We start from the raw sequence: 106936 nt of genomic DNA, 5'->3' as shown, positions 1-106936 counted from the left end.
TTCAACACAATTTTTTACAGACCTTAAAAAAACAATATTCAACTTCATATAGAAAAACAAAAAACTCAGGATAGGTAAAACAATCCTGTATAATAAGAGAACCCACCCCCTTGATTTCAAGCTGTACTACAGATTATTAGTAATAAAAACCACATGGTATTGGCATAAAAACAGACAGGCTGCTCTATAGAATTGAATCAAAGACCAGAAGTAAATCCACATATTTATAGATACTTGGTTCATGACAAATAAACCAAAGTTATATAATGGGGGAAAAAATAAAACATCTTCAACAAGTGGCGCTGGTCCAACTGTATGGCAGCTTGTAGAAAATGCAATAGAGCCATGTCTGTCACCCTGCACAAACTGAAGTCCAAGTGGCTCAAAGGCCTCAACACAAAACCAGACACTCTGAACCTGATAGAAGAGAAAATGGGGAACAGCCTTGAACACATTGGCACAAGAGTCAACTTCCTAAACAGAACACTAATTGCACAGACATTAAGACTGACAATTAATAAATGGGACATCATGAAACTGAAGAACTTCTATAAGGCAAAGGACACTGTCAAAAGGACAGAATAGCAGCCTACAGAATGGGAAGAGATCTTCACCAATCCCACATCTGACAGAGTCCTAGATTGGGTCTTTTTTCTGTGAAATGGAAATAATAATTGTTCCCATCTCCTTAAGATATTATGAGTATTAAATAAGTTTGTAGCAGTTGAGAACACTGTTGAAGACATGTAGCCATTACAGAAGAGAACATATGATTGATGTGCTTTAGTATATGGGTTAGAACTTCAACATACTTTTCATTCAATAAACAAATGATATGAATACTCTTTGTCAAATCATTGTAGTCACCTACTTTCTATTATAAATGGTTAAGTTTCAACAAGTTCATGGAACTGGCTGTTTGAAATATGTATTATTCTTTCTACTTTTCTTGGTTTTGAAAAAAAGTGCACATTCAAATGTGCACAATTTATCTGTATAATTTGATAAATTAGTTGCTTTCTGTGAACTTGAAAGAAGACTACATAAGTCACTCACTAAATTCAAATTAGAAGTTAGTGGAGATAACTGTGTTAGCCATTCTACAATTCGCTGCCACAGAGGACAATTGACTGTACCCCGTTTTCAACAGCAAAATCAATAACAAGGATGAATTAGCACTGTAAGTAGACAGGTAGTTGTCTACTGTAATTAAGCCTGGGATTCATAAATTGTATTTGTAGGTTAATTGTCATTTTAAAACTGAAAAGCAATTTAGCTATTTTAACATTTTTAAAGCACATAATGCTGGGGATGACTGCCTGTATGCTGTGAATTATTGCTCTTATTGGATAATAAATAAAATGCTGATTGGCCAGTAGCCAGGCAGGAAGTATTGGCAGGACAAGGAGAGAGGAAAATTCTGGGAAGAGGAAGGCAGCCTGAGAAGTCACCATTCAGACACATTGAAAGCAAGATGTGAAGACAGAACTCAGAAAAGGTACCAATCTATGTGGCTAAACATAAATAAGAATGATGGGTTAATATAAGTGTAAGAGCTAGTCAGTGATAAGCTTGAGCAAATGGCCAGACAGTTAGTAAATAATATAAGCCTCTGTGTGTTTACTTGGGTCTGAGTGGCTGCAGGACTGGTGGGTGAGAGAGATTTGTCTTGACCACTGGCAGGCTGGGACCCAGAAAAACTTTAGCTACAATATAATTTCTCTATGTTAAAGTCTTTACTTATGAAATAATGTAATTCTTCTCCCATTAAACTCAAAGGTTTCTATATGATTCAGCAGAAACATTTAGTGTCAAGTCCTGTTAGAGTAATGTGATATGGCTAGGGGATATAAGTCAGTGGCAGAATGCTTGCCCAGCATTGATGCCATATATTGTTTCTGCATCACTGAAAATAACTTTTAAAAAGCCTGTTTTGAGTTTCCACATTTGTGATTTACCTGTTTTAGTTGCATTTCTATACTAATGTAAAGCAAAGGAGTCTTTTAACAGCCCTCTCCTCAAATAAAAATATTACTGAAATTTCAAATCATGTAAAATTGATGAAGAATTTACTAATAGATCATTATTCATTTTTGATATTATAATTTAATTTCAACATTTGTCCCTTCGTTTTTCTCCTTCCAAACCCTCCCCTATATCCTTCTCTGTTCTCTTTAAAGTCATGGCCTCTTTTTAAATTAACTCATTGCATGCATACACGTATATGTTATATACATATACATTCCTAAATATAACCTTTTTAGTTTATATAATGCTACTTGTGTATATGTTTTCAGAGCTGAATACTTGGAACTGAGTAACCAACTGGTGTGCTTCTCCCTAGGGGGACAGCCTCTCCTGCTCCCAGATTTCCCCCAGTTGCCTATAGTTCTTTGTGTAGGATTTAGGTCTCACGGGCTTTTCCTGATCAAACTTGGCATGGTCACTGGTGTCATCTTTGGTCACCTCACATTTGAGCAGTCATGTTGGTGAGGATTGACAGGTGTAGCTTCTGACATTACAATGAGACACAATCTCAAAGCAAACTCCTGATAAGCTGGCTGATGCACTCTCTCCACTCTGATTTCATCAATGACCCCTGAGCTATAAATGTGGAATCTTTTTATAGATGTATCCATCACCCACCTCCTCTTGACTTCTCCAGTGCTTCCCCTGTCCTCACCCCTCGAGTACTATTCATAAAAATGAGCCTGTCCTTGTGGATCTTCTCCTTTAAGATTGCTGGATAGTAAAGGAGGCAGAGTACAAGACAATGTGATGATCTTTTATTCACTTGGCAACTAGCTAAGGCAGTGGTTCTCCACCTTCTAATGCTGGAACTCTTTAATGAAGTTCCTCACTTTGTAGTGACCCATCAACCATAAAATTATTTCCATTGCTACTTCATAACTGTAATTTTATTGGTATGAATCATAATGTGAATACCTGTGTTTTTCAATGGTCTTAGGTGACCCCTGTAAGAGCGGTTTTCAGCTCCCAAAGGGGTGACAACCCATAGATTGAGAACTATTGGGCTAAAGGAATAAGCCACTCCATAGGTATCACTGACTTTAGAGAAAAACACAGCTTCCAAGGATGAAAAATCAAACACCAGTTTTCTGACACCATTCTGACCATACAGTTATTTTAATCTGTTAAAATTTTAGAGTCACAATCCTGGACATCGCCATTGTTTGTTCCACTTCCCAAAAGAGTGGAAATGGGGATGAATAATGTTATATGTAGAGATATTGCCATATTTTTCCTAGGCTCCAGGCTTACATAACATTGTAAGGATCATTATTAAGGTAATTTCTACTAACCTTATATGCTGCCTACTCTTATGTCAGCATAGCTAGAGTTATCTGAAAGTTGGGAAACTCAATTGAGAAAATTCCTCCATAAGATCCAGCTGTAAGTTCTTTTCTTTTCTTTTTTAAAATAATATAATTCTTCTTTGATTCTTTGGGAATTTCACATATGCACACTAACACTATCCATCTTCTAGTCCCCCCCTATATACCCCTCACCCTTGCAACATAGCCCCCAAAATAAAATCCCCCCTAAATAATTTAAAAATAATACCTCACTCTCCATCTTTCCTGTCTCTTCTTCCTGTGTTCCAGTGGCATTGGGAGCTATGTTGTGTCACACAGTATACCCTTTTGTCCAATCAGCCCCACTTACAAATGTTCACTGCACTGAGTCATTGGTCTGGTTCAAGGTCTGTGGTCTCTGGCACACCATCATCACTGACCCTCACTGTACTGCCTCTTGTATATCCTGGTGTTGCCCCGAGTCAAGGAGATCCTGTGACTGTTGTTCCACAGGACCAGTCCCTTCATGCATTCTAGCATGTCACTGATGGGGTAGATGTTAGGTGGGACAACTCAAAGTCCAGGATGTGAACCTGGGTTGTGGCTGAGATGGTCAGTCCTGGCCACTAGAACTGCCACCTCAGGTGAGGGGAAAATCCAGCTCTCCCATAACCATGCCATCTGGGCCAGCTCTCCCATGCCTGTGGTGATGGGTCGGGCTATGTTTCTCTAGTGAAAGGACCAGCTCTCTCATGAGAGGGAGGGTAAGCTCTGCTGCTTCGTGTCAGTGAGGGGCAATGCCAGCTATCCCAGGGCCAGTGAAGGGCGGGGCTAGCTCAACATGGACCTTGGATTTCAACATGCAAAGTTCCTATGGCCTCCTCCTGTGATAACATGGGCCATGGACATCAACACAAACCCAGGATGCTGTAGGACTGTGGACCCATACATTGTCCTCAGCAGTAGCCTGGGCCTATGTCACCATGGCCCCAGTTGGCAGCATGGGCCACTCAAATAAGCATTTCCCCAGAGGCAGGGTAGCCCTTGGACCCACCATGGCCTCAGATAGTGGCCCAGTTCTCTGGCATAAGCATGGCCTTTGATGGTAACAGGGGCCACAGGCATCAAGAGAGACCCTGACCACTCACTGTAAGGCTATGTCATAGATATGGCCCTTTGCAGCAGGCTTGGATGTGTCACGGCCCCTGTTGACAGCATAGACCACTCAGGTAGACATGGCCCTGAGCCTTGGACTCCATCATGCTCACAGGTGGCAGTCCAGACCCTGGACACACTTATGGCCTTGGGGCCAACATGAGTCTTGGATATCAACACAGATCCTACCTGCAATAGGACCACAGACCCAGACATGGCCTCTGGCAGTATCCCAGGCCAAAATGTTACCATGGCCCTGGGTGGCAAGCAGGCTACCACACAAGGCTGCTCCTTACCACCTTCACTTCTTCAGTTCTGCCTCTTTCTACAGCACATAAACCGTTCTGCTTCTCATTCTCTCCCATTTTACACCATGTATTTGTTCATCATAATGGTGCCTAGCTACCAATGAAGGCCTGTAGATGCCTTCTGCCAGACTGGACTGTGAGGACCAGATGTATTTCAACAACCTTGGCCAAGTGGCTATAAGACATTTTCTTAATTAGTGATTGATGCAAGAGGGTCAATCCCATTGTGGGTGGTGCCATCTCTAGGCTAGTGGTCTTGGGTTCTAAAAGAAACCATGAGAAGCAAGCTAGTAAACAGGAACCCTTCATGGCCTCTTCATCAGCTCCTGCCTCCAAGTTCTGTTTGGGTCCCTGTCCTGACTTCCTTCAATGATAACAGTGCTGTGGAAGTGCCAAATAAACCCTTTCCTTGCCAACTTGCTTTTGATCATGGTGTTTCAATGCAGCATCAGAAACCCTAACTGAAACACTATCACTAAAATGTCATTAAAATATAGTTAGCACACATTCTTGACTTTCTTGATATCCATTCTCCCATTTATAAAACTGAATTCTCAGATCAACTGAGCCCAAAGAAAATGAAGTGATAAATCTGTATAAAATCTATATAAACTTCCTGGACTTATTCCTAATATAGAATATGCTCTTCTTTATCTGACAAATATAAAAACAGAATCTTTTGTCATTTCTCACTCTACTAATGTTAATGAAACTTAAATAGTAATAATTGACCTCTTGGTGTTTATTCATTAGACATTGTAAAGTTCACTTTTTTAAAAAAATTGGTGTGTGTGTGTGTGCGTGCATGCATGCATTCATGCATGCATGTGTGCTTAGGTGCATGTGTGTATGTGTTGTGTGTAGTGGTCAGAAGACAATTTAGTGGAATTGGTTCTCCCTATCAACATTTTTGTGGGTTTCTAGATCAATTTCATGTCAGCAGTCTTGTAAGGCAAAGTGATGTTATCCAGTAATACTTCCTACTGACTCTCAAGAACACTTTCCACATGGAGCAACATGAGTTCTATAGTTTACATGCAGACAAAGGGCAAAAGCTACCTCACAGGCTTCTAACTTGCCAGGGTCATACAGCCATCCAAAATTCAAACTGTGTGTGTCCCAATAGCCTAACTCTCAGCCATACACATGGATATTTATAACTACAACTGAACTACTAGATGATTAATGATTTACTAAATTTTCTTAACAAGCCCATAAGAACTACTAGTGAATGATTCAGACAGCCTTACTGATGTCCACTAAAATGAGGTATCAAATTAGCCAAAAGTTTTCTTGCATTAATTAAGTGGACTTGATCCTTATAGATGTTTCACTTGTCACAGAAAAACCTATAAGATACAAATTAACTGAGTATTTTGGCAGAAAAATAGAGGTAAATATAGGGCTGGAAGTCCAAAAACCACAATGTGGATAAAGATGGTCTATTCCATTGTTGCAACAGATCATGACCGCAAAGATTCACTGCAACATTAGCCACATATGGCCTCAATTTTCCTCTCTATCCTTCTGGTCCTGTACATTCCACCCATCTGATGCTTTGTTTTACCTGAGATAGGGTTCCTCCTGAGATCATCTACCTCCTGAGGAGGCCAATTTAGATGCCAAGATTTTGGTGTAATTATATTCACATCTGCCCCTGTGTTCAATAGACCTTCAATTACAATGCCTTTTATAGGTACCCTAAGCTTTGGTCTTTGATCATTTATAGAAGTCTACCAAAATATTCTTTTCATGGTTTTCCTGGAATTTTTATTCTTCTTTCAAAGCTGTTCTATCATCCAGAGCAGTATGGTTTGTTTGTTTGTTTGTTTGTTTGTTTGTTTGTTTGTTTTTTACAATAGGCAGTGGATCTAATAGTTCTAGGGAGTTCCTCCACAGTGCCTAGGAATGACTGGAACACATTTGACATGGGGGCCTGCAAGAGGCCCCCACCAAGGGGTTTCCTGGTGGTAAACAGTTGCCTAGTTTGTCTCTTATTGATCTGCATTCTTTGGACCAGTGTTGGCCTTTGCCGCATCTTCTGCATCCCTAGAAGGAGCATTGTTTCTAGGAATACCCTGTCTACAGTTTCTTCTTAGATGACCTGTTTTGCCTCTTGAACAGTGAATTTTTCCAAAACCTTCATTATATAAATCAGTTTCTTGTGCTCTTCATTTGTATATAATTCTAAATTTTTATGTAATTCTAAAGCTTTTATCTCATCTGTCAAGGCCACCTTGTCTTCCATAGTGACTATCTGTATGGCTTGCAAATTGCTTTACAGAAGTTAGTGTTCTTCTATAAAGTGTAAAGTTATCAAGTAATTTACATCAGTAAAAATCTTCAGAAGATTGTCACAGGTGTAATCTTGATTAACTCACAGACAGACTCAATATTCAGATGGTTGTTTCATGCCAAGATTTTAAGATGTAATAATGATGTTTGGCCAGCAGGTGTCACAGGTGTGGTGCCAAAGCAGGTCAGCTCAGGCCGACTCAGGCTTCTGGAGTTCACTCTCCTGTGAATTAAGGTCCTATCCAGGCCAGCAACCTGGTAGCAGATTATTTTACACTAAATACATTTGGTTAGAGAGAAGAGCTGAGAATTTTCAGCCTCAGACTCTGCCCCAGTGCTGCAATGGAGCAGAACCTGTACCAGAGGGTAAGAAGGACATGCCACACAAAAATGGCTGATGGGGAGGCAACCAATGGACCACTGATGGAGCACTGGCACACACAAGCACACAGGGCTCAAATGTTGACAGAATGGGAAGAAGGACAGTAGGACACAGGCATGGTTGCATCATTCAAAGTCAGGGGCCAGGATTTTAAAAACCTGTTTTTTGTTGTTGTTTTTTTGTTTTTTTGTTTTTTTTTTTTTAATGTAGCTCAGTCAGTACAGCATGCGTCTCTCTTAATCTCAGGGTTGTAGGTTCATACCTTATGTTGGGCACCAGATAATGCAAGAAATCCACAGAAGTCTGGGAAGAAGACTTATTTATTAAGAAATAAAATGAGGATCACACTCACTCATACAGACACACCACTACTGATCCAGCTGCTGCTCTGCCCAAGGGTGATGGGGACCAACCACAAGCCACTCTCTACCATCAGGCTCCAACAACCCAAGAGAGCATGTGACCCACTACTCAGCTTTTAAGTGGTCACATCGACAGACAAGACCACGCCCTAGAGCTTGTTAGCCCAAAGCCATTAGCTGAACGGAGAATTCCCACAACAGGTGTGTGTAAGAATTCCCAGCCTAAAGTATATTATATTGGCAATTGCTAATAACAATAGTGTGTAAGGCCTTATTGCTAAATGCTCATTAGCAAATCTTTAAATCAGTTAAAAATTTTATTGTATTTACTTACTGATTTTGTATTGAGGGAGAAGTAGTATGCCCCACCCATCCTGTGGAGGTCAAAATCAGTTCTTTCTCCACACTAGGGTGTGGGGAGAGAAGTGAACTCAGAGCCTTAGCCTTGTCAGCAAGCACCTTTATCTGCTGAGCCAGCTCTCCAGCTCTTAACAAGTTTATATCTATTTTTTCCCAAATTATTAGAAAGTAAAAATTTGAGTTTCTTTTGTCAATGTAACAATGATTATCCTATTATGTTTTTTTGTTTAATGGTCATAAATTTATATTATATATTTGGCTTATAATAACCTGCAAGGAAGCAATGTTTGGTTGAGCTAGTACTATGCATAGCAGGCTTAATCCAGAACAAAGTCACCTTCACTGCCTATCATTTTTATCGGGACCATAAGATAATGATCTTCAGTTTCTTTCTTGTTTTTTGTTTTGTTTTGTTTTGCTTTTTAAAGACAGAGTTTCTCTGTGTAGTCCTGGCTGTCCTGGAACTTGCTCTGTATACCAGGCTGGCCTCAAAATCAGAGATCCACCTGCCTCTGCCTCCTGAGTGCTGGGACTTAAGGCATAAGGGAGAGTTATACTCCTGTGCTTTTCTTTGACAATCACACCTCTCCTCCTTTTCTCTCTGTTCAGCATATTGTCTTTTTCAGAACCTGGTGCCAGGAGAGTTCAGTGATTCTGACATAATTCAAAACAAGATGCAACAACTGTAGCATTGTTGTGAGTACAATGAGACAAATATAGGCTGGCATTTTTTGAATTATTTTTAACAAGACTATATAGAGTCAGGCATGAATCCCAGGAGAATGATGGTCAATGATGGCATCTCAGTAAAGAGCACAGTATACAGTAGACACTCTCTGTCACCTCATTCTCCATCATTCTGGTTTATTTCCAATTAGTCTATGTTTAAATATGTACATGATAAGAAAAATTCATCTTTATCACATGAGATTATATGAATGTGCCCACATACTTTTGTGTGTGTGTGTGTGTGTGTATGTGTGTGTGTGTGTGTGTGCTTGTGTGTGCACACACATTCTTGTATCTTTTTGGTTCTACTCCTTAGAAAAATTTGAAGGTAAGTAAGACTGTGAAGGGTAGAATGAATATTCCCCATTACATAGTGAGATCTGAGTCATATGTTATGTATTGGGCACCTAATAACCCTAGAATCCACCTATTACCTCAATAGTCCCAGGCCCTTTAGATAAAGCCATGCATGATGGTTTAAGTATTTCTGCTCTGCACAAGTCTGGTCCACCTAAGCTTGCACGCAGATTAAACTAAGACAGTGGGTTTTCCATCAGAATTACAGCCTCATGTACTAGTTCAGTGGATGGGGAAAGACATGATTCTGCTTTCCCCCCTTGATATATCTCTTGTCAAATAATAATATTCTTCCTCCTTTTTACTAAGATGGACTTAAATTTCTTCAGCTAATTCTGTGAGAGGGAGAATGTTTATAGAAAGATGCAAAAGAACAGAGAGCTGCCAGTCCAGAAGTGCCACAGCATACAGCATGTTTCTTGTCTCTCATTCATTTTTTCCTTATAACCAAAGCCATGAAAATATGGAATTATGTTCTGTCCTCCACAAATAGTGGTAGGTCTCTGTCTAAGAAGTTTTTAGACCCCAAATTGAAATTATCGAATTTGGGGGTTGGAAAAGATGTATTTTCTTTGCTTAATGTGACTTATTCAGATTTTATTCAGATAAATATAATTAAAATAGAATAATTTTAATGGTTAACATTAAGAAAACATCAATTATTTTTACCAAATAATATTGTTAAGCTTATGCTAGCAAACTTTCAAGAAAGCTGAAGCTCATGATGTATACTTCTGCAGTCACAGCAACTTAGGAATATGAGAAAAGGCTCTGTTTTGTTTTGTTTGTATTTATTTAAAAGTTTTCTTTCATCTGATACATTTTTATCATGTTTTCCCATCCTCCAATGCCTCCCAGAACCTACTCATCTCTTTATCCATCCAACTTCATGTTTTTTCCCTCCTTTTTATTTATTTTTTGTGGCTTTCATATTATGCATCTCCATCTCATTCATTTTCCTGTCCCTTCATAACCACCTTCTGCCCTTGCAACCTCTGCCTCCAAAATAAAATAAAATTTAAGAGAAAAAAGGAAAAAGAGAGAGAAGGGAAATATCAGTCTCATCAAGGATGACACACTGAGTCACACAGTAAATCCTTTTATTCATATAAATTTTTGCAAGTGCTCATTGCAGAAAGACATGGGTCTGGTTGAGGCCTCTGGATTCTGCTACACTATCAATGCTGGGCCCTCACTGAGACTCCTATTGGTTATCCTGCTGTTGCCTTGTGTTATGGAAGTTCTGCAGCTTTTGGTCTGCAGGACCCTTCCCTCATGTATTCAGGCAGTTCACAGATGGGGTTGGCCAACATGTAACCCTGCTCGGGTTGTTGCAAGTTGGTCAATCTGCCATCTCTCTCTTGTTCTCACCAACAGGGTGAGTTCTTCTGCATTGTCCTTGAAGCTATGAGCAACGGGTAGAGTCAGTTCTCCTGCTTTCGTGTCCTCAGGGTTGGATCACCCATCCCTACACCTTCAGGGTCTCTACTGTATTGCCCTGGCATGGCTTAGGAACCACTTTCCTGAGTGCTGCAGCTGAAGAGGGGCATTACCAGCTCTCCCTCTCTTGTGACCTGAGCACCAGCTCTCCCATCCACCTCAGGCATTGATGGCAAGAGGGGGAGGCCTCTCTCTCCTAACCATGCTTCTGGGTGATAGACAAGTATGGGAATAGTTCTTCCATGTTCACAACTATGGGGCTGGCTTGCCCACACCTCCACCAACAGGATTGGCTGTACAGGTGCTGTACAGGTGAGGTGCAGGGCCTACTCTCCTGAGTGTTGCATCTGGTGGTGGGTAGGGGCAGCTCTTCTGTTCTTATGACCTCAAGGCCAGTCCTCTCACTTGCCTCAGGCATTGATGGGTGTGGGGAGAGAGGGCATCTCTCTCTGGTCCATGCTGTCACATGACAGGTGAGTAATGGGGACAGCTCTCCCTAGCCCACAATATTCACAACATCTGGCCTGGCTCACCCACAACTCTGCCAGTAGGGTTGGCTCTAATGTGCTGCCCAGGCAAGGTGCATGGCCTGCTCTCCCAAGTGTTGCACCTGATGGCAGGCAGGGGCAGCTCCAACTTCCTGTTTCTTTCTCAAAAACTAAAGCAAAACAAAACAAAACAAAACAAACAAACAAAAAACTCAAACAAATAACAAAACAACAACAAGAAAGGCAAAAGTACCAAAATGAAGCAAAAAGCCCACACAATGAAAAGCTACATCCAGTCCATTTTGTGTTGGTCAACTACTCCCGAGCCTGGGCCTCCCTTGTGGAGTGGTTAATATACCTAGTACTCCCTTGGAGAACATTGATATTCCTTTCCCCAGCAGGTATTAACTGCAAATAACTTCTTAGTTAGAGATGAGATTATATGTCCACTTTTCCCTTTCCTTTGCTGGGATTTTATCAGGTTCAAACTTGTGTAGGTGTTACATGTGCTGTGACAGTCTCTTCACATATGTGTCAGTGCAGGGGTGTCTGGAAGACCCTGTTTCTTTGGAGTCATTCACCACTTCAGGCTCTTACAATGTTTCTTTCTGTCTGCTCTTGTATACACATCTCTGTACCCGAAGGGGAGTGTTCTGATTTTAAAAATACCCCATTTTGGATTGAGTGCTCCTATTTATTCTCTGTCCACTGCCCAGGTGTGGGTCTCTATGTTAGTTGCCATCTACCGCAAGAAGAAGCTTTTCTAATGTGTTCTGAGCAGTACACTGATCTATGAGTATAGCAATATGCATGCCCCTTGTATCCATCTTCCCAAAGGACTTTCCTGTATCTAAAGATACAATACTGTAGTTTTGCATTTCAACTTGTTTATGTGGTGGATTACAATTTCACATGTTGAACCATCCCTGCTTCTCTCAGATGAAGTCAGTTTGATCATGGTGAGAAATCTTTTTGATGTGTGCTTGAATTCAGTTAGCCAAAAACAAAATTATGTTATCCAGGTTTAATTTTTCAATTATAATTATATTATTTTCCCCTCCCTTTACTTCTTTAAACATGCACATACTTTCTCTCTTTCAGAATTATGGCCTCTGTTTTGTTAGTTGTTAAATCTACATATGTGTGTGTGTGTATATATATATATTCTAAATATATGTAGTCTAAAATATAACCTGTTCAATTTGATTAATGCTTCTTTACATGCTTATTTATATAGACACATAAATATGTATATGAATATATACTAAACATACATATGTCTAAAATATAACCTATTCAGTCTGTATAATGCTTCTCATATATGTGTTCTCAGGACTGATTTTTCCCACACTCAGCATTCCTTAGTTGCTTGTAGTTCTTTGAGTATGGTTGAGGCATTATAGGCTTTCCCCACCCACCTTAGCATGTCTATTGTTGGTGTCTTTGTTCAGCCCATGTTTAGATAATCATGTTGGTAAGACTTGATGGATATAGCTTCGGATATTACTAGAAGACACAGCCGTTTTTATATAATTGATTTATTTTTATTTTATTTACATTTGTGTTTTGCCTGCAGGTATGTCTGTGTGAGGATGTCAGATCTTGGAGTTACAGACAATTGTTAGCTGTCACATGGTTCTGGGAATTGAATCTAGGTCCTCTGGAAGAGCAGTCAGTTCTCTTAACCTCTGAGCCATCTCTCCAGCCAAGGAGACACAGTCTTACAACAAAATTTCTGGTTATCAACAATAAAAGTTTATTTAAGATATAATAGATGTCATCCTTTGAAAACTCCACATCTAGCTACTCCACTTGAAATATAGGTGAAAGATTCTAGCTAGCATATTCAAAGGAAATTATTTATAAATACTGACGCATAATAATATTAGATCTATATTTATTATATGACCCCCAAGTACTGATTTACTTTCTTCTGACATACAAGAAATATGTAACATACATATGTTTGTATATGTTTATACACATATTATATCTTGGGATGCTCTTCAGTCTAGTAACAATACTTTTTTGTTCCTTAGTATTTAATAATAAAATACTATTCACCTACATACAAAAAAGAGACAGTATCTATTTATGCTCCACTTGATCTTGGCCAAGAGTCAAGAAGTAAGAAAAGTGTCCTATTATAAAATAACATGTGTGGATAGTTCATTTGTTCAGGTCACTGTGTTATTTCACAGCCTTTGTCTGAGCCATTCATTGTGAAAACAAATGCTATCCCTGGCACATTCGTGTAACTGTGCCTTTCACATGTGTATACTTTTATTGGAAAAATTTATTAATCCATATCCTTAAAATATGACAAGACAAGAAGCAAGTTCTGTATATTGGGTTAATTTAATATTAAAACATTCAATATGGAGCAATCAAAGGTCCTATAATATTTTGACAATGACTTTGAACAAAGTCAGCCTTTTTAGATATGCAGTTAATTACTTCACAGGAATGGATTGTGTTTGTTTACTATCTGTTGCTGTGATGAAACACCACTCCAAAAAGCAACTTGAGGAAGAACTATATTTGGCTTACATGTTACAGAACCTCATCAGGGAAGTCAGGGGAGAAACTCAAAGCAGGAACAGGAAGACAGGAACTGAAGTAGAAGACATAGAGGATTAGATTGCTGCTCATAGCTTGCTCAGTTTGCTTTCTTTAGCACCCAGAACCACCTTCCCAGGACTGAAACTCTCCCTTTCCACCAAGTGTGGTCCTCCGACATTAATTATTAATTAAGAAAAGGCTCTGCTTACTTGCATCTAGGCAATATGATGGAGCATTTTCTCAACTGATATCCCTTTTCCCAGATAACCCAAGTTGGGGTAAACTAGCCAGTATATGTACAGCTGTATAACTGTTACAAACCCATAATAGGATACTTTAGTCTTCCTGGAAAATTTATCTGTGCCATGTTCTGTTCAGTCTCTTCTCCCTAATCCTAGTCAAACTTCTGAAGTCTCAGTATATTTTTCAAGCATGTCATAGAAATCTTATAGCATGCTGTCTTGTGTGTCTGATTTATTTCACTTGGCACTGCACTTTGAAGATTCATCCTGTTTTATGCAATTTCTTTCTTTCCACTGCTGTTACTGTTCCATGCTGTGTGTTTGTCTGCTCTCCAGCAGACATGCAATTTTTAGTTTGGGTGCATATAAGAAACACTGTTTAAAAAGCATGTGCAAATTGATCTTTGTGTAGATATATGGTTTTATTTATTTTGGAAAAGCACAACACAATGCAATTTCTGTATATTATAGTAATATAAAGAACTTGTACAATTTGACATTAAGAAACCAATCCATAAATAATAAACAAAACATTTGGACAGGTTGTTTGGCAAAGACAATGTAAAGTGAGCTAAGAAGCATATTTGAAACATGCTTGCCATGATTAGTCAGTAAGAAAGTCACAAACCACAATGATGGTCTAGGAAGACATCCTGTTTGGAAAACTGCTTCCTATGCAAGCATGAGGACCTGAGTTGGCATCCTCAACATACAAGAAAAAAAAAAGCCAACTATGTTTTGAGTCTATAACACAAGTTAGCACTGAAAATGGTAGAGGTGGGATGGGGTGGGGTAGGGTGGGGAGGAGTGAGACAGGAATAGGCATATTCCTAAAATTTGTTGGCCAGCCAGCCTAGCTGAATTATGAGCTTTAGGTTTGGTGAGAGCCCATCTCAAAGAATGGTGAAGAGTAATGAAGAGTGATTCAGGAAAGACATCCTTGACCTTTGACTTGCACATTCATGTGAACATGCACCTGCATGCAAGACTGCACTCATCCACACAGCAGGTACATATCCTTCAAAACACACACACACACACACACACACACACACACACACACACACACACACAGAGAGAGAGAGAGAGAGAGAGAGAGAGAGAGAGAGACTAAAATCTACTATGATGTACAACTGTATAGCTATTAGGAAGAGTAAAATAAAAAAGTAGCAAAGCTCCAGGCAGGCAGTGAACGAAGCCTCCTGAATTTTCATGTGCTGCTGATGGAGCTATAAAGTGATATAGCCATTCTAGAAAATAGTTTGGAACTTTCTCAATTTTTCTAAAACCAATTTAAGCAAATGGCTCCATCTAGTGCATAAATGGGGGAAATGCCCATTTGGATTTAAAATTCAAAATAGAAATTTCATCTTTACAGTTATTTAGTCATTTTTACTTTAAATATTTGTAAATGGAAGTTTATGATTTTGTGGTAGAAAAAGACAAAGAATTCTTAAGTGAAATGAAATAAACATCTTTCCAAATACCGTTATTTTGATCGATGACAGAAAAGGAGGAAAGTACTCTATAATGTGGGGTAAGTCCCATAGGCCGAACACTGAAAACACTTGTTTTCTCCGAAGTGGAAAGTTGCAACAGAATTCCATGAAAGCAAGGGACCTCGCTGCTTTTAAATTCACAAGGTCTTACTTTCTTTATTTTTCTTTTTTGATGTTATAATAGTAGTATGTTATGGTTTGTATCTTGAATGTGTCCTTTGGGATATATATCAAAGGCTTGGGTGTCAGTTGACGGCATTAGTAGAAACTGGTAGAAACTCTAGTAGGTGAAGTCTTCTTAGTTGGCATAGGTCATTGGGAATAACCTGCAAGGTTATTTCTTGTCCTCTACCCGTCTATCTTTTTCCTTCTTGCTCATCATGAAGTAAGCCACACTGTGCTTCCGCTCTTCTACCTCAATGATGTTTTGTCTTTCCTTGGACCAAAAGGTAAAGTGGCTAACCAACCATGGATTGAAATCTTTGAAACTTGGAACTGAAATAAGACTTTCCCTCCTTTTGAGTTGCCCCCACCTCTCTTGGGTATTTTGGCACTGGAGTGGAAAGTTGAGTAGAACAATGTAAAAATCAGTGTGGAGGAAGATGATTTGTAGTTCTTTGACTCCAGATTCTTTATGTAACTGCTGCTTTATTCCCTGAACATTAGTTTCAGAACTTAGCATGTGCCTTTGGTATAGAAGTTCACCTAAATGTTGAGTCTGAAGGCAGGCATGTATACAAATTAAAAAAAAAAAAAAAAAAAAAGCTTAAAAGCTCAAAAAGTAAAATCTAATACTACAGACTGGTGTAAGTATAGGTAAACTAAACCTCAAAGATGATTTATTTTGCATTTGTGTGTGTTCATATTTGTATGCATGTTGCAATATGTATGGGCACGGGTACATGTAAATGTGAGTTTGTATGTACATGAGGATCAGAGACTGAGCCAGTGTCTTCCACACTCATCCTGCATTTTTTTTTTTTTTTACCATGGCAGGGTCTCCTGGTGTGGCATGCACTTTATCTACTGAACCATCTCCCAAGTCCCTCAAAGTTAATTATTGATACAACCTTATTGATATTACATGATATTCGTGTCTTATCCCAAGTGAGCAAGGACAGGAAGACCTTCGCTAATTAAGAAAGGGATGAGGTTTTCTTTATACAGTTATAGAAAGCGTCTTAAGAACCCATTGTTTCCAGGTACCTGAGTCCCAGCAGTCCCCGCCTACTGTCTCACACGTGAAGCACTGGGCACAGGAGTGCCGACCGTAGGAGACAAAGTGGAATTTGACAGTCAGAAGTCTGTAATTTGAAAAGAAACTCTAAAATTAGATGGAAGGACTTTGAGGAAAGTCTCCACTTAATGGATAGAGGATATATTCTTAAATGGATGCATACGGTGAACAATACCCCAAGAGCCAAAAAGTTGGAGGGTGTAGAGTATCTTAGAATTAGCTCCCCTGAGACCATCATCATGGCATCATTTTCTCCTGTACATACTCTGAGAAGTAAATTTTTGAAGGGATCTACTTTTGAAAAATAAGCATTTCTATAGTCTCCACTACACAGAGTCTTAAAATACAGTATGTTTATGTTTTATAAATGAGACTGAATAACTTCCTAAGATGATCAGGACACAATCATCTCCCATGTAAATGCGGACTTGGGAGGGGAAAGTCATCACAGCAGGTTTCAGAAATCCATTCTTTGTTCTGGAGGTGCATTTACCACTAGGCAGCTGTTTTACTGTTTTTTAAGAGACATTGTGACTTGGGAATTGTTTTCATGCTCTGTTTAGGATGGTCATCCCAAATGGTTGGAAAGCCTCATGTTTCTGTTTCTTAGCAGCACCTGTCCCTAAAGACCAGTACCGGCCAAGATCATGATGTTATTCCCCCTGTGGCCATGAGTATTCAAGGGCTAAATTGTTTTTCAACTAGTTTAAATACATAGTGTTTGAAGTGTTGGAAATAGTGTTTATGTTTAATATTATTGGGATATCTCAAGTATTCATAGCACAATAACAAAATTTTCTTGCTTTTTAATTTATAGTTCTTTTCCATAGTATGCAATTTGCATAACAAACATAGTTTAGTTATAGTATAGTTACAAGTATAGTTTTGATTAAAGACTTAAAGTAGTTAAAAATAAAAGGATGTAACTCTAACATCTTTAAGAAATAATTTCTGCACTGAATTGTTAGAAGAAAATCTCCATATATTCCAAGCATTCTTAACTATAAATTAGAAGAGATTTTAACCATAAGCCTTTACCCTATTGTACATATTAGTACATGTACTGTTTTGGTGCAGTACTGTGTAAAAACACTGAACAGTTTCTAACAGGCAGCAGTCCCATGCTTCCTGTGTGACTGCATCCACAGTCTCTTCTCTTTAGAGTGTAAATTAGTAAAGGTTCTACCCTGCTTCAAGTATTCTAGAAGGCTTTGTTTGAAATGAATTTATGTGTTACACTAACTCCCACAAAGGAAGTCAAAGCACATTACATGACGACACCCTTGCCACATCCTGGAGATCTAAAAACAAACGTCACTTTCCCGAAGTTAATGGTGAGGAAAGTGATGCCTGGTGAAGTTAAGGGGCCAAATAAAATCTTCAGTGGTGCAGATCTGACTCTCTACCTCCATTGCTTAACAGGAATCAGAGGGTAAACAATTGTGTGACCACAGCCACAGCTACCGCTTCTGCAAGTCACTGCGCACGACCAACACTTCTGCAGGGACTGTGTCAGGCACCCGAGTTTACAGTGCTCTGGAGCAAACCAGCATTTCTCTAAAGCTCTCTGCTTAGATGCCTCTTGTGAAATAGGATTCTTAAAATTGTGTTTGTTTATGTCATCAAATTATTGCCAGCTCTTTTTTTTTTTTAATAATTCTTTGTTTGTTTTTTTGTTTTGTTTTTCGAAACAGGGTTTCTCTGGGTAGCTTTGAGACTTTCCTCGAACTTACTCTGTAGCCCAGGCTGGCCTCGAACTCACAGAGATATACCTGGCTCTGCCTCTCCCAAGTGCTGGGATTAAAGGTGTGCGTCACGACCGCCCTTTTTTTTTTTTTTTTTTTTTTTTTTTTTGCCAGAGCTGAGGATCGAACCCAGGGCCTTGCACTCTAGGAAGCGCTCTACCACTGAGCTAAATCCCCAACCCCATTGCCAGCTCTTTTTTAACCAAGAATCAAGGGAAAAGATATGAAGAGGATCAACAGGGATAACTCTTTTCTAAGAAAAGTTCTTACTTGCACAAATTGTCCACACCTCTGCTGCTCCCCATATCAGGGCTAGGCGACTCAATCCAAGGGAAAGAGTCCCCAGAGGAGACGAAAGAGTCAGAGACATCCCCCCTCCCATTGTGGGATTCCTAACAATGGGAGCAGGGGTATCTTTGACTCTTTTGCCTGGTTTTGGGACCTTTTCCCTCCTACTTAGTTGCCTCATCCAGCCTTGGTATGAGAGTATGTACCTAGTCTTATTGTAACTTGTTATGCCATATTTGGTTGATACCATTGGGAACAGAGGAAAAGTGGATCTGGGGAAAAAGGAAGGTCCGGGTGGGGGGGCAGGCAGAAAACAGGGAGGGGAAACTGCAGTCGGATATAATATATGAGGGAGGAATAAATAAAAAACAAAAACAAAACAACAAAATACCATCAAGCTAACAACCATAATACATATCCACATGACCTGGCACAGACCCTTGCAGGCTACATGATTACAGCTTCAGTTTCTATGAGGCCTTGTGATGGTTGACATCTGTGAAGCAAGTTCTTCTGGCATCCTCTATCTCCCTGGCTCCTACATTGCTTTCTCTCCCTCCCCTTCTTTCATGGAGTTCCCTGAGCTCCAAGTGGAGGGACCAGGTGGAGATCTCCAATTTGGGGTCTCTCTATTCCTATTGTTTGGTTGTATGTCTCTGTATCTACTCCCATCAGCCGCCCTGTGGAAGCCTCTTTGATGAATATTGGGCTAGACACTGATCTATGAGTCTATGAGGATATCATTAGGAATCATTGACTTTTTTAATCATAGGTCTCTGGGCTGTCCAGCCTTGGACTCCTGGTCATCCAGGCTATGGGTTCTCCCTGATGGTATGGGCCTCAAAATAGATCTGTCATTGGTTGACCACTTCCACAACTTCTATGCCTCCACTGCCCAGTACATCTTGCATATGAAATAGAGTATAGGCCAAAGGTTTTGTGGCTGGGCTGGAGTCCTCGTCCCACCTGTAAAAGCCACGCCTGGTCACAGAGGATGGGCAGTTAGGCTCTGAATCCTTCATTACCAGGAGTGCTTGCTAGGGTCACCCTCTTGTAGAATCCTAAGAATTTCTACTGGACTAGGTGTCCACATTGCCCCCAAATGCCTCCCAATTCCATTCATTCCACCCCATTTTCTCTCCCTCCATTCCTCCACCTCTACCTGATCCCTGCTGTTCATATTCTCACTCACCCCCAGTATACTGGGGAAAATATGTTCCTTTTCCTCTTCCCAAGGATGTCCAGGCATTCCCCCCGCTTGAGTCCTCATTGTTACTTAGCCTTTCTAGGTCTATGGATTGTAGTCTGATTATCATTTGACTTAACAGCTAATATACAATTGTGAGTCCATACCATATCTTTCTAAATCTGGGTTACTGACGTAGGGTGGTTTTTTTTTCTAGTTCAATCCTTTACCTGCAAATTTCATAATGTCATTTTTTTAACAGCTAAGTAATAGTCCATTGTGGTAATGTACCACAGTTTCTTTATACATTCTTCACTTGAAGGACATCTAGGTTGTTTCTAGTTTCTTGCTATTGTGAATAAAGTTGATGTGACATAGTTGAGCAAGTGTCTTTGTGGTATGAGATAGTGTCCTTTGGGTATATTTCCAAGGTTGGTATAGCTTGGTCTTGAGATAGATTGATTCCAGATTTCCAAAGATCTGTCATATTGATTTCCATAGTGCTTGTACAAGTTTGTACTCCCACCAGGAGTGTAGGAATATTTTCCTTGCACTACATCTTTGCCTTCATTTGTGTTAATGATCTTAGCCATTCTGACAGATGTAAGACAGAATATCAAAGTAGTTTTGATTTGCATTTCCCTGCTGCTGTAGGATATCTTTCGGTACATTGTGAATATGTGTTGCTCTAATTGGTTGATAAATAAAGCTGTTTGGCCAATGGAAAGGCAGAATAAGATAAGGTGATAAGTTCACACTGAAGAGAGAGGAGAAGAAAGGAGAGGGAGAGGAGACTCAGCCTGCTGCCTAAGGAGCAAGAAGATGCCAGCAGACTGGTAAGGTCATGGCCACATGGCAACATATAGATTAATAGAAATGGGTTGAGTTAAGTTAAAGGAGCTAGCTAACAAAAAGCTTATCCCTTAGGCCGCACAGTTTGTAAAAAGTATAAGCCTCTGTGTGTTTACTTGGGACCAAGTGGCTACAGGATGCTGGTGGAAGAGATTCGCCCTGACTGTGGGACCAAGTAGGACTGGAGAAACTTCTGGCTACAGTTGAGGATGTTGAATTTTTCCTTAAGTGTTTCTCAGCCATTTGGGTTTCCTCTACTGAGAATTCTTGGGCAGGATAAGGGGGAGTGGAGCGAGCGGAAGCTGTGCTTGGGATATATTGAAAACCAAACAAAAAAAAAAAAAAAACAAAGATGTTCACACTTTCTATAACCAAAACTCTTGACATTCTTTTCATACAGTATATTTTTGTTATATTTTCCCTTTTCTAATTCCTTCATAGCCCCTTACCTCCCTACTCATCCTTTGTCTTATTGGTAACCTGAAGGCCTATAGCTCTTTCACCACCGAAGACTTGACTTATCCAGGCTTAGCTGTGCTTTTCTGATCATCCAGCAGAGGGCACCATAATTCATAGTTTTGAAAGGGAGATGAGCCTGCAGGGACCTGTAAAAGAGTTTTCTTCACACTTTGATGACTAACATTTTCAGGGTAGAAGAGAAGATTGTAAATTAAAGGCACACCACAGTTTAAACAGCAGTCCTTTTCTTCATTCTTGCTGAAGCAAATACATTATGACATTCAAGATTAATGTTTCCACTATTCATTGTTTTCAAAAGCCCCATTTCAAACACACACACACACACACACACACACACACACACACACACACCCCACACACCCCACACACCCCACACATACACACGTTTAATCATTGAATGCAGTCTTTACATGTTTATCCCTCTTAAAAACAGTTTATAGATGCAAGCTCTCATGCGTAATCTGACCCTAGTTCCTCGACATTTACTGCTCATCCACAATGTCAAAAAGGCCCAAGCAGGAGCCACATCCATGGGCTCTACTTGTGAGTCTAATTCAGTTTCCTCTTCCCGGGTGGTTCCCCCAATTCCTGCCCATCCAGCAGCCCTATCTGAGCACTCTCTTGCTGAGGCCAGCACTTGATCTCATGGGTTGCTAACCCCAAGTAGCTCATCACCCTTCCTCTATGACTCTCCAGACCTAGACCCAAGCAGGAGTTGCTTCCCTACCTAGGTCCCTTCTATAGTCTAATCCAAGATTTTCACTCACCTCCAACTACCTGCCCAGGCCATGTGATGCCCCTGGCAGGAGCCACATCTGTGAGCCCTTGTTGAGTCTGAATTAAATCCCTTGACCTATACTCTAGGCCCAAGTCCAGCACATCTTCCTGCCTTTTCAGAGATCCTGTCTGGTTCCTTGCTTATGTGTTGTCTTTGCAGTCCAGACTAAGATGGGAGCCACACCAGGCCACTTCCTTGGACTTCACCCAAGCAGTCTCACATGATCGTTAGGACCTCTGTATCCCACTAGTTACAGTGGATTGCCACCCCAGGCTTGCCAGTCTGAATGACTGGCATGTTCATTCCTCCTACTTGACCGGAAATGTACTACTCTGTGGCACTAAGTAAAAATAGAACTAAACTTTCAATCACCAAGAGCAGGCTAAATATTGTATCTGACACACAAGCGATGAACTAAATCTACAATCCCAGTCCCCTTGCAAAAACTCAGACATTGTCAAAGATCAAAACTATATGCCGCTCCCCATAAGCACCAGAGAAATGTTCTCTGATGGGAATTACCTAGATAGACCTCAGGACATAGAAATTACAATAACAATGATAGGTTTGACTATGTGTTCAAGGAATTCAAAAAAGATTCAAGCAAAGACCTGACTGAACCTCAAGAAGGCTGAGAGAAATTCCTGACTGAAGTTCAAGAACACAAACAGCTAAATGAAATTATAACAACAATACAGGATTTGCAAGCTGAACTCAATAAAGAGATACAAATACTGAATAAAAATGCTGCCTTAGAATAACTGAATAAGTACTTGAAAAAACATCATATGCATTATGTAGTTAAATTCCATCTAGTCTACTAGAGAATCTAGTAAATCTTTCAGTTTTTTTTCACTGCCCCTTGAAAAGGGTCTGTATATGGACTAGGTAGCACCTGAAGAACTCAGACCTTTAATAATGTTGGGCAAGTATTTATGGGGCAATGGAAAATATAATCCATTTTCCTGAGACCTCAGGTTATGGGGCACACTTTTGACACTAGTGTGCAAGAGGCAGATGCAGGTGGATCTCTGTAAGTTGGCGAGAGCTACATAGTGAGGCCCCATCTAGGGAAGTAAAACCCTAAAGTAATAACACCTTGAATATTTTTATCAAGATAAATGCAGTTCTAATCTGATGGATTTTTTTGACAAAATGGCCAGTTAGTCAAAGAATAAATGAGTATAATCTTATCATGGTCTCATGTCTCCACTAGGCTTGTCTGTCTTTTCTTCTCTTCTCCTCTTCTCTCTCCTTCCCCACTCTCCTTTTTTCCCCCACACCTTCTTTCATGGTCTGACTGAATTGATATGCTATTTTCAAGAAAGCAATTGAACTTCATTTGTAAATGTGACTTTAGTTGTCAACATGTTAACATCCTTGGGTTCAGTCAGTTAGGTCACAAAGAATAGGCAAAGTGTTTCCTGCTGTCTCTTCCTGTCACTAATATACTTCACTCTCCTTGCAGCAGCCTTGGTGTCCAGGCATTTGGGATTTAGAGCTACTGAAAAAATGCACATTTGTGGTTTCTTATTTTACTTCTCTTGTATGCGGTTATGTTTGATCATTTTTTTCCTTGCTTAACCCCAGTTTGTGTTCTCCAACAGTGATTTCTTCTTTTTAACCTCAATAAAACAGGCCAAACTATGTGCTTTAGGGAGTTCTAGTCTGCATCTCACTGTATTTCCTGGAGGCAATATTGGCCTCTGAGGTACACATTTTTACTTTGGTAAAAAAAAAATTACAAAAACCATAAACAGCTTCATCAACATTTGTTTTCTTGGGGCACAATTTTAAATATAATGAAAACTAACAAAGACAAGAGAGCTTGGAAAGATCCTAACTAGTTATGCCATGTCCTTGTAGGGACAGGGCTATACCATGAAAAAAAAAAAGTGCTCTGCCACTTTCGAGAAGAAATAATCCATGTTAACTTGGTGGACATTTACAGAGTGAATATGGTCATATTTAAGTTTCATGGTTTGCAAAATAGTTGGTTTGAGGCCAAAAAAATTACTGGCCATTTTGTAAAGATTGCTAATTATCTTGTTTTGAAACTAAGAGCTGGGCAGCCCCTGTTGGCCTGTTGTTCTCCTTGCCCAAGAGATATGAACAACAGGCCCAGCGCAGTTAATCAGGAGTTTTGCTCAACCCTTTGTCCTTCCTTCTGGGACATAATTCACACCAGATCTCTCTACAGTGTTTCATATGAATATAGCATGATGTACCAGGAACATTTAGAAGAGGAGGCTTGACCATGATGCCTCTGGATAAGAGCAAGTGCTCTCACTAGTAATCCAGAATCAACAAGTCATCAATCCACTTTTCACCATTCCTCAGATTTGGCTTCAGGAAGATCAAGATGCTCCCAGGCACTAATGGAGGCCTATGTTTTTCTCATTTCCTTCTATTCCTTATTGTATCATAGTTCTTCTTAACATGGAGCAAGGACTTTATGGAAATGAGAAGGCCCAGGCAAAATACTGATAGTTACTTTGGGAAGGAGCTGAGTAGAGGAAGAAAGTTTTAAATTTTCCAACACTTATATCCTGGATTTCCATAAAGAAGAATGTGGACAAAAGGTTTAGTTTAATCCAAACCAGAGTGAATAATAGATATAATTAGATAAATTAACATTTTATTTACTTAAATTTTATCTCAGCAAGAAAATAAAATATTTCCTTGAACTTTTCCAAGATATTTACACCGTGATATTAGTAGCACACGAATTCTAAATAGAATCAATATATGGAATTTACTTTGAAACCCACAAAGGCTTAATGAATTACTGAAGAGTTTGTGGAAATAAGCATGGCACTTAGAAAGCACACTGCATGCAGAAAAAGAAAGAAAGAGAGTATGGATCAAGGGACAGTAAAAAATCTCCACCAACACACCATTTAGAGCCTACTTCATCTATCTGGACCCTACCTGTTACATGCCCCACAATTTCTCCAGTAACGCCACCTGGGAATAAGAATTTAGCACATAGGCCTTTGGTTAGTAATTGATATTCAAGAATAACAACTCCCAAGTCAGCTTTTGAGAGAAACTCTTGGACACCCAGAACTGTATCTTTCATAAAACTGTAATTAAGACAAAAAGAAGAAGAAATAGAAACATATGAAAACTACACAGTTTTTGTATTAGAACAGTGTCTGTGAGTCCTGGCTGCATGATACAAACAGACAGAGCTTTATAAAGTCTCTTTACCACAGGTCATGACTGAGACCAATTAGATAAAATCCAGGGAGTGGGCTGTGGCATCATTATTCTTTAAGCTTCCTCAAAGATCACAGTATGTGAACATTGACAGTGAACCTGATTTCATCATGAGCAAGCAGAGTAGTGTTAGACCATCTTCATCCACAGCATGGTTTTTGGACTTCCAGACCTATATTTACCTCTATTTTTCTGCCAAAATACTCAGTTAATTTGTGGTTTATCTTATAGGTTTATCTGTGACAAGTGGAACATCTATAAGGATCAGGATGACTTAATTAATGTAAGAAAACTTCTGGCTAATTTGACACCTCATTTTAGTGGACATCAGTGAGGAGGTCTGAGTCATTCACTAGTAGTTCTCATGGGCTTGTTAAGAAAATTTACTAAATCATTAATTATCTAGTAGTTCAGTTGTAGTTATAAATATCCATTTTTATGGCTGAGAGTTAGGCTATTGTGACACACACAGTTTGAATTTTGGATGGCTGTATGACCCTGGCAAATTAGAAGCCTATGAGGTAGCTTTTGCCCTTTGTCTGCATGTAAACTATAGAACTCATGTTGCTCCATGTGGAAAGTGTTCTTGAGAGTCAGTAAGAAGTATTACTGGATAACATCACTTTGCCTTACAAGACTGCTGACATGAAATTGATCTAGAAACTCACAAAATGTTGACAGGGAGAACAAATCCCACTAAGTTCTCTTCTGACCTCTGCATGTACAAATAACCACACACACACACACACACACACACACACACACACACACACACACACACACCCACCCCAATTTTTTAAAAAAGTGAACTTTACAATGTCTGATGAATAAACACCAAGAGGTCAATTATTACTATTTAAGTTTAATTAACATTAGTAGAGTAAGAAATGACAAAAGGCTCTGTTTTTGTATTTGTCAGAAAAAAAGAAGAGTATATTCTATATTGGGGGTAACTATGCTATATTAGGAATAAGTTCAGGAAGTTTATGTAGATTTTATACAGATTTATCACTTTATTTTCTTTGGGCTCAGTTGATCTGAGAATTCAGTTTAACAAATGGGAGAATGGATGTCAAGAAAGTCAAGAATGTGTGCTAACTATATTTTAATGACATTTTAGTGATGGTGTCTCAGTTAGGGTTTCTGTTGCTGCAATGGAACACCATGACCATAAGCAAGTTGGCAAGGAAAGGGTTTATTTGGCTTATATTTCCACAGCACTGTTATCATTGAAGGAAGTCAGGACAGGGACCCAAACAGAGCAGGAACTTGGAGGCAGGAGCTGATGAAGAGGCCATGAAGGGGTCCTGTTTACTAGCTTGCTTCTCATGGTTTCTTATAGAACCCAGGACCACTAGCCTAGAGATGGCACCACCCACAATGGGATTGACCCTCTTGCATCAATCACTAATTAAGAAAATGTCTTATAGCCACTTGGCCAAGGTTGTTGAAATACATCCACAGGCCATCCTGGGTCCTCACAGTCCAGCCTGGCAGAAGGCATCTACAGGCCTTCATTGGTAGCTAGGCACCATTATGATGAACAAATACATGGTGTAAAATGGGAGAGAATAAGAAGCAGAACAGTTCATGTGCTGTAGAAAGAGGCAGAACTGAAGAAGTAAAGATGATAAGGAGCAGCCTTGTGTGGTAGACTGCTTGCAACCCAGGGCCATGGTAACATCTGGGCCTGGGACACTGCCAAGGCCCATGTCTGGGTCCATGGTCCTACTGCAGGTAGGGTCTATGTTGATATCCAAGACTCATGTTGCCCCTAAGGCCATAAGGGTGTCCAGGGTCTGGGCTGCCACCTGTGGGCATGATGGAGTCCAAGGCTCATGCTGCCACCAGGGCCATGTCTACCTGTGTGACCTATGCTGTCACCAGGGGCCATGACACATCCAAGCCTGAGCTGCTGCCAAGGGCAATATCTGTGACATGGCCTTACAGTGAGTGGTCAGGGTCTCTGTTGATGTCCTTGGCCCCTGATACCATCAAAAGCCATGCCAATGCCAGAGAACTGGGCCACCATCTGAGGCCATGGTGGTGTCCAAGGGCTACCCTGCCATTGGGGAAATTCTTATTTGAATGGCCCATGCTGCCAACTGGGGCCATGGTGACACAGGCCCAGGCTGCTGCTGAGGAACATGCATGGGTCCATAGTCCTGTAGCATCCTGGGTTTGTGTTGATGTCCATGGCCCATGATACCACATAGGAACTTTGCATGTTGAAATCCAAGGTCCATGTTGAGCCAGCCCCGCCCTTCACTGGCCCTGGGATAGCTGGCATTGCCCCTCACTGACACTGAAGCAGCAGAGCTTACCCTCCCTCTCATGAGAGAGCTGGTCCTTTCACTAGAGAAACATAGCCCCACCCATCACCACAGGCATGGGAGAGCTGGTCCAGATGGCATGGTTATGGGAGAGCTGGATTTTCCCCTCACCTGAGGTGGCAGTTCTAGTGGCCAGGACTGACCATCTCAGCTACAACCCAGGTTCACATCCTGGACTTTGAGTTGTCCCACCTAACATCTACCCCATCAGTGACATGCTAGAATGCATGAAGGGACTGGTCCTGTGGAACAACAGACACAGGATCTCCTTGACTCGGGGCAACAGCAGGATATACAAGAGGCATTACAGTGAGGGTCCAGTGATGATGGTGTGCCAGAGACCACTGACCTTGAACCAGACCAATGACTCAATGCAGTGAACATTTGTAGGTGGGGCTGATTGGACAAAAGGGTATACTGTGTGACACAACATAGCTCCCAATGCCACTGGAACAAAGGAAGAAGAGACAGGAAAGATGGAGAGTGAGGTATTATTTTTAAATTATTTTGGGGGGGATTTTATTTTGGAGGCTATGTTGCAAGGGTGAGGGGTATATATGGAGGGACTGGAAGATGGATAGTATTAGTGTGCATATGTGAAATTCCCAAAGAATCAAAGAAGAATTATATTATTTTAAAAAAGAAAAGAAAATATCTTACAGCTGGATCTTATGGAGGAATTTTCTCAATTGAGTTTCCCAACTTTCAGATAACTCTAGCTATGCTGACATAAGAGTAGGCAGCATATAAGGTTAGTAGAAATTACCTTAATAATGATCCTTACAATGTTATGTAAGCCTGGAGCCTGGGACAAATATGGCAATATCTCTACATATAACATTATTCATCCCCATTCCAACTCCTTTGGGAAATGGAACAAATAATGGAGATGTTCAGGGTGTAGGGAAGTAAATGATTGTGAGTCCAAATGCTTAACAAACTAAAATAACGGTATGGTCAGAATGATGTCAGAAAACTGGTATTTGATTTCTCAACTTTGGAAGATATGTTTTTCTCTAAAGTCAGAAACACCTATGGAGTGGTTTATTCCTTTAGCCCAGTAGTTCTCAATCTATGGGTCATGTCCCTTTTGGGAGCTGAATGATGCTTTCACAGGGGTCACCTGAGACCATTGGAAAACACAGGTATTTACATTATGATTCATAACAGTAAAATGTTACAGCTATGAAGTAGCAACGAAAATAATTTTATGGTTGATGGGTCACTACAAAGTGAGGAACTTCATTAAAGAGTCCAGCATTAGAAAGGTGGAGAACCACTGTCTTAGCTAGTTGCCAAGTGAATAAAGAAACATCACATTGTCTTGTACTCTGCCTCCTTCTTTACTATACAGCAGCCTTAAAGGAGAAGTTCCATGAAGCAGGCTCATTTTTATGAATAGTACTTGGGGAATGAGGACAGGGGAAGTACTGGAGAAGTCAATAAGAGGGGTGTGATGGATACATCCACAAAATGCTTCCACACCTAAAGCTCAGGGAACATTGCAGAAGAGGCAGTGGAGAGATTGCAGCAGCCCACACATCAGGAGTTTGCTTTGAGATTGTGTCTCCTTGCAATGTCAGAAGCTACACCTGTAAATCCTCAGCAATATGACCACCCAAATGTGAGGTGAACAAAGATGACAGCAATCACCACGCCAAGCTTGATGGGGAAAAGCCTATGAGACCTAAACCCTACACAAAGAAGCAACTGAGGAAATCTGGGAGCAGGAAAGGCTGTCCCCCTAATTAGAAGCACACCAATTGGTTACCCAGTGCCAAATAATCAGCCTTGAAAACATACACAACAGTAGTATTATTTGGACACAGTATGTTATATTTAGGAAAGTATGTGTATGCATGCAATATCAATTAGTGAAAAAGTCATGAATTTGAAGGCAAACAGGGAAGGAAATTTGGATGGGGTGGATTAAAGGAAAGAAAAGGAAGGGATAAATGCTGCAATTAAATTATAGTTTTAAGAGTAAAAAAGAATTACAGGTACCAAAACTACACAGAGAAACCATGCCTCAAAAAAAAAAAAAACAAAAAAACAAAAAAATTAATCATAATTCATTAGTTGTAACATGATTTTTGAAATGTCAATAAAACTTGTATTCAAGGAGGAGCTGTAAAGATATATATATTCAAGAGTCTTATCTCCCATTTTGACTTTTTTTTTTTTTTTGTCCAAAACATCTGAAACACTAAGCATATTATTTATTTTTCTTTATGCTGTCACAAAATACCTTACAAAAACAGCTTAAGGAAGTGAGGGCTTATTATGGCTCACGGATTGACTGTACAGTCCATTGTGGATTAGCATTTCGGCAGGAGTGGGAGGAATCTGGTCACACCTTATCCAGAGTGAGGAAGGAGAGGGAGGTGAATACTGGTGGTCAGCTTTGTATTTCTTTTGTATTCAGTCTGGTGCCTCAGGCCATTAAATGCTGACATTCACATTTAGGGTGGGTTTTCCTACCCTGGTTAGCTCAGTCTATAAACTCCCTCACAGACATGCCCAGAGGTTTGTCTCCTGCATGATACTGGATCCTGTCCAATTGACAATCATTACTAGCCATCTCAATGATGATCTTCCCTTTATTAGCGCTTGATTAATCTCCAGTTTTTTATTTATTTGGAACCTAGACACAAATCACCCTTAATCCAGGATCGTCTAGAGTGCTGACCTGAAGAGCAGACCTGAGTCATTATAGGTGGGGGAGGGGGCAGTTACATATAGCAGCTGTGAGTAGAAAGTCAAATGGGAGGCAGAGGAAGACAAGACCAGGTAAGTTACTGAGTTAGCAGCTGTTGTAGGTAATGGCTTGCCAGTCTTCAGATGATGACATTCACCTCTGGGGACCGTACACCTGAGACAGGGCAAGGAGAAGCTTTTGTCTTTAGGTTTTACTTCACCACTGACAGAGTTATTTCTGGTTATTTCTCTCCGGCTACCACATATACTTGTTGTACCCAGAGTCCAGAATTGAAATGGCCTGAGCTGTCACTTGGAGCAAGAAAATGTCAATGCCGAGTGTATCAAAGTAAGAACTTCATTAGTTTGCAGATTCGTGGCTAGACAGAGGCGAAACCTAGAGAAAATGAGGTTGGGTATTAGACAAATGCAGACATGACTCTGGAGTTGGATGACTTAAGGTATTTTTTTAAATCACAGTCCACCCCTATAGTGAAGATGTACTATAGTACCTGCAGTGAGAGTCATTTTGTACAACCTACTTGGAGTTGGCACCAGCTGTTTATTGTTTCTGTGTCTCAATTTGTTTATTTTTAAAATGGACATTGTATTTCTGAGCAAGGATTTTAAAATTGCCATGGCTATGTGAAAACAATTTAGTGCATATTGCCTGATAGGTACCTGTTCTATAGAGCAGGAGATTTGTAATCACACCATGCAACTTTATGATTTTTTTTTTAATTACTGAAGATTGAGTCCTGGTCCTTGTCGATGCTGGACAAGCACTCTGACACTGAGTTATATTCTAGCTACATCACACAACTTTAACAGGACTGGACACAAATTGTTTCTGTTGAGCCATTGTGGGGGACCAGCCCCCACATTTATTTACCTCAGAACCTCTTGAGGAATGAGGGATAAGAAACTTAGTTAGAAATAAAGAGGGGAGAGAAACAGAGAGAAACACAGGATAGCCTTGGGTGGGCCTAGATTCTTATCCACCATCCTGGAACTTTATTCCAAAGGGCTATTTATAACAATGCCAAGCGGTGGAGCAAAAGACCTCCCCCCTGCTAGTTACAGTCAGGTGTAGACCCTTACAAACACCTGGTACCCAGGTCTATGTTCCAACATCCTCTTATGCAGTCCTGCTGGGTCCAGCCACTAGGAAACCTAGTGGGCTCCAACAAGTCATATAGAAATCTTTGAGGTTAATGGGACAAGAATTACATTATTTCATAAGTAAAAACTTTAACATAGAGAGATTATGTGCTTTAAAATGTTAAAATTGCTAAGCTGTTTTCAGTTTTTAAATGACAATTAATGTAAAACTGCAATTTATGGATCCCAGGCTTAATTGCAGTATACTACTACCTGCCTACTTAGAGCACCAATCCAGTAGCTCAATCCTTGTTTGATTTTGCTGCTGAAAACTAGACAGAGCCCACAAAGTCACTGTCCTCTGTCACAGTGCATTATAGAAGTGTCAGCAAAATTATCTCACTGAATTCCACCATTTAATTTAGTTAGTGACTTATGTAGTCTTCCTTAAATAAAGTATACTAAAGCCCATCAGTCATCTGTTCTCTTCTGTAATGTTCACATGTCTTCAACAGTGTTCTCAACTGCTATGAACCCAATTAATCCCCAATTAAGGAGATGGGGACAGTTATTATTTCCATTTCACAGAAGAAAACAAAACAAACTAGGACTACCTTCTTGAAGCTGACTGGGACCTCTACATCAATCATTAATCAAAACAGGCCCCTAAGACACATCTACAGATCAGGGTGATCTAGTCAGTTTCTCAGGTGAGGCTTCCTTCTTGGATGAATCTAGGATAGGTCATGTAGAAAAAGTTAAACAGGACAGGGCTGATAAGGTGTTATACTCTTTAAAGAAGGGGATATGTTCTCGCAAATATTTAAATGCTATAAGAATTTGGGTGCATTTCAAAGCTGCATAATAATAATAATGTCATGTAGCCCCTAAAAATCAAAGTGTTATTACTCTGTGAGGGTGGTAACCCATATGGGGTTTAGATTAGCATCCTCATTCAACTCTACTTTAAATCAGGATATCTTGGTTTGCTCAGCTCTTAAGTCAGCCTCATCAACATGTCAGTTGCCTTAATGTGAGAAATAAATACTGCTGGTGTGTGTGTGTGTGTGTGTGTGTGTGTGTGTGTGTGTGTGTGTGCGCATTAGTTTTTCATCTCTGTAACAAATATCTAAATAAATAAATAGAAAGTTATCTTTAATTTTGTGCCAGGTTTTGGAAGTTTCAGTTCTTCTGTGGTTGTTCTCAATGCAGTTGGCTAGTGGGAATACAGCACATTATGGTGGGACAATTATCTTTTAGCAAAATGCTGAAAGAGTGAGGTTCTTGCTTTCTCCACTGAGGCAGAAACCCAGTGATCTGAAGACATCCCACTAATTACCACATCTTGAAAGTTTCAGGCCTTTTCTCTTCCCTCCGCGCATGGTCTCTCTGTCTCTCTGTTTCTCTGTCTCTCTCTCCCCCTTTCCCCCTTTCTCTCTCATATATATAATCTTTTGGAAGGAAAGAGATCAAATAATGTCTCTGATAATCTAGAAGAACTAGATCCATTGGTGAAGATATAGCTGTTCTCAGAGGAGCTGAAAATTAAGAAAGAGAAGCTTTATTAGTCTGTTTTCTACTGTTATTGCAAAAATCCCTTTGGATGAATACCTCAAAACAACAGCGTCGATGCAATTATTTTTGGAAGCTGTAAGTACAAGAAGAGGTGCTGTGTTTGGTACCGTTGGCTATGACACAGAAAGGTGGAGGGTGTCATGATGAGAATGTATCCAAGATGTAGAGACAACATTTGAGATAGGAGGCCTTAGAGTAGAAAGATGCAGTTTTAATCTGCTAGTAACCACATGCTCTTATAAGAACTCACACTATGATAACAATATCAGTCCTTGGAAAGAGCAATGCATACTATCACCTAGCCGTGTTCTGTTAGTCCCTAAATGTTAAAGAGCCACAGAAATAAGTTAACACTAGTATCTTGGGGAACAAACTTCTAGCATGTAAATCTATTAGAAGCATGTTCAAATTATGGGAATGAAAAATGTATATCCTGGTTTCTTTCTTCTTCCTACTTTCCTAACAGGCAAACCTATCTGGAAACAGTTAATGAGAAAGTTAACTTCCCAGCCCATATTAAGACATTAACAGAACATGTGAAAAGGGAAACAAAAGATGATAGACCAAGTGCTAGTGCATCGCTTAATGGCACACAGAACTGCTCTGTAACTGTCAAACTGCTATTCTAGCATCATTAACCATTCAAATTCTTTATTTCAGCTTAAGATACACAATGACAAATGCTTCCACAATATACTATAGGATTTCAAAAGATGTTTTAAATAAAAGCTTTCTAAGAATACAGGCTGCCATGCTCTGAGTTTTCTGAAACTACCTCTATTTGAGGATAGGCAACTTTGTCTCTAAATATATAGTCACTCTGTCAGCTCTTGCTTTTGCCTCAGTACTTTCTTGCACATGTCTTAAGCTTGAAATTCTAAGAGTTTTCAAGCTGTATAAATCTTTCTAATTCTAAATATAGAAATCTTTTGCCATCCACCCCTCTCCCAAAATTCAGTTGCTATCTTAACTTAGACTCATAGAATGAAGTATTGAACTTCAGTGATAACAATCGCCTTTAAGATCTGAACACGTTGAGGCCAAAGTACACAGAAATGGAGTGGCAAATCCATTATCAAATCCACTGAAGAAGTTTCATCGAAAGGCTTGTAAATGAAATAGGCACCCTACTTTCTCAAACAGAATTAAAATGACCAAAGAATGAGTAACTACAGGGCCATGTTCTGAATGCCATATGTCCTTTATCCATCTTTATTGACAAAATAAATATTTGCAATTATGAGATTAAAGGAGCAACCTGAAGTCATATTCAACCTTTCCATAATTGTGAACCCACTTGAAAAGAGGCTAGTGACTCAAAGACAAGCCATTAGACACAGAAAAAAAAAAAAAAAACTATTTGAAAATCAGGAAACCAAACTAAGATGGTGTTTGTTACTCACAAAGGTCATCTTCATCAGCGTTTGTAAGGATAGTCTTAAATTGGGGGTTGTGGAAGCCATATCAGATAGGAGGGAACCAGGCTAACTTAAAAATTCAAAAGTAGCCGGGCGGTGGTGACACACACCTTTAATCCCAGCACTTGGGAGGCAGAGGCAGGTGGATCTTTGTGAGTTTGAGGCCAGCCTGGTCTACAGAGGGAGATCCAGGAAAGGCATAAAGCTACAAAGAGAAACCCTGTCTTGAAAAAAAATTCAAAAGTAGTTACAATTATGCATGTTATACATTTCTAATGCCTTTGCTGATATTTGTGGGTTACCAAATGTTCTAGGTTCCACAAATATAAAGAAATATCATAGTTAAAGTGGATTATGACTTGTAATTTTAGTTCTATTTTCCAGAAATAGTGAATTCTGCAATTGATTGTTAAAATACAAGAAATGTTGGGCTGGAGAAATGGCTCAGAGGTTATGAGCACTGGCTGCTTGTCCGGAGGTCCTAAGCAACCACATAGTGGCTCACAACAATCTATAATAAAATCTGGTGCCTTCTTCTAGCATGCAGACAGAACATTATCTATATAATTAGTAGATAAATCTTTAAAAAAGAAATGTTTTCCCATAGAGAGAAAAGGGCGATGGAAATATCAAAAGGCTATTTTTTTTTTCAGAAGGACTGAGAGAAATAGAAAAAAAAATCTAGTCTCCCTTAGATGATATTGGGAAATATCATTTTCCAGAAAACAGTTTTTAAACTTTTGGGTAGCATCAGTCAGAAGTATCATCTCCAACAAATTTAAAGTAAGGCTACACCACAACTCCATGATGGCATACTCAGGACTTTCCTCAATAACTTTCCTTCTGGGGAATATGAATACAAAGACCACTAATTTTTTCACATGAAAGAATACAGACATTTCTTCACTCAAATTACCATTGGAAAAAAAGTAATCAGTCATGTAAAACCTAGCCTTGTTTCAGTATAGATCCTCTGAGTCCAAACATGCTCATTATTAATCTATGCTTTAAAGAGTTTGTAAATCAGTAATTCCTAATCAAGAGTTTTAAATAAAATTTAAAAATTATAATTTTGCTTTGAAAAGTTTTGTCTTAAAAGTCAAGTTTAAGGATGCTATTATAAAAGTTAGCCCAGTAGGGGTAGCAATATATTATATAGTGTATAATAACCTGAATTTAAGTATCATAAATAAAATACTAGCTGGAACTATTGGAAATAAATAAAATTATTTTCTAAAAAGATAACACAATAAAAGTAACAGCAGATGATGTATTTTTGAAATATCTAAATCCACTGTCTTTAGATTTAGCTGAAATGTGAAACAACTGGCAGTTAACCATCTTTTATAGCAGTAGTGACTGATAAAGGCAAAAGCCAATGAAACCCCTTCTGGCATCTAAATCATAAGGAGAGTGCTATGAATTTCAACAGACCTTGCATCTTGCAACATGTACTCATAAGTCAAATAAAAGTTTCCATATAATTGTGATCACAAGTCTATATTGATCTCTTGAAGTCTAATTCTCAAACACCGATTTTTCAGAACTTTGTTCCAAGATAATCACAGGCAAACTGACATATATATTTACACACACACACACACACACACACACACACACACACACGCGCGCGCGCGCGCCATGTATATAAATAAAAAAAATTAAAGGCAAAGAGGCTATGAATCTTAAAGACTCTTCTGTCACAGTGACTATGTCTTCCCACATTTCCTGTTTTACTTATTTGTTTTTTGTTTGTTTGTTTATTATTTGAGTACTTTAACAAATTTGTAGAGACACCAAGCTGAAGCAAGCCTGGAGATACTGGAGGTCGGTTCCCCTGTTCTATTATACATTTCTTTTTCCTTGTATTTCTTCTAAAAAATGGTTTTATTAATTATTTGAGCATTTTGTTCAACCTGGTTTGATCATATTCATCTCCTCTCCTTCCCTTTCTTCCTTCGCCCTACTGTGACGCAGAGAAGATAGAATTCAGCCTTGGAACTTCAGACACGTCAGCCAACCCCTCTATACAGACGGACATTGGCTTCCTACATGGGAAGTACTGTTCCCTACAGAGGTTGGAGTGGCCGCTCTCTTAGCCACAGCGTTAGTCACTTGAGCCCAAGAAGTGTGCAGGTACCTTGAAACAAACCTGCCATCTCCACAGAACTGTATCGGATAAACCATGGACCAGGAACTGGAACACCCAGAAGGCAGTGTGGAGGAGGTGAATGAGGAGAATGACAGGGACGAATATCAGCCTGTGGGTCTCAGTAAACTATCCCCGTATCTGACAACAGTTCCTGCTGCCATGATAAAGTTTTCAAGTCTCAGAAAAACTAAAATGCCTGACACTTCAGCCACCACGAAGTTACCAGATGCAAAACAAAGCGATTTATTGGAGGGGCCATTCGGCTTGGGCTCTCTAGTTTTCCCTTCTTTACAACGTTTCAACAACATTACCTTCTTCCTCTTTATGAACTGTATAGTGGTCCTAGCTCAAGGTAAGTTGGAGGAGCAGGGTTGCTCTAGTGGGTGGAGTAGTGAGGTAGACAAGGCTGACACGCGGTAGAAGGACATGAATGGAATCAGCTAACCCAATGTTTTGTTGTTCCTTTGGGTGTTTTACCTCACTCAGGTCTTGGGACCCGCCACCTGGCAGGGTGCACTCCATGCTGTGACTAGCATTCTGGTCTTCAGACACTGAGCTGATGAGAAGGTGGTGTTCAGTTCCTGTTACTTGATGACCAACTTAAGTTCTGGGTTGAGTCTTTGGGGGATTAAAATAAAGTTGATAACAGCATTGCCATCATGAGGTGGTTTCAGTTCACAGTTTTGAAGCACTCTGGCAAAGCAACCTTCTGTCTGGATTTTGTTTCCTCATCATGCATTGAGGGATGGAGAGACTTTACCGGGTCCACATTGCAGGAAGAAACACAAGGATGTTTTTATTCACATTTTTGTCTTTTTCTTCCTACTTCTTCCTCCTTCTCTTCTTCTATTATTTTAGTTGCATACTGTCTTAATTATTTTTGTTAATTAAAAAAATCCCACTGAGCTCCATCAATCCACTTTCATTTGCCAGAGGTCTGGTTAACTTGGATACTACACTTGCCCACTGCCTTTGACCTGACTCTCTCATGTGTCTGTTGCCAGGGAGAGTTTTGGACACTACTATGGGTTTCTGGTTTGGGTGGTGATTTGGGCAGCAGGGGGTGGTTGGAGTTGTTGGAGGTAAAGTGGGGAATAGACATTCTATCAGCAGCAATCACAGATGTTTCAGCAGCACCTTGCTTTTTGGGTCCAGCTGTGACAACTGTGATGCGCGGTTCTCTGAGCTTTAGAGCTTTAGGAGGAGTCCGGACTCCCGGATCCCTGCAAGCCAAGGAGGGTTTATGAGGTAGTTGGACAATACCAGCTATGGATACTGCAGCACTGACTTGTGATCCAGCCCTTTGCAGACATATCATGAGTTTTAATTTGTAACTATTTCTGTTTTCACTCCAAGAAATGTAATTTTTTTTTGGGGGGGGGGATTGAGACAGAGTTTCTCTGTGTAGCTTTGCCCCTTTCCTGGATCTCACTCTGTAGACCAGGCTGGCCTTGAACTCACAGAGGTCCACCTGGCTCTTCCTCCCAAGTGCTGCGATTAAAGGTATGTGCCACCACCGCCCTGCGATATGTAATATTTTTTATAGCTATTCCCTGTATCAAGTTATTTTGTTTCATTTAGTACCCTTTTTTTCCTTCTTTACACGTGGGATGATGGTTGTATCCACATTATGCTCTCATTTATTCAATGTTCAAGAACATGAAACAATTTACATGAATATACACTTTTTTCAAAAAGATTGAAAATGCTCAAGATTTTAAACTTCAAGCACAGAATCCAAGCTATTGAGCAATTCTAGCTATGGATGGTTGTATGCACATTATGCTGTCATTTATTTAACATTTAAGGATATGAAATAATTTGCATTGAATGTATACATTGTTTTTTCCAAAAAGATTGAAAATACTCAGAAATGTTAAACTTCAATTGGTCTAAATTAAAGTTCTCTTTGAACATTATTATAATGGTAATCTGTTTTGTTTATTAAAATGTGTTATATTGCCTTTTGTCTTTCTTTTGACTTTTAGGTCTTATATTTGGTTTTATTGATTTGAGTACTGGACATTTTGAGAAGGAATTTTATCTGTCAAGGCCAGAGAAAATTATATTGTCCTCTGCTTATGATTTTGCATCTTTACTGATAGCAATACCTGTAGCGCACTATGGAAGTAGATGGCACAGGCCAAAATGGGTGGCAGCTGCTGCCTTTTTAGTGGGACTTGGATCCATTTTCTGTGCTGTTCCATACATGAAATATGAAATTGTAACACCACTAGAAGAAGGCAGAGGTGAGATTTTTTTCAAATACACTCTCATATTCTGAATCAATGTTCATTTAAATCATTGCTTCAAGGAATTTAAAATAGGTCATGATGTATATCTGTGTACCATTCTTTGTTTATGTAACTGTGCTTATTGACTGACTACCTGTAGCTCTCTGATTTATCTCACAGGTGAGATGACCCTAGGAACTATTATTATGGGCTAATTTGCAAAATTATTTCTTTCATACAATTTTATGTGTGTTAAAAGTCTCTTGAGAGGTCTAGTGGTTGATTTTTAACTTCCATAAGATATATTCATTCTCTTTGTAGCACAGACCCACATAAGTTCAAACACAGGAATGAGCCTACACATACAGGAGAGTTAACTTTTCTAGTTACTCTTATCTTTGCAAAAGTTGGACACTACTCTTTGACCACCATTTGAATCTATATAGATACTGGCTTTGTCATGTCGTTTGTAACTGTTTATTTTGTAATCATTCTGCTATTCTAGTAAAATCTACTTGAAATGTCTTTGGAATATATTTCTAACACTATTGTCATAGACCTTTCTTCATCATGTACGGGCTTTTTGTGTACACGGTAAGTTGGGTTTTAACAAGACAGGATTAATAAGAGAGATGTTTATGTGTTTATGTGTATATAAATGTTTTTAAAGTTTATGATGTGTGATATAGTTATGGTTTTTATAAAATATTTGAAGTTTATTTTATAGTATTATGAATGAGTGAAAACCTATAAACAAACAAAAATGACTTCATTAACCCCATGAATACTTTCAATTGAATTTTAGAAGCTGTTTGTAACCATCTCTATTAGTAGACTCTTAAAGGTCAATTATGATTACATCATCTCATCAGTCTTTAAATGCTCTATGTACCAATTATGACGAGTTAATAATGCAATGAATGTTTATCTATTTTTTTTATTAAAACTGTAAAGACAGTTGGTACCCAGCTTGGGTTTCCAAATATAACTTTGTCCCATAGCTAGGAACCACCCATAACTACAGTTCTAGGGCATCTCGTACCCTCTTCTGGCCTCTGCTACTGGCATTAGCTTAAATACCACACACACACACACACACACACAGAGAGAGAGAGAGAGAGAGAGAGAGAGAGAGAGAGAGAGAGAGATTTACTCCTTTTCTCCTTCCTATGTCTCCTGATTTTCTTTGCTGATCTTTCCTTTTTTGCTTCCATTGTGAGTTCCCTGGACCTCTTTGGTATTGTTGATAGCGTTCCATTTCTATTCTGTTTTCTGCTCCATGATTCCATCTGTTATCTACAAAGATCATTGATTTATTTTCAAACGTGTGCCTCAACACACATGTAAACATCATACTTTACCACCTCTTGAAACAGTCAACAAAAAATGTTATCCACAAATTCATGAAAAATACTCATACTACATTGTCATGTTTGTTTTCTAGAACTTATATAAGTGACCATGGACACATCTCCGTCAGCAGGCATACTGAGCTAAACTTTATGGTGATGGCCATGAGTGCTTACAACTTACTTAGAATAAGGGCAAACTGTTTTCACTGGCGCTAGAGGCTAGTGACACCCGCTTTCTCTCATTCTCCTAGTTGCTATTTCCCTTCGTTTGTAGCTTGTTTTCTCTCTGCCATCATGGCATAGCAAAACTGTTCAAACCTCCAGTGAGTGCTGCCTTCAGCTCTCTTCTCTCATTGTCCTTAATCTCCTGCTTGTAAACCTTGGAAGTGAATCATGCACCTTCCCTTTACCTATGCCAGACTGCTGCTGAGTCCTGTGATGAATCTGCTGCTGCCAAATGGAAGTACAAGTATCTTCAAAAGTGGGTTTATTCACTTACAAGTCTTGAGTCCACCTCAGAAGGACTTTAGGTTTTCTTACTGATTTTCTAAGATGTCCTGTGTTGGATGGAAAATGATGTCACAGAGGGAAATTGCATTAGTTTCTTTACATTGAAGTTTTAATTTATTCAGCCCACATTTACTTATTAGTATTCTTCACTTCTTCCCTCCAGTTAGAATAAAGGAGGTGGCCTGGAGTGATCATTCTGTGTGCTCCTGCCTCATGCATTGCTCTGTTTCTGCTCTCCCTCTACTGCCCTCTGGACGTTACTCTTCTTTATCAGTTCTCACTAACACTTAAATCCAATCAAATTCTCCTCATTCGACTTCTAAATTTTGAAGGCTTGTTTATTTTTTAAAATGAAAAATCAAATTACATTATTTCCTTCTTTCCTTTTCCATCTTCTAATCCCTCCCACATCTTGTCCTCCACACTCCTCCCATGTTGTTTCCCTCCAATCCCTGACATTTCTGTACTTAGTCACTCTCAAATTCATGGCCTTTTGTTCTCTACTCTTGTTACACTGCAGTTCAGGATAGAAGAGAGAGGTCTTTTAAACTTCTTTAACATTTTTAAATATTACTTTTGTTTTATCTGTTTGAGTGTTTTTCATGTACATATGCATGTACACCATATGTGTGCCTGGTGCCTGCTGTGGCCAAAGAGGCTGTCAGAACCTGGAACCAGATGTACAGATAGTTGTAAGCTGCCAATTAGGTGCTGGAAACAGAATCCAGGTTCTGTGAAAGAACACCCAGAGCCCTGAATTGCTGAGCCACTTCCCTAGCTCCACGTTCTTCTCACTCTTAAAAAATAATAATAGCACATATGGTTGTGGTCTGTCCTCCTTTTATCACCTGTTTAAATCTCCTTGTTTTCATACACGATTTTGTGGGAGTTTCTTGATTTTCTACACTTGTTTCTGTGGTAAACTTCAACATGACTTTCCCCCAAAATGTTACAACAGAATCATTTCCATTCACTCGTTAACATAACTCATGCTCCTTACTATAATGAAAAGTTACTTGTTATGAATGTAGGGTTTTAATCAGTATTTGTAATACTGAATAATTCATATTTCTTGATAGTTTCTCTTTGGAGGCTTGCTATGTGTGCTATTTATGTTATTTATCAATTTTCTTAACAGAGACTAATTTTTTATTGTTCAGGTTCAAAAGATTCGATTTATTATAGAGATGGGAAATGTTTGTTTTCAGATTCTCTTCAATAGAAAGCTCAGAAATGTCTCCTTAGGAGCAGGTAGGCTAGGAAGTTCAATTTTCTAGAACAAGGCAGAGGTAAATGGGCTCCGAAGGTGCTTTATGATTGTAAAAGAGCATGGAGGATTTTCTTGATTCTATTCACCATGAAATCAAACTGGAGTTGGAATACCACGTAAAGGGATAATTTGACTAAGGTTGTAATTTTATTGAGGGCTTGCCTGTTGTGATAGAGAGCAAAATTTTACAGAAGTGTCTGTGATAATTACAGAGGAAACATAAAAGGCACAACTGAGGTAGTTAACAGGAACACTGAAATGCGGTTTTTATATATTATTTGGATCACATACTAAAAGACGTTAGCTGGAAAATTTAGAAGATCAAAAATTAAGAATGAGTGACTGTCGTATGCTCAAATAATGGCCCTGCAAGGTCCACAGGACATTGCAGAAGAGGAAGAAGAGTAGAAGAACTAATGAAGCGGAGGGTGTAGGAAGTAGTGTGACATGCTGGACGAGGCTTGAAAGGGCCTTTGTAGTCTTGAACTCACAGAAGCTGTAAGTACCTGCACACAAATTATCCAAGATAGTATCTACAAACATCCTGTCATGGAGGGGAAAGGAGAGTACAGTTCCCATGCATTCCTGGAGATTTATATGTAGCTAGCTAGATGCTGTTGAGAGAGGGAGAGTCAGTTCAGCAGTGGAGTCCCTGGCAAAGTGCCTGTGCTTCTACAAACAGCCTTTCACCCAATATGCTGCAAGCAATTCTAATGCAACTCATTGAGTCATTAAAAAAATGGAAATAGAAGAACTAGAAGAAAAAGAAAAAGAAGAAAAAAAAGAAGAATGTTGATGAGGGGTCTAATTGGGAAGAGGAAAACAGTCTGTGAGAGTGCGAGACAAGCAGAAAGAGAAAAGAGATGAAATGGATCAGAATACATCCTATACATATATTTAAAAGTCATAAACAAACCAATTACACACATCATGGATTATCATATTAAAAAGACAAAAGAGTATGACCATGCTGAGTTATATCATAATTTAAGAGATTGTTTCCATTTGCCCTAGAGTTATGTATTATTCCACAGAAACTAAGACAAATTACATTTCAACAGTGTAATAGGTTGTAATATTTATTAGTTTTTCTATGGTATTTCAAGTGCATGTTTTAAATTTCACCCAAGATGGTCAAAATATAGTTTAGTATCACCTGCTTAGCTTTACCAATCTACTACCAGTAAAATACACAAATCCTATAACTATGTGAGTAAAAAAAATAAGAAATAACATTCAAAGGTTTTTAAATATAATGAATAGATGACTGTGTAGTAAAAGAAAAAAATGTTTGGGGTTTTTGTTTGTTTGGTTTTGATTTTGAGACTGGGTTTCCCTGTGTAGTCCAGGTTGTTCTAGAACTCACTCTATAGTCCACACTTGCCTTAAACACAGAGAACTTCCTGTCTTTGCCTCCTATGTGCTCAGATTAAAGGCATACACCCCCACACCTGGCTGCCTACCTCTACAACTTAATACTTTGTTTTTATGATCCCATGTACACTTAGTTGTCTTGTTTCTATGAACAAATGCTGACATAAACTACTTAAAAGTAGGATAAATGTATTTTAGCACATGGTTTCAGAGTGCTTCCTCCATGGTTACTAGGATCCATTGACTCTGAGCCCATGACCAGGCAGACAACTTTCTGTGTAAAGGAAGCCAATTTTCTACCTGGTACAAGAAAAGCAGAAAGAAGTTAGGAAGGGGCTAGGACAAGACATTCCTGTCAGAGACCAGCTGGTATCTCCCTTTTTCAGTTCTAGGAACCTCTCCAAATAATATCCACAGGTAATTAAGAATTCGGTACATGAGAATTTAAGGAGAAATTTTATATACACACCATAAGAGTATATATTATGAAAGCTCATGAATCTCAAATAGGAAATCATTAATAAAGTAGTGTACATATTTTAATTTAAAATTTGCTAAAGAAAAGAACACACAACTAAACTCAGATAGTGGACTTTGGAAATTCAGATCATCCAGGGCATTGCAAGTACTTTTATTTTGGAGAAAAAAATCATTAGAATAGGATGCAAAGTATAGGAAATTTAGTGCATATTGCAGAATGTTTAACTATGTAAAGATGTGCTATATTTGTTTAATGTGAAGATGTGTTGCTGTTTTACCTTGTCTGCCTAAGGCACCTGCTTGGTCAATAAAAAGCTGAATGGCCAATAGAGATGGAGGAGGTATAGATGAGACTTCTGCTCAGGGAGAGTAAGCAGGAAGAGGAATTTAGTTCTGAGGAAGAAAGAAAAAAAGACACCAAGGAGACACAAGGTGCTAGCCAGACAGACATGGAAGGAGCAGGAAAGTAGGACATGCAGAATGAAGGAAATATTAAAAAGCCCCAAGGCAAAACATAGATGAATAAAAACTGGTTAGAAAAGTTAAAAGAGCTGGGGGAAAAATCTAAGCTAAGGCTGAACATTCATAATTAATAATAAGTATCAGTGTCTACATTTTGGAGCTGGTTATTTGGGAGCTGGTTGGTGGCCCAAAGAAAATTCCAACTATAAGTATCTATGTATGTGTAAATGCGTATGTATATAAGCATATCTGTGTACATGTCATCTCGTGCATTTAAACAATCACTGTTTCTTTCATAGTATATGTGTCCCTTCCAGTATTCCCATACATTTTTCTTTATTGTGCTATTTATATTTAAAATATTATCATCAATTGATTGTATGGCTGCACTCAATGTAAGAATATTAAATAAAATGAAAAAGCATGGTGATGATAGCAACTGCAAATTAATTGTACATTTAATTTTGAATTCTGCTCAGTAAAATACAATTCTTATCTTTCTAAAGAGTTGTGCATAGAACCAGAACACAGGACAATGATGGACTGTAAGGAAACCATTGTACCACACAGATCAGAAATTCTTGGTCTCATCATTTTGGGGCAGTGTCTCCAGGGATTTGCAGCAATACCTATCTATGTCCTTGGTGTGACCTACATTTACGACCACAGTGCCAAATACTCATCTGGCATCTATATAGGTAAGTTTGTTCTTTACTTTTTTTCTAACATGAATGGCCCACTTCAAATACTCACTTGGTTTCTGTATGTTTTAACTGACACCAAAGTACTGATGTCCTTGTAATGACACTGTACTAACTACTGATGGCTCTTTGGCTTCACTTCAGAATCAAATTGATCTACTACCTAGTTCTGAAATTTAGCACACTACACAAATTATCTAATATCATTAAGTATATTTAGAGGAGTATAAAATAGATGTCTCTGTTTCTATTTCCCTCTGAGAGAGACAGAGAAGAGAGAGAGACAGAGACAGAGAAAGAGGAGAGAGAGAGAGAGAGAGAGAGAGAGAATTGAATGCAGTGTCATCTCTACTGAATGCAGTGTCATCTCTTCATCTCTTCCACATAGTTAGTCTTCTGTAAACTATGTACTGCATTAAGTAAACATTGATACATCCTAAAATAATCTTATCCCCTTTTACTGTAACAGAGTCTGGTCCTGGTAGACAGAATGAAGATGTACTTTCACAGAGATATCTAAAAATCACTTTCAAAAATATAAAATTATTTGTACTTACTTTGAAGTCATCTAAAGAGTAAATAGTATGGAGCATGCCTGTCATCCTAGCCACAGAAAGACTGAGACATGATGATGATGATTTCAAAGCCTATGTAGGCTGTGTAGCAAGTCCCCAGTCAGCCAGAGCTATATAATAAGAGTATATCTCAAAACAACCACAACAACAAACAAGTAACAACTTACACTGAAAAAGTGTAATTTTCCCACCCAAGGCTAAGAAAATCTTTCTAATAGACTATAATAAAGAATATACATATGTATATATACATTTATAAGAAATGCTTTTGTCTTACTAGCATTGGTCAAAACTGGTAGAAAATACTCATTTCAGTTTTGCTAAACAGAAATTAAGACACATATCAGTTTTATATATATATATATATATATATATATATATATATATATATGCTTACTATATGCAAAGGTCATTATGAAAATGCATTATCTTACTTTAGTGACATATTAAAGGAAACATAACTTTATTTACATTCATATTGAATATAAATATATACTACTTTAAATATAAAGATTAGATAAGATACAATTAAGTTCATAATTAAATTTTCTGATTAGATAAGATACTTGATGAGAGAAGAGGGTGTCCCACCCAGTTGTACTTTCAGGCAGTACTCTATGTGGCCCACTGGCATTGTCCTAGGTACAATTACCATTCACAATCAGACACTGAGTAAAACAGATGACATTTACTTTAAGAACAGGTCTCTTCTAAGCAATGTGAAGTCCCATCAGCACAGAGGGACTGTTCCCAAAGAAACAGTGATTGTGGCTCAGGACTAGCATCAACTACAAGACTAGCATCAACCCTCTTAGATAAATTTCCCATCAGCCTCCTACCTTACTAATTTGGGATTTATTAGAATCAACTGAAGAAATTATTTACAATTTTCTCTCTCCCTCTTTCATCCCCCATCTGTCTCCTCCCATCCTTTCCTACCCATCTTCCCTCTCCCAATTAGTAGAGAATAGCCTAAAAATATCTTTCAGATATCACACATAGTTGTTTTTTATTATGACCAAGTTAGGTTGTGAAGCTATTTGGTGTTGGGTTTATTTTCAAGGTGTGACTGAACTTGTACAAGTACTGGGATACGGTCTGGGTTACATAGTGGGATCAACAAATCTTAAGCCTCCAAACCCTGAAGATATGACAGAAGGGTAAGTCATACTATTGACTTTTCTATTTTGTTTACATCATATAGAATACTTGAATAGATACCATAGCTCATAAATAATATATGTTTAGTTAGTAATACTTTTAGAAAAATATATACAACTGACTGTGATGTGTACATATATGTAAACATAAATACATTTATAGTATGCATTCATATTTTTATTATTTGAAATATAACTAAAATCATTACTTAATGCTCAATATTTTTTATGTTTTGTTGATAAAAACTTACAATATTCATTCAATAGAGTAGTTATAATTATTTGCATCATATCATATTACTTACCTAAGAGTATTTTTAAGATTTATTTTATTGTGTATGCAATGTTTTGCCTGCATGTATGCATGCAGGCCAGAAGAGAGCACCAGATCTCATTGCAGATGGTTGTGAGCCACCATGTGGTTGCTAGGATTTGAACTCAGGACCTCTGGAAGACTAATCAGTGTTCTTAACCTCTGAACTATCTCTCCAGGCCCTTACTTAGAGTTTTTAACACAATGTTATGATCATATTCTTCCCCCATACCATACTTCTCTCAGATCCTCCCTACTTTCCTATCCACCTAGCATTATAATCTGTCTTTCTCATGCAATCAACAAAACAAAGACAAAAAATGAAAAAGAAACAACCCCCACAAAAAAGAAAATCAAAACAAACAATAAAAAGATCAATAGGACAAAAAAGATGAAACAAAACAAAACGAAAAAAAAAGTTTGCAAAAAAACCATTGAATTCATTTTGTGTTGGGTGACCAGCTCTGGAATGTTACTATTATACAATGTGACACACTCTATCATAGAAAACTTATTGTCCCTTTGCAAATGGGCATCCATTGAAAATAGTTTCATGGTTAGGATTGGGACCCCATGTGGAAACTACAATTCGGATATGCTGTATGAGAAAAGAATCTATTTTCAAGAAAAGGTCAAAAATAAGTTACTACCTTAAATTTAGACAATACAGAAGTATGCTAAGAATTCCCCAAATTTAAAATCCTGCACGACAAGCTCTGATGATTTGTCATCTTTTATTGAATATGAAAAAAAAAGTAAAGAGGACAAATGATATTCTGCAAAGGTGGAGGAAGAGCATCAGGAATCGAGAGAGAAACCACATAGCTAGTGTCACAGAAATAATGCCTGTGTCTCTGCCCTGGAGTGTCTTTCTTCGGTTTTTGCTAAATTCAAATTTCCAGGCCTTAGAGAAAGACTTTTGATACATTTTAAACTAATTTTTAGGGAGAGAAGAAATAATCTACTTCCGTTCTTCTTCACATGGACCACTTTCCCCCAGAACCAGTTTTGAATGAAGTTGTCTTTTCTCCAGCATGTGATCTTCTCTCTTTGTTTAAGATTAGGCATCTGTAGTGGGGGTTTTGTTTGACATCATCTCCATCCCATTTGTTTAGACATCTATTTCTGTGCCAGTACTATGAAGTTTTGGGTAGTATGATCTAATGCACAGTTTGAAATATTTTATGAGGAGCTGGGGATTTAGCTCAGTGGTAGAGCACTTGCCTAGCAAGCACAAGGCCCAGGGTTTGGTCCCCGGCTCTGGCAAAAAAAAAGAAAAAAAAAAGAAATATTTTATGTTGATTTCTCCAGGACTGCATTTCCCCAGACACTCTTTAGTTCTTAGGGGCTTTGTGTTTCCATTTGAACTTTAAGATATTTCTTCTGATTATGTAAAAAATGCTGTTAGAATTTGATAAGTATTGCATTGTATCTATAGACCATGTTCAGGAATACGTCTGTGTCTTAGTGGGGGTTTCTATTCCTGTGAAGAGACATCATGACCACGACAGCTCTTACATTGTTGCTTACATTTTCAGAAGTTCAGCCCATTATCATCTTGGCAAGGAGTATTGTCCCACTGTACTGGCAGACATGGTGCTGGCTACATCTTGATATGCAGGCACTAGAGCTGAACGGAGTAGAAATCTGGAGTGTTTTGACATCAGATATGGAGACGCAGAGTTTGGAGTTTGCCCAGCTGGTTTCCAGTCTTGCTTTGGTCCATTATTTCCTCACTATGCTCCCTTCCCTACGTTTTCGAATGTTAATATATATTCTGTCCATTATGTGTTGGAAGCACATGATCTGCTTCTTGATTTTGATTTGATAGGAGATTACAGTTAAGGGGGTGCATGGACCCTGGAAGAGACTTTGAACTCTAGACTTTTATGTTACTTTGATACTGCTATAGACTATGGGGACTTTTGAAGCTGGACTGAATGCATTTTTTGCATTATGATGTGACTACAAGGCACTGGGGACCAGGTAGAGGAATGTGGTGGTTTGAAACAAAATGACTCCCAAAAGGAGTGGGACTATTTGGAGGTGTGACCTTACTGAAGTAGGTGTGGCCTTGTTGGAGGAAGTGTGTCACTGTGGGGGTAGGCTTTGATATCTTTTTTGCTCAAGCACCCCTCAGTGTGACACTCAATCTACTTACTGTTGCCTGCATATCAACATGTAGTAGCTCATTGTCCAGCACCACATCTACCTGAATGCCACCATGCTCCTCACCATGATGACAACGGACTAAATCTCTGAAACTATAAGCTGCCATGTCAATTAAATGTTTTCCTTATAAGAGTTGCTGTGGTCATAGTATCTCTTCACAGTAATAGAAACCATTACTAAGACTGTCCATTTTCATGATATCTCCTAAATCATGTACATGGAGGTCAATCCAACTATTGCTAGTTCCTTTTATTTTTTTCCCTCCTATTCTTAATGGTTTCTACCTTCCAGTGTTTTGTGTATTTAACCATAGTTTCTTTTACCTTCGTTAGTTTTTCCCCAGGTCCTTTATGTTTTGGTGCAACTGTGAATATGGTTATTTTCCTGATTTCTCTCCATATGCTTCTTATTAGTTCTAGGAGAGTCACTAATCTTTATACACAATTTTCTATTTAACTTCTCTGCCAAAAGTGTTTGTCATAATCTGTCAAGAGTGTTAAGACTGACTCTTTAGGGCATTTTAGGTGTAGAATCTTCTCTTTAAGTAGATTGGTTTGGTTTGCCCCTTCCTACATATGTCTCTTTTTTATTTCTTTTCCTCGTCCTGCTGGATGAATGAAGATTTTAAGTGTTCACTTGAATAAGAGTGCAGAGAGTAGATACTCATTTTACATCCTCCACTGTCAAGAAAATGCTTTCAGATTGTCCTTGATTAGTAGTGTTTTGCAGCCTTAGCTTATGTCCTCTATACTCAGGTGTGCATAAGTGCTTGAGTCTTACTTTCTTTGGGGTTTTACTGTGAAGAGGGGTTGAGATTTTACCATGGAATTTGTTTACAATTGATATGATTACATGATTTTTTTGTCTTTGATGCTATTTTATATACCTTATTCACTGTATACACTTTATATTCTATTTTACACATGTATGCTATACATTTTCTAAAAATTATTGGTAATAATGAATTTCATAATAAATTAAATATCTTTATAGTTACAGTTTTTCTTCCTTTGTAGTCTGGTCTGCCCCATGACATACTTTTTATTTCTATATTAAGTCTCCATTTTTAATATTCAAAAAATTATTGTACATTTTATTAATTGTCTACAAATACACACACACAGACACACACTGGGATTATTAGATTTTTATCAACTATCAGGGTCTAGTTTCATAAAATTACTCTTTGGGGATAAAGATATGGGTCAGCAGTAATGAACACTTGTTCTTTCTGAGGACCTGGTTTGGGTTTTGAGAACCCACATGGTGGTTCACATCTGTCACTCCCATCCAGGGAGTCCAACAATCCCTTCTGAATTCTGCAGAGGGTGTACTATTAACTAACATGCAGGCAAAGCACTCACATACATAAAACAAAATAAACAAACATGACCAAAAAGTTTTAAACATAAGAATTATTTAAATAAACAAAACTCTTCTTGATAAATTTGGCATTCTGTTAGTGACCAAAGCACTCAGACGTCAGCTAAATCCATATGTCTAGTTGTAATCATTATTACCTTTCCGTTCATGAAAACATCACGCTGTGCTATTTTCTCTAGTCTTTTTCTATTGTTTGAAGAATTTTTATTATAGTCTCTCTTACAAATGAGGCATAGAACTAGTGCATGGAACACTCAAACAGTTTGCTGAGTGTTGCATAGTGGAATCATAATGGTCTTTAGTTTTCAGATCACTTATTTCTGGGCCTGAGGAAAATCTTTTGATTTCAAAATGTATCTAGTAACTATGATCACCCTGTCAAAGGTTTTGCTTGCATTTAACATTTCATTTTAGGTTTTGCATTTAGTTGAGGCTTCGGCTCTTCTAGGTGTGCAATTACACATAACATAAAACAATTGTATCATACGTGAATGCTATTAACAAAACCATGTATGTGGATTCAAAATACTAAGAAACACAAAAATTCTGGCTATTATAAGCATCAGAAAGCCAGAGGCAGAGATGAACCATGTACTCTCAAGTTTTGGGGGAATTAAGGCCTGGCTTCATAGCTTAGAGTGATCTTGAAATTTTCGAAAAGGCTGGGTGTATTTTGATGATAGAACTCCTGCTTACTATGCAGAAAGCCCTGGGCTCAATCATTAGTACCACAATAAATAAATAGCAGTAAATGGAAAATAACAAAAAGGAAAGGTGTAGTTTCTATGGATGCTACATATTAACATACATGAGAGCAGATTGTGGAAATGAAGATTAAAATGCTATGGCATTGTGTGTTGATACTTATATTCCTGAATAATGACCTCAAAATACAAGGAGTTGCCTCCTCAGTGAATAACACTGTGAACATTTCTACTTTTTTTATGGAAGAGAAAGTCTAAGGGACTCATTCAGACTTGTAGGAATACAGGTCTTCTAATACAAATTTGTGTGGAAGTGAGTATTTTAGTACAAAAGCTGGCTAGAGGAGATTTTATTTCTTAAAAATACGTATTTGTATTTTGTAAGTGTGGGTGTATGTCTGCATCATGTGTGTGAAGGGCCCACAAAGCAGAGAGGAAGGTGCTGAATCCTATGAAAATTAACTTAGAGATGATTGTTAGCCACCATGTGGGTCCTGGAAGCCAAACCATGGTCCTTGCAAGAAAATCCAGTGCTCACATTTTCTCTCTGTGTCATCTCTGTAGCTCCTGGCTAAGATTTCCCATGGGTGAGGAGCTGAAAAGATTAACAGTGTATTCACTGACTTCTATAGATCTTATCCCTAAATGATAAAAACAAACAAACAAAAAAGCCTCGGTAACTTTGAAAATCATTCTAGGTGTCCTCAGCCTTCATTAAAAACTAGAGACACTGATAGCTCATAGTCATTCTGTGAAAGAGAAATCTAGTCAATTCCAGCACGAGGTCTTTCATATCCCGTCTCTGCCTCACCAGCTGCTAAGCTCTGTGAGAAGCAAAGGAAACCTTAAAAAGAATGCAAATGGACCATATACTGAAAATGTGAAGACCATAGAAGTATCAGATGAACTTACACAAGGGAACCAAAGAAAGGGATTTCAGACAATCTGTCACTTTAAGGGTTAGATGCCATAGACAAGAGAGGCTGTACAACTTCCAGGACAAGGCTTCTTGCCCCAGAGGTCCAGGTGCAAGATTCAGAGGACCAGGATAAAGAGGGAAGACTTGGTTTTCCAGGTGTGCAACTTGTACTGGAGATAATTTTGACTAGGAACAAATAGGAGCTTCTGCTACCTGAGTAGTGTCACTGAAAAGGGAAGTGGGGAAGTTAGGGCCCGGTAGGAGCAAAAGCACCATGCACCTGAATATTAACAACTGACCCATATCAGCAAAACCCCAAAATGAATAGTGACAAATTACAAATGGATGCAAATTAGCAGAAATTCTCTAATTTAGCCCTAATTATGTTTAAATTTTCTACTTTACTTTCTTCAAGGAAAGCTTACAGCTACCTCAAGCAGCAGGTCATTTGGTGGGCTGGTTATCTTCTTGCCACTTTACTATCATGGATTGCATTTTTCCCATTGTTGTGTTTTCCAACTTACTTACCTGGTGAGTATAAAAACACAATTAATTAGTTGGTGTAATTCACACCCTGACCTACAATTCTCAAAGCACAGATACACTACATTTTATTATGAATATGTTTCTCCTGCAGGTATTGCTCTGGGATACATAGTATCCTAGTGTGGTTGTTTTGTTTTGTTTTGTTTTTACCAAATCAAGTAATATCACATCTAAATATTATATTTATACACTACAAATTCATATATATATATAGTCACTTATTTCCTTTTAATAATAGCAATTTTGTTTAAAGTTCCTATAATTGTCTTTTATAAATGAACTGAACCAAATCTATTTATCTGGTGTGTTAGTTAGAATTCTCTAAAGTAACAGAACTTATAGAAGTTATACACATATAGAAAGAGGACTCATTACAATGACTAATAGGCTGTGGTCCAGCTAATCCAACATTGGGGCTGCCTATGAACAGAAGGTTCCAAGAGTCCTTTAGTTTTTCAGTCCATAAGTCTGGATGTCTCAGCGTGTCTTCACTATACAATGAAACCCCAAAAAGTAGGTTTGAATGTAGTGAAGTAATGGACTTCCTATTGAGAGCAAGGGCAAGTAGGTAAAGAGCAAAATTAGCCTAGGTGAAGTCTGAGCATTCAGTTATTAAAGAAATACAAATGGAAATTACAATATACCTAAACATTTGGGATGCAACCAAAACAGTTCCAGAAAAGGAAAGCTTGTCACTATCAGAACATATGCTAAAAACTCAAATAGTCACATCTTAAAGAAATGCAAATGGGAAACAGCCATACTGATTTCATAGTATGTTCATAGCAGCACTATTTATAATAGCCAGAACCTGGGAACAATCTAGATGCCCGTCAACTGACAAATGGATTAATGGATTAAGAAAATGTGGTACATATACACAATGGAGTATACTCAGCAGAGAAAAACAATGACAGCATGAAATTTGCAGGCAGATGGATGGAACTAGAAAATATCATCCTGAGTGAGGTAACCCAAACTCAGAAGGACAAACATGGTATGTACTCACTTATAAGTGGATTCTAGTTTTAAAGCAAAGAACAATCAGACTACAACCCACAGAACCATGGAGGCTATATATATATATAGCAGGGGCACCCTAGAATGACTGGCTTATAATAAGTTTTGGTTTTACTCAATTACTGAGCAAGCCTCAATCAAACATTTCACTATTAAGATAAGAATTTATACTATATCAAGCTGATAATAGAAATTTTATTAATTAATTAATTTAAAAAGACATATAAATGGACATTGAAAAATGTTCGACATCTTTTCCTGTTAAGGAAATGCAAATTAAATCCGCATTGAAATTCCATCTCTGCTTGGTTAGAATAACTGTAATCAATGAGGATTTGGGGTAAGAAACCCTAACTCACTGCTGGTGGAAACATAAACTTATACAGGTTCTCTGGAGGTTCCTGAAAAGAAAAAAAACCTGAAAATAAAAGGTTGGAGAGATATCTTAGCAATTAGAAATGCATACTCCTCTTGCCCAGAACATGAGCTTGGTCACAACTGGGCTCAAGATGCAGTTGCTTACGTGTACTCATACACATGCACAAACACACACACACACACACACACACACACACACACACACACACACACACACAAATTTATATATAACTAAAAATCTTTTTTAACAATTTAAACAAATCTACCATATGACCGAGTTATACCACCCTTCAATATGTATGCCTGAAGGACTCTACCACAGAAATAGCTGTGTATCTTTACTTATTGCCTCACTATTTACAATATCTAGAAAACTGAACCAATCTAGTGTTCATAAATAGTTTAATGGGCTAAAGAAAACATAGTACCTATGTGTTGGGAGCACAAAGATCCACAGATCTCCAGGGAAACCAGGAATGTTATGCACACAGGGTTGTCCTCTCAAAGTAATGGACATAAAATCTGTTTTTTCATCCTGAAAGTTAGAAGCTATTAACATCCTAGTGACCTGTGTTATCTGTTTGGCCCGGTCACTTCATCCGGAGTGGAGGTGGATAGTAATCTAAATGACCCTTACGTTATCTGTATAGTCAGGGATGCCCATAAGACCCTACAATAGGACCTGAGATATCCAATATTCTAAATGACTTTAATACTATCCATATAACCAAGGGCTCCTCCAAACTCTCACAACCAGGACCAGAAGTGGCTAATAGCCCAAATAAACTCAATGCTATCTGTGTGACTGAGACCAAGTCAGATTCTTCCTTAGGTAGGACCTTAAGCTGCTAATACAGGTGGCCTATCTCCAGAATCCTTCTTCTTAGAAGAAATGACATGTACCTTGAGTTGAATTTGTATGTAATTATTACCCCCTTGTGCATCAGGGATTGTGTTACACCAGAAAACTGTTTTTCCCAAATTATATTGTGTTTAAAAATGCTAACAATAAACCACTTGGCATCAGACTCTCCAAGATCTGATCCAGGTAAATGGAGTCAATCTGAACCATGTTTTCATTCTGACTTCTTCATGGTACATTTCATTGCCTGACTCCCACAGTGACACCTGGCTTATGCACAATGGATTTTATTTAGCCAAAAAGAAAGACCAAACAATGAAACATTTTAAGAAAACTGATAGAACTATAAAATATTATCTTAAGTCAAAATATATATATTTTGACTCAGAAAGTCAAATATAACATGTTTTCTCTTCCATATGTGAGGAGTGAATTTAAAACTATGTGTATACACATATGTGTGGATGTGTGTGCATGCATGTGTAAGTGTGTATGCATGTGTGTGTTTGTTGTGGGGGGAGTGGCTGAACTAGAAAGATGACCATGTGAAGGTCTGAAGAAAGCTTAAGGGAAGTTGGGTATACAGTAATGAAATAGTGATAATACATAAGCAAGTGTTGAGACTTAACAGGAGCTAGGGATCAATTGAGGAGGAAAGATGACATATGCAAAGCAATAGAGAAAGGGAACTAATAAGAACAAAGTATGATAACATATATGCATGAAAATAAAGTTATGAAATCAACTATATGATAACATATATGCTTGAATATACAGTTATGAAATCAACCATATGATAACATATAAGCCTGAAAATACAGTTATGAAGTCAACTATATGATAACATATAAGCCTGAAAATAGTTATGAAATAAACTATATGATGACATATATGTATGAAAATATAGTTATGAAATCAACTGCTTTATATTCTAATCTACAATGTTTAAAAATAAGTGTCTAACAACTTTAGTAATCAAAGAAATGATGATTGAAACTGTTTTGAGATTCAATCTCTCACCATCCAGATTGGCTATTACTAAGGAAGTCCTGACTAGATATCTTTCATGACTGCTATTGCACTATTAACAGTACCCATGATACAAAACCATCCTTGACATCCACCAACAGATGACTGGATAAGGAAAATGTGTTACCCAGGGTACTTCACTCAGATATAAAGAAACATTCTAATACTTGCAGGAAAAAAAGCTGAGATGGCATGTGTGTGTGTGTGTGTGTGTGTGTGTGTGTGTGTGTGTGTGTGTGTGACATGAAGGGAGAGAAGAGGTTATGTAAGAAGAAAAGATAAAGGGGCTGGGAGAAGTCAGTGAGTAAGAAAGAACATGTCAAGTAAAATAAGTAATGATATATGTATGAGAGTGAAAATTGTTGTTTGAATCTTAGATGGTCTTTTAAAAAAAAAACAAAAAACCCAGAGCCAGATATCAGGGTGAAAGCTGAAAGATCAGAGAAGCAGAGAAGCCAGCCACTAGTTCTTACCTCTACAAAATCCTCAGCCTAAAGAGAGGAGTTCCTGTTTCCTCACACCTTAACATACCTTTCTCTGCCCTGCCATATCACTTCCTGGGATTAAAGGTGTATGTGCTTCCCAAGCAAAGGCATGAGATCTCAAGTGCTGAGATTAAAGGTGTGTGCCATGACTGCCTAGCTTCTATGTCTAATCTAGTGGCTGGCTCTGTCCTCTGATCCTCTGGCAAGTTTATTCAGGTACACAATATATCAGATAGTTACATTTATTACTACTATTAACATTATTACATTATTACTACATATTATTACAAAAAGTTCTCACTTGTTAGTGCTCTAGAAATACCCCAAAATACATTGTAATATATGAAGGTGTGGATTTTTTTTTGGGGGGATAGGGGGAGTATTTCAGGCCTGTGTTAATTTTTTTAATGTGGCTGTTGAATTCTACATTAAACTAAGAACTGATTCATTCAGCCATAGGAAGCACCCTTTCAGCAGTTAAGAGACATACATAGTGAACAACTGCAGAATTGGGCCATGCAGTAGTGGGAAAGTCTCATTATCAAATAATTGTCTTTTGCACAGCACTACTGTAGAATAATTTGCATTCTAAAATATTCACTGGTTTTAGTTCATTTAAAAATTATTTACTTGCATTTCTATGGCAAACTGGGATTACTATAGCGTGTACAAATGTGTGCTGTATATTTTCTTACTTGCTTCAACATAAGATTGTTTTACTTGTGATCTATAGGTGCACACAAGCTAAGACTTCGGAAAGAAAGGGGACCACTCACCTATGACAAGGAGCTTAAATATAAGAAATTTGGACCTAGTTTGAAGGATTTGTTTCATGCTCTTCAGGTAAAGTAAAATACTTTTTTAATAAGCCAGTTAAGTCAACCTGTTTAATTTTCTTATAGAGTCAAAAATGGCAAAGTGTTTACTAAATGTTAGTGAAAGTTTTGGAGTCTCTTAATTAAAGTGCTCATTTTCCTTGTAATGAAAATGAAGAGCCCTTTTATTCTTTGGCATTTCTAGGGACCTTTCTAGTGTCAGAGACCAATGATACACAACTGTAATTTTTTAATAGATGATATATTATTTTCTGTTTATATTCTCTGGAGCAGTAAATATGGCACCTAACAAGATGACATGAATGGGAAGAACTTCTCTCTATACATACTCCCTCCAACACAAAAAAAATCACAGTATTGAATACAAAATCCTTTCTATATTTAAGAAACAGGATTACCATAGCGGCAGAGACCAGGATGCAGAGGAAGCCTGTTCCAATATTCAATCCTATTGTGAATGTTTTTTTTTCTTCTACTTAAAATTTTCTTTCTATAATATATATTGCATGGTTATAATTTTTACATGCAGTTATTCTTTATTGTTAGTGAATTTTTCACTCTGGATAGAACTTGCAAAAAAATCTTCAAAATACCATCAACTGAATTTCCGAACTCACATTTGTATCTCTGTCTTTCCAATTTCCAGTTAATTTTCTCTTTGCTGGAGATATTGTTTTATTACTCATTGGTCTTTGCTAAATATCCTGTTCCTTTTTAAAACTATTTTTATTTTGAAATTAAAATGCAATATAGTTTGTCCCTCTTTCTCTTTCCTCCCTCCCTCCCTTCTCATACACTCCCTGCACCTGCTCTCTCTCAAATATAACGAACTAGAGGCAATTAAGAAACACTGAGAGCAAGAAAAATAGATTTTCCCAGGGAAGAGACCCCTGTTCCTTTTAAAGTATTTGTTAGCTCTTTGTGCTTCCTCTTTAAATGACTCTCGCTACAGTTCCCTGGATGTTATTTGTACTGTTTGCTTTCTCTAGGTCCAGTTTGTTCTCTGTTTATTCCAGTCTTCCATGTCACATGTAGATCAGGGAAAAACTTCCTTCCATTTAGTAGGCTACCTATTCATTCTCTTCGTGGTTTCCTTTGCAAAAAAGCTGTGTTTTGATCTCATGAGATTCCACATGCCCGTTGTTTATATTTTCTTGAGTCACTAGAATCACATTTAGAAATTCCTTTACTTACCTTTAAATGTACTCCCAACTTTCACTTCCAGTTGTTTCAGAGTTTCAGGTCTAAAGTTGGGTTCTTTTGTCCATTTGGAACTGTTTTGGTTTTGGTTTTTGTTTGTTTGTTTGTTTTCTGTGGTGGGTGAGAGACAAGTTTCAAGTCTAATTCTTATCTCACAGCATCATTTACTGAAGAGGCTATCTTCTCCAATCTGTATGATTTGGCTTCTTTTTCAAAATTCAGGTGGCTGTAGTTCCATGGAGTCACATCTAGATTGTCTATTTTATTGATTAACTAGTCTGTTTCTGTGCCAGTGCCATGCTGTTTTATCATTATGGTCCTGTAGGATAACTTGAAATCATGTATTGTGGTACCTCTGCCAGTGTTCTTGTCTGTGGTGGTTTTCAATATTCTTGGTCTTTTGTACTTTAAAGTGAATTTTAGATACATATTTTTTTTTTATTTTGGTGAAGAACTGAGTAGTCGTGTTTATGTGTAGATTAAATTGACTTTGAAGAGGTAGATGTATATTAGTTGCATTCTTTCAAAACTAAGTATATGTTCTGTGTAAGGTAAGATTTATTTTCACCTGCTCCTATTCTCCAAGTTCTACTCTTCATTAAATCATGAATCCTTAGTAGTAATTCATTATATTTCAACAAGTCTTTAATTTAATTTAAAGTTGTACTATACTGATCAGGCTATTCTTGAAGAGTTAAGCCTTCTTCACCCTCTGAAGTTCAAGAGTTTCAGGTATATAGCACCACAACTAGCGTACTTAATATTAATTCTATATAAATATTACATGCACATATTTTAACAATACGGGAGCTAAACTACAACACTTGACAAATGTCCAGCTGAAACTGTTAACAATACTTTGTAAACTTTAAGAATGAGCATTTTAAAGTTATGGTTTAAATTGTTTCAATATAGTTAATTAACTATCTCAATTAGTGAGCTCATCATGGTATCTCACAACCTGAAGATAACAGAAACTGAAACATGATAATTAGTATCTTCATCCCACCCTTATTTATGATTTTTAAGCCATTTTTGAAAATCCTTATAAATTACAGAACAGATTATTGGAGACCATGGTCATCAGACTGTACAAAACACAAATGCTCATTCACTCCTTGCATGGTTTTATGCCACCTTTCATCTGTCCCCAATCTTTTTTCCATTCCCCCTATTATAACTAGTGTTCTACATGCAGATAAGCTGTTTCTTATCTTTCTTATCTTGTATGGCAGCCCATAGCATTTTGTATTGGTCTTTCTGAGACTAATCTATCATAATTAATGTTTCCCTTGAAGTCCATATATTTGTTTACAAGTGATGAGATTTCATTTTCTTTGTAACTATAAAACACTCATACATATATATTTATCATAGATATATATATGTATTATGTATACATAGTCACTTATTTTTATCTGTTTATTGATTAATTGTGTATCATAATTTTGTGACTATTATAGTAGTTATTTGGGGGTATGGTATTTCTTTGGTATGCTGATTATTTCTCCTTGAGATTGCTGTACTTTCAACAGTTCTTTAGAATGACCTAAAGTTCAGCATGGTAAGACGGGCTTATTTCCCAGAAAAATGTTATGAGGCTTTAGGAAATCTAAGAGGTGAGGCCTAACCAGATGTCCTTAGGTCACTAAGAGTGTATTCTGAATGGGATTGTGGAAATCTGATCCATTACTTTCTATTTCTAACCTGACCATGTAGAGAAGGGTTGTATGAGTATGTGCTGCCTGAGCCAAAGGAACTGAGAAAATCAGCCATGGTTTGATCCTTAAAACTATGAGGAATATAAATCCTTATGTTTTTCATATATAAAGTAGCCCAATCATATTATAGATCTGCTCTTGATTTTTGAGTAAAATCAATTCCTTTTTTCATCATAGCTGTATCCCCACTGACAATGTATAGCAATTTCTTTCCCTCCGTCCTTGGCAGAATTTTTGTTTAAGTTTGATAATAGCTTTTTGTTATACCTGAGGCAGAATGTCTTAGTCTAAAGTCAATATTGTCTAAAGTCAATACTAGAGTTAGAGTTCTCTGTAGAATGAACGACAAAGATCAAATTACAGTTTTCTACATATGGACATTTATTTATGGAAGAATCTGTCTCCTCTTCAATGTTTACTTTTTGACTCTTTATCGAAAATCAGCTGGCTATAGATGACTGATTATTTCTTGGATAATTGCATAGCTTTACTCTTGGCTCATTGGGTTCTGTCTTCCTTTCTGTCTATGTTATGCTTCTTTGTCTACTGTGGCTCTATGGTATGTCTTGATATCAGGTATACTGACACCTCCAGCTTTCTTGTGTTACATGTTAATTCAACTTATTGATGTCTTTTTCCTCTACCATATGAATTCCAGTATTGTTTTCAATAGTTCTGAAATAACATCACTGGTGTTTGGTTGAGGTTGCATTGACTATGTAAATCACTTTTTCATTTTCCAATATTCTTTCTATTATGATCATGTATGATCTTTTCAATCTTTGTGTGTCTGCTTCAATTTCTTTCATCAGTGTTTAACAATTTTTGTTATAGAGGAGCTTCATTTACAAGTTCAATTCTGGACATTTTTTTGACAGTTGTTTTGATTGTAAGTGCTTCCATTTTTTTCTCAGAAAGTTTATTAGAGTATTTAAATGCTATTTGATTTTATAGTTTGTGTTTTGTTTTGCTACAAATTCCTGAAGCAAAGTATTAGTTCTAATACTGCTCTAGTATTGACTTTAGTATTGACTTTATATGTACAGAAAAGCATCTAATCTTTAAACAGTAATTATTTGACCCTGTCCCTTGCTAGTTGCATACCTTTTATGAATCTAAAAATTGGATTATAGACTAAAACATAATCACAGAATTATAAATAATTCAGAAACTCCTTTAACATCTACACATGATGTGTTAAGTTCTATTTTCTTCATAACATTTTTTATGTTAAATGCTTTGGTGCATTGACAGATTTGTAATGCTAATTTATAGAATGGCTATGTCCCTGTATGAGATACTTAGTGGAATAATCTATACATTCAATGAAGTAATAATCAATCACATGGCATGGGTTTTATATTTTAGATAATAACAATTTTTTTCTAAATTTTATATTGCAGAATATAGGCACAAGATATAGGTAATACAAACAGCATTTATCGGTAACAAAGAGATATACTAAAACATCAGAGAAGCAAGAATAGCATAGCATTTTTTTATCTGCATCTAAATGAAATATGGAGTAGACAACTTAGGAATGGTTATATGTGTACATTTGCATATATTAAAGAAGCATTTGCTATAAGACAAAAGCAATGGAAAGAATTACTATTCAGTGTAGAAAATAGTAAATATAAAGATTCCTATTTCATATTATATACATAGATACTTTATAGTTTTACAAGGTTCTTTAGGTAAAATAAAGTAGTTAATCTTGATAGTGGAAGATTCATATAACAAAGAAATAGAAATGTACCTTAAACAAGCCTTAAGCAATGTAAAATACAAAATAAAAGTTTATAGGTTAGATAATATAAAGTCAAAAGTGTTCTATGAATTAATCTGTAGATAGTACAGTACATAAGTAATGGTTACCTAAATGCAAGAAATTAATATATAGAATTTTTAAAAAAATCTACCCAAACCATAAAGAAGTGTAATAGAATAGTGTACACACACACACACACACACACACACACACACACACAAACAAACACTGAGTGAATTCTAAATTATATGAAGAAACACACAGGTTTGTGTGTATTTGCATATATGTAGATGTTCATACATGTTCAGTTTCACATGTAAATGTGTACACATACATGTGTAGCTCAAATAACTTCAGGTGTCATTTCTCAAGCACTATCTACTTTTATTTTAGTTTTTGAGACACACTAGTATGGAACTTGCTATATAGGCTAGACTATTGTATCAGTAGTTCTCAGGAACCATTCCCCAATCTCCATCTTTCACCGCTGATATTATGAGTTTGTACCATGGTGCCTGGCATTGTTTACATGGACTCTTGGGATTGAGTTCAGGTCCTTGAATAAAGCAAGATCTTTGCCATCTGACACATCTCTCCAGCCCCCCAAAACACACATTTATGTTTGAAAACATAGAAACACAAAAGAAATACTATCTTGTGTATGTCTGTCTGTATGCAAAAATTTGAAGCCTACAAATGTTAGCAAAGGTTATCAAGTATTTCTAATTATATGGTCAATGCCAATTAGCTATTGCTGCATGACAAAACTTAGCATGATAGAGAACTGGTCTACTTATCAGTGTAAAATTTGTAGGAGGCTTACACCTCTCAGCTGTACATGGGGTGACTAAAGTGCTCACAGGCTAAAGGATGGAATTATCTCAAGGATTCTTTGCTCTAATATTAGCATTATTACTGGTTAAGTTTTAGATACTCACACATGGCCTTGCTGGCAATTGTAAGGTCTTCCCACACTCAGTGACTTACTAATGCAATGGTACATTTCTACAAGGGCCTACAGATCCTGAGATATTATTCTAATGAATCTTAGAGTATAAGCTGTGTCATTAAGAAACTAGACTCTCCGATATTAAGGTGTTATTATAAAAAGATAGAACTTGAAAAAATTTAGGAGCAAACCATGAAATAAATTACTCATAAATCCTAATATCTAAAAACTCCTTCCAAGGAAATATAATTCTAAAGATAGATCAAGAGCACATGCATAGGGATTTTTTTTGTAACCGTGTTTGTGACACTGGGGAGTTGAAGGTGACATAAATATTTGATCCTATAGGAACCAATAAATACAGTGGAATCATATGGTGCAAAGTGACATAGCACTCACGAGCTAAATTAGGTAAATGCATAATATCAATGTATCTAATAAGGCACTGAGAGATACTTTCAACATGCTAACAGATCTGGTACTAAAGGCTATGTTTGCAGTAGAAAGCAACCTAACAACAAATCTGCTATGTAATGTGTCTACTAGAGAACTACATAGTTTTGTTTGGAAAATTAAATATGTTTAGACTATCGGAAATTAGTTCAGCAGATGGATCATTAGCCTGCGATGAGATGAAATCATTGTGAAATGACCTGTTCTGTTTCAGTGCCTGTTCAGGAACCCGCTGATGATATGTTATGCAATGTGCAAAGCCACAGAATCCTTGACTTATATTGGAGTTTCAGAATTTTTGCCCAAATATTTAGAAAATCAGTTTTTGTTAACACCTTCACTTGCTACTCTGCTCACAGGTAGGTTTTTCTTCTTACTCTGCAGATTTCAAATTTTTTGTGATGTGTATACTTAAGTATATTATGTATATTTAAGAAATATGTCATATAAGCAGAAGACACAGGGTACAGTGTACTTGAATGCCACTTACTAAAACTACAAAGAAAGATCCAATACTACTTCCATATTTTTAATACATAAAACATCACTTTTCTCTTTATATACCTTACTATCTTCTTGCCTCACATCCACATACCTGCCCATTTCCCTTCCCCTCCCTTTTACCACTCTTCTCAAGCCACAATATGTCCTTCCCTTATGTGCTCCTGTACCTTTCTACTTGTGTGTCTCCACTCAGCTTTTGCTAAAACATTCACATAATTCCTTACTGATTCTTCTATTTCTTTCACTAGAAATTGTATTTTTCAGAATCACACTGATTTGAACTTAATGCATTGAACTTAATGTGTAGTCAGAAGGTTTCTCCAGTCCTACTTGGCCCACAATCCCACAGCTGCTTATAAAATAGTTACTCAGAGGATTATATTAATTACCAATTGCATAGCCTATGGTAGACTTCTTGCTAGCTAGCTCTTACAACTTAAATTAACCTGTTTATAATCATCAATGTTTTGCCATGTGTTCTGTGGATTACTGATATGCTGGCATGTTGTTCCTTGCGCTGCAGGCTGGCATCTCCTCTGCCTCTCCTTTCTCTACCTGTCTATCTACTTGGATTTCCTGCCTGCCTCTAAGCTGCCTTGCCATAGGCCAAACAGCTTTATTTATCAACCAATCAAAGAAACACATATTCATAGGATACAGAAAGACATTCCACAGCAATTACGTTGTGGTACTCTTTTTTTCCCCGTAATTGACAAAGACAGGCCACTGTTTATATACATGTAATTATGTACATTGTATATCTGTTATTATATTAAAAGATATAATCTTAATTCTTTTAAAGACTATCATAATGCTTAAACCCATTGAAATCCCTTCATGCTCATTTGTAAAGAATTATTCTTTATTTTGTCACTAAACAGGAATCATTATTGTATACATTTCAATCTTAAAAAGTGTATTGATGGAGGTTGGGGATTTAGCTCAGTGGTAAGGCGCTTGCCTAGCAATCGTGAGGCCCTGGGTTCAATCCTCAGCTCAAAAAAAAAAAAAAAAAGTCAAAACCGGTCTAGAGCTGGGCGGTGGTGGCGCATGCCTGTAATCCCAGCACTCGGGAGGCAGAGGTAGGTGGATCTCTGTGAGTTCGAGGCCAGCCTGGTCTCCAAAGTGAGTTCCAGGACAGCCTCCAAAGCTACAGAGAAACCCTGTCTCGAAAAACAAAAAACAAACAAACAACAAAAAAAAAGTGTATTGATGGGCTGGAGAGATAGCTCAGCGGTTAAGAGCACTGGCTGTTCTTCCAAAGGTCCTGAGTTCAAGTCCCAGCAACTACATGGACAACAACCATCTATAATGATACCTGGTGCCCTCTTCTGCCTTGCAGGCAAAACATGCAGGCAGAATACTGTATACATAATAATTAAATATTTTTTAAAAGTGTATTGATAATTTGACTCCCTAAAAGATATTGAAAATGAAAGGATTAAAGTGATCTACAATTAATTGAAAAGTGATGGTCATAGTAATTAATTTTAGGACATAAAAAAAGTCAGGGGGGCATATTATAGCACTTAGTGTAACCAGTGAAAAAATAGTAAAAATAATACTTACATTAATCTTTAGTTATACAGAGGGCCAGAAAAAGATAAGAAGAAATGAACACAAAGCATATGGGGGAAAAACAAAAACAAATGTTCCCCAAATGTAGAAGCCTTAATTAAAAGCAGATTATTTAGTAAATTTTTCTTCTCCAGTGTCAAATTTCTCCATATATTTACATATCTTTTCCTATATCCTGATGCATCAGCTCAGGTATAATAGATGTACTAACAATTGCATACTCTACCTTGGCTTGTAAGGATGAACTTCTATGCAATTGTGGTATTAATAGCAATGACTTAGACTCATCTAATCCTGTCATTCTGCAGAGTTTCAGGCTTCTCTGCCAGAGCTTTGATTTTTGTCAAGTGTCCTGTAGTAAGTTATATTACATTTTGAGAAGCTACCTACTTTAGAAAGTCATTGGCCTGTAGTTTTCTGAGAAAGTCTCTTAGAAGATTCTTCCTGCATTCTTTAGAGTCTTATCTGTAAAGCCACATTTCACAAAGAGCTGTAGCTCAAGGAAGTGATCTGACTGGCGGTGTCTCAAGGTAGACTCTTAAGAGTAAACTCCTGACAACTTAAAGTAGACATGTAAGGGAAATGCTCTCTCCAACTCCAAGTGGCTAACAGTTGCCAGTAGCTTCATGGCTCAGGCTTGGAGTTCTTGCCCAACTCCTATTGTCATGCTGGGATGTGGTCTCACTAGGGCTTGCACAGGTTTTGTGGACACTATTGTACATGCTGTGCCTTCATGTGTGCCTCAGCCTTGGTGTAGTCATAAGACACCGTTTCTTTGTAGTTACCCACTGTCATCTGACTTTTTACACTCTTTCTTCTTCCTCTTCCCTAGCGATCCCTGAGCCCTGGCAAGAGGGGCTACAGTGTACATCTTCCATGCAGAGCTGAGCATTCTTCAATTTCTGTCTCTGGATCTTGGCCATTGTGGGCCTCTGCTTTAATCACCATCTACTGTAGATAGATTCTTCTCAGATGATTGTTGAGAGATGTATTGATCTATGGAATAATAATAAATTGTTAGAAGTTGGTTTTATACTATATCTAACTAGCAGAATAATAGTAGTAGGTTCTTCCCTAGGGCCTATGACCTGTCCAGACACAGGTTTTCAGGTTAGTAATAGTGCAAAATATAAATTTTGTCTTGTTCATTGAGACTTCAGTACATTCAGAAAGTGATTGGTTCCTCCCCTAACACTTATCTCACTGTTATAGCACTGGGAACATCTTGCCATGCCAATCATTATCACCATTCTCAGGGACAATACCTGGATATGAAAGCTAGCCAGTAGGGTTGAAGCATCCATGTCAGTACCAGCTTGAGTTCTCCATGTTTTATAACTAAATGTGTGATGTCTTTAACAACAGGGATTTATTGTCAAGATCAGTGAGTAACCAAGAACAATGGCAGTGATCTGTGAGGCCTCATTGTCCAACAATTAAAAAAAAAAAAAGGTAGCCCATTTTTGTGAGACACAGTTCCCACAAAGTTATGTGAAAAGAGACCAGTTAAGATCTGTACTCATAGTGAATTGTAACATAGAAAACAAAACAAATTAAATCCTAAGTTTACAGAACTCAAACTTTGTATAATGGTCACTAGTCATGCTACCATTGCTTCAGAGGAAGATGTTATTACACCAGATAACACATTTCTTCTCTTAGTTTTTAATGAGTATTTTCTTTCTCATCTAAAATCATAAGCTGCCTTGTCTCTTCTCTCAAGGAAGAGATACAATCTCTATCATCTATGGCTGTTTATAGTACAAAGGAATGTGTTAGCAAAGACTTTAGAATAAAGAGCAGCCTGATTCAGTATTTATATGCATAAGATTAAGGCTGATAGGGAAAAAAAATCACCTAATAGCTATTCTTGTATTTGTATGCTGTAGGAAGAGACTAAACATTGCCATAATGGGAAGAAATTGCAATATATGTTGCTTAACTGAAGCTTTCCTTTCCTTCAGACAAACAAAATTTGAAAGGAGGATGCAAAAACATATACTATGTAAACCCCATCCAGAGCAAACACTGGTGTAACTATAGTAATTTTAAGTACAATGACATTTCAAGCAAGATTTAATGGTATGAGTCAACAAATGATGTGTATCATAAAATTGTAAGTGGACATGACTCAAACATTTTTTAAAACCTATAAAACAAAATTCACCTAAAATAATTAAAAGACCCTTTCAGAACTCCTGTTTCTTCTATACCTCATTCTTTTTTTCAGCTGCTAGTGCTTTTCACATCTGAGATTCTAAAGTAAAATGATCTTCTCACTAAGGTGCTTACTGTCCATCAAATTAATCTTAATCCATGGTATTTACTTGGAAATAATTGCCCACACAGTATATATTTCACTTTCTGTTAAATAAATCTATAAATGCCTACATAAAATATTCAAATTTTTACTTTTACATTTCATTTTTTAAACATAAAACAGAAATTCATTTAAAGATTCTTCGAGGTATATGGTGGAAGTGTTATTAATTGATATGATTAATTTAATAGCAACATAAATTTTTAGAAATTCTTTTAATTGTTTTTTTTTAAACTACTATTTAAGTTTTGTGTGTATATGTGCATGATCTTGCAATCACACACATGTGGAAGTCAGGGGACATCTTAGAGAAGTCACTCTTTCCTTCTACTACTTAAATAGTAGTACTTTTTTAAATAATAAAAATACATTAATAAGCCGGACGGTGGTGGTGCATGCCTTTAATCCCAGCACTCAGGAGGCAGAGCCAGGCAGATCTCTGTGAGTTCAAGGCCAGCCTGATCTCCAAAGCGAGTTCCAGGAAAGGAGCAAAGCTACACAGAGAAACCCTGTCTCGAATAATCGGGAAAAAAAGTACATTAATAAAAAGGGAAATTAAAAGGCTGTAGCTGTCACTCAGTGGTGGAACACTTGCTTAGGATAAACCCCCCAGTATTTAAAAAAATTAAAAGAGAAAGAAGAAAAACTTCAATCATAAAAATACATATAAAAAGAAGAAAAAAGGAAAACATTAAAAGGAAAAAGAAAAGAGGAAAACTCAATTAAAATGAAGATAAAAGTAAGAAACATAAGAAGAAGTGATTTATGATGTTAATATGAAAATAAATGAAGGAAATTTTAAGGGAAAAAAATCTTCCTGGCTAGGTTCTCTCTGGATCCTCTAGAGTTGAAATTCTCAGTAAGTAGGGTGGGAATAGTAGGTTGTACTTTCAGATTATTCTAATTCTTCTCAGTTGTCACCAAACTAGTAGGAGCAGAAGCAGGCTGTGTCCCACAATTGACAAAGTCAGGACATGTTGACCGTACTAGCAATGTGTACTCTCTGGAGTCTTTAAGTCTTTAAGTGCTCTGAACATAGTTATGGCAGAACAGTGAGTCTGTCTTGCATCAGTAATGTAGGTGGAATGTAGACAGCTTTAGGTATATCTTCACTTAGTAAGTTTTATTCTGTACAATGGATATTTAGACTGTGTTAGGACTACAGCAAACTCTTCTTATTAAGCACTAAACTTGGAAAGATTCTGGGTAACACTGAACCATTTACACTGAAGGTGTTTAATTTTTGCAACCTTGAGTACAGAAAGCATCCAAGATATTGGGCATGCCTGGAATGCCTCTCACAGTGTGTGTGAGCATAAATCTGTCAGTATGTTATATCATAGAAACCCTCCAAGGTATAACTGTCTTGACTTTGCCTGTGGTTGCTGCTTACCCAGCTGATGCACTGAGGTGTCCAATAGAAGTCTGAGATGTGACTATGTCAGGATATCCAGTCTCAGTCCCTGGCAACAGAATCTAGCATTAAAATTCACTGATCTTCTTGTTAATTTCTTTTGTGTAGCTAGCTTGTTTTCAGACTCCAGCCTGAGTATTTTGGCTACTTGTTTGTAAGATGCTGCCTTTGGTGTCAAGTCTTGGCTTCCACGGTCACTGACTGCCTAGGAACAGAGTCCACTTCTCTATCAAATTTTGTATTCCAGGAACCATGGTATTTGCTCAACTTGCTTTGACATTCTTTCTAGTCTGTGGAATATGCCAGGTTTCATTTTCTATGCAGAAAACTTCCACTTTTCCTTCAATGACAAATTCCAAGTCAATTTTTTTTTCATCCCTTGGAAGTGAAAACAAGTGCCAGGTATCCCTTTTCCACCACTTTGGACCTGAACTACATTATACTGAGTGTTTTCTATTTTCTCTTCCTCTTCTTTTTCTTGTTTTTCCAGCCCATATTCTTCTTATTTCCTCTTTATAAATATTATGCTTGAATAGAAAAACCATAGCTTATTCTAGGTATGCTGAAATCTCACATTGTAAGACTGTTTATGTTAACCCTCTATGAGAGATCTCAGTGAGTTGGTTGGTCTAATTCTTGTTCATAGGATGGTTTGAGAAAGCCTGTTATTTCAATTAAGGCTTTTGTAATAAATCAAATATTCAATTAGCTAAGTAATAATATCTCTCAATAAGATAGCTCATAACTTTTGTGTGGAATGAACTAAGTTCCTGGCTTAGGTAATAGATACCTGGTATTAGATACCCAGCGTATAAGAGCAAAACATCACCACCACTACCAGAATCCAGTAGACCTATATTGGTTCCATCCCATGCACAGTATTCTATATATTATGAAGTCCAGATTTACTCAAATACATCGTCTAGCTTATTTTAAACTTTGAATATCTGTATTTGAGTAGAAGGAGTGGCATCTACATGTAATTTATTTTGTACTTTCAATAGGATATATTTTAATAGTATTTTCTCTCAAAGGGATATGTTTTTTTTTTACCAGTATTTTCTTTTCCTTTTCTTAGGAATTATTTTAATCCCAGGAGGTGCAATTGGCAATTTTTTGGGAGGCTTAATTGTTTCCAAGTTGAGAATGTCTTGTAGAAGCCAAATGAAATTTGTAATAGTGACATCTATTACATCACTTCTGCTTTTCATATTAATAGCTTTTGTACAGTGTGAAACAGTGCATTTTGCTGGAATCAGTGAAGATTATGATGGGTAAATATAAGTTTATATACTCAACTTTTAAAAACATTACTGAAGGCATATTTTCCAGGGCAATAATGCAGTAACTATATATTTATATAATTTTTAGAATTCTTAAACATGCAAATGAAGTATGAAACATAGTTTTACTTTGCATATTAGTAGTTCATATCTCATAGAGATATGCTTATTTATCATGTATTCGTAAGTGATTTAGAATCAAAACTAGAACTTTATGTTAGGGTATGCAGCAAGTGCAATATGATACTAGAATATGTATAAAGTGATTTGACCCTGTGTCCTTGAACTGACCTGTCTGCATTCTTGTAGACGTTAAGGATGGCCTTAAAGTATATTTGAACATGCACATGGACATTTTAAATTAAATATGAAAAAGTTCAATGAGTTTAGCATGGGTTAGTATTAAATATTGTACAACATAAATGCAACTGAAAACCAAAGGGCTAATTAAGTGAAATGATAAAAGAGAATGATAGCATTTTCAACTACAATGGACTAGCTAAAAGCAAACCAATATTCAATACTTGCTATTGGAGCTATTCACAGGGTTATAAAACATGACTTTGATTTCACTTCTCTTAACAATTCATCCAAAGAACTTAGAAGATCTTGAATTCATAGACATAGTAACAAAAGATATATCTGTAACTGAAAAATAAATGATAATTTTATAAAAACATAAGAATTAAAAGCTTTATGTACAAAAATCTGGTGAAATGATTATACTACATAATGGAAAAATATTTGAATAATGAAAATTCAGAGAGTTTGCTGCTGCTGGAGAATTAGTGACATGTCAACAAAAATACTGAGACTTAACTGCTTCCTTGCTCTAGCAAGAATCAAATGGAAAAACATATCATTAATACTAATTTGTTTGCAAATTAACAAATAAGAGTATTGGTGAAATTATTAAGGCCACTCCACATAGTTAAAAGGGAGGTTTATTTTGTGGGGTAACTTACAAATGAAGGGGTAGGTTGTAGGGTCTGGCAAAGGTATGGCGCAGTCCGGCGGTGTTCTCTGGAGAACTCTGCTCGGTCCACCTCCAGCGTCCAGGGTCCCGGAACCAAGAGAGAGACCTCCTCTCAATCCTCAGTCTTCAGCTTCCTCCTGGCCCTGCCTTGTGGGCGTGACCATTACTGAAGCCTCAATGGGGGTTGGAACTTCCAGGCCAATGCTGGGATGGCTATCCACTACATAAGAGGTCCAAATAAATTGCCCAAATAGTCAAGATGGCAAAAACATGTATGAATAAAATAAAATGTTTCTCATCAAAGATTTGTAGATGTTAATCTATTTAAAAACAAAATGTTATAAACATATCAGTTCTCTACAAATTCATTTAAGAATTATAACGCATAGAAAATCTTTTAAAAATGCGTTTTAGTTAAAACAGAATTACGTCATTTTCCCCATAATAAAGAATTCCACATACCTAAAAGAGCCTATATATATAAGCAGAGCAAAAAATAAAATGTCTTGAGTGGAGAATACACTCCCTTAAAAATCAAAGTAATGAAACTAATTTGAAGAACTCAACTGCTAGAGATAAAAATTCATTGTAAAGCCAAAACAAGTGTGGTGGTGTTGTCTTAACTACAAATGTTTACAAGACTCAGAATAGATAGCTCAGTGGTATATCATGAATTCTTAGGAATTCAATGTACGGGTTGGGGATTTAGCTCAGTGGTAGAGCACTTGCCTAGCAAGCGCAAGGCCCTGAGTTCAATCCTCAGCTAAAAAAAAGAAAAGAAAAGAAAAAGCATGTGAAGCAGATATTCCAATCTGAGAAGGATGCTACATATTTTAAAAATATATTCCTGGGAAATTTACTTTTCCAACTGGAAATAGAATTTAAGACATCACTTCTAATTTTACATAATTCTTCAGTATGTCAGAGATCTATATATGTACAATAAATCTTGTAGTGCTAAGAAAACATACAATTATATTTCTGCCTTACAGTAAGATAGAATTTACTGCAGAAGATAAAATACTTTAAATTTATAAGTAAATTTGTGTTTATTTTTATGATTAGTGATACGTTATACACATGAAAAACAACCAATTTATAAAATGTGATGCAAAAATTTATAAAAAATATTTTCTTCTAGTGTAAAGATCACAGGAAAAATGAGGAGAGATAACAGGTTTTCTGTTCACAATATAAGAAACTGGACTGCTGTATTATAAGCATTAGGTATATTCTCTTTTGTGAATACTTATTTGTATTTTTCTTAAAGCACTATTGTTTCTCAACATTAATATCAATTTTGTAGAAGACATGTCAAAACATAGATTGCTGCCTTCCATCATTATAATTTCTAGTATAACAAGTCTGAGAATTTGTAAGTTCACAGGCAATGGTTTTGCTGCTAGGACAATGGCAACATATATTGGTTAATAAATAAGCTGCTTTGGCCTATGGCAGGGTAGCTTAGAGGCAGGCAGGAAATCCAAGGAGAGAGACAGGAAAGAGAAAGGCAGAGTCTAGAGAGACACCAGCCTGTTGCCCAAGGAGCAACATACCAGCAGACTGGTAAAGCCATGGAACACATGACAAAACATAAATTAATAGAAATGGGTTAATTTAAGATATAAGAGGTAGCTAGCAAGAGGCCTGCCATAGGTCATACAGTTTGTAAATAATATTAAGCCTCTGAGTGATTATTTTATAAGCAGCTGTGGGACCACGGGACCAGGCGGCACCAGGGAAAACTTTTGACTACAGTCCTGGGAACTGAACTTGGGTTCTCTAGAAGTAAGTGCAATAAGTGCTCTTAACTGCTGGACGTTTCTCTGAAACCCAAAGTATTAGTTTAATACAGCATTGCTTCTTTAAAAAAAATAAATAACTGCCCACCCTTCAACTAGACAACAAAAATAGAGAAATTCAAGCTAATAATTTTAGAGATCAAAGAGAGCCGGTAGAGCAGACACCATAAAGTCTCAAAGCACTTGGAGGAAAGAACTAAATGCTGTCATATTACAACAATATGTTAAAATGTCATGAGATAATTATGCTAAAAAAAAACAACCATACTAGCTATACTTACAAAAAGCAAATAAAATAAAATTCCCAAGAGCAAATTTAAACAAGGAAGTAAATTACTGCAATGGAAATTATAATTACATAATAAGTTACAGGCCAGCCTAAATTAAAATTTTTAAAAAAGAAACTAAAAATAAAATCATAAAACCCTGTTCAATAAAGGACATTGTAAAATAGTGTCTTCCAGAGGCTGAGGTGGTTTAGGGAATAAGAAGTGGATGAAAAAAGGATGGTAAATATATTCAAGGAGACATTTATATATTAGGAATAACTTCAAATGTATAACACAAAAGATAATCATGGTTTATAACTTCTTGCATATTTTAAAACAGCTGACTATAGATGTAGTTTTTCTGTCCCAACGGCCTGCTCCGAAATAACCAGCACAGAGACTTAAGATTACTTATTTATGCTCTGCCAATCACTCAGGCTTGTTACTAGCTAACTCTTACATTTATGACAACCCATATTTCTTGTCTAGGCTTTGCCATGTGGCTTGATACCTTTTTCAGTACAGCATGCACATCTGGCTCTCTCTGTGTCTGCTGGTGACTCCTGACTCCGCCTTTCTTCGTCCCAACATTCTCCTAATCTGGCTCTCCTGCCTAACTTTATTCTCTTCAGCTAGTGGCCAGTCAGGTTCTTTATTAAATCAATCACAGTGACAAATCTTCACAGTGTACAAAAAAGATTATTCCGTTGGGCGGTGGTGGCACATGCCTTTAATCCCAGCACTCGGGAGGCAGAGGCAGGCGAATCTCTGTAAGTTTGAGGCCAGCCTGGTCTACAGAGTGAGTTCAAGGAAAAGGCGCAAAGCTACACAGAGAAACCCTGTCTCAAAAAACAAAACAAAACAACAACAAAAAAAAGATTATTCCACAACAGGTACCAAAAAGGAATTTGAATATTCCCAAATGCAAAGAAATGATAAATGCTTAAAGTGGTAAATAGGACAATTACTTACATCTCAATATTGCATATTCACATTCATGAATTGATAAGATTATGTAAATTATAATCAACCAAGAATCGTCAAGAAAATAGGTTTACAGAGAAAAAATCGATAGATCATACTAAACAAACTAAAAATGAAATGAAAAATTCTGAAGGTAGCCAAAAAAATAATAACTTGATAAAATTGAACATCTGTTACTTTTTGAGGTGATAAAATGTTCCCCAGCACATGGAAGCTGAGGAAGAAGGATTGTCATGAGTTGGAGGTCAACCTTGATTACATAGTGAGTTTAGGTCAGGTTGGGCTGTAGGGGAAGGATCTGTCTCAGAGAACAGAAAAGAGAGAGAGGGAGGAAGTATGAAAAGAAGAAATAAAAAAGGAAGGAAGGAAGGAAAAAAGTTAGGAGGGAAGAGAGAATGAAATGGAGAGAAAATGATGAAGAAAGAAAGATGAGGAAAGGAAACAATAATTGACTACTATGGTGATTTCAGATATACACAAATATACTAAAAACTGGATTGTATACTTTAAATGTGTATATTGAATATTAATCAAGAAAGCTTTTATTTCAAACACACAATGTACATTTTTATTATTATTACTATATTTGTGTTTTAATTTTACACATCAGCCATGGGTTCCCCTGTCCTCCCTACTCCTACCCCCACCCCTACCTTCCCCCCAGCCCCTCCCCTCCATTCCCATCTCCTCCAGGGCCAAGACTCCTCTGGGGATTCATTTAAACCTGGTGGATTCAGTACAGGCAGATCCAGTCCCCTCCTTCCAGGCTGAGCAAAGTGTCCCTGTGTAAGCCCAAGGTTCCAAACAGCCAGCTCATGCACTAAGGACACATCCCGGTCCCGCTGCCTGAATGCGTCCCAAACAGTTCAAGCTATTCAATTGTCTCACTTATCCTGAGGGCCTGATCCAGCTGGGGGCTCCACAGCCTTTGGTTCATAATTCATGTGCTTCCATTCATTTGGCTATTTGTCCCTGTGCTTTTTCCAATCTTGGTCTCAACAATTCATGCTCTGTAGACTGCTGGCAATGGTTGAGAGAAAGCCTGATCTGACCTAGTCTGGTGATCACATGGCCAAACACCCTAACAGTCTTGCTGAAACTCTCATCCAATAACTGATGGAAGTGGATGCAGAGATCCTCAGCCAGGCCCCAGGTGGAGCTCCAGGTGTCCAATTGTCGAGAAAGAGGAGGGACTGTAAGAGCATGAATTGTTGAGACCAAGATTGATAAAAGCACAATGTACATTTTTAAGTAAATTAAGAAAACTGGGATTTAAAGAATAGTGCTTCTTTATGGATTCTGAGTTACTACAGCTAACTCTATATTTAAAATTTGTGATGAGGATGTTTTTAATCTGGCCCATTATTCACATCTTGATAGCTTCAGTCCCTGTGTTATAATATTAGTTGGAACTTTGGGGATGTTATTAGTCTTAGTTGAAAACATGAGCATGAAGTCTCCATGAATCACATTAGTTTTCTCACAAGAAATGTCCAGTGCCCCAACTCTTTACTCCTTATGAGGACATATTGAAAAAAAAAAAAAAATGATCCTCTCTGATATAGTAAGAGGGTAATCACTAAATATGGAATCTGATCTTCTGGCATTATCTGACTAGTGTTTTATCAATTTGATGTAAGTTAGCATCATCTGAGGGGCAGGAGCCTCAGTGAAGAAAGTTCTTCTATAAGATCAGCTTGTAGGAAGCCTGAGAGGCATTTTCTTGATTAAGGATAGAAATGGGAGGGTACAGGCCAATGTACATCATGCTACCCTTGGGAGTGGTCTTGGGACAGGTAAGAAAACAAACCCAGAAAGCAAGGAAGCAACGCTCCTCCACGAACTCTGCCCTTCGGATACCTGCCTTGAGTTCTTGCCCCAACTGTGATGACATGTGACCTGCCAGTTGTAAGCTGAAATAGATGAACCCTTTCCTTCCTAAGTTCTTATTGATCATGATGTTTTTATCCCAGCAGTAGAAACCCTAACTGAAGCCTGGCAAAGTGGCACATACCTTTAGTCATGGTACCAGAGAGGCAGAAGCAGGTAGATCTCTGAATTTGAGGCCAGCCTGCTCTATAGAGTCCTTGTCTCAAAAAACAAAAAAACAAAAACAAAAACAAACACACAAAAAAATTTAAAGCAAAAACAAACAAGCCAAAAAAACCCTCCAAGACAAAGATCTTGGTGCTTGATTTCACAGCCCTAGGAATAACTGTATTGCTGAAGGCACCTAGCCTGTGATGGTTTATGAAAACAGGCAGAGTATACTCAGGGGATGGAACATTCACTGATCAGAAGTGCAATGTTTATTTTCAAATTTTATTGGAGGTTTTGCTAAATTGACTAAAGAAAAATAAAGAACATTTTTAGCAAACTTTGTTTATCTAAACACAGTATGATTGTAGAAAATTAAAAAGGCACTATAACTAATATACTGAGTTTAGGATAATTGCACAACATGTGTTCAACATACAAGATTTCACTGTTCTCTGTGGCTGGGCTGTAGCTCATTAATTGCTCATTTTCATAATTACTACATGGCTTGGAGTTTTATTCTAGCACAGAACAATATATACATACATGCATACATACATATATAAATACATATGAAAAACTGTAACAGAATATATGCTTGCTACAAACAAACAGAATCACAGTTATTATACAGGAATATAAGTTTTCACATACTATATGAAAAGAATTAGAAGTAGTATTTAAAATATTGTCAGTGATATAAGAATATGAGAAACATATACTGATTATTACAATACATTAATGAAAATAATTAAAGACACATTTTTAAAGGACAGTTGCTCACATTCTTGAACAGGAGAATTCATTTTTATGAAGATTTTACTTCTTCCCAAATTGCTGCTGTGTATTCAGTGTAGTGGTAACAAAATCCCCTCAGACTGTCCTTTGTAGAAACTAGAAATAAATCTTATATTGTCATTGATATGCAAGGACTTAGAAAAACAAAAAAGTTTAAAAAAAAAAAAGATTAGAAGACTAGCCTTATTTACTTCCAATATGTATTTTCAAACTATGTTAATTGAGAGAGTGATAAAAGTACATTAATAAAATACAATGGAGAGATTTTATAAATAGAAACATATATATATATATATATATATATATATATATATATATATATATAGGTTGATCTTCAGCAAGGTACAGATGCATTGAAATAGAGACTCTAGAGTCATTTACAAAAATTCTACTGGCTGAATGACAATAAAAATGCATATAGGTAGCATTCTATGGACTGAGCATACTATATATTTAGGAAAATACACACACACACACACACACACATATATATAATATATATATATATATATTTCTTTATTTATACATGTATGTATATCATAAAATTCAGTTAGTGAAAAATGAAGCCAAAAATTTGAAGGAGAGTGGGTTTAGAGGGAAGAAGAGAGAGGAGAAATATTGTAATTAAATTATAATCTAAATCAAAAAATATTTAAAGAACAAAAAATTATATATATATATATGTGTGTGTGTGTGTGTGTGTGTGTGTGTGTGTGTGTGTGTACATACTATTAGTGGAGCTAAAGTAATAGCTCAGAGTTAAGTAAATTTGGTTCCTAGCAACCATGTCAGTTGGATGAGAACTGCCTGTTGTCCCAGCTCCAGGTGATATGACATCCTCTTTTGTTGTTTGTAGGTATCCACATCTAACACATACATGGCATGTTCTTATACAGACACATGCATACACAGAAATAAAATATAAAAAATTTAAAGATTAAAAATGCTATTGAGTTGAGAACCTTTAGACAAAAACATGAATTTGAATCCCCAGTGTGTATTATACAGAGGAATTTGAAATAAACCATAAAATAAATGTAAAATATGGTATTCTAAGAATATAATGAAAATATTTTTGATCTTGAATTTGGCAAGAATTTCTTTCACATAGCATAAAACTCATAATCTAGGAAGAAATTTGAAAGACATACTTCATATAAATTAAAATCTTCCTTTTCAAGGACTTTTTTCTGTTTTTTGTTTATTTGTTTATTGAAACAGGGTCTCACTATGTATACATGGTTGTACTTGAACTCACTCTGTAGTCCAAGCTAACCTTGAATTTGCAGAGATCCACCTGCCTCTGTCTCCAAAATTCTGAAATTAAAGTTGTACACCATCATGCCTGGCTTTCAAGAACTTTAAAAAAATAAAAAATAAATAAAATGGGGTCAGTGTAAAAAAAAATTAAAAATAATATATACAAAAGATTTGTTTCTGATCAAATAAAAATACTTACAGTGTTTATATTAGTAATAAGAAAATAACAAAAATAGACAAGTAATTTGAAACTAAACTTTCATCAAATAATATGCATAGACAGATGGAAAATACAAAGCTAGAAATAAATTCACAGTCATTGGTCACTAGAAAAATATGAATCAAAAAAAATCACAGTCTTAACTATTGTTCCCAAATCAGAATAGGTAGTGAAATGATACTGTAACAGAGAAACGTGAAGAGCAGTTAAAAATTCTGTATACTTTTAGCAGAAATATGGCAATAAACCACTTTGGAAAACTGTTTCTTAAAACGCTTTAAAAAAAAAAAAAACAGTAGGGAGCTAGAGAGATGGCTCAGTGTTTAAGAGCACTTGTTATCTGTCCAGAGGACCCAAGTGTGGTAATACATCGTGTACCCCAATAAAGCTTGCCTGGGGATCAGAGGACAGAGCCAGCCACTAAATTAGACATAGAGGTCAGGTGGTAGTGGTACACACCTTTAATTGTATTACTCAGGAGGCAGAGATCCATCTGGATCTCTGTGAGTTCAAGGCCACACTGGGCTATGTGAGAGAAACAGAACCAGGCTGTGGTGACACATGCCTTTAATCCCAGGAAGTAATATAGTAGGACACAGAAAGGTATATAAGGTGTGAGGAAACAGGAACTTGCTCTCTTGAGGGTGAGGATTTCGTAGAGGTAGGCTAGTGGCTGGCTGTTCTGCTTCTCTGATCTTTCAGCTTTCACCCCAATATCTGGCTCTGGGATTTTTATTATAAGACCTTTTAAGATTAATGTCGCACCCAGGTTTGGTTCCCAGCATGCACATGAAAGGCTCATAACTATCAGTAAGTCCAGTCCCAAGATATCCAATGACTTATTTTTGCTTTCATGGACGTTATACTGTTGGAAAGCCTTGCTGGCTGGTCAGAGTTTGCAGTCTACCATGGCCTGGCAGCTTTCTCCAAAAGCTCAATGACATGGTGACTCCCTTCTCACCCAGTGAAACTTTCTGCTATCTACCTGCCCTTATCTGGAGAATGTCCCCAGGCCCTGGAGTGCCTGTCTCTAAGCTAGATGCCTGATTTATCTTTAGCCTGACCCCTTGGCACAGATGCCTGCTAGAAGCCTTCCCTCCTGCACATATGATAAGACATGTGACAGGAGCCTTACGATAGGACAGTGCCACTTAGTACAAATTAGGATTTGTCCCCAGGCCCCCAATCCTGTATATTCCTTATACTCTGGAATAAATGTGAGTCGATTCACAAACGTCTGTCTCCTGGGGGACTCTATCCTACCCACAGCCATCTAAACCCTGTTCCCTGCTTCTGCTCCCCGACCCTTGAGAACCAATGCAGCCAACAATCAGGAGGAAGAAGTACAGCCACACTACACTCCTATGGTGCACATAAATACATTGCAGCAAAACACTCATATATGCAAAATAAGTCTAAAATAGTTACTATAAAAACTTTTACATTATTTAAATATTGTGCTTTGAATACTTACACAAGAACTGTGAAAATAGATGCCCATATGAGAGCAGATAAAAATTTGTGCAAAAGCTGGGCAGTGGTGGCACACACCTGTAATCTCAGTACTCGGGAGGCAGAGGCAGGTGGATCTCTGTGAGTTGGAGGCCAGCCTGGTCTACAGAGCTAGACCAGGACAGGCTCCAAAGCTACAGAGAAACCCTGTCTCAAAAAAAAAAAAAAAAAAAGAAAAAGAAAAAAAAATTGTGCAAAAGAAGCAAGGAAAAATGTGTTTCTTGTGATTACTTTTTATAAAATCTGAACAAATGGATAGGAATGTATTTGTAATAAGTGGAAGAATTACTTATGAGTAAAGGAAATTTTGAAGTGTGGACATGGTGGTGGGGGCAGCCCATTGTAGGTGACCATGATTTTCTTTGTTAACATGACTGTGGTGACAATTTCACTATAGCATAATAAAAGTTCAAGTGATATATATATATTCTTTTTGGTTGTTTTGAGGCAGGGTTTCTCTGTGTAGTTTTAGTTGCCTGTCCTAGATCTTACATTGTAGACCAGGCTGGCCTCGAACTCACAGAAATCCACCTGGCTCTGTCTTCTGAGTGCTGGAATTAAAGGCATGCATGACCACCACCCAGCTCAAGTGGTCTATTTTTAAGATTTATTTATTTTACTTGTGTCTGAGTATTCACCTGCATGCCTGATGCCTGCAGAGACCTTAAGAGGGCATCAAATTTCCTGGAACTGGAGTTACAACTGGTTATGAGCTGCACTGTGGATGTTAGAAATGGATTTTTGGTCTTCTGGAAGAGGAGGAAGTGCTCTTAGAGATAAGCCATCTCTCCAGGACTATCAAAGGGTAGACTCTTAAATGTGCATTTTTATAATGTTTTTATACCTTAGTAGATCTGAGAAAAAAATTATTTGAATGAGCATATTTGTGGATCTTATTGAAGTCTTGATATATATATGCACTAATAATTTAAGTGATGGTGTTATAATTGTATCTAATCTCAACTTCACAGGGCAGGTGTCTTAGGAAACCTCACAGCTCCATGCAATAAGCACTGTGAGTGTGAGAGCTCCATCTTTGATTCTGTATGTGGAAGAGATGATGTTGAGTACTTCTCTCCCTGCTTTGCAGGCTGCACAGCTGAAAAACACTTACAAAATGAAAGGGTAACTTTTATTTATTATGCTTCTTGCTCACTTTATAGATAGTGATTAGATTTTACTTCTAGCTCTCTCTAAAATTTTCTTTTTATATTTTCCTTATTTTTAGTTTTAACAACATGAAAAGAAAACCTAGTTTATGTTTCCAAACTCACTGGACTTGGAACACAATTTTTTGGACACAATCTTTCATACCAGGGTTGCCCAGTGCTATCCTGTGAGTCATCTTTCCTTCAAATGTGCTTTTTGATGAGATTCAAAATGCCTACTCGCTGGGTGATGGTGGCACATGCCTTTAATCCCAGCACTCGAGAGGCAGAGCCAGGTGGATCTCTGGGAGTTCAAGGCCAGCCTGGTCTACAAAGAGAGTTTCAGGAAAGGCACAAAGCTACATAGAGAAACCCTGTCTCGAAAAACCAAGAAAAAAAAATGCCTACTCTCTAGTTTCCTGCTGTTTCACTATCTGCTTCACAGCAATTCAGATATAGATGGGAATTATTTTAAGTGGGGTATTAAATCAAGTGCTCTCCTGCTGAGCTATATCCACAGCCCACAGTTCTTTGTGCACCAGATCTTATCAGATAAACAAGGTTTTCACAGAACATCTGACATTCTAGAAAACTGAGAGTTATAGATAATTCACATGAATGAGGGAAATATGACTTTACTGAATTGAATCTGCTTAAAAACTCTAATTACACATGCCATGGCACTAACATGCAATTTTTATTTCTTAGACTGCTACAACAACCCAGAACTCATTTATTTTTTTCATAGTTCATGTTCTGTTGTAGAGAGTAATTGATGAAGCTACCAGCCTTAAGACATTTCCTCTCATTCCCTGAAGAGTATTTAGAGCTTGGGTCATTGATGCTCTGTCTAATATTCCTGATAATTTGAAATTCATCTTGAGGATCTAATTTGCTACTTTTATAATTCCTTCATGACTTTTCCCCAGTAATATTGCACGAATCTTACATCATTTGTAAACTTCTGTGCTTCTATGGAACAAGCCCTAGCTAATTTCTAGTCAGAATCTATACTCAGTTCATGACTTCAATATCAATTGTACAACAGCAAGGCCATTAATTTCAGCTCACAATAATATATGGACTTGTCAAATTCTTTAATTCGTATAAAACCCAATATCCTGAAATCTCACCAACTGACCACTAAACTTTGTTTTCAGTCTTGCTCTTAGTCACCTGTTTTCTGTGCTTTGCAGACATTTACTGCACTGTGTTTTCATCCTTCAGATCTGCAATCACACATAATCACATGCACTCTATTGCCAGACTCAATCATAACACTAAGGATTTTTCTCATCTGGTATTTGAGCAGATTAAAATATAAAGGGGCTGGAGAGATGGCTCAGTGGTTAAGAGCTCTGTCTGCTCTTGCAGAGGTCCTGAGTTCAACTCCCAGCAACCACATGGTGGCTCACAACCATCTCTAGTGGGATCTGATGCCCTCTTCTGGCATAAAGTTGTACATGCAGATAAAGCACTCATATACATAAATAAATTATAAAAATCTTTAAGAAAAAAAAAGTTAAGAAATCTTTGGAGCATGTTAGGAAGACAGAAAAAATAAAGCAAAATCAATATGTTATTTCCTTGCTTTATTCTGCTTTCTCTCTGGGCTGAAGATCTTAATTTCTCTTAGTAAAACTTTCTCTGTGTGACTTTCTTGTTTTGGTTCCAATTAATTATGCAGAGCTTCCAGAAAACACTTTCATATCTACTTCCTACTTGACAGCATGTAGGATTATTTTCCTTATTTCCTCTTTTCTAACATTCCTTCAGCACTGCATTTTGTTGTTCTTAACTTCCTTAGCCTTTACACTCTGTGTCAACCTTTATCCTAACCCTGGTAGTTCAGTCATCTCAGCAACCAGAGTGGCTCCCAGGAGTCAAGAGAAACGTTCCTTAACCAATTTTTGCAGTTACCAATTTCTGTAAATTTACACTTCTCATCCCATCAAGGTTTTTTGTTTTCTGATTCTTTTACATCCTTTCTGCACTAGCCCTCAATGTGCTTGGCCACTGAACATGTTAAGTATGTTCTGGCCCGCTGCTTTATGATTGCTTTTCTTCTCTTATCTGGAACATATTTCTAGATTACCATGTAACTTTCTTCCATAAGTCCTTTAAATGTCTTGTCAAATAGCAGTCTATCATTTATGCATTCTCTGATCCTGCTAAGTACAAAAGCATTTTCCCTAATACTGCCTGCAATTTTTCCTTGCCCTTTTTTTTCTTGATAATAACCACATATGCATCATAGAAAACTTTATTTTGTTTTCTCTAGTTGCCTTCCAAAATAGAAAATTCTCTAAATGGCAAACAGATTTCTGTTGTATTGTTCACAACATGTTCCCTCAAGTTAAACTGTTGTTTGGAAACCAGACATTTAGAAACTTTGGTGAAATGATAATTTAAGCTTGGGTATTTGTATATTTATGTTATTTAACGTGTCTACTAATTCAACAGCTAGGATGACATGATTTTACACTCTTATTTTCTTAACCACTCAGGCCATCTTTAAAGCTCTCATTAGCAGCATTTTTTACTTTGTTGTTGTTTCTCTGTTTTGTAGCTCAGGACATTTTAAGTGGCCTAATAAATTTCTATATATTATCTTTATTTCCAACTACTGTGTAAGCCTTTTTAGTGTGTGTGTGTGTGTGTGTGTGTGTGTGTGTGTGTGTGTATTTCTTCCTCTCCAGTTCTGGGATTATTTTGCTGTTCTTTATGCTCTTAAAAATATTTGGTCTCTGGGGTTGGAGATTTAGTTCAGTGGTAGAGTGCTTGCCTAGCAAGCGCAAGGCCCTGGGTTCGATCCTCAGCTCCACATTAAAAAAAAAAAAAAATTGGTCTCTGATGCTATGTGTCTACTGTGCTTAATAAAACTCAAATCCATTATAGTTATATACAAAACAAAGTATTAACAAGCTTATACAGTCTTCCGTAGTTGGGTACTTGTCCATACTTCAAACCTTAGCTAAAATTTAATTCTACTCACCTCATTATCTTTAATTGCCCTTAACTTTTATTTCTGTCCAATGATAAAGTAAATTGACTACTATTTCTTAAATTTGTAGAACTCTTCCTTTTCTACAACAATTCTATACCCACAAACACCAACACAAAAAGTAATTCACTGACAGGTAATATATCTCTGATTTTACAATTAATATTGTATTTCTAAATAATGTATGGCAGGTTTAGCATGAGATTATTCATTAAATTTGGCATTTGTAGCTGGATGTGGTGGTACATGCCTTTAATTCCTGTACTCGGGAAACAGAGGCAACCAGATCTCTGTAAGTTCAAAGCCAGCCAGGGTTATAGAGTGAGACTCTGTCTGAGGAATGCTGACAGCAGGAGAAATAGTCTTCTCCATGGAAGAGCACACCAACTGGTTATTAAAGGTCAGCCCTGAAAACATTGTACAGACTGAGCAAGTTACATTTATGTGTATACATAAATGTAAGCATATGTGTGTGTAAATATATATATGTAAATATATATTATATATAAAACAATTAAAGAAAAAGAAGCTATAGATTTGAAAGCAGGATACAGGGAAGGATTTAAAGAGGGAAAGGAAAAAGAAAACAATGTGACTATATTTTAATCTTAAAAAACAAAAAAAATATTGAAACAAAAAGAAACAAAACACTGGGCAGTTTCCCTTTGGATGGTGATTTAATTTTTATTTTAAGAATAATAATAAAGCTATTATTCTTTTGCTGTTTCTGAAATACTGTTTTTTGTGTTCAATATCTGTAGACATTCTACAATTGTTCTTGCATCAAAGAAGGATTGACAACTGCAGACACCGAGGGTGATTTTGTTGACGCCGTTCAAGGAAAATGCAACACCAAGTGTTTTAAATTACCGTTGTTTTTTGCCTTTTTCTTTTCTTCAATTGCTTTTTCTACTTCATCTGCTATACCAATCACCTTGATTATCCTTCAGTAAGTATTTAATAGTCATACTTATTATAAATTTGGCACATAAGAATTATACATTTAGAAATAGTTTATGTTATGTCAGCAAAAGAGTTTCTGTGTTTTAAAGTAGTAAATAAAGAGGGAAAATTTGTTGTTAAAATTTGTGTATAAGTATAATTTTTCCTTGTACTTGTTTATATACATAACTTGTGTAGATGTTACATTTAGTTTCAATTTAGTTTGAAACTAAGTATACATATTTTTGGAATTGTACATAATACTCTCTAATATTATTTAGAAAATGTAAGTATCACTAGGTGGTGGTGGTGTGTGCCTTTAATCCGGGCACTTGGGTGGCAGAGGCAAGCAGATCTCTGTGAGTTCGAGGCCAGCCTGGGCTACAGAGTGAGTTCCAGGAAAGGTGCAAAGCTACACAGAGAAAAAAAGAAAGAAAAAAAAGAAAATGTAGGTATCTATGCACCAGTAACAAAATAAATTTAATACAAACCATAGATTACATTCACTTTGTATAACACACACACAAAAAAAAATCCATAAATGGGAAAATTTTTAATTGTAGCATAGATGTGAGAATAAAGTTGATTCATTGGTATGGGTATTTTACATTTGTCATTTATGTGTTCTTCCAGAATATGTAAAGCTCACCTAACATTTATTTTTATCTAGGAGCAGAATAAAAGGACATTACGCTAAACATAATTTTTTAAGTTAACAAGTATATTTGTGTCCTAAATATCCTGTGAGAGATGACTAACAATAAAAGAAAATAATAGCTCATTTCTGGCATTATCTCAATTAATTATAGAGTAAAAGTAGAGACAGAAATGTGTGGAACATCCTACCAAATATATGGTTCTGATGAACAAAAGCAGGATGGAGAATAAGAAGGAACTGGAGGGAAGGGAAAAGAGGATGGGTTTGGTCAAAATATATCATGTGCATAATGAAATTCTCTATAATAGACAAGCAGTATTGATGAGATATATTTTTGTTTTTGTTTTATGTTGTTGTAGTTCAAGTGTTTTTATGCATAGGGTCTTCTTGTATAATCAATTTGCCTCAATGCTGTCCTTCTGCCTCTGCCTTTCTGTGCTGGGATTACAATCAAATGGGCGTCTTGATAGGGCAGTTTGAAGGTAGAAAGGCAAATGGTGTTAAAGGGGAGACTGGAGAAAAAATAAAGTAAATGTGTAATAGTAATATTTAGAGATAATATGATAGAGCATATTTAGGAAATTTTTAGCTTTGTTAGAAGGATGAAAGTTATAACTTTGATGGAATATGCAGAACTCTAGGACTATATTCAGACTTTCCATTTGGGCAACTAAAAGAATGATAATTCTATTAACTAAAAGATAAAATTCAAGGAAGAGAAAATTCAAAAGAACCCATACTTGAGTTGGCGAAATGCATCAGTTAGAGAGAGACACTTTCTACCATGTCTGAAGACCTGAATTCAATCCTCTGGATTCACATGGTGGAAGGAAAAAACACCACCTGAAAGTTTTCCTCTGACCTGTATAGCACCCCTTCCTCCCATTAGAAGATATTTCATGTTTACAGATCACCAGTAGAATTGATGTTGGGGACATGATCATCCTACCAAATACCATCTACAAATTCATACAATCTCCATCAATGTATTCTATGTTGTTCTTCATAAGACAAGGGAAAAATTCTAAAATACCCAAAAATACCCAAAACAATGATGAACCCAAAAGCAAATACTGGACCTATAATAAACACCTTCAAATTATACAACCAAGCCTTTGGCACAAAACCACTATGATACTTGGATAAAGGCCAATTATGTATAGTAATGGAAGAGAATACAAGACCCACAAATAAACGCACACAGCAACAGTCCTCTGATTTCAACGAAGGTATCCCAAGTTTGTGTTGCAGAAACTGATGTTTCTGTTGAATACAGCCTCTTCAGCAAATGGTGCTAGGAAAACTGGATTCCACATGCAGAAGAATGAAGCTGGTTCAAAAAAACCAAAAATAAACGTGAAATGAGTCAAAGATCTTTATATGAGATGGCAAACCAATAGAGACATTATAAGATACAAAATAACTGAAGTGTTTTCTGAAGGTACCCCCAAGATATAAACACAATGTCTTTCTGAAAAGGGCTCCAACAGTTCAGGAAACAGAAGGAATAATTGGCAAGTGGGGCTTCATCATATCAAACACACACACACACACACACACATCTGTGCAGTAAAGAAAATGATTAAGAGAAGGAGGAGGCAGTTAACAGAATGGGAGAAAATTACTTCCAGCTGTCCACCTGGCAGTAAATTGATACTCAGAATATATGAAGAACTAAGAAAAGCAAAGCACAAGCAACTTAGTTGACAAATGGGGTATAAATATATCCATAACTACAAAGTAGATAAATCCAATGAAAACACAAAAAGTGTCAGGCATCTTTAATCATAGGGTGAATGAAAATCAGAAATGTACTCAGAGTCTCTGTGACTCCAGGAGAATGACTATGTAAGAAAACAAAAAGTCTGGTGAAGATGAGGGAATGATATTCTCCTGAGTTGATGGAAATAGTTTTGTATGTGCACCATGGAAATCAATGTGGAAGTTCCTCGTGAAATTAAAAATAGGATTACTATAAGACTCATTTATAACAGTGCAGGGTACATATTTGAGGAATATCAAATTCACTGAAACAGTGCTTACAACAGCCAGAAATGGATGGCAAAGATATGATAGACACACAGAGAACGTTTTGATTGTAACAAGAATTAAATTATGTCATTTGTTGGAAAGTTAATAGAACTGCAGATCAATACATTAAATGAATATGCTAGACTTGGAATGACAACCATTGCATACATTACCTCATGTGTGGAATCTAATTTTTTAAGTCATGAATGTGGCTGATATATCGTGCACCCCAATAAACTTATCTGGGGGTTAGAGAAGAGAACAGCCACTATATTAAACATAGGTTTAGGCAGTGGTTGCAATAGGTCTTTAATCCTAGCATTCAGGAGGCAGAGATCCATTTGGATCTCTGTGAGTTCAAAGCCATACTGGAAACAGCCAGGCATGGTGACACACACCTTTAACCCCAGGAAATAAATCCAGGAAGCAGGAAGGAGTATATAAAGCCTGAGGACCAGGAACTAGAGCCTTTTTAAGCTTTTAACTTTTAGCAGCAGTTCATCTGAGATCCATTCTGATGAGGATTCAGAGGCTTTCAGTGTGAGAAAACAAGATCAGCTGAGGAATTGTCAAGGTGAGGTTAGATGTGTCTTGTTCTGTTTCTCTGATCTTTCAGCATTCACCGCAATACCTGGCTCCAGGTTTGTTATTAAAAATACCTAACAATTCATGCTACATATGAACATAGAAGAAAACTCTTAGGGGACATCAAGGGAACCAGACAGAGGATATTGGGATAGAGATAAGATGGGAGAACAGAAAATGGTATGCTCAGAAGCCATTATTTTGTACATTAGGTATATAATAGTTATCTTATTTATAGGCATTTTATTTATGAGCATGGTGGTTCCTACGAATCTGGCACTTGAGAGACAGAGAATATTTGTGAATTCAAAGCCAATCTGATCTATATGGTGAATTTCAGGCCAGTCAAGGCTACATAGTAAGACCTTGTCTTAAAACAAAAACAAAACAAAACAAGAAAGAAAAATTAAAAGGAAGAAATGTTAACTAGGAATATATTGTTAAAGTACACATCGATGAACATAGTTTGCAATCTATGAAGAGTTGGGTAATTCAGAGACATGTAGTTTCAAATATGCGAATTTTCCTAAATCAATATTGGAAAAAAGACAGTAATTAAAGTGATCACCTTAAAAGATGGAAAGGGTGGGAGAAGAGAAAAAGGAACAGGAGGAGAAATTTCAGCAAATGAAGCAAGTTGTATAACAGGAAGATTTCTGTGCTGTGCCTGATTCATCTTATTCTGTTCTCCAAAGTATGCATTCAAATTTATATTTAAAATTGTCTAGGGAAAAGCATTTTTAAAAGCCTAATAAAATGAGACCTAAAGACATGAATTATGCCATCACTAATCATGAATGATAGAATAAGCCAAGGAAGTATGGTGGGGTAGATATGATAAAGCAGTCTTGTATTCTTCAGAAAGTAATTGCAAAGATTAAAATAGATAAGAGGAATTATATCTTTCAAATCACAGAGGCAAAGAACTAAAGTATTGAACATGTAAATGTGAACTGAGCCTGTTCTTGATGCAGGCATAGCCAGTAGTAACCCATAACAAAACAACGATCTTAGCTTGATGAGTTAGGAAAATGACATTTGAAGTAAGGCTTAAAGTACAGGAGGTGATTCCAGCAATGTATGTAAAGACCTTGGTGGCGAGGGATGCTGCATTTCAATGTAGAGAACAAGGAGGAGGGTGGGCAATTTGGGAGAGTTGGCATAGAATGTGCTTGATGGTATCAAACTAATAATTTTAAGGTTTTCTCTGTGTAGCTTTGTGCCTTTCCTGGATCTTGCTCGGTAGACCAAACTGGCTTTGAACTCACAGAGATCCGCCTGGCTCTGCCTCCCGAGTGCTGGGATAAAAGGCGTGAGCCACCACCGCCCAGCCCAATTTTAAATTCTTAATTTCCTCAGATCTACCGTGTATTCTAACAACTTAGAAGATTCTTAATATTAGGGCATAAAGTAAAGAAAATTTCATTGGCATAATGGTTTTTCAGAGATAACTTGGGAAGCTGTATCTTTCTTTTCAGGTGGATGATATAGGTATAGAATAGGCAATAGTCCTTAGGTGCAGATTGAAGCAAAGGAAGAAAATGGTCACACCCAGAAAGCTTCTCCCTGGGGTGTGGCCTTGAGAAGTTCCTTCCTCATGCTTCCATTTCTTGAAGTTGAGAATACAAAGGGACCAATGGATTTTGTGCAAAGCAGAAAGTTATGTTTAGAATAGCTACCTTATAAGAAGACAGAGACTAAGAATATAAATGTTAGAAATCAGATAAACAGAAGCACCCTTTTAGGAAGAGTACAAATTTCCAGTTTGTTTCCTGACTTGTTAAGCCATCATATTTTAATTTCACTGATCACACAGAACGATTTAGGATGCATTCACTTTGATTAAAAGTCTTAGTCATGCCAGGCAGTGGTGGCGCACGCCTTTAATCCCAGCACTCGGGAGGCAGAGCCAGGCGGATCTCTGTGAGTTTTGAGGCCAGCCTGGTCTAAGAGCGAGTTCCAGGACAGGCACAAAGTCTTAGTCACTAAACATTGACATTTTTTATATATGACTATTATTAATTTCTCCTCCCCCTCCCTGACTTCTCCCTCTTACTGCCCCTCCCCCATTTGTGTGTACACGCATGAGCCATGGCATGAATGTGGAATCAGAGACAAACTCTCTGGAGCTGGTTCTGTCCTTCCACCATATGGTTCTGGGGAATCAGAGTCAGGTTCTCGGATGTCCCCCCAAAGTGCTTTCACCTGCTGAGCCCTTCTCCTAACCTCTGTTCCTAAAGTTTCATGCAGGTGATGCTGGAAACTTAGAGGAATCACTAAGCTTTCAACGTTTGTGTTCAGAAAGATGGCTGATATAAAAGCATATATGAATATTTCTTACTAATTTTACTTGTAACATATATGTGCTTCCGAGGGAAATTCTGTCATACTCCATGTAGGAAAACTCTCATGCTAAATGATGCAGAACCCTCTGTTGTAATTAAGCCTATTTCCAACACTTCAACTTTGTATGAAAACCTATGAACTAAAATTTTGCTTCTCAAATACAGCAGCTATTTTTATCTCTAATCAATCTAATTGTCAAAATTATATCTTATATTTATAGAAAATTAAATTGCTGGCTGAGAATTGGTAATTTTTACTTTTCTGTTAGTAAGAATTTGAGGAAATGTATGCTTGACAGGTCAATATGGGTAGAATTAAGCTGATTTTTTGAAATGTCATAAAACTCAGTGCTGAATTTTTATAAATGAGACATTTTGTAAAGTATTTAAAGTTTTAAAAAAAGAAAATAAACAGCCAGGTAGTGGTGGCACACGCCTGTAATCCCAGCACTTGGGAGGCAGAGGCAGGTGGATCTCTGTGAGTTCGAGGCCAGCCTGGTCTACAGAGCGAGATCCAGGACAGGCTCCAAAGCTACAGAGAAACCCTGTCTCAAAAAAGAAAGAAAGAAAAGAAACAATAAGGGAACTTTACCAAGTACTGATTTAAAATATAGCTCTGCATCATTTTTTTCTTCAACAAATATTAGATTTAATAAACAAGAAATACAGAGATCCTCCTGTTTATTTTTCAACACTCTCATACATAAATGCATATAATCAGTTTTAGCATTTATTCTGTTCTTTTCTTCTTCCCAACCAGCCCCTCCTACCTTTAACGGCTTCTCGATGTGTATGATTTGCCAAATTAATTAGAGTTGCTTGCATTAGTATGGCGGAGCTTCTCCCGTTTAAAATGATATAAAGTTGTTTTTTATTTATTTTGACTAGTGAATATAATAAAGGTACCACATGAAATACACTCAGAAATTAGGACTGTTTAAGTAAAGTTGAAGAAAAGTGCAAACAATTGTAGGTTGGAAGTAAGGAATTGCACAGTGTGGCATGCAGCCACCTCACATTCAAGGGAGTGAGAAAGGAACACCTGTGAGGAAGACACCTTTCTGTGACACTCAGTCACCCCTGTAAGTACGGGGAAGAAGCCTGAAGACACAGACTAGACTTCACCATTCTCCTTCATCCAAAGTACCATTTAGGTAGAACCCAGTCGATAACCTGGAAGTTAAATGTTGTCTTCCCAACATAATTTGTGGAGGGCAGAATCTGTAACAAGCAGCAAACTAGAAACATGTGGAGTGGATGTCACAAAGGTGAAGGAGATTCTAAACAATATTGTCCCTGACAAAGTGAGGAAAGAAACTTTGAGAGGCAGAGGGCTAAATCATTTCAGGAAAAGAAGGCCCTGGTATATCTGATTGATAAAGTTCTTTCTCTTGCGAAGAATAAAGAGGTCTGTAGGCAGCAGATTTAGAAATGGAGACGTGAAATAATTTGCACTATGTCTATAGACCAAATTGAACTTTTGTCAACTAGCTAAAGATTTGTAGCATAAATTATGTAGTATAATTTATAATATATATAATCTATAAATATATTTATTATGTGATTTTTATATATTTACATATAAAACATAAACCTAGCACATGTCATCCATGAGTAATATCATTATTATTTGCTTTCAGAACTGTACCTCCCCCTTTAAAGTCACTGGGCATGGGTGTGACTTATACAGCTTTGAGATTATTTGGTATGTATTGTCAGATATGTTTAGTGTATCTAATTGTTCATATTTATGTATAAACTTGCTTGTGTATATTTAAAATTACAAGTAAAAATAATGTAAAATAACACAAAAGAAGTGAATAGGAGATTGCTTTGAAAACTTTAGGAGCCAATTAAGTACAGAGAGAAAGTATGTGAAATAAAAGCCACCCTGTTAAACAAAATATACATTAATTACATTGTATCATCTGGAGCTATGCATTTGGAATAGAAGTATATTCATCATCTCATACAAGTGACTCTGAGAGATCATACAAAACATCTGTGTACTCACAATAATTTCCTATTTCTTGTGTGCTTGTGAAGCCCCTAAATGGAATAAGATTTTTTTAAATGTTTTCATCACCAATGACTCTTAATGTGATGTTTCTATGGATTTAATTACTACAAGAACAAATTGAAGGGGCTTCCAATGCCGTTTCAAATCCATGACGCCATTTTTTAACTTGCTTGATCTTTTTCAGGCCTGTGAAAGCAGTAACAACTGTTATGAGTTCATGTTTACAGCAGCTATGCTATGTCCAGAGGACAGTATTTTACCACTCTCCTCTCCATCCTCTGGCTCTTGCATTCCTTCAGCCCCCCTTCTATGATGTGCCCTGAGCCTTTGAGAAGAGGAAGGTCATAGAGATGTCACATCCATGGCTGAGCACTGACAGTCAAATATTTTTAGCACTTTGAATAGTAACAGGTCTGTGTTAACACCTGCTGCAATAGGAAGCTTCTCTGATGCAGATCAGAAGCCACACAAATCTGTGGCCACAAATCGTGTATTTAGAATGCAATTTTCCAATGTGATCATTTAGAAACACAACATCAATATTTTGTTTTCTAGGTCATACAACATTTGTATACATGCAGAGATCAGGATATTGATTGGCAGGGTTAATGAGCCAATCAATAAAGAGTATTACAGAATTTTAAATAATGTGTTTAGAGAACTGTGTGTGTGTGTGTGTGTGTGTGTGTGTGTGTGTGTGTGTTTAAGAAGAAATTATTCTAATCCTAGTCAACAGTGTTTCTATGAAGAACTTACATTCAATGACTATTTTATAGGATCCATCCCTGGACCACTACTTTTTCGATTATCAGCAAGTAATTCTTGTATTTACTGGGACATTAATAAATGTGGAATTAGAGGACGTTGTTGGATCTATAATAAGTCAAAAATGGCCTACACACTGTTGGGATTATGTAAGTGATGGGAATCATATAAATTTAAGTAAATAAAATTGATTTTTAGAATTTGAAATTGTTTATAACATGGAAATAATTAACCATGAGTAAATACTTTGATAATTAAAGGCTTATACAATTGTATAGGAAGTATTTTATAAACCTACACTACAGAATTTGTTTTGTTAAGTGGGCTACAGTTCTGCATTATTCTTTAAGAAGGAATGATAATTAAAATGATTTTAGTTAGTTAACTGATTTTGTCTGTACATTTATACAGACAAATTGATTTCCTTATAAATTTTTCAGCTTTATAGTATTAATTAATAATAATATTATCTAAGTCATTATTAATTATTATTAATACTAATATTAGTACTATCTAGTATTATAAATATTAGATAAATTTGAATAAAAATATAGTGGTAAATAGCATCTTCAATATACTGTTATCTCTCTGAACACTAAACTTGATAATTTCTCTGCTGTGGAACAATCTTTGTACGCTGTAAATATGTATTACTTTCATTGGTTAATAAAAGAGCTAACTGGCCAATAGCTGGACAGATAGAGGTTAGGCAGAACTTACAGACAAAAAGAGAGTGGGAAGAAGAGGGAGGAGTCTCAGGAGTTCTGAGGAGACAGGGAGAGATTCAAGGAATGTATTTTGTTAAAAAAGAAAGAAAGAAAGAAAGAAAGAAAGAAAGAAAGGAAAGAAAGGAAAAGATACCACTGCATGACAGAGCATAGGTAAGAAATAAGAGTTAATTTAAAATGTAAGAGCTAGTTAGTAACAAGTTCTGAGTATTTATAATTAATAATAAGTCTCTGTATGGTTCTTTGGGAATTGGCTGGCATGACAGAAAAATCCCCCTACATTTCTCCTTTTTTGGTATTACTAGATATATATTGTGTAATTTTTTTTTAGTTACTGAAATTCTCACATTATTACTAACTATATTTTTTCCAAATGTATATTTCTACATGCCATTGCCTTGGGCAAGGGGTTGGTGTTTGTTAAATAAACATAAAGCAGAAAGAGTGATCAAGACACAGGACAAAGATCTTAGCTCCAAAGTCTTACCCCTGGCCAGTGAGCCAGTGACATACTTTCCATTAAGGCTGTTCCACCCCCACTTCCAAACAGTGCCAACAATCATGAACCAAGTCTTCATATCCCTGAGCCTATGGGGACATTCTCATCCAAACTACCATATTCTACTCCCTGACTCTCAGAAGCTCATGGCTGTATCATCATGTAAATTACATTAGTCTCAACACTGTGAAAGGACCAAAGTCCCTTTGGAGATTCAAGGAAATCCCTTAACTGTAACCCTCCATAAAGTTGAAAGGCCAATTACATACTTCCAGTATTTAAAGGCACATTATACACATTACCTTTCCAAAGTGGGAAAATGAGGACACACTGAGGAAATAACAGACCAAAGCATGATCAAAACTCAGGAGTGAAAATATCTAATCCTGTAGGTCCAGGCCAAGTGTCAAGGGTTTTAGATGGCTCTACCACTCCAGTTTTGCAATATACTGTCCCACTTCCTGTTTGTTGAGGTCGCTTGTAGATATTTCAGTGCTCTGGCATCTCTAAAATCTTGTAGTCTCCACTGCCACCTAGGATTCACTTTCACAGCTTCATACAATGGTCACTTGTGGCCTCTTGGCTTCTCGGAGCCTTCCTCTTGAAGAGACTGCCCTGCCTAGTGTTTGCTGGCCTCAGCAGTTGACTGCAACTCTGAAGGAGGATTTTGCAACTGCACCTCCCACTTTTGCATCTTTCACACTACTACAGTACCTTGTGAGCAAAGTTGTCAGATTTGGCTTCCAGCTTGGCGTGGACCCTCACACCCAGGAGTCACATTGTAGTAGATTTTCTAAGCTTTCTCAGAGCAGAAAACCCTCAGGCTGTCCTGTACAAACTGGAAGGTATCTGGGTACCCTTAGGGTGCCCTTTCCTTTGTTCTAGTGCTGAGGTCTCTTCTTACTAGTTCTGATCTCATTTGACAATTACAGCCTCCTTTGCAGCACTTGCCTTGACTGCAACACTAAACGTCCTAGTACTCCTTTTCTCTCCAAACTGTACATTTTTTTTTTTTTCGAGACAGGGTTTCTCTGTGTAGCTTTGTGTCTTTCCTGGATCTCGCTCTGTAGACCAGGCTGGCCTTGAACTCACAAAGATCTGCCTGTCTCTGCCTCCCGAGTGCTGGGATTAAAGGCGTGCGCCACCACCGCCCGGCTCAAACTGGACATTTTTATTTCATCTCTCTCATTCCTTATTTGTTGAAGACCTACATAAGAGATGTCATTAACATCACACCATGGGTTCAATGATCTGCTGTCTCCGGTCAAGTTCTTGGAATATAGGCAGAAAGTAGACAAATTCTTTATCACAACATCCTAAGAATGGCTGCTAGACCAGTTGTCTTTACTTCCCTCTGAATCTTCCTGAACTGTGCCTCCATAGTCCACATTTCTCTCAGCAGTATTGTTTTCCAGGATCCTACTTGAACAACTCATTAAGTTCTGCTTACAGAATTCAATTGCTTTTCTATTCCACAATTCTAAAGTTTTTCACATTTTTCCAAAAACCAACACAGTCAAGACCTTCATAGCAATAGCCCACTCTCAGGCACCAAATTCTGTATCAATTACTTTCCTATTGCTGTGATAAGATACAGTGACTAAAAGTGACTTACGGAAGAGTTTATTTTGATGTATGGTTCCAGGGTGGTGAGTCAATCATAGTGGGAAGGCATGGGAGCAAGTGGCAGATATGACAGCAGGAAGCTAAGAGATCGCATCTTTAACTGTAAATATGAAGCAGCGAGAATAAACTAAAGTTGGGGTAAGGCTGTGAATTCCCAAAGCCCACCCCCAATAAAAACGTTTCCCCGCCGAGTGGTGGTGTCACATGCCTTTAATCCCAGCACTTAGGAGGCAGAGGCAGGAGGATCTCTGTGAGTTTGAGGCCTGTCTGGCCAGTCTGGGCTACAGAGTGAGTTCCAGGAAAGATGCAAAGCTACATACACAGAGAGACCCTGTCTCAAAAAAAAAAAAAAAAAAAAAAAGGTTTCCTCTAGCAAAGCCATGTCCCCTAACAGGGCCATCCGCTGGGGACCAGTGTTCAAATACCTGAGCCTATGGGAGAAATTCTCCTTCAAACTGCCATAATGAATTACTTTTAAAGGCAGGCATGGGGGAACAAAGGTAGAAGGGCATGGTAATGTGGGGTAGGTTTGGCAAGAGTTAGGAGGATGGGTGGGGGAATGAATATGTCAAATGTAAAGTGTGAAAATCTGAAAGAATTGATTTTAAACATTACACTTGAGGCCGGGCATTGGTGGCGCACACCTTTAATCCCAGCACTCTGGAGGCAGAGCCAGGTGGATCTCTGTGAGTTTGAGGCCAGTCTGGTCTACAGAGAGAGATTCAGGAAAGGCACAAAGCTACACAGAGAAACCCTGTCTTGAAAAACAAAAAACAAAAAAACAAAACAAAACAAAAAATACACTTGAAAGGACCTTAATGGCTTACTTTAAAAACAAAACAAAAAAAAATGTATATATGTTTCACATAGGGGTAATGTGAATTAGGGAAGTAGAGCACCTGTGGCTAAATACAAAGTCTGAATGACACAATGGAAATCCATCCTTTTAATACTATCAGAGTGGAGCAGTGTGGCCTCAACCATGGCTCTGGTGCCACGTCACTAACTATGACCTGAAAATACTAAAGGTAAAAGATAGAAAAAGCCTAATTCATGAATTTTAAATTATAGGGCATTTTGAATGGCATGAGGAAATATGCAACTCTCTTTTGTTCCTTCCAGAATGTAAAATCATCACATCATCCAAGTACATTATGTATCTGCTAACCAGTCAGCAGCCATCTTGGCTTTAATGTCCACGGCTGTGGTACCTCAGGACTTGTGTGCAGGTGGCCTTTATATACATAGTAACTGCCCTCTAAAGCATCAGAGAAGTGATGCCTGGATATGGTGGAGAAGAATCACTGAGTGCTTCTTTTCAATGAAAGGAGAATAAGCTTCCATGCTTCATTAGAAAACTTATCAGATCAAATTTCTAAGATAAACTCCGAGAACTTCTTTACCCATGAAACTGTAAAAGTAGGAAAAAGAAAGCCATGCTAATTTAGATATTTTACCTAAAAGTTAGAAAATGATGGACCCAGCACAAAATGAATGCTTAAATTTGAAAAAGTATTTGTGGGTAAAAGACATGGATACAAAGTGAGTTTTAATTTAATTAATTAATAGCATATTGAACCAAAGTAATGTTGTCTGTGTGTTGTTTGTGTGAGTCTATGTAGTTTGGTGCTATGCAGTTTTGTGTACCCACTGGAGAACCTTGGAATATATTCCCACATGAGGAAGGGATAAAAGATTACTGTAGAGACAGACAACAGAAGACAGTCAGGAGACAGGATATGAACAAAAAACAGCCTCAGAAGAAATAAAAATCATTGGAACTAATTAAAAACTCAAAGCTCACAAAGATAATACCATCTAGTCAGTCTATCAATATGCAGCAGTTGATGAATGGATAACGACAATTGGTCATTACATACCAAATATAATATTCTGCCCTAAAAAAGAAGAAAAACTCAACTCTTTGACAATATGGATAAACCAGATAGACATCATGTATATTATTATTTCATTTTGATTGCTATAAAAAATAGTTGAAACTTGGTGTTTCATAATGAAAAGAAGTTTATTTATTCCACAGTTTGGGAGCTTCAAATTAGAAATAGAATTACCATTTGTAAGGGCCTTTTGGCTGCATCAGATCATGGTACTTGACCTAATGTCTGGAACCCCTGTGTTAGAGAGCTGAGTGCTACCGTGAGAAGTAATCAAGGTCAATTACTTATAAAATTCATATTCCTAGAGTTCTCCATGAGTCTCCCACTGTGCCCTACCTCTTACAAGAGTCGTCATCATGATGTTAGTATGCCAGGATCAAGCTTCTGACACATGAACATCCAATCTGCCACAATGCATCCCTGGCCTCTGAGACCCATGACCTCCTAATGTAAAATATAATAATTCTATCCTCATAGTGCCAAGGCCCCTTCAACATCCCTGCAATGTTCAAAATCACAGGTTCATCTGAGAATTGTTAAGATATGAGATGTTGTTAAAAAAAAAATGTCTACAAAGCAGTATAGCTGGAGTTTTTCTGGTCCTGCCTGGCCCACGGTCAGGACAAATCTCTTTCACCTGCCAGTCCCATAGCTGCTCAGACCCAACCAAGTAAACACACAGAGACTTATATTGCTTATAAACTGTATGATTGTGGCAGGCTTTTTGTTATCTACTTCTTCTGTCTTAAATTAACCCATTTCTATTAATCTACACTTTGCCACATAGCTTGTGGCTTACCAGTATCTTACATCTTGCTTGTCATGGTGGTGGCTGGCAGCGTCTCTCTGCCTCAGCCTTCCACTTCCCAGAATTCTCTTCTCTGCTTGTCCTGCCTATACTTCCTACCTGGCTACTGGGCAATCAATGTTTTATTTATTAACAAATTAGAGCAACACATTTAACATACATAACACCCCACAGCAAAGCCGAAGTGTGACAAGCACAGTGTAAGCATATTTAGTCCAGAGGGAGATGGCAGGAGGTGGAGAAGAGTACTGAGACCATAATGAAGAGTGAAATCTGTCACAGCAGATACTGAAACTTAAAACCCCAAACCTGATCAGGCCTGTTCTACGTGGGCCCCAACCTTGCCCAGGTTTCAAGCTGGTCTCCCTGGCTTGCTTTTGAGAATTTTGTTGAAGCTGTCAGGATCCCAAAACACTTGCCATTTTGCTTCTCTGGACAACTAGCTCCACTTTGTAAGATCTGCTTCCAACATGAGCATTAAGTACCCTTAAGTCTGAGCCACAGGCACTTAGTGGTACCCACCTGGAAGCAAGGAGAGAAAGTTCTGCTAAGTAGCAAGCCTGCTCAGAGTTACAAAGCAGAGCCACTGAAGAATCGAAGGGGCAGACTTCTGGTGCCAAGGGCATTTTCAAAGGGTTATGAAATGTTCTGAAGGCCTGTTTTCATTGTTCTGATGCACAATGATCCACTCCTGTTTAGTCACACGAATCTCATTAGCATGTGCTTACTGGGCCACACTTGTATTTTCTCCTTCCAAACATTTGGTCTTGCTCTTTCCTGACCAGGCTATGAACTCACCAAGTCTCTCCATTGTTTCCTTTTGTTCAGTTGTGATTCTGAATAAAAACAGCCAATACTACCCACAGCATAGGTTACTGTTTTATTGTTTAAACTTCTGCCCTCTGAGCATCGAGCACGTTTCTTGGTATTTCTTTGCATTCTTTGTTCTGCACAATCATTCCATTTCAGTCTTTGTGAGACTGCAGTGTTCAGTCACAGAGTATTCTGGGATAAAAGTGTGCTTCTGCACCTCTTGATCCCATCTGCTACGGAAAATGTACTCAAAGCAGACTCCATGCCACTATCACGATGTTTTCCCCCATTTTTGGATGTTAATTTTTTATTTCTTTAAACATAGAAAATTTTAGTGTATAGTCAGATGAGTTTCTTACTAACACTACACTCTTCAAGGAAGCACAACCAGATGCATTTTTCATAATTTCCCATTCTTCTCTCAAACCCTGTGCTTTCAGAAGAACATTACAGACATTCATTGCTGATAATTTTCATTGTACAATTACAACTGTATCACAGGTAAACTATATCTTTAAGGTAATATCTCTTTAAATATATGAAATATTTGATAAGTGGAAAACATTCATGTTTCTTGTCTTGTGATAAAGCTTTGTTAGATGACTGGTATTGTTTTGCTACATTTTGACTCTAAGTAGCAGGGCTTTTTGTTTATGAATTTTGATTATTTTTATGTAACACTTGTAATTTTCAGAAATTTGAAACTATAAAAACAATTGTACTTTCTATAAATTAATGTTTATAGGTGGAAAGTGATCAATATTTCAAACACTAAAGCTGCTTAAACTTTAAGCAAGTTTTAGCTTTTATTGACAGATAAATTTGAAAAGTATAATTCATTTACATGTTTTCAAATCAATATAGTTCATAAATTGATAAAACATTACCTCTTAAAAGTTATGTGATGAATATGAGAAATTTTGTAAGTATTTTAAAATATTGTATTTAACATAACTTTATAATATTAATTTTATTTTATAATTGGGAATGAATACTTTCAGTAATAAAGTAAATCTTTTCTTCAGGTAAATGGCATTCTTTTAAAAATTTTTGTTAAAAATACAGTTATGCCGGGCAGTGGTAGTGCATGCCTTTAAACCCAGCATTCGGGAGGCAGAGCCAGGCGGATCTCTGTGAGTTCAAGGCCAACCTGGTCTACAAAACGAGTTCTAGGAAAGGTGCAAAGCTACATAGAGAAACTTTCTCTGAAAAAAAAACAAACAAACAAAAATACAGTTACATTATAAGTACTAATTTTTTTTAATTCAGGTAGTGCTTGCAAATTGGTCACAATCTTCCTTCTTTTATCTGCAATTCGTAAATATGATGCCATAGTAGCTGAAAATTCTAACGATATGGACCTGCCTCAAAAGAAAACAAAAGAAACTAAGAAAAGAAAAAATTATTTCTGATTTCTTCATTGGTAAGAATTTTATATTTTCCATTTGTCAATGGAATAGCATATTGATAACTTTTAAAATAATAATAGTGATATACTTACATTTTAACATATGCTTTATATGATTCCTACAAGTTTTATTATGAGCATAGAAATATAGTCTGTTTTAATATTGCTGAAGGTATTTTGAAACATGCACTTAAAACATTTTTTTACTCATAAAAAATTTCTGGGTACCTGCTTTTAATCCCAGCACAGGGTGGCAGAAGCAGACAAATCTCTGAGTTCCAGGCCAGCCTGGTCTACAGAGTAAGTTCCAGGAAAGCCAGAGCTACACAAAGAAATTGTTTCCAAAAAGCAGAAAAAAAAAAAAAACAAAGTATGCTGTCTCAAAGGTAGACACACACACACACACACACACAAAATCTCATTTTATGATTCAAATTATATAAAGTATCTAAAAATTTATAGCCAAAAAGGGGGGGCGGGGTGGCATTTAAAAGCACTGGCTGCTTTTCCAGAGGTCCTGAGTTCAACTCTTAGCAACCACATCTTAAAACCATCTATAATGGGATCGGATGCCCTCTTCTGGCATGTAGGAATACAAGCAGAAAATATAATAAAACATAAAATAAATAAATCTTAAAAATATTGTAGACCTTTTTTTCTGCTTATTTAAAACAAATTTTTTTCTTAGCCAATATATTGTGATTATAGTTTCTCCTCCAGCTACTTCTTCCAGTTTCTCCCACCTCGCTTCCAGACCAATTGCACTCTTTGTCTGTCTGTCATTAGAAAAGAACAGGCTTCCTTCTCCTCTTCTGCCAATTTTCCTGAGCTCTGAGGAGAGAGATGTGATGGAGACATCACATTTAAAGCTGTATGTTCCAAGAACTCTTTTTTTGCATAATGTCTGGCTGTGGTTCTGAGCATCTGTTCCTGTCCCCTGCATGAGGGAGCTTCTCTGATGATGGCTGCATAAGGCTCTGATCTTTGAGTATAGCGGAATACTATAAGGGGTTATTTTACTAAATTCTTTTTAGAGCAGTAGTGTTTGGTTTTATCCTAGGTCTCTGGGCTATCTAGTGTCTGGTTCTTGGTCACCTAACCAGTGTTAGGTATGAGTTCTGGCTTATGGGGTGGGTCATAAGTCAAATCACACATTTGTTGGCTACTCCCACAAGTTCTGTGCATCAGTTCCCTAGCACATCTTGCATGCAGGACATATTGTGAGTCAAAGCTTTTGTGGCTTGGTTGGTGTTTAAATTTCAATTTGGTAGCCTGTAGAGTACTTTCCCACACCAAAGAGAGTAGGATGTAGGTGCTACAAAATGTAGGCACCTGCTGGACTTCTCCATGTCGAATGAGTGATGTGGGTGTTGTCATCAGCAATGGAGCCATGCTGTCAGTTTGTTAAGAGAGACCCATTGTCTTAGCAACTCCATCAGATGCAGCACAGTCCTGATAATGGAAGTCTTATTTGAAACGAGATGTTCTTTTGTACTCCATCTCCCCAATTATTAGGGGACCTCATCTGGATTACCTTCATATATGCTAGGGAGTTTTGATTGCCATAGATTTCCATACCATCCCTCAAATGCCCATCACTTCCAGCTGTCTCCCCTCACATTATCTGTAGTTCCTATTCATTTACTCAGATTTTCCATTCCCAGAATTCCCTCAATTTGTATCTTCTTTATTGACTCTATTTCAGATTTCAAATCTTGGACTGTTTCATTCACCGGTTTAGTTGCTTTTTCTTGGCTTTCTTTAAGGGATTTATTGATTTCTTCCAATCTTTTATTTGTCTTTTCTTTGAATTCTTTAAGGTAAATTTTCATTTCCTCTTCAAAGGCCTCTGTTATATTCTTAAAGTCATTTTTAAGGTCGATTTTTTTTTTCTGCTTCTTCTACTTTGGGATATGTAAGTCTTGTTGATATAGAACCACTAGGCTCTGATGGTGCCATATTGGTCTTTATGTTGTTGACTGTATTTTTGCACTGGTGTCTACTCAACCCTTCCTCCACTCTGTGCAAGTGCTGTCTGTGTCTGAGGGAGCCTCTTTTGGTCCACTTGATATTCTTGATCTAACGGGAGCTCTTGGTCTAATCTGGGCTCTTGGTCCAATTGGTGCTGGTGGATTCTGTGTCTCAGAGAGCAGATCTTAGTCCTATGGGTGCCATTGGGCTTTGTCTCAGGGAGCAGCTAATCCTAATTGGTGCAGGATGGGACCCATTTTCTTAGTGAGAAAGTGGGGGAAGAGGCAGCTGGAGGTTCCTTGGGGCTCCAATGGCTTTGGGGGAGGGGCATGGAATGTGCAGCTGGGGCCTAGGGGCTAGAGACCTGGTCTGCCCAGTTCAGAGATAGGGTCTTACCTGTTGCCAATTGGTGCAGGATGGGCTTATGACTGGTTTTTGCTGGAGTCACTGGGGGTCTTTTTCTTGGCGAGGGGGGCAGGGAGAGGTTTATAATTTCTTGTAGCTCCCATAGCTCTCTATTTCATTTTTGTCTAGATGACCTGTCCATTGGTGAGAGTAGAGTATTGAAGTCTCCCACTATCAGTGTGTGAGGATCAATATGTTATATAAGTAGTAGTAGTGTTTCATTTACAAACTTGGATGCCCTTGTGTTTATGGCATAGATGTTAATTGAAATGTCATCTTGGTGGAGTTTTCCTTTGATGAGTGTGTGACATGGTTCTTTATTTCTTTTGATTGGTTTTGGTTTGAAGTCTATTATGTTAGCTGTTACATGGCTACATCAGCCTGTTTCTTAGATCCATGTGCTTAGAACATCTTTTACTAACCTTTTAACCTGAGGTAATGTCTGTCCTAGAAAGATGAGGTGTGTTTCTTGAACACAGTAGAAAGATATGTCCCGGTTTTGCATCCATTCTGTTAGTCTCTTTGAGACCACTGATATTGAAAGTTATCAATGACCAATGGTTGTTGGTGTCTGTTATTTTGTTTCTTCTGGTGGTGGTGGTAGTAATGGTGGTGGTACTGGTGTGTGTGTGTGTGTGTGTGTGTGTATGTGTGTGTGTCTGGCTGTCTGTGTCCCCTCTTTTGATTTTGCTAGTGTAAGATTATTCCCTGTGCTTCTATGTGTATATAGTAAATTTCCTTAGGTTAGAGTTTTCTTTCCAGCACCTTCTGTAGGGTGGGATTTGTACATAGATATTGTTTAAATTTTGCTTTATCATGGAATATCTCTTGTTTTCTCCATCTGTGGTGGTTGAAAGTTTTGCTGAGTATAATAATCTGCGCTGGCATCTGTTATCTCTTATAGTCTCAAGTATATCTGTCTATGTCCTTCTGACTTTTAGAATCTCCAATTGAGAATCCAGGTGTAATTCTAATAGCTCTGCCTTTATGTGTTACTTGGCCTTTTTCTCTTGCAGCTTTTAATATTCTTTCTTTGTTATCTGTGTTTAGTGTTTTGATTATTATGTGGTCAAGGGTCTTTCTTTTCTGGTCCAATCTATTTGGTGTTTTGTATGCTTCTGGTATTTTTATACTCATCTCTTTCTTTAGGGTAGGAAAATTTTCATTTATGATTTTATTAAAATCTTATTTGGGACTGTGAGCTATGAATCATCTTCTTGTATTCATATTGTATTCATGAAATGTCATCACATATCTCTATGTTTTACCCTCACCTGAGTTTTATTAACAGTGCCTAATAATCTGCATCAATTGCCTGTTTTTTCCTTTATTCTTCAATTCATAATTAATCACAACTATATCTTGTAAAGAAACATTTGTACTTGGATATAGAAATGTATCAATAAATGTGTGGAATTTTTTCCCAGTTAAAATGTGCTTCTAAAGAGATTTTAATTTTTCATATATTATAATACAGAATTTCTTTATATTTTCCAAGTACTAAATAAATTTTTTTTTTTTATAGCAAGAACACATAAGCCAGTTTTCTCTGCTGTTTCCCTGGGGCCAGTCACTAACATAATGTGGCCCTGCATGGAAGGGTGGCTCTATCCATGACCATGACAAGCAGAGGAGAGCATGAAGCAGGAAATAGGCGCTGTACTCACACTCCTTAGATTGAAGATGCAATATGAAAAACTGTAAGCTAGTTATATGTGAAAATTGACCGACATTTTTTGGTTTAAACCCGCAGGACTGGAGAACCTGTGAGGATCTGAATTCTAAGGATAACACTCTATCCTTTGAAGATTTCATAAGATTTGTGCTGGACTATAATTCAGAAGAGGAAATATAGCAGAAAAGTATCTCTGTGGGTGTTCATTTTCACAATAAAGAATACTCTAATGAAACATTTATTTTTTCTTTATTAAGAAAAGTTTATTCATTTCACATAACAACCACAGATCCCCTCTCATCCCTCCTTCTGCTCTCCCCCCCAGTGTTCCCCCCAACCCATCCTCTATCCCCTCCTGTAGAGAGCTGCGTGCCACACCCTAGAGATGGTGCCGGCTTCTGCCTTCCACCTTCCCGATGGTGAGCGCTCTCGGTGATAAACAATTCCATATTCCGCTTGGCTTTAGGATCTGGCTTGTTTCCATATACCTGGACCTGTCTGCGATGCCCACGTGGCGGTTTAGGGTTGGCTACCCAGAGGCTATTAGGGCTGAGGGGGGAGGCTCCCCCCCGGGGTCAGAAGATTGTTTAAGGTTCCTGAATAAACTGCAGAAAGAAGAGCTCGCTCGGTGTTGCGTCTTCCTTGCTGGTCGAGGCGGTCACAACACCCTCCTCCAAAAAGATAAGGCCTCCCATGGTGAGTCAGCAAATCCTGATACATTCAGTTGAGGCAGGACCAAGTCCACCCCACTGCATCAAGGCTGTGCAAGGTGTCCCACCATAGAAAACAGGCTCCAAAAAGCCAGCTCATGCACCAGGGATAGATTCTGATGTAGATGTAACTGTCTTGTTAAATAAGAAACACAGAACCAATTGCAGAGTTAAAAATCACAAGGTCAGAGCAAGAGTGGAAGACCTTACCCTTCACTGCTTCTGCTGTCCTTCCTCTCCACAAGAGACCTACTTCTGTGTGTCCTGTCTTTTTTATAGACTTTCTGTTCTGTTTTCTCATTGGTTGTAAACCCAGCCACATGACCTCCTCGTCACTGCCTGTTTGTACAGACCTCCAGGTTTTCTATAGTTGATATTGAGATTGAAGGTGTGTGTCTGCCATGCTGGCTGTGTCCTTGAACACACAGAGATCTACCTAGCTCTGCCTCCCAAGTGCTGGGATTAAAGGCGTGCTCTGACCTCATGGTTTTTAACTCTGCAATTGGTTCTGTTTCTTATTT

At 37.4% G+C, this 106936-nt stretch overlaps 1 protein-coding gene across 1 annotated transcript; it reads left to right on the top strand.

The window, feature by feature from the left end:
- The first annotated feature begins 36593 nt into the window (after positions 1–36593).
- Positions 36594–105885, top strand: Slco6a1 (solute carrier organic anion transporter family member 6A1). Its single transcript, XM_036173687.1, has 14 exons — positions 36594–36912; positions 38549–38809; positions 44749–44940; positions 46582–46678; positions 52597–52700; positions 57223–57332; positions 63634–63778; positions 70314–70509; positions 81348–81501; positions 85290–85477; positions 92730–92794; positions 93886–94023; positions 101516–101580; positions 105784–105885. Exons 1-14 carry the CDS (start codon positions 36594–36596, stop codon positions 105883–105885), a joined length of 2136 nt encoding a protein of 711 aa, XP_036029580.1.
- The last annotated feature ends 1051 nt before the right edge of the window (positions 105886–106936 follow it).

Source organism: Onychomys torridus, chromosome 23 (genome assembly GCF_903995425.1).
Source record: "Onychomys torridus chromosome 23, mOncTor1.1, whole genome shotgun sequence".
Taxonomy (NCBI): domain Eukaryota; kingdom Metazoa; phylum Chordata; class Mammalia; order Rodentia; family Cricetidae; genus Onychomys; species Onychomys torridus.
Note: the sequence above shows the minus strand (reverse complement) of the source record. Positions and strands in the feature narration are given on the sequence as shown.

Coding starts and splice junctions, on each gene's coding strand:
- Slco6a1 (XM_036173687.1), top strand. CDS start 36,594: ATGGACCAGGAACTGGAACACCCAGAAGGCAGTGTGGAGGAGGTGAAT. Junction 63,779..70,313: donor ACTTGCTACTCTGCTCACAG/GTAGGTTTTTCT, acceptor TCCTTTTCTTAG/GAATTATTTTAATCCCAGGA. Junction 81,502..85,289: donor AACACTTACAAAATGAAAGG/GTAACTTTTATT, acceptor CAATATCTGTAG/ACATTCTACAATTGTTCTTG.